At 46.4% G+C, this 144,179-nt stretch overlaps 4 protein-coding genes and 3 non-coding genes across 11 annotated transcripts in view; 6 read left to right on the forward strand and 1 right to left on the reverse strand.

Moving 5' to 3' along the window:
• phactr2 (phosphatase and actin regulator 2) overlaps positions 1-14,891 on the forward strand; it is a 182,719-nt gene extending 167,828 nt beyond the window's left edge. For all 5 annotated transcript variants that reach the window (XM_072264763.1, XM_072264765.1, XM_072264762.1 and 2 more), the window contains 5 exons: positions 960-1,015; positions 4,544-4,605; positions 5,935-6,072; positions 8,723-8,799; positions 10,090-14,891. In XM_072264763.1, coding sequence (XP_072120864.1) covers positions 960-1,015; positions 4,544-4,605; positions 5,935-6,072; positions 8,723-8,799; positions 10,090-10,105 — 349 coding nt within the window. In that variant the 3' untranslated portion in view covers positions 10,106-14,891. The remainder of the gene's footprint in view (positions 1-959; positions 1,016-4,543; positions 4,606-5,934; positions 6,073-8,722; positions 8,800-10,089) is intronic.
• Positions 14,892-34,207: 19,316 nt separating this feature from the next.
• Positions 34,208-68,427, forward strand: ltv1 (LTV1 ribosome biogenesis factor). Its single transcript, XM_072264767.1, has 11 exons — positions 34,208-34,326; positions 44,767-44,895; positions 47,017-47,211; positions 48,049-48,136; positions 49,348-49,483; positions 53,480-53,717; positions 53,823-53,950; positions 54,881-55,011; positions 57,493-57,545; positions 58,477-58,677; positions 65,364-68,427. Exons 1-11 carry the CDS (start codon positions 34,324-34,326, stop codon positions 65,472-65,474), a joined length of 1,413 nt encoding a protein of 470 aa, XP_072120868.1. The 5' UTR covers positions 34,208-34,323; the 3' UTR covers positions 65,475-68,427.
• LOC140201982 (zinc finger C2HC domain-containing protein 1B-like) lies at positions 66,788-101,056 on the forward strand. The gene is made up of 7 exons (XM_072266848.1): positions 66,788-66,807; positions 73,964-74,030; positions 81,557-81,676; positions 84,149-84,287; positions 89,254-89,555; positions 99,914-99,980; positions 100,986-101,056. Exons 1-7 carry the CDS (start codon positions 66,788-66,790, stop codon positions 101,054-101,056), a joined length of 786 nt encoding a protein of 261 aa, XP_072122949.1.
• A 15,173-nt stretch (positions 101,057-116,229) lies between these two features.
• On the reverse strand, positions 116,230-118,718 carry sf3b5 (splicing factor 3b, subunit 5). The gene has a single exon (XM_072264768.1). The coding sequence runs from the start codon at positions 118,655-118,657 to the stop codon at positions 118,397-118,399; it is 261 nt and encodes an 86-aa protein (XP_072120869.1). The 5' UTR covers positions 118,658-118,718; the 3' UTR covers positions 116,230-118,396.
• A 2,323-nt stretch (positions 118,719-121,041) lies between these two features.
• LOC140202372 (small nucleolar RNA U3) lies at positions 121,042-121,260 on the forward strand. The gene has a single exon (XR_011887087.1). It is a non-coding gene; the product is annotated as a small nucleolar RNA U3 (small nucleolar RNA).
• A 5,226-nt stretch (positions 121,261-126,486) lies between these two features.
• LOC140202369 (small nucleolar RNA U3) lies at positions 126,487-126,705 on the forward strand. The gene has a single exon (XR_011887084.1). It is a non-coding gene; the product is annotated as a small nucleolar RNA U3 (small nucleolar RNA).
• A 13,659-nt stretch (positions 126,706-140,364) lies between these two features.
• LOC140202376 (small nucleolar RNA U3) lies at positions 140,365-140,583 on the forward strand. Its single transcript, XR_011887091.1, has one exon. It is a non-coding gene; the product is annotated as a small nucleolar RNA U3 (small nucleolar RNA).
• The last annotated feature ends 3,596 nt before the right edge of the window (positions 140,584-144,179 follow it).

A 144,179-nucleotide genomic window follows, 5' to 3' on the forward strand; every position in this document is an offset into this window, starting at 1 on the left:
AGAGTGGACAGAGTATCTTTCTTCCAGGGTGGAAATGCCTGATACCCAAGGCCATGCATTTCGGGTGGTTGGGGGGGGGGTGTACTTTCAAAGGAGATGTGAGGGGCAAGTTTTCATGCAGAGATTAAGTACCTGGATTGAGCTGCCTGGGGCTGAGGCAGAGGCAGAAACATTAGGAATTTTTATGAATGAGAGGATAATGGAAGGATATGGACATTGTGTCGGTAGAGGAGATTAGGTTAGTTGGTCATTTGATTACTAGTTTAATTGGTTCAGTACAACATTGTGGGCCGAAGGGCCTGCTCCTTGCGCTGCACTGTTCTATTTCTCTGTTAAATGCGCAAACACGTTTATTTCCCGTAAGATCCCCGTGGAAGGAAGTACAGAAATTCGACTCGCCATGAAATTTGTTGTTTTGTGGCAGCAGTACGTTGCAATACATAACAATAAAAAACTTACCATTACGCCTAAATATATATAATAAGTAGGACCAAAACGGGGAGGGGGCGTACTGAGGGAGGGTGCATGGGTCCGGTGTCCGTTCAGAAATCTGATGGCAGAGGGGCAGAAGCGACTCCTAAGATGTTGAGTGTGTGTACCAGCAACGAGAAGAGAGCATGTGCATGTCCCGGGTGATGGGGCTGAAAATCCGCACGTGGATTCATAATGTGATGCGGCTCGTTACGACGCTGCTGCAGATTTCTCTCTGTCTGTCTGTCTCCCTGTCCCCACCCACCTCCCACTCCTCCTTCCGGAAGCGGCTGACACACTGTATATAAAGCGAGGGCAGCGCTGTGCCGGTGAGTCAGTGTAAAGCTGTGACAGGCAGCGTCCGTGCCGCAGGATCACCCCCTTCCAACCCGCTACAGCGCCGGCTCTGCCCCGCGGGACTCCAGGATAAAGCGGAGATCTGCTGCTTAAAACATGGTCCACTATTCTATTGTTATTGTCTTCGGCAGGCGCCTGAGCCAGAGACCATCGCTGGAGGAACTGGAACAGAGGAACATCTTGAGATGTAAGTTGTCTTGTGTCCTGAGATTTACCGTGTGTGCGTTCGTTCACCCGGAGACCTTCGCCTGCTCTTCTCAGAATCAGACTTAGCATCACCGGCACATGCCGTGCAATTTGTTGTTTTGTAGCAGCAGTACATTGCAATGCATCGTAATAACTAATAACTATAAATTACAATAATAAATATATATTTAAATTAAATAAGAAGTGCAAAAAGAAGTCTGCAGAGAACCCAGATCTCCGGGTGACCATCACAGATGTCCTCTAGACATTGTGATCTATTAAATGTTAACATGTGTAAGAATATTTGTTTTTTTTTCCGGGGGGGGTTATAATATTGCTGCTTCTCTTGCACCGCTTGGTTTATTCAGACTGATAATTCTACCCCCCACCCCCCCACCCCCGTTCCCGGGGAAATTGTTGCAGAAGAGATCATTGTTGTAAGACGCACCTTCTAGCTGCATGGCTGCGGTTGCATGAAATAAAAATGCCCCCCATATCTTCCCCCTGTCTGCCGCAGCACCGGGGCTGTGGGGGAGTGAGAATCCGCCCCCTCTCCCTGCGTGGGAGCCTCCCCGATGGAATCCCACCTCCCGCCTGCGTCACCCAGGCTTCCCCGTGACGTCACGCCGCGGCGGATCCTCTATAACCGTTTCAGTGCTGGGGGGGGTTTCCTCTTCTGGCCTCTTCTCGCTGGAGTTTAGAGGAATCAGTGGGGATCTCATTGGAAAACCGATCCAATATCGAAAGCCCAAGTTAGAGTGGATGTGGAGAGGAGGTTTCCTATTGTGGGGGGTCTAAGTCCAGAGGGCACGGCTTAGAACAGAGATAAGAAGGAATTTCTTTAGCCAGAGGATGGTGAATCTGTTGAATTCATTGCCCCAGATGGCAGTGGAGGCCGTGATTGTGTATACTTCCAGCGGAGGTTGATCGGTTCTTGATTAGTCAGGGTGCCAAAGGTTACTGGGAGAAGGTAGGAGAATGGGGCTCAGAGGGATAATAAATGGAATGACCAGAGCAGACGATGGGCCAAATGGCCTCTTGCATCTTATGGTTTCCCCCTCCACAGAGCAGCCCTCCCCTTGGAAGGGAGGTTACATTGGGTGGGCAGAGGAAGGATGGCGGGAGGTCACTGTGATCTGAACTTAAGGTAAAGATTGGTTTATTTGTTGCATGTACATGGAAACAAAGAGTGAAATGTGGCTGACACCCAGTGCAGTGAGCAATCCTTACAATAAAATTACTCTTAGAAAAATAAATAATGTAAAAAAAAAAGGTACAGTATCTCTGCAAAAGTCTTAGGCACACAGTAAGGTGCTTAAGACTTTTTGCACAGTACTGTATTTGTCAACGTGGATTGGACAGCAAGTTTGTAACTCTGGCAGGAGCAAAGGATATTTGGAATGGTGAGGGTGGAGTGCTGCAGAAGGGGAGTGGGACAGGTGGCAGAGAAGTGCCAGGGTCCGGGTGGGGTGGTGGTGGTGTGGATGCAGACACACTCATCCCGGAGACACCAGGCAAGGTCACTTGATTCCAGACAATTGGTTTATTGATCATTACAGAATGTCTCTCTGGTGCTTCCCACTCTCTCCCCTCTCCCTTCCCCTTTTCCCAACTATGATTCCCCTTGACCTGCCCCCTTCCCACTCTCAGACCCATATCAGAATCAGGTTTATCATCACTCACATAAGTCATGAAATTTGTTTTTTTTTGTGTGGCAGCAGTACAGTGCAATACAAAAAATTCCTCAGGCACCCTAGATATATACTGTATATGCGCCTAAGACAGTGCTGTAGTCTATGAACCATTCAAAAACCTGATGGTGGAGGGGAAGGTGTGTTTAGTGCAGGTCTTGGGTCTCCTGTAGCCCCTCCCTGATGGTAGTAATGAGAGGAGAGCATGTCCGGGGTTATGGGGATCCTTAACAATGGACGCTGCTCTCTCGAGGCATTGTCTCTTCAGGATGTCCTGAGTGTGGAGAGGGTTTTGTTGTCCTGAGTGTGGAGAGAGTTTTGTTGTCCTGAGTGTGGAGAGAGTTTTGTTGTCCTCAGTTTGGAGAGAGATTTGTTGTCCTCAGTGGTGGGGAGGGCCTGTGTAGTCTCTGCAACCTCTGTTTGTTGGACTTCATTGTAAAGTGAGGTCAGTCAGAGCTCCAGGCAGAGTCCTAGGTTTCCCAGAGTAGTCCCAGGGAAAGATTGGGCTTTAGGTCCATGGGTTCAGATTATTGTCACATCCAGCAGGGTGCTATAAAGTTCCTCGCTGGCGTGAAGCTAATAGAATGCAGAGCGTATCTGGTAATAATGATGGTGCAGAGATTGTATGACAGACTAAGGCTGTGCACAAAGGAACACTTACGTGTCAAAGGCGTACGTACAGGCTAAGGATAGTGCGTTGTGGGCTGAAGGTCCCATAGAACAGGAGGCGGGCGTTGGGACCAACCCAGAAGTGTCGGGTTGCACCGTCTGCTGGATCTTACCTCCCGTGGGTGCTTGTTTCTCGCGTTGTGGCAAACAGCCTGATTCCCAAAGGGCGGTTGAGGGTGGGGCTGAGTTTCATTCTCACAGCCGATCTCACCGGCTGCCTGCTCGCCCCTGAGTTCCAGGGTCCTTTCCCCCCCCCCCCCACCCACCCTTTAGATTGCACTGGGACGGTCCTACGACTTTGGCCAAGCCGTTGGTCAGCTGTTTATCCGATGACACTCCTGCTGATTGCCCTGGGATGCTGTACTATGCTCAAGATGCTCTACAAGTGTCAGATGCTGATGTCCTGTGGGGAATTTGCTGTAGGAATCAGTGGGTGTGCAGTCGATTGTTACCTCTGAGCTGTGAAATGTAGGGTAGTGGTGTGTGAATGTCGATGTGTGTATGTGTCTGTGGGATTCTCTGTGTATGAGTGTGAGTGTGTGTGTGTGTGTGTATCTAGGTGGTGGTGTGTGAATGTCGATGAGTGTATGTGTCTGTGGGATTCTCTGTGTATGAGTGTGAGTGTGTGTATGTGGGAGTGTGTGTGTGTGTGTGTGTGTGTCTAGGTGGTGGTGTGTGAATGTCGATGTGTGTATGTGTCTGTGGGATTCTCTGTGTATGAGTGTGAGTGTGTGTATGTGGGAGTGTGTGTGTGTGTCTAGGTGGTGGTGTGTCGATGTGTGTATGTGTCTGTGGGATTCTCTGTGTATGAGTGTGAGTGTCTGTGTAAGTGTGTGGGAACATGTGTGTTTCTGAATTTTGTGTGTCTCTGAGTGTGTGTGTTACTGTGTCAGTGTGTTTCTGTGTGTGGGTGTGTGTCTCTGTGTACGTGCATGTTTGGGTAAGGTTGACACAGCTCCTGACCCCGGGAACGTGCTACTATTCACTCGAGACTGCGCGCGGTGATGTCACTGCTCGGGAGGACCTCTTGCACGTCATTGCTGGGCCTCCCCCCGCCCTCTTCGGGTAACACCCGCAGAAGTGACCATCGCGGTGGCTGCGAAATGCCCCCGCCCCGCAGGGCTGCACACTCACTCTCTGCATTTTGTTTCTGTTTGTCTTGGTAACAGACCGCAATGAAGAGGAGGAGCAGGAGGAGCGGCTGGAGATCCGGAGGAGGCTGACACGCAAGGTAAACCTCGGCAAAGCGATCTGCCGACCCTGGGGGGGGGGGGAAGTGTCCTCACCGGAATCCAGCAAACCCAGGGCTCAATGACCCTCCATCAAAGTGTGAGACATTGAGACATCCACACTCCCCAGTCGTGGGCTTGATTCGTTCGTTACTTGTTGTGGCAATGGCAAAGCACTTCTGTAGAAAGATTTGCCGAGAACAGTCTCGGTCGTGGAAAGACCATGATCACCCATGTCAGCCCTGGGAAGGGGTATTCAAATCCACAACCCATGGGTGCTGGGGTGCTGGGCTGCTGAGGGCGGGGTTGTCGTGGTGCAGAGATTTAGAATCCTGTTTATGACAAGAACTATCTTTAGGTGTCACATTCGCCCCACTCTCTGCTGCAGGAAGGATTTGGTCTGTGGAGACATTAACCCAAAGTACTCTCTCACTGAATGCACATCCTGGCAGAAGTCATAGTGACCGTCCCCTTGCACTTACTGAGTGACATAGAACAGCACAGGCCCTTTGGCCCACAGTGCTGTGATAACCTTTTAACCTGGTCTAAAATCAATCTCACACATCCCTCCCACGTAATCCTCAATTTTTCTATCAACCATGTGCCTATCTAAAAGTTCTTAATGTCTGTAATGTACCACCAGCCCCTGGCAGGGCATTCCACACACTCTGTGTATAAAAAAAAAACAAACAAACAAACAACTTACCTCTGATATTTCCCCTATACTTTCTTCCAATCACCTTAAGATATGCCCTCTCCTGTTAGCCTTTTCCTCCCTGGGAAAAAGCCTCTGGCTGTCCCCATCTTGTACACCTCTATCAAGTCTCCTCTCAGCCTCCTTCATTCCAAAGTGAAAAGCCCTAGCTCGCTCAATCTATCCTCATAAGGCACCGTCTCTAATCCAGGCAGCATCCTAGTAAATCTCATTGGCAAGGTCTCTAAAGCTTCCACATCCTTCCTGTGATGAGGCGACCAGAACTGAACACAAGTGTGGTCTAGCCAGGGTTTTATAGAGCTGCAACATTACCTCACGGCTCTTGTGGTTAATCTCCCAACTAATGAAGGCCAACACACCATACTCTACCTTAACCCCTTATCAACTTGTTCACAACTTTGAGTGACCTATGGATGTGGATCCCTCTGTTCCTCCACGCTGCTAAGAATCCTGACGTTACCCCTTTACTCTGCCTTCATGGTTATTTCCCCAGCCTGTGAGTGCAATAGGCCATAGGCCATTCAGCCCGTTGTGTTGCTCGGAGGGCAGCTTTAAGTGGTGTGAATTTTGCAGGATCCCAGTGAATGACGGGCCACCCTCCCTCTTCTCCCCTCAGCTCAGTCTCCGCCCTACTGTTGCCGAGCTGCAAGCTCGCCGCATCCTGCGCTTCAATGAGTACGTGGAGGTGACGGAGGCCCAGGACTACGACCGGCGGGCGGACAAACCCTGGACCCGTCTCACACCCGCTGACAAGGTGAGGAGAAGGGGCCCAGTCGGGAGCTCAGGGGCTGCCTCGGGCGGTGGTGGTGGTGGGGGGGGGGATCACCTGTTTACTCTGCTTGCTCAGCAGGACCCACCAGTCACAGTTGTGGTCTCCGAACCAATACCACCTCCTGCATCCCTACCCTTCTCCCAGCCTCTCCTTCTGTTGTCTCTCTGCCCACACCCTCTCCCTCCCACATTCTGTACTGCACTTTGTTCCTCCTACTCTCCCTCTCCGTCTCTCTCTCTATATATATGTGTTCCAGTTGGAATCCATCTCAGGTGAACCTTCACCTTTCTGAATCTTTATATCTTCCTGCCTCATCCTCTGCTTCTATTGTCACTCTCTCTCTGCCTTACTGTCTTAGTATTGTTCTCAGTCTTCATCATCTCTCTCTCTGACTCTCTCTGTCTTATGCCCTCTCTCCCCCTGAATCTCTCTGGCTCCTCTCTGACCCACTAGTCACAATCTCTCTCTCTTCCCCCACCTCTCCGTCTGGGAGGGATGAGTGCTGGATTAAAAAGCTGTCCATCCCAGTAATGAACCCTGTGCTGTCTCCCATCTCCATGGCAACACATTGCAAAGAACTTACTGCTTGTAAGCCGTCCAAAGTGCAGGGAAGGGAGTTATTTTTATTTTCTGTGGTTTTATTTTTTTTCTTAAGTCTACAACTGTACCACCTTTATGTGAAATTGCAGATACAAAGTGTTGATAATGTGTGGGTTGTTCTGCCGGGTGTCTTGTGAAGCAATTAAAACTCTTTAATGCATGCATTAAATATAGCAGGAACATTCCAATGTGATCCTCGGGAACTGAAAATAAAATTGCCCCTGTTACCTACAGTTATATTAAAGGAGGTGTCTGGAGAGCTGAGAGAGAGAGAAATGTATTTTAGATAGAGGAAGAGGGCGTGTGTGGGAGAAACAAAGGGACAGAGCTGAGAGAGAGAGTGAGATGGAATGGTTCACGGGAGGGATACCAGCTCTGGAGTGATTAACTTCAGGAGTCTGGGGCTGGGACAGCAGGGAAGCAGGAGGAGGTTGTGGAGGGAGAGGGGGTGAGGCAGTAGAGGCTTGAGAAGGCGAGGATGACTGTAGTAGAAAGGGGGCACTGCCAAACCCAGACCGCTGGATGTTGGTGGTGATGCCTGCGAGGCCACTGGTTCATTAAATAGTTTCTTTCGGAACCTTTTCCAGTGGGATCCTACTTAGGAGAGCCAGAGGTTGAGGGGAAATTAGAATTCAGGAAGGGCCATTATGTGTGTAGTGTACCGGGATAGGGACAGCCCTTTAGAAGGTGTGCGTGGCACGTGCATGGAGAGGGTGGACATTTCATTCCTATCTGCTCACTCATCCTCGTTGGACGACATGAGGTAGAACATAGAACGTTACAGCACAGTACAGGCCCTTTGGCCCATGACGTTTTAACCTTCTCTAAGAGCAATCTACATAGCCACATAGCCCTCCATTTTTCTATCATCCATGTGCCTATCTGCTTCTCAAATGCCCCAATTGTATCTGCCTCCAGCACCTCCAACGCCTTCCACTCACCTAACTTACCCCTGACACCCCCCTTTACTCATCTCCAATCACTTCAAAATTATGCCCAGTACAGTGAAAACCTTTGTTTTCCTTGCCATCCATACAACAGTGCATTGAAGTAGGACAAGGAAAAACAGTAACAAAATGCAGAATAAAATGTTACAGTCACAGAAAGAGTACAGTGCATGTAAACAATAAAGTGTGAGATCGTATCGAGGCAGATCGTGAGGCCAAGAGTCCATCTTATCGTACAAGAGGTCTGTTTAAGAGTAATAACAGTGGGCTAGAAGCTGTCAGGGTTTTGCATCTTCTGCCCAATGAGAGAGGGGAGAAGAGAGTATGCCCCAGGTGGATGGGACCTTTGATTATGTTAGCTGCTTTTACTGGGTCAGTGAGAAGCATAGACAGACTCCAGAGAGGGGAGGCTGATTTCTGTGATATGCTGAGCTGTGGCCACAACTCTCCGCAGTTTCTATCAGTCACGTGCAGAGCGGTTATTCAGACAGAATGTATTCTTTTATTTAAGAGCAGCACAATTCTCCCCACTATCCTAGACCCAAAATGCAACCCTTGTTTAGAATAAAATTGCATTTTCCTTGTGGGAGTTTACTGTGTACAAAGTGGCTGCCAAATTTCCTCCTCTGGGAGTGTGACTATCTCCAAAGTACCTGATTGGTTGTGAAGTGCTTTGGGATGTTCTGAGTGCTATATGAATGCAAATAGACTTCCTGTGCTTTCATAGTGGGAAGCACAGCGGAATGACATTGAAGAAGGGAAGGGTTAATGGTTTAATTTCCTATATTTGGTGACAATGCTGAAAAGATCCAATAACCATCTACTACCTGTGACACACAGTGGACCTGACTGTCTCTGATAGAGGGGATCTTTTAGTGGAACTGCCTGTAAGGGAGTTCACTGTGTAGAAACAATTACCTCAGCCAGGAGGCTGTGTATCCTTGCAGCAGAGCTGAGGGAGGAGTCCCACTTCTGGCTATGGGGCTGGTGTGTCCGTAATCGGGTACAGACGCTGGCCTGCTGTGCTCACTCGTGTGACGTCTCGTTCTCTCTCTCTCTCTCTCTTTCTTTCTCTCGTTACGAAGGCTGCAATACGGAAAGAATTAAATGAGTTCAAAAGCAGAGAGATGGAGGTTCATGAAGAGAGCCGACACTTAACAAGGTGAGTAGCATGATCCATCTTTGTCCGTGCACTCCCACCCTGTTCCCATAGAATGTGTCTCCCTGTCCCTCTCTCTCTCTCTCCCCCTCCTTCTGTCCCACACTTTGTTGTAACTTATCTTCCTCTCCCTTCCCTCTATGTGTCCACTTCTCCCTCCCTCCACCCCCAGAGTGTGTACCAGAGCTCTGAACTGTTGCAGTTAGCACTGTACAATGATGGCATCCGTCCCACATTAACCCCCCCACTATTTCACATAGTTCACGCCATTCCACCAGCAATCGCCACCCCCGGTGTTTGGGGACATGAGTCAGCTGCAGTCACTCGAGGCTTCCCACGGCTCTCGCTCATCGCTCCAGATCTCCGACAGTGCAGGTTCAGAGCACAGCTGACAGCAGCAAGCGAGTCACTAAATTATTTTATATATATGGTATAACATACATGTATGTATAATATATACACTCATTTGTATGTTATATGCATAATTGTATACACACACGCACACACATATATAAAATTATTGCATGTATAACATAAAATTACAAGATATATATGTATACACACACTATTAAATAAGGCATCCGTTAGTCTTGCGAGACCATGGATCTGCGCCTGGAAAGTCTTCACTCCCCAGGGCGCAGGCCTGGGCAAGGTTGTATGGAAGACCAGCAGTTGCCCGTGCTGCAAGTCTCCCCTCTCCACGCCACCGATGTTGTCCAAGGGAAGGGCATTAGGACCCATACATCTTGGCACCAGTGTCGTCGCAGGGCAATGTGTGATTAAGTGCCTTGCTCGAGGACACAACATGCTGCCTCAGCAGGGGCTCAAACTCACGACCTTCAGGTCGCTAGTCCAATGTCTTAACCACTTGGCCATGTGCCCACATTATTAGATATATATACTCCAGCGTCCTCTGTAAGGTGTTTGTACGTTCTACCCTGTGACTGCATGGGTTCCTTCTGGGTGCTCCAGTTTCTTCCAACATTCTAAAAACATACCAGTTAGTAGGTTAATTGGACATTGTAAATTGTCCTGTGGTGAGGCTAGGGTTAAATCAATAGGTTGCTGGGTGGTATGGCTCATTTGTCCAGAAGGGCCTATTTTGCGTTGTATCTCTAAGTAAATAAAAAATAAAGATCTTGTAATTTACTGTATTTTTTTAATCTATTGCAATGTACTGCTGTCACAAAACAACAAATTTCACTGCCTATGTCGTTGATAATGAACCTGATTCTGACTTTGTGCATTTTTGGCGTTGCGGCCCTTAACGAGACCTCCGTTGCTGCTCTGCAGGTTCCACCGGCCATAAGGCAGCCAGCCGTGAGCGACCCGACCTGAGCAAGTATCGACAACGGTGCGTTGGTTGAATCACGGCGAAGGCTACTCGTGACTTGACGTGTGTTCCGTGCACCCTCCCGTGTCAGCAGCTGGCGCTCAACAGCGAGCTGGCCATGCGCGCTACAACAAAACAAACACACACACAAAACAAAAACGAGAAGTTTTAATATCTAAGTATTTTTTAAAAGATCCTTTCTCAGTGGAAGCAGGCTAGCTTCTTTTGTTGTGGCTGTCGTGGGAAAGTGGAGATGATGTCACTCTGACGGAGGTGATCCTTGAGAATGAGGGACCCTCGTGCAACGGCGGATTCAGAGGTGGAGCTATACCTATCGGTGACAGTGGACAGGTTATCCAGAGTCAGACGTTGTGCGTATGTGTTGTGTTCTGCCGTGTGGAAATTCATAGCCGGTATTTTGGGAGGGGTGGGGGAGCATTTCTCCTGCTGTTTATTAACCGGCTTCAATTTACGCCCCCTCCTGAAGAACCAGTAGCAGGTGGGAAGGGGGAATTATTTTTCAATGTAACTACATCAAGTGACTGCTGCTGTCAATTTAGCGCAGAGAGTGATGTAAGCTGTGTCTCAGAGCAGTCAACCACTCCAGTTGTCCATGCTGAATGAGTCTTTAGTCTGAACTTGTACCTTATTACTTATCTCCCTCTCTGTATCTCTTTTTAACCCCTTGCCCCCTTACTCCTCAGACTGTGTTGGTCATTGTTGCAAAATAACCCTAAGTCAGCCATGATGGAATGGCGGAGCAGATTCAATGGGCCGAATGGCATAATTCTGCTCCTATGTCTTGTGGTCTAAAATGCCAGCCACATTATACTGGTGCAACATTGGTGTACATCATAATGTATCAGATATTCTACTTCTGTTATCGCCCCGGCAGACTGTTCCAGGCATCTGCAACACTCCGTTTTTAAAAAGCAAAACATGCATTGTGTTTCCAATGGTGGAAGAGTCTTGGACCAGAGGGCATCATCTCATAATAGAATGGAGATGAGGAGGAATTTCTTTAGCCAGAGGGTGGTGAATCTGTGGAATTTGTTGCCACTGGCGGCTGTGGAGACCAGGTCATTGTGTCTGTTTAAAGTAGAAGTTTGTTGGTTCTTGATCAGTCAGAGTGTCAAAGGTTACGGGGAAGAAGGCAGGAGAATGGGGTTGAGAGTGATAGTACATCAGCCATGATGGAAAGGTAGAACAGACTCAATGGGCTGAATGGCCTCATTCTGCTGCATGTCGTATGGTGCTCGTTGATGCTAATTTGTTCCATTTGCGGGAGTTTCAAATTCTGCTCCCGGTGACCTGAGGCACCGACATAAAATTTTACGATCTCCCCGCAATATGTACAGTTCAGAGCAGTAGAGATACACTGAGCCAGGTTCTTGGATGCATGGATTTGCCAGAGGGAGGGCAGCTCTCTGCAGACAGAAGGGGATAGGTGGGGATTGGGAAGGGGCTGTACAGGTGGGCTCTGTGCCAGTCAGTAAGTGGGTGTTTGCAGAGTCACTTGAGACAGGAAATGAACAACTTCAATTTGCTGTTCTGCAATAGAGAGATATTTTCTTTAGCCATGCACTCTCCCTCCCACTGGCACTCCTGTAATCGGAGGGTGGGATTCAAGAGTTGATGATCCTTCACCCACCACTCCCCAATGCTGAGCTCGCACTGAGCCCTGGGGACCACTTACAGAGCGAGGGCCTCCCAGCCTCCTGTTAAATTCACCTCTTCGAGAGTTCAGCCTTGTAATGGAACAGAACTGTTGCCCTCCCAGGGGGGAGGACCACCTCCTGTGTTGCCCTTGGGACCAAATTGGCATAAATTAGACTAGATGAAGAGAGAATGGCTTTATGTTGTCAAACATGCTGTGAAATGGATCGTTTTGCATCAATGACCAGCACAGTCCGCAGATCATGGTGGGAGCAGCCCACAAGTGTCGGAGCCAACATGGCGTGCCCACAGCTCACTAACCCTAAGCCAGACCTGAGGAAACCCAAGCTTCTAGAGGAAACCCATGCAGTCACGGTGAGAATGTACAAATAGCGGCAGGAATTGAACCTGGGTCGCTGGCTCTGTGCTACTATGATCCTGAAGCCCCCTTCCTGGCCAAGGAAGGCGGAGGTGGTGAGGGAAGATTTTTTTCCCAATGAGAATCAACTGGATCACTCTTTTCCAATGCCCATTGAGGGCAAGCCAAGGGGATTGCAACAGACGGGTCATGTGGGCTGTCCAGTAATCAAAATATCAATAGTACATTCTCTGGGAGTGATTGGACAGGAGGTGGACAGAGAGAGTTGGGACATCACGATTTGCACAAAGCTATTACAGCTCGGGGTAATCTGGAGTTTGGAGTTCATTACTGACGCCATCTGCTGTGGAGTTTGTACGTTCACCCCGTGACCGTGTGGGTTTCCTCTGGGTGCTCCAGTTCCTCCCATGGTCCAAAGCCATACTGGTTAGTAGGTTAACCATTTTAAGCTGTCCTGTGATTAAGTTAGTGTTAAATTGGCGGGTTGCAGGGTGGTGCAGTTCACTGTGTTGGAGGAGCCTGTTCTACTCTGTATCTCTAAACAATATAAAATACAATAGAGAGAGGGAATGCTTTTTAGGTGGAAATTTCCCAGGAGCGGGTTTTATTTAAACAGTTCTAACATGCCGTGAGAGAATGTTTGGTCTGAAGCTTGTTCATGTGGACAGAGAGTGGAGCAAAGAGTTTAAGGTTTTTGTATACATACCAACTTATTGTGAATTTAAAACCCTCCTTTTTAACTGTGACCAACTCGGTCGGTAGGTCGGTACAGAGTAATGTGTAAACTTGCACACTGCCAGATGTTGGCACATTGATGGTGTTCTAATGTATTTCCAGATGCTGAGACATGATGTGTAACTATTCTGTTGCCAGATGTTTGAATATGGTTATGTATAATCCAGATGTTGGCATGTGATGGTATGCCATCCAGTGTATTTCCAGATGCTGAGACAAGATGTGTAATTTGTGGTTGACAGATGTTTGAATATGGTTATGTGTGACCCAGACGATGGCAAAGATGTATGACCCGCTGTGTTGCCCAGATGTTGGCCCACAGTGCGAGCCAGCGGACTGCAATGTGCTCACAGCTGCCTCTGTGACCTTGGCCTTCTGCCTCATTAGCCCACTCTCTGTACAGCCCCCTAACCTTACTCTGTGAACTTCCTTTCCTATATCACCCACAGAACAGGGTGGAGGAGAGGTTGGGGGATGGGCTTCCTCCCCTGTTTAATTGATTGTCCTCCCCCCCCTGTCTGGGAGGGGGCTGGGGCCCACGGGAGAGTGCAGGGCAGGGTCGAACACGTCCCATGGAACAGAGTCCCCTCCCCTTTGGGTGACAGGATCCAAAAGGTATAAAGCATTAACGAGAGAGAGAGAGAGAGAGAAGAAGAAGAAAAAAAAAACACGAACAAGCTTGAGTTAATCAATATGTTTTCCTGACGTGTCTTCTGGGAGTAATCCTCATCATTGCAGTACACAAGAGTGGCCACTTCATTAGGTACGCCTATACACCTCGTTAATTCAAAGATCTAATCAGCAAATCGTGCGGCAATGACAGTACATAAAAGCATGCAGGCATGGTCAAGAGGTTCAGAATGGGGAAGAAATGTGATCTAAGTGACTTTGACCATGGAATGACTGTTGGTGGCAGATGGGGTTTGAGTATCTCAGAAACTGCTGATCTCCTAGGATTTTCACACACACATTCCCCAGGGTTCACAGAGAATGGTGCGAGAAACCCAAAAACAAAATCCAGTGATCAGCAGTTCTGTTGGTGAAAATACCTTGTCAATGAGAGAGGTCAGAGGGGAATGGCCAGACTGGTTCAAGCTAACACGATCAAATAACCACACATTACAACGGTGGTGTGCAGAAGAGCTTCTCTGAAAGCACAAACTTGAACCTTAAAGTGGTTGTGCTACAGCAGCAAAAGACCAGGAACATCCATACGGTGGCCACTTTATTGGGTATAGGAGGTACCTGTGAAGCTGACAACCCAGTTCTGTTTAAGATACACACTCTATACAAGATCTGACCACAAGCAAAATTCTCATTCATTCTCATTCTCTCTCTCTCTCTCTCTCTCTCTCTCTCTCTCTCTCTCTCTCTCTCACTCACTCACTCACTCACTCACTCACTCACTCACTCACTCACACACACACACACACACACACACACACACACGCTCTGTTATCCGTGTGATGCCTTGATCATGAAAGTGGGGCAGTTCTGAAGACCAGTATTTCTCTCAAGTTGGCATCTGAGAAATATCTACCTGTTCTGTAAAACTCCTGTCTTGTGGACAGGAGAGCCTCTACATAAGGACAACAGCTAAGAATGTAAATTAGATTTATATGTGTACTGGTGTAAATAACTGGAAAATTGTATGCTGTCTGGAATCCGAATATAATTTTACAGCTTCTCCAAGGTTTTCTCTGTAAAGTGTTGCAATAGTATTTATTTTCAAAACAAAAACAATCAAGAAATTTCTGTGTTCGATGCCAACGTGTTCCCCTTCTGGTCGTACACCAGACCTGGTTACTTGTATGTTTTTAACCGTTCCTAAATTGTATTCTACCTTTTCGGAAGGTATTTAATGTGATAATATTATGTTGTAAGCTAATTTGTTCTACACGGTGAGCACATTCTTGAAGTGCCTTAAATTACCGCTTGTCTGATTTAATGTTTCCTGTCAACTTTTGTTAATAAAATATTATCAGGTGCTGACTTGCATTTTGGTTCATTTCTTACACCCCTTGGCAACAATAGCAGTAGGCAGGATGAAAGGTCAGTCACACAACACTGCAGCAAGGAAACAGGCCTTTGGGGCCAACTAGTCCACACCAAACTATTAATCTCCTTGTCCCAGTGACCCCGCACCTGGACCATAGCCCGCCGTACACCATCCAAACTTCTCTTATATGTTGAAATTGAATCCACATCTACACTCTCATCACCTTCTGAGTGAAGTTCACCTTCACATGCTTCACCTTTCACCTATGACCTCTAGTTCTAGTCTCAGCCAACTTCAAATGAAAAGGCCTGCTTGCATTTGCCCTATCTATACCCCTTGGCCAAATCTCTCCTCAAGTGGCCAAAGCTTTCTTTGAAGTTCAGTAGATGTCACACCAGGGGTGGGGAGTTCTGGGGAGAAGAGGAGGAAGTCTTTTCATTGCTCTGGGTGAATCCCAAATTCGTGCTGAAATGGAAACACACTGGCAATCAGAATACAGCTGTCACATCTCCAAAGATCTCATATGGTCTGTACATATCAGCTGTGTGGTGAAAAAAGCCCACTATTCAGGATGTTTACAAAGACAAGTGTGTAAAAACGGCCCGAAGGTTCACTGGGGACCCAAGTTACTGCAACCACAAACTGTTCCAGCTGCTACCATCCAGGAAACGGAACCTGCATATTTATATGGAGACAGCATAAAGATTTTTACTCCATGAATATGAAGGATGTAAGTAATAAAGTCAATTCAATTCAAACACAAGAGATTCTGCAGATAGTGGAAATTAAGAGCAACACACACAAAATGCTGGAGGAACTCCGCAGGTTGGAACATCTATGGAGGAAATGAACAGGCAACGTTTTGGGCCGAGACCCTTCATGAGGAAGGGGGCAGGAGCCAGAATAAGAAGTCTGGGGGGGGGGGGAGTAATTACCAGATGGTAGAGAAATAGATGTTCACACTGTCAAGTTGGAGACAACCAAGATGGAATATGAGATGTTGCTTCTCCAAACTGAGAGTGACCTCATGGCCACAATGTATGAAAGTAAAATGGAGGGATATACGGGAGTGAACCGTTAGATCTTGGTTAAAAGGTGGGCACTATATTATGGGCCAAAGGGCCAGTACTGTACTGTAATGTTCTAAGTTCTATGGTAGTAGTGGAGGCCATGGGCAGTCATGTGAGAATGGGAAGTTGAATCTAAATGGGTGCCACTGAGAGATCCTGCTTTATAATGCCATAAGACATAGCAGCAGAATTAGGCCATTTGTCCCATTGAGTCTGCTCTGCTATTTCATCTTGGCTGATCCATTTCTCTCTCAACCCCTTCTCCTGCCTTCTCCCCATAACCATTCACACTTCATTACTAATCAAGAACCTATCAACGTCCACCTAATGACAGCTTCCACAGCCGCCTGTGCAACGAACTCCACAGACTGACCACTCCCTGGCTAAAGAAATTCTTCCTCATCTCCATCTAAATGGACGTCCCTCTATTCTGAAACTGTGCCCTCTGGTCCTAAATACCCCCACCAAAGGGGACATCCTCTTAACATCCACTCTATCTGCACCTTTCAACACTTGATAGGTTTCAATGAGATTCCCCCCTCAATCTTCTAAATTCCAGCGAATATTATGGACGGAGCAAAGGTGCTTAGTGAAGAGTCAAAGCATGTCTACCTGCCGTAAAGGAGGTGGCACTAGGGGTACTGGATACAGTCGATGATCCTGACATGTCAGTAAATACAGTGGTTTACTGCAAAACCATGTGTGTGAGAGTGGATTTGGTGATGTTGATAAGAAAACCCTGATTCATATATTCAGGGAGCACTGGATGGCATCCATTAGTCTCGTGAGACCATGGATCTGTGCCTGTAAAATCTTGCTTCAGTTTCTCCAGGGCGCAGGCCTGGGCAAGGTTGTATGGAAGACAGGCAGTTGCCCAAGCAGCAAGTCTCCCCTCTCCATGCCACCGATGTCCAAGGGAAGGGCAAAGGCCAATACAGCTTGGCACCAGTGTCGTCGCAGGAGTTGCCAGAGCGAGGTTGAAAGCAATGTTGGACTGCCTTAGGGACTCCAGCTCCGGATTTGTCCTCAGGGTTTACTCCCGAAGCCTTTCCCATAAATGGGTATGGCCACAAGGCAGCAGAGCACTACAGCACTGAAAAGGGCCCTTCAGCCCATCTAGTCTGTACCAAACTACTCTTCTACCTAGTCTCCCTCTATGGACTCTGCCTACACTTCTCACTGACTTGGTAAAACAGTCAGTTTCCACCCAAAGTTTCCAAAGTCCCCACCCTCCCCAAACATTCTTTCTTCTCCTCTCTCCCATCGGGAGAAAATACAAATGCCTGAAATCATGTGCCTCGATATTCAGAGACAGTTTTTATCCCACTGTGTAAAGACTATCGAATGGTCCTGAGCACATTAAAGATGAAGTCTTGATCTCGTTGGAAGAAAATGTAGGGGGGGATGTCAGAGGTAGGCTCTTGTGGGCGCGTGGAACACACCCTTGGTGGTACATCGATGATAGGAAAATAGAGGCTTATGTGAGAGGGGAGGGTTTGATTCATCTTGGAGTAGGTTAAAAGGTCGGCACAACCTTGTGGGTGTAATAACTGTGAACAAAGTCAGCAGAAAGACACAAGCTGATGGATATAGAAGTATTTATTCAATAAAACAAGCAGCAGGTATCATGTCTTGAGTATCACTCTTCGAAGAAGAGGCCTCCCAAACAAAAAGTACATATAAAGATCAATGGTAACTCAATACAGTTTCAATTATTACGAAGACATAATTTACTTCAATACCTTGGGTTGACAATGTTTCATTTAAATTGCATATAATTTTCAAACATCTAAATCTTCACACCAACACCCCAGCCACCCTAGATTGAATGTTAATCAGCATTTTCTCTCTAACTGCTTCCATGCATATGCAGACATCTCAGGTCAATGGGATGTTTCCTGGTTTACGATCAGCCCCAGCCTACAACTCGAGTAAGACAATTGTTCAGAGTTGCATTTTAAATTAAATCTACAATCCACATTCAGATCTCAAGGCTGGTTGCTGTTGAAATTAATATTTGTAATATACCATAACTTCATAATGTGCCCTAAATAGGCTGAAGGGCCTGTACTGTGCAATGTTCTATTCTGCATTGTGTTATCTTTCCCTTGTACCACCTCAAAGCAATGACGTGATGAAATGACCTGTGTGGATGGCATTGCAAACCAAGCTTTTCACTGTGTCATCTGACAATAATAAACCAGATTACTGGTCACCACTGCACCAAACCAGGTCACCATCAAACCAGGCCTGGTTACTGCCACTGCACCACAATCGGACACTCACACCAACAGCTACAGCCACAACTGCACCACAGAAGGGGTCTCACTCAGACCAATGTAGTCACCATTGGCACCAAACCCATGAGACACAGGAGAAGGCCATTTGTCCCTTTGACACTTGCTCTACCATTTGTCAAGGTCATGGCTAACTTTTGACCTCAGTACCACCTCCTGCACTATTCCTATCTCCCAATTTCTCCAACGTGCTGGAATGCGTCGACTGAATTCCCCTCACCCCCTCCCAAACTCCCTTCTGATGCGGGCTTTCAACCCAAAAACTCAACAGTTCCCTACCACCACAGGTGCTGCTCGACCTGCTGAGTTCCTCCAGCAGATTGTTGGTTGCTCCAGATTCTGGAGGTCTCTCATGTTTCCTTGACGCCAGCATCCCGATTCGTTGGTAGAAAAGAAAGAACAGAGTGGCGTTTGCAGTGCATATGAAATGAGAAAAAAGTAGTGGATACGGCCCAGCCCAGCACGCATAAAGCCCTCCCTACCATTGAGCACATCTACATGGAGTGTTGTCATAGGATAGCAGCGTCCACCGTCAGGAATCCCCACCACAGTGGCCCCACTCGCTTCTCACTGCTGCCATCAGGACAAAGGTACAGGAGCCCCAGGACACACATCACCAGATTCAGGAACAGTTATTACCCTCACCCCTCAGGCTCTTAAACAGGAGGGGATAAATTTACTCAAATTCACTTGCCTCACCTTTGAAATGTTCCCACAGCTTATGGACTGACTTTCAAGGACCCTTTATCTGATGTTCTCCATACTTATTGCTTATTTATTTATTTATTATTATTATTATTCATGTTTGTATTTGCACAGTTTGTTGGCTTCTGCACACCGGGAACACACAAGTTGGTGTGCTCTTCCATTGATTCTATTATGGTTACTATATATGGATGTCCAGTCCTTATATACTTCCATCCCCCATCAGGAAGGTCTTAAAGCTCTACGCTTCTTTTTGGATTCCAGACCTAATCAGTTCCCCTCTACCACCACTCTGCTCCGTCTAGCAGAATTAGTCCTTACTCTTAATAATTTCTCCTTTGGCTCCTCCCACTTCCTCCAAACTAAAGGTGTAGCTATGGGCACCCGTATGGGTCCTAGCTATGCCTGCCTTTTTGTTGAGTTTGTGGAACGATCTATGTTCCGTGCCTATTCTGGTATCTGTCCCCCACTTTTCCTTCGCTACATCGATGACTGCATTGGCACTGCTTCCTGCACGCATGCAGAACTCGTTGACTTTATTAACTTTGCCTCCAACTTTCACCCTGCCCTCAAGATTACCTGGTCCATTTCCGACACCTCTCTCCCCTTTCTAGATCTTTCTGTCTCTGTCTCTGGAGACAGCTTATCCACTGATGTCTACTATAAGCCTACTGACTCTCACAGCTATCTGGACTATTCCTCTTCTCACCCTGTCTCTTGCAAAAACGCCGTCCCCTTCTCGCAATTCCTCCGTCTCCGCCGCATCTGCTCTCAGGATGGGGCTTTTCATTCTAGGACGAGGGAGATGTCTTCCTTTTTTAAAGAGGGGGGCTTCCCTTCCTCCACTATCAACTCTGCTCTTAAATGCATCTCCCCTATTTCACGTACATCTGCTCTCGCTCCATCCTCTCGCCACCCCACTGGGAATAGGGTTCCCCTGGTCCTCGCCTACCACCCCACCAGCCTCCGGGTCCAACATATTATTCTCCGTAACTTCCACCACCTCCGACGGGATCCCACCACTAAGCAGATCTTTCCCTCCCCACCTCTCTCTGCATTCCGCAGGGATCACTCCCTACACAACTCCCTTGTCCATTCGTCCCCCCCATCCCTCCCCACTGATCTCCCTCCTGGCACTTATCCGTGTAAGCAGAACAAGTGCTACACATGCCCTTACACTTCCTCCCTTACCACCATTCAGGGCCCCAAACAGTCCCTCCAGGTGAGGCAACACTTCACCTTTGAGTCGACTGGGGTGATATACTGCGTCCGGTGCTCCCGATGTGGCCTTTTATATATTGGCGAGACCCGACGCAGACTGGGAGACCGCTTTGCTGAACATCTACGCTCTGTCCGCCAGAGAAAGCAGGATCTCCAGGTGGCCACACATTTTAATTCTACGTCCCATTCCCATTCTGACATGTCCATCCACGGCCTCCTCTACTGTAAAGATGAAGCCACACTCAGGTTGGAGGAACAACACTTTATATTCCGTCTGGGTAGCCTCCGACCTGATGGCATGAACATCGACTTCTCTAACTTCCGCTAAGGCCCCACCTCCCCCTCGTACCCCATCTGTTACTCATTTTTATGCACACATTCTTTCTCTCACTCTCCTTTTTCTCCCTCTGTTCCTCTGAATATACCTCTTGCCCATCCTCTGGGTCCCCCCCTCCCTTGTCTTTCTTCCCAGACCTCCTGTCCCATGATCCTCTCGTATCCCCTTTTGCCTATCACCTGTCCAGCTCTTGGCTTCATCCCTCCCCATTGTACATGTAGCTCTTGGCTTCATTGGCTTTGTGGGAGGAAAGAGTTAGGAGGTTAAAAGATCAGCACAACACTGTGGGCCAAAGGGACCATACTGTACTGTGATGATGCATGTTCTATGCTCCAAATGTGAGGTGATTCACTTTTGCAGGGGAAACCAAGAAGAAAGAACACGTTATTTAAATAACAACGAGCACAGAACAGTTTGAGTGTGTTGAATCAGCAAACACAATATGTAATTAGGAAACATTAGTCATAAGTCAGGAAGATGCTGCGGTCGCACAGTGCTTTGGAGAGGTATCATTTGGAGGAGTGTGCAGTTTTGGTCTCTGTATTTGAGGAAGTACACACCATGGATTCCGGTTAATTGGGACACAGCGGGACCAGTACATTTTCAAGTCAAGTCACTTTTTATTGTCATTTCAATCATAATTGCTGGTACAGAACATAGTAAAAATGAGACAACGTTTTCCAGGACCATGGTACTACATGAAACAATACAGAAACTACACTGAACGACGTAAGAAAAAACACAAAAACTACATTGGAGAACAGACCTACCCAGGACTGCATAAAGTGCACAAAACAGTGCAGGCACTACAATAAATAATAAACAAGACAATAGGCACAGTAGAGGGCAGCAGGTTGGTGTCAGTACAGGCTCTGGGTATTGAGGAGTCTGACGGCTTGGGGGAAGAAACTGCTTCATAGTCTGGTCGTGAGAGCCCGAATGCTTCAGTGCCTTTTTCCAGATGGCAGGAGGGAGAAGAGTTTATATTTTGGCCCAAATAACTGAAGTTTCATGGAAATAGTTAAAAAGTTGTAAAAAAAAAGACAAAGTACTATTTAATTGAGTAACAAATTACAAGACCATGAGACATAAGAGCAGAATTAGGCCATCTGGCCCATCGAGTCTGCTCCGCCATTCAATCATGGCTGATCCTTTTTTCTATCTCCTCCTCAACCCCAGTTCCTGGCCTTCTCCCCGTAAACTTCGATGCCATGGCCAGTCAAGAACCTATCAATCTCTGCCTTAAATACACCCAACCACCTGGCCTCCACAGCTGCCTGTGGCAACACACTCGACCAATTTACCACCCTTTGGCTAAAGAAATTTCTCCGTATCTCTGTTTTGAAAGGGCGCCCTTCTATCCTGAGGCTGTGTTATCGACAGAAGACTTCATCCAGTGTACCCTGCTACGTTCTTTATACTGACTGTAAATGTACAAAATCAGTGCAGACACCTAGTGTAGATAATGGACTGAATTCATACAATGCCATCTTCGACTGCATCCCCCAAATCTTCATTTTCATTGTAATATTCAAGATGATTGTCGATACCTTCGAATTTTTCATAGTTCCTAACTTGATGAAGTAGTGAAATTGTTTTGTTTTCACTCCCAGATGTTACTGGCATCTCCAAGCCTGAATGCATGAAACCGCAGTGAGCAAAACAGTTTGAAATTGTCTCACTGCTTATTACTCACCAACTGCTTATTGAACACAGACACACAAGTAAAGCTATTTAAAAACTTCCCCCTCTAAGCATGGAGTAGCGTCTAACAATAGACACTAGGTGCAGGAGTAGGCCATTCGGCCCTTCAAGCCAGCACTGCCATTCACTGTGATCGTGGCTGATCATCCACAATCAGTACCCTGTTCCTTCCTTCTCCCCATATCCCTTCACTCCGCTATCTTTAAGAGCCACATAAGTACACACATCTGATACTAGTTAGAATTGTTCGGCAAAAGTCTCCTGCCCCAATTAAGCGGCATAGTGTACCGAATTAACAAGAGGAATCCTGGCTATTTTCTTGATTACTTTAAGAGTTGTCCCAAATAAGTGGCTGCTGCAAATAACTGGAGTCCATTGTACATGTAGATAGGACTCTCAGACACACGCAATTGACCCTGCCACTGCTATTGACCCTAGGTGCCGCCAACCATGGGATGACCTTCGGGCTTCGACTTCCAGACTCGCATGGACCCCCCCCATTAGCTACCAGCTTGTAGTCTACCCCCTCCTGCTTGTTCTGGATTTCTCCCTTTCTTCTCCTGTTGAAGGATCTTGGCCCAAAACGTTAACTGTTCATTTCTTTCCACAGAGGCTGCCTGACCTGCTGAGTTCCTTCTGCATTTTATACACATTGTTGCTGATAACAAATCTGATTCTAAAGTAAGGTTCTCGTATTGACCTCCTATACACTAAAGAGGAACTCTCGATCTCTCAATCTATCTCGTTGTGACTCTTGCAACTTATTGTCTACAGGCACAGCACTTTTGTCTGTAACTGTAACAAAAGCCTGAAGGCACGTACCACCAGGCGCAAGAACAGCTTCTACCCCGCTGTAACAAGATTGAATGATTCCCTACAATAAGATGGACTCCTGGCCTCACATCTACCTTGTTATGGTCTTGTACTGCACTTTCTCTGCAACTTTGTTCTGTATTCTGTTATTGTTTTACCTCAATGCACTGTGTAGTGATCTGAACAGTATGCAAGACACACCGTACCTCATATGACAATAAACCAAGATGACAGATATGGATGATACCCACAAGGAGGACTTTAGTACAAATAGTCATCAAGATCAACACAGTATTGTGGGCCGAATGGACTGTGCTGTACTGCTCTGTGTTCTGAATGCTCTGCTGGGGAGGTGGTAGTGGCAGATACATTGGGGGTATTTAAGATAGGCACATAGATGATAGAAAAACGGAGGGTTTGGGTGGGAAGAATCAGTTTGATCTTAGAGTAAGTTAAAAGGCTGGCCCAAGAGCCAAAGAGCCTGTGCAGCAATGTAAAGCTCCTATCAGATCCTTTTTTCTTCAGGCCTGCACTTTTTCCACTTATCACCTCACAGCTTCCTACTTCATCCCCCTCCCACCCACCCGCTGGGCTTCAATTACCACCTTCTAGACTGTCCTCCTCCCTCCTTCTTATTCTGCGTCTTCGGCCTTCCTTTCCAGGCCCGATGAAGGACCCCAGGCCAAATACTGACTGCTTACTCCTCTCCATACACGCTGCCTGGCTTGTTGAGTCCCTTAAGCATGTTGTGTGCACTACTCTGGATTTCTAGCATCTGCAGAATCTCTTGGTTATAATGCTGTAACATTCTGTGTTCTCAATGAAAGTATGGGCCCGAGATGTTGCAGAAGCTGATCTAATGATGAAAGAACATCTAATTCTGGTTTCTCAGCAGAGGGCTTTGAATGTATAAAGGCAATCTGTTCGCACTCAGAGGAAGAGCATACAGAGATACGATTGGCAAAGAAAATGAAAAAGAAGAATTACAGTATTGAGAACAGGAGTTGGGATGTTATGTTGAAGTTGTGTAAGACATTGGTGAGGCCTAATTTGGAGTATCGTGCGCAGTTTTGGTCACCTACCTGAAGAAAAGACATCAATAAGATTGAAAAGAGTACTGAGAAAATCTACAAGGATGTTGCCAGAACTTGAGGACGTGAGTGATAGGGAAAGGTAGAATAGGTTAGGCAGCATCTAAGGAGAGGAATTAACAGCCAACATTTGGGGCTGAGAGGGATATAAAGGGTCTTGGCCCGACACATCAACTGTTTATTCATCAATGCTGCCTGGCCTGCTGAGTTCCTCCAGCAGTTTGTGTGTGTTACTCTGGATTTCCAGCATCTGCAGAATCGCCTATGCTTTTGAAAATGTTATGATTTTATTCCTTAGAGTGTAGAAGATTGAGGAGAGATTTAATAGAGGTATACAAAATTATGAGGGGTATAAATAGAGTACATGCAAGCAGTCCCCCCCCCCGCCCCCCATGGAGGTTGCTGAGACTAGAACTATAGGTCACAGGTTAAGGGTGAAAGGTTAAATACGTAAGGGGAACATGAAGGTTAACTTCTTCACTAGAGGGGGCTGAGAGTGTGGAACAAGATGTCAGTAAAAGTCATGGATGTTGGTTTGATTTCACTGCTTAAGAGAAGTTTGGATAAGGACATGGATGGGAGGGGTATAGAGGCCTTTGGTCCACATGCAGATCGATGGGCCTAGGCCGAATAACAGTTCAGCATGGACCAGATGGGCCAAAGGGCCTGTTTCAGTGCTGTAGTGTTCTATGACTCTATACAGGACACTCAAGATACTGGAAATCTGGAACAAGACACAATCTGCTCAAGGAACTCATCAGGTTAGGCAGCATCTGTGGAGGGAAATGACCTGTTGACATTTCAGGCCGAGACCTTTCATCAGGTAGGACAGATGGGGAGAAGGTCAGTGAGTTTGCAGATGACTTAAAATTAGGAAATGTTGCTAATGGTGAAGAATGTTATTGTAAATTACAATGGGATCTTGGAAAGTTCGGAAAGTGGGCTGAGAAGCAGCAAATGGGTTTCTGTACAGCTAAGTGTGAGGTGATTCTCTTTGGGAAAATCGGTCAGAAATGGGATTGTCCTGATGAAACATCCAAAACATTGACTGTTTTGACAGACATTGACAGGCATCGATGCTGCCTGACTTGCTGAGTTCCTCCAGCATTTTGTGTATGTTGCTCTGGATTTCCACGTTTAGAATCTCGTGTTTAGAAATGTGAGCTGGCATGGACTCGATGGATCGACTGCCTTCTGCAACGTGGGAAAGTAAAGTATTGGTATATTTTTGGATGTTGAGGGAATTAAGCTGCCCATGGTCACTGCAGAAAAGTGATGCTGTGGGTAACACTTTGGCCACAACCTCACCAAGCACCACCCCAGGCTCAACGGGGGTGGGAGGTGAAGTCATCTGCTTCTTACGTCTTCATCCACCTAGAAATCCAACTGCAGCTCCTGAGATCCTTTGGGTCTCTTTCATGGCTCAGCAGTACAGCAGCCAACGTTCTGCAATTTCTAGAAAAGCTCTTGGTTCTGAGCTAAATTTAAACCTTTAATAACTCCAAACCTACAGAGACTGCAGGAAATGTCTGCAAGTAAAGTCTCCATCCCGAGCCCCTTTACTAAAGGCACCTATAAATTGTGATTCTTCTGCAGCAGCTTCTTTTTATATATCAAATGAAGAACCTACCTTTGTAGATCTTGCTCTTTGTGCGTGTGTGGTACAGTAGCAGTTAGCGTAACGCTTTACAGTGCCAGCAATCTGGGTTCAATACCTGCTGCCTCTGTAAGGAGTTTGCACGTTCCTCCTCCCCCACACGCCCCACCCCTCGTGACCGCTTGGGGTTCTTCTGGGTCCTCCCAAATTCCACAGAGGTACAGTTTAGGGTCAGTGAGCTGTGGGCATGCTATGTTGGTGCTGCAAGTGTGGCAACAGCACATCCTCGGACTCTGTTGGTTGTTTGAATGCTTTCCTAGTGCAGTAAGACCATAAGATACAGGAGCAGACCTCCAAAAGGACCACTAGTTGTAGGGTTTGGAGGCTTGCGTGCCTCAACGACCCATTGATCTATGCTGGCTGGAGTCAGGGCCTTGTGCTTTGACTGTTGGTAGGGTCACCCATGCCAAACAGGTCAAAGGGTAGAGGCCAGGCCAAGAGTGGTCCATTGGTCCTCCAGGTTCGAGGGTTCAGCTAACAACCCTGCCTGGTCAAAGAAAATTGTTACGGAAACAGCACTGCCCTAAGTGCCAGCAGCATAACAGCAGTAACTAACTAAGTATTACAGGAGCACAGTTCGGCCATTTGGCCCAGCATCTGCTCCACCGTTTCATCATGGCTGTTCCATTTCCCTCTCCTGCCTTCTCCCCGTATCCCTTCATAGAGCCTTTCAACCTTTGCCCTAAGCATACCCATTGACTTGACCTGCACAGCCACCAAGGTCCGATAAGATGGACCCTCGACCTCACCATCTCCCTCATTGTGATCTTGCACCTTATTGTCTGCCTGCCATGCACTTTCTAACACTTTATTCTGCACTCTGCTACTGCTTTCCCTTGTACTACCTCAGTGCACTGATGTGGTGAAATGATCTGTATGGACCGTGCGTAAAACAAGGCTTTTCACTGTATCTCAGTATGTGTGACAATGATAAACAAATTCACCAAATCCCATCAGATACTGAATCACAATCATGTTTAATATCATTGGCCTATCTCATGAAAATCTGTTGTTTTCCAGCTAGAAATAAAAATTATTAACAGATACAATAAGAAATATAAAACAGAAATAAACATTGCAAAATGCCAGTCTTTGGTGACAAACCAAATCTCTTCAAACTCATTCTAATGATATACAGCCACTGGTGGGTCTTCGTATTTGCTTTCAATGACGCAGTGGACTCTGCCCAATTCATCACAGACAAATCCCTCCCCATAGTCGGTGGTCTCTACAGGAAGCGCTGCCTCAGGAAGGCAACATCCATCATCAGAGATCCCACCATCTAGTCCACAGCATCTTCTCACTGTTACCATCGAGCAGGGGGTCCGGAAGCCTGAAATCCCACACCACCAGGATCAGGAACAGTGACTTCCCTTCAATCATCAATCACTGCCGGTTAGCTACACTGTGATCATATCCATCCCTTTGCACTGAAGACCAGAGGGCCAGAAGACACAAGAGTAGAATGAGGCCATTTGGCCCACTGAGTCTGCTCTGTCATTCCATCATAGCTGATTTACTATCCCTCTCAAAACTATTCTCCTGCCTTTTCCCCATTACCTTTGATGCTGTTACTAATCAGGAATCTACCAACCTCTTCCAGTCCTGACTCTGGTTCCCACCCCCCGTACAAAAGAATGAGTTACACCTGAACCAGAGGGGATCCAATACGCTTACAGGCAGGTTGGGCAGAACTGTTGGGGAGAGTTTAAACTAATTTGGCAGGGGGATGGAAACTGGAGTGCTAGAGACTGAGGCTCTATCACAGGCACTAACCTCACCATCAACAAAGACAGCTACAAAACGTGATGCCTCAAAAAGGCAGAATCCATCTTTATAGACCCCCATAACCCAGGACTTGCCCTCTTCTCATTGCTACCATCAGGGAGGAGGTTCAGGAGCCCAAAGACACACACTCAATGTTTCAGGAACAGCTTCTTCCCTTACCCCATCAGATTTCTGAACAGATAACCCATAAACATTACTTCACTGTTTTTTTAGCTTTCCTTTTGCACTACTTACGTGATTTAATTTTTATATACATTTCTTATTGTAATTTATAGATTTTTACGTACTGCTGCTGCAAAACAACAGATTTCACAACATATGTCAGTGATTTCAAACCCGAATCTGAATTTTGATAACTGGGACAGGACCTTGTGGAGGTTCACAGCTTGACTCAAAACTGCAGAAGTGATTATACAGATTGCTACAATTTGCAATCCAATTCCGTTGTGAGTCGACGTCAACACTTACTGACTCAATCGGATTGATGATAAGGCAATCAGTGCTTGTTATTTGTGAGTCAGCACCAAATATACACTCAGTGGCCACTTTATTAGGTACACCTGCTCACTGATGTAAGTATCTAATCAGCCAGTCATGTAACAGCAGCAAGTCAATGCATGAAAGCATGCAGACATGCACAAGAGGTTCAGTTGATATTCAGGCGAAACACCAGAATGGGGAAGAAGTGTGATCTAAGTGACTTTGACCATGGTGCCAGATGGGGTAGTTTGAGTATCTCTGAAATTGCTGATCTCCTGGGATTTTCACACACAGCAGTCTCTAGAGTTTACAGAAAACGGTGTGGAAAAACAAAATAAAAATCCAGTGAGCAGCAGTTCTGTGGGTGAAAACACCTTGTTACTGAGAGAGGTCAGAAGAGAAGGGGCAGACTGGTTCAAGCTGACAGGAAGGTGACATTAACTCAAATAACCACATGACCACATGTTACAATAGTGGCGTGGAGAAGAGCATCTCCGAATGCACAACATGTCGAACCTTGAACTGGATGGGCCCCAGCAGCAGAAGACCATGACAGCCCAGAGCAAACCCTGTTCTCATTGCTACCATCAGGGAGGAGGTACAGAAGCCTGAAGGCACACACTCAACGATTCAGGAACAGCTTCTTCCCCTCCACCATCAGATTTCTAAATGGACACTGAAGCCATGAACACCACCTCACTACTTTTTACTTTATTTCTGTTTTTACACTACTGATTTAATGTAACTATTTTATATACGTGCATATAAATATACTGTATTACATATACACACTTACATACTTACTGTAATTCACATGTTTTCATCTCTGTTATTATGTATTGCATTGTATTGCTGCCGCAAAGATAACAAGTTTCACGACGTATTCGTTTTCGGATTCTGATTATCAGGTATGCTCCCGTACCTAGTGAGGTGGCCTCTATCTGTATCTCACTGACGGTCAAAAAGCACCCCAACCTGCTGTTCTTTCACCTTTGGCAACTGCGCTGCAAAGATTGAGAATAAAGGGGGCAAGATGGCACCAGTGAGCAACGCGACCAATGGCAACATCCTGCAGACACTTCATGAAACTACTCCTTTTACTTCTTCTTCTTTCAAATATGATTCTACTACTACGCTGTGAGCAACTGGAACTTGTGATTTACATTTTGATGTGTGTTTTTGGGGCCGAATGGGTGATCTGGCACTTTTACTGTCTCTGAGGGAGTTTGGTGAGGTTTGAAGTGGAGTGTGCAGAAGCCTGGAGATGGGGCACCAGCCCATGATCGACTCCGTTGCTTCTCTCCAATTGAGGTGTCAAGCAAGGCTAAAGTCGACAAGGATGAGCGCAGAGGACGGCCGGCCGGGTGTTCGGCACCGCCTGCCTGCATTTGGCCGGTCTTCCTCTCCCTCTTGCTAGCTGCTGTCGGAGCAAAGTGCAGGAGTCTTGAGATCCACATTGTCAGGTTTGGCCAGTGAGGCTGTGGACTCACTTTGGGAGACTTTGAGGTTCATGTTGCATGTGTTCCTGGAATCTGGTTACTCTATTTTTGCTGTTTTCGAGCGGTTTGATCGATGTGGACTGGGGCGCTTTGGCGAAAAATAGCCCTGCTGCCTGCAGCAGGCCAGTAGACTAGCGGCGCAGCGCTGAACTGAACTAACTGAATACGACTGGATTCCCGGTTCGACATTTAATATTCTATGTGTTGTTTGCTCATTTTTTGCCATTTGCGCAACTTGTTCTTCTTTCGCGCGTTGGGTATTTGATGTTTTTGTGAACGTGTGCAAAGCGTTTCTTTGTTTTGTGGCTGTCTGCAGGAGGACAAATCTCAGAGATGGTTGTATTCTGTATACGTACTTTGAACTTTGCATATGCGAGTGTGAGGCGGTGCTGAGCTGATGCTACCATCTAGTGGTGGGGACTTGACCTGCAGGGACGATTCAAACACCACAGCAATACAGACTTCCCAGTTTTCCACTGCATCAGCTGACAAACGGTTTTCTATGGAGGGACTACACTGTACTTAACCTGTTTTACAGAGAAAGAGCACTACAACACAGAAACAGACCCTTCAGCCTACCTAGTTCTCATTGGACCATTTAGATTGCAAACTCCGATCAATCCACAGCCCTCCATATTCCTCCTACCCGCGTACCTACCCAAACTTCCCCTAAATGTTGCAATCCAGCCCGCATCCACAACTTCTACGAGGAACTCATTCCACAATCGCATCACCCCCGAGTGAAGAAGTTCTCCCTCATGTTCCCCTTAGACATTTCACCTTTCACCCTTAACCCATGACCTCCAGTTCCAGTCTCACCCATTCTCAGTGGGAAAAACCTGCTTGCATTTACCCTATCCATACCCCTCATTATTTTGGATACCTCTATCAAATCTGCCCACATTCTCCTAGACTCCAGGGATTAAAGCCTTAACCTATTCAACCTTTCCGTGTTACACAGGTCCTCATGTCCTGGCAAAATCCTTTAAATTTTCACTGTATTCTTTCAGTATTAACACCTTTCCTGTAGATAGGTGACTGAAACTGCACACAAGGGTTTTTGTTCCTGCTTTATCCCCTGTTTTGTGTCTGTGCATTTCTGTTTTAAATCTACTCCAAGTGAAATATCACTCTTTGACTAGGGCACATTCCAGTCCCTTTATGTTAAATAACAAGTTTATTCCACACTCACAAAATTATATTGTTCTCAGTTCAGTATTTAGCACAGTACAGGCCCTTCGGCCCACAATGTTGCGCCTACCTATTAACCTACTCCAAGATCAGGATCAGAGTCAGGTTTAATATCCTGGCATGTGTTGTGAAGTCTAGTGTTTTATAGCAGCAAATAAATTAGTGCAAAAGGGAAAGAGAAGAAGTGTAGTGTACTTGGTCTTATTGCCCATTCCAAAATCTGATGGCAGAGATCAATCTAACCCTTCCCTCCCACATAGTCCTTCATTTTTCTGTCATCGACGTGCCTATCCAAGAGTCTCTAAAATGCCCCCAATGTATCTGCCTCTACCACCACTCCTGGCAGCACGTACCACGCACCCACCACTCTCTGTAAAAAAAAAACAACCTTTGACATCCACCACCACCACCACCACCACCCACCCCATTCAGTCCTCCAATCACCTTAAAACTATAACCTCTCGTGTTAGCTACTTCTGCCCTGGGGAAAAGTCTCTGGCTGTCCACTTGATCTACGCCTCCTTCTTTCTGTACACCCCTATCAAGTCACCTCTCATCCTCCTTCACTCCAAAGATAAAAGCCTTAGTTTGCTCAACCTATCCCCATAGGACGTGCTCTCTAAGCCAAGCAGCATCCAGTAAATCTCCTTGGCACCTTCTCTAAAGCTTCCACATCCTTCCTATTATGAGGTGACCAGAACTGAACACAATACTCCAAGTGTGGTCCAACCAGGGTTTTATAGAGCTGGAACACTACCTTGTGGCTCTTGAGCTCAATCCACTGACTAATGAAGGCCAGCACACCATCAGCCTTCTTAAAAACCCGATCAACTTGTATTGCAACTTCGAGGGAACTATGGACGTTGACCACAAGATCACTCTGTTCCTCCACACTGTTATGAATCCCGCCAGTAAACCTGTATTCTGCCTTCAAATTCGATCTTCCAAGGTGAATCACTTCACACTCTTCCAGATTGAACTCCATCTGCAACTTCTCAGCCCATCTCTGCATCCGTCAATATCCTGGACCCACTGCAATTTGCCTATCACCACAACAAGTCAATGGCAGACGCAACCTCAATGACTCTTGACATGGCTTTAAACCACCTGGACAACACAAACACCTACATCAGGATGCTGTTCATTGACTATCGCTCAGCATTTAATATCATCATTCCCACAATCCTGATTGAGAAGTTGCAGAACCTGGGCCTCTGTATCTCCCTCTGCAATTGGATCCTCAGCTTCCAAACCAGAAGACCGCAGTCTGTGCGGATTGGTGATAACATATCTCCTCACTGACGATCAACACTGGCGCACCTCAGGAGTGTGTGCTACTCTCTACTCTCAGCATACACATGACTGTGTGGCTAGGCATAACTCAAATACCATCTGTGAATTTGCTGACAATACAACAATTGTTGGTAGAATCTCAGGTGGTGACGAGAGGGCGTACAGGAGTGAGATATGCCAACTAGTGGAATGGTGCCGCAGCAACAACCTGGCACTCAACGTTAGTAAGACGAAAGAGCTGATTGTGGACTTCAGGAAGGGTAAGATGATGGAACACATACCAATCATCATAAAGCGATCAGAAGTAGAGAAAGTGAGCAGTTTCAAATTCCTGGGTGTCAAGATGTCTGAGGATCTAACCTGGTCCCAACATATCGATGTAGTTATAAAGAAGGCAAGACAGTGTCTATACTTCATTAGGAGTTTGAAGAGATTTGGCATGTCAACAAATACACTCAAAAACTTCTAAGTGGAGAGCATTCTGACAGGCTGCATCACAGTCTGATATGGAGGGGCTACTGCGCAGGACTGAAAGAAGCTGCAGAGGGTTGTAAATCTAGTCAACTCCATCTTGGGTACTAGCCTACAAAGTACCCAGGACATCTTCAAGGAGCGGTGTCTCAGAAAGGGAAGTCCCATTATTAAGGACCCCCAGCACTCAGGACATGTCCTTTTCTCACTGTTACCATCAGGTAGGAGGTGCAGAAGCCTGAAGGCACATACTCAGCGATTCAGGAACAGCTTCTTCCCCTCTGCCATCCGATTCCTGAATGGACATTGAAGATTTGGACACTGGCTCACTTTTTTAAAAAAATACAGTATTTCTGTTTTCGCACTTTTTTAAAATTTGCTCAATATACGTAGACTGTAATTTATTATTATGTTTTAATAAAACTTATTTAAAGTAAAGGGGCTGAAGTATTCCTAATAAAGGCTGCCCCAACTTTCTTAAAAGCCATTGCACTGGGGCAGTTCCACTCTGGCAACCTCAGAAGTCTAGGTCCAGGGGTACGAGAAGTCGTCACAACTGGCGTCTCCTGTGATTGCAGTGGATGGGCATGGCCTCTGTGCCTCATCAACCCCTTCACTCCCCATGCAGCGTTGTTGAACCATTTTCCTGGTCGTCAGATCTCAATGTTGACCTCATATACCCAGTCAGCCAGAGCTGTCTTCACATGTGAGGACAGGCTTGCCCCTATCTCACCGGGTTATGAGCCCACCAGCTACCCCCACCTGCTCAGAAATCTGATGGCGAAGAGGAAGAAGCGGTTTCTAAAACATTGAGTGTGTGGGTGCCTTCAGGCTCCTGTACTCCTCCCTGATAGTAGCAATGAGAAGAGTGCATGTCCTGGGTGATGGGGTCCTTCATGATGGGCATCGCTCCTTGAAGATGTTCTGGGTGCTGGGGAGGCCAGTGCCCACACTTCCTGCAGCTTGTTTCGATCCGGTGCAGCGGCCCCTCCATTCCAGACGATGGTGACAGAATGCCCTCCATGGTACATCTGTAGGGATTTGTTAAGTCTTTGGTGACATACCAAGTCTCCTCAAACTCCTAATGAAATATAGCCGCTATCATGCCTTCTTCGTAAACGCATCAATATGTTGGGCCCAGGATAGACGTTGATACCCAGGAACTCAGAACTGCCAACCCTGAGCGCGGCCAGATAGAATTAGCTTAGATGGATTCCCGATCAGGGCAGAACTTCTGTGCCTCTGCAACTCGATGCCTGGGTGGCCACTCGGCCATCGCTCTCCTGCTCCCACCGTGTCAGGACTGCTGGAGCCTCCGGTGACTGACGCCCCTGACGTCCGGCCCAGGTCAGCGCGAAGTCGTGCGGATCCGGGAGGACCACAGCGGTGCGGTCGGCCACCCCATCAGGGTTCAGGGTTCAGGGACCAAACCCACCGCCCGAATAAGCGCGGAGAATGTAATCGGTCCCTCCGTGGATTGGGCAGCATCTGTGGAGAGAAACGCTCGGACAACACCCGCCACCAGCGCGAAACCCACCTGCCCGCCCGCCAGGGCTCCGATCCGACAGTCACTCAGCTCGGGAGGTCCAATCTTCAAACAGCCACGATCCCAGAGAGCTTCGCACCAGCAGCGGTCTGGAGGTCCGAGCTTGTGACAGCCAGTATCCCAGAGCTCTTTGTACCGTTAGCCAATCAGAATTCAGTGTGGTGCTCCTCGCCTTCAGCGTGCGGGGCCGGGGCTGGTCGGTGTTGTCCTTCGCCGCGGAGTGGTCGGAGCGCGCTGGTCAGGCCTCGGAGCGGCGGCAAGGATGGTGAGTGAGTGAGTGAGGAAACGGCGGTGAGACAAGCGCCGGGATGGGTGGAACTGGACTGACATGCCCCACGTTGCTGCCGCTCGGAGCGTGGCAGCGTGCACAGCAAGATCCCAGGGGTAGAGGTTAGGGCCCCGGTCTAGAGTAATAATCACACCCTGTTCAGGGACAGTTACTAGCCTTCAACCAGCGTGGATAACTTCACTCACCTCAACTCTGAACTGATTGTACAACCTAAGGACTCTACAACTCCTGTTTCTTTTTGTATTTCACAGTCTTTGTCGGTAGTTTTCATTGTTTTTTTTGTATTTCCTCTTGAACCAGAGGGGATAACTTTACTCAACTTCACCGAACCGTTCCCACAACCACTCACTTTCATGCACTCCTCATCTCATGTTCTTGATATTTGTTGCTTCTCCTCTTCTCTTTTTTGTATTTGCACAGTTTTTGGTTTTGCTGTTGGGAGTAGGCTTTATGTTTCTTGTATTTACTGTGGTTGCCTGCAAAGAAATGAACCTCAGAGCTGTATGTGGTGACATCTGCGTGCGTTGATAATAAATTTGCTTTGAGCTTTTTTTTGTTCTACTGTGACTGCCCGCAAGAAAATGAATGTTAAGTTATTATTCGGTGACATATACGTACTTTGAGGCCAGGTGGTATTTATGGTTTTGGCTGGGACCCTTCATGCTGCCTGACCTGAGTTCCTCCAGCACTTTCTGTGTGTGGTACTCTGGATTTCCAGCATCTGCTCATGATCTCCTTTAGCCTGTTATACAACAAGATGGACCAAGAAGGTGTGGGTGAGGGGCAGAGTAATCCTGTTCCTTTCAGCAGTAATTTTGGAGGATATAACCTAGTTTGCCAGACCCCATCCGGTAAAATCCCAGAGCGACAGAAATGCCAACAGAATCTCCAAAGACCTCATCCCTGGGAGAGAAAGTATCAAGAAGGTGGGCTACATCTGAAAGACTGGCCCAGGACAGACGACTCTGGCGAGCTGCTTTCAGTAGCCCTATGCCCCAGTGGGGGGGGGGGGGGGGGGGAATGGTCTTGAGAAGAAGATGTGAAGCTATGAGCTGGCTGGGTGTGGTAGAATATTGATCAGTGATCCCTCTCTCCCAACCAACAATCTCTTCGACCCCCCTAGCATCAGGCAGGAGGTACCATAGCATTAGGACAAGGACTGTTAGGGTGGAAAACAGCTTCTTCTCCCAGGCCATGAGGCTACTGAACTCCCTGCCACCACCCAGGTCTCATCACTGATAGCATTGTACTGTTTACTTTTTAACTTGTGTCATAAATGCACCTTATTATTTGTTAATTTACTGGTGGTAATATTACTTTGGTTAATACTACTCGTGGTTTTGTATGTGTTGGGCACGTGGCCAAATAGTTAAGGCGTTTGTCTAGTTACCTCAAGGTCGCTAGTTCGAGCCTCAGCTGTCGCAGCGTGTTTGTGCCCTTGAGCAAGGCACTTAACCACACATTGCTCTAGTGTCTGTGCGAGGAGTGGCACCCAACATAGACTTCCAATCTGCGCCTTGTAAGGCATGAAAATGCCCGATGCAGGCCTCTCATGGTCGGAATCAACGTTCCCCTCCCCTCCCCTCCCCTCCCCTCCCCTTTGTATGTGAGGTATATGTACTGTGATGCATCTTGGTCCAGAGGATCATTATTTTTGGTGGTGCACATGTGTACGAGTGAATAGCAAGAAAGTGAAATTGAACTTGACGGACAGTGGTTGGTGCACTGAATTCCGTCACTGCTGCAGCTGCTGCTGGGAATGATATTTCCACTGTCTGGAGTCCAGAGCAAAAGGTCCTGTTTAGTTTATTGCCGAAGAAATTATAAATTCCGCGAGTTGTCGCTGTGCCTCGGCAAGGTAGAGGTCAGTACGTCAGACCAGGCCATTGTCTCCCACACCATCACCCCACTAAGGAGCACCAGGCCATTGTCTCCCACACCATCACCCCACTAAGGAGCACCAGGCCATTGTCTCCCACACCATCACCCCACTAAGGAGCACCAGGCCATTGTCTCCCACACCATCACCGACTTTATCCGCTCAGGGGATCTCCCATCCACTGCTACCAACCTTATAGTTCCCACACCTCGCACTTCCCGTTTCTACCTCCTACCCAAGATCCACAAACCTGCCTGTCCTGGCCGACCTATTGTCTCAGCTTGCTCCTGCCCCACCGAACTCGTTTCTGCATACCTCGACACGGTTTTATCCCCCCTTGTTCAATCCCTTCCTTCCTACGTTCGTGACACTTCTCACGCTCTTAAACTTTTCGATGATTTTAAGTTCCCTGGCCCCCACCGCTTTATTTTCACCATGGATGTCCACTCCCTATATACTTCCATCCCCCATCAGGAAGGTCTCAAAGCTCTACACTTCTTTTTGGATTCCAGACCTAATCAGTTCCCCTCTACCACCACTCTGCTCCGTCTAGCGGAATTAGTCCTTACTCTTAATAATTTCTCCTTTGGCTCCTCCCACTTCCTCCAAACTAAAGGTGTAGCTATGGGCACCCGCATGGGTCCTAGCTATGCCTGCCTTTTTGTTGGGTTTGTGGAACAATCTATGTTCCGTGCCTATTCTGGTATCTGTCCCCCACTTTCCCTTCGCTACATCAACGACTGCATTGGCGCTGCTTCCTGCACGCATGCAGAGCTCATTGACTTTATTAACTTTGCCTCCAACTTTCACCCTGCCCTCAAGTTTACCTGGTCCATCTCTGACACCTCCCTCCCCTTTCTAGATCTTTCTGTCTCTGTCTCTGGAGACAGCTTATCCACTGATGTCTACTATAAGCCTACTGACTCTCACAGCTATCTGGACTATTCCTCTTCTCACCCTGTCTCTTGCAAAAATGCCATCCCCTTCTCGCAATTCCTCCGTCTCCGCCGCATCTGCTCTCAGGATGAGGCTTTTCATTCTAGGACGAGGGAGATGTCTTCTTTTTTTAAAGAAAGGGGCTTCCCTTCCTCCACTATCAACTCTGTTCTTAAACGCATCTCCCCCATTTCACGTACATCTGCTCTCACTCCATCCTCCCGCCACCCCACTAGGAATAGGGTTCCCCTGGTCCTCACCTACCACCCCACTAGCCTCCGGGTCCAACATATTATTCTCCGTAACTTCCGCCACCTCCAACGGGATCCCACCACTAAGCACATCTTTCCTTCCCCCCCTCTCTCTGCATTCCACAGGGATCACTCCCTACGTGACTCCTTTGTCCATTCGTCCCCCCCATCCCTCCCCACTGATCTCCCTCCTGGCACTTATCCGTGTAAGCAGAACAAGTGCTACACATGCCCTTACACTTCCTCCCTTACCACCATTCAGGGCCCCAAACAGTCCTTCCAGGTGAGGCAACACTTCACCTGTGAGTCGGCTGGGGTGATATACTGCGTCCGGTGCTCCCGATGTGGCCTTTTATATATTGGCGAGACCCGACGCAGACTGGGAGACCGCTTTGCTGAACACCTACGCTCTGTCCGCCAGAGAAAGCAGGATCTCCCAGTGGCCACACATTTTAATTCCACATCCCATTCCCACTCTGACATGTCTATCCACGGCCTCCTCTACTGTAAAGATGAAGCCACACTCAGGTTGGAGGAACAACACCTTATATTCCGTCTGGGTAGCCTCCAACCTGATGGCATGAACATCAACTTCTCTAACTTCCGCTAATGCCCCACCTCCCCCTCGTACCCCATCTGTTACTTATTTTTATACACACATTCTTTCTCTCACTCTCCTTTTTCCCGGACCTCCTGTCCCATGATCCTCTCGTATCCCTTTTGCCTATCACCTGTCCAGCTCTTGGCTCCATCCCTCCCCCTCCTGTCTTCTCCTATCATTTTGGATCTCTCCCTCCCCCTCCAACTTTCAAATCCCTTACTCACTCTTCCTTCAGTTAGTCCTGACGAAGGGTCTCGGCCTGAAACGTCGACTGCACCTCTTCCTACAGATGCTGCCTGGCTTGCTGCGTTCACCAGCAACTTTTATGTGTGTTGCCGTTTAGTTTATTGTCTAGTACACTGGTGTGGATTGAAATTCCTTGCTCGTGTGTGGCTCAGAGTAAATTGTGTCTGAGATAAATATGGGTAAATTCTAAATGCAACAGTTTCTGCAGATGCTGGAAATCCAGAGCAACACACACAAAATGCTGGAGGAACTCAGCAGGCCAGACAGCATCCATGAAAATGAATAAACAGTTGATGTTTTGGTCCGAGACCCTTCAGCACTAGAGAGAAAGGATGAAAGTTACCTGAATAGAAAGGTGGGGAGAAGGAAAGGAAGACAAGCTAGATTTTCTATTCCGTGGACCCCAGGTTCAGAACCCCTGAACTAGAAGGTGGTTGGTGAAGCCAGGTGGGTGGGAAAGGTCAAGGGGTAGAGAGAAAGGAATTTGATAGGAGAGGAGAGTGGGCCACAGTTGAAGGTGCTGAAGGAGAGACACCTGTTTGGAGGTGATGGGCCAGTGTGGAGAAGAGGTAAGAGGTCATTGCAGGGAATAGAAGAGGGAAGCGGGAGGGGAAGATTACTGGAAGGAGAAATTGAAGTTCATGCGGTCAGGTTGGAGGCTACCTAGAAGGTATATGAGATTTTAAACGCAAACAACAGGAATTCTGCAGATGCTGGAAATTCAAGCAACACACATCAAAGTTGCTGGTGAACGCAGCAGGCCAAGCAGCAAGTGTAGGAAGAGGTGCAGTCAACGTTTCAGGCAGAGACCCTTCGTCAGGACTAACTGAAGGAAGAGTGAGTAAGGGATTTGAAAGTTGGAGGGGGAGGGGGAGATCCAAAATGATAGGAGAAGACAGGAGGGGGAGGGATAGAGCCAAGAGCTGGACAGGTGATAGGCAAAAGGGGATACGAGAAGATCATGGGACAGGAGGTCTGGGAAGAAAGACAGGGGGGGGACCCAGAGGATGGGCAAGAGGTATATTCAGAGGGACAGAGGGAGAAAAAGGAGAGTGAGAGAAAGAATGTGTGCATAAAAATGAGTAACAGATGGGGTACGAGGGGGAGGTGCGGCCTTAGCGGAAGTTAGAGAAGTCGATGTTCAGGCCATCAGGTTGGAGGCTACCCAGACGGAATATAAGGTGTTGTTCCTCCAACCTGAGTGTGGCTTCATCTTTACAGTAGAGGAGGCCGTGGATAGACATGTCAGAATGGGAATGGGATGTGGAATTAAAATGTGTGGCCACTGGGAGATCCTGCTTTCTCTGGCGGACAGAGCGTAGATGTTCAGCAAAGCGGTCTCCCAGTCTGCGTCGGGTCTCGCCAATATATAAAAGGCCACATCGGGAGCACCGGACGCAGTGACTGGGGTGATATACTGCGTCCGGTGCTCCCGATGTGGCCTTTTATATATTGGCGAGACCCGTCGCAGACTGGGAGACCGCTTTGCTGAACATCTACGCTCTGTCCGCCAGAGAAAGCAGGATCTCCCAGTGGCCACACATTTTAATTCCACATCCCATTCCCATTCTGACATGTCTATCCACGGCCTCCTCTACTGTAAAGATGAAGCCACACTCAGGTTGGAGGAACAACACCTTATATTCCGTCTGGGTAGCCTCCAACATGATGGCATGAACATCGACTTCTCTAACTTCCGCTAAGGCCCCACCTCCCCCTCGTACCCCATCTGTTACTCATTTTTATGCACACATTCTTTCTCTCACTCTCCTTTTTCTCCCTCTGTCCCTCTGAATATACCTCTTGCCCATCCTCTGGGTCCCCGCCCCCCCCGTCTTTCTTCCCGGACCTCCTGTTCCATGATCCTCTCGTATCCCCTTTTGCCTATCACCTGTCCAGCTCTTTGCTCTATCCCTCCCCCTCCTGTCTTCTCCTATCATTTTGGATCTCCTCCTCCCCCTCCAACTTTCAAATCCCTTACTCACTCTTCCTTCAGTTAGTCCTGATGAAGGGTCTTGGCCTGAAACGTCGACTGCACCTCTTCCTACAGATGCTGCTTGGCCTGCTGCGTTCACCAGCAACTTTGATATGTGTTGCAGGTATATGAGATGCTGCTTCTCCACGCTGAGAGAAGCCCCATCATGGCAAAAGAGAGGGCCTGGCCCAACCTGTTGGAACAGGTGTGAGGGTAGGAATTTAACTGGTTGGCCACTGGGACATTCCGCTTTAGATGGATGGAACGGAGGTATTCGACAAAGTGGTCCCCCAATTTACCAATGTAGAGGAGGCTGCATTGGAAGCACCGGCTATAATAGACCCCCAAAAGATTTGCAGGTGAAGTTTTGCCTCACCTGGAAGGGCTGTTTGGGCCCTGAATGGAGGTGAACGATGAGATGGTTGGGCAGGTGTAGCATTTCTATCACTTTGCAGGGGTAAGTGCCAGGAGGGAGATTAGTGGGGAGGGATGAATGGACAAGGGAATCATGGAAGGACTGATCCCTGTGTCACTAAATCATAGCTGGGAGCTTAATGTCCAAAGACGTACATTGGATGGAAAGGACAGGCAAGAAGGCAGAGGGCTAGCATTGCACTGTTGGTAAAAATGAAATTCAGACAGATAAAATGTAAATGAGAGGTGAGAGTGGATATCAGACTACTGGAACACGATGCTGGAGAGATAGTAATGGGGGACAAGGAAATGGCAGATGAACTGAATGAGTATATTGCATCAGTCTTCACTGTGGAAGACAGTAGCAGTAGGGTGGAAGTTCCAGGTGTCAGGGGCATGAAGTGTGTGAAGTTGCCATTGCTAGGGAGAAGGTTCTTGGGGAAACTGAAAGGTCTGAAGGTAGACCTGGACCAGCTGGAGTACACCCCAGGGTTCTGAAAGAAATGGCTGAAGAGATTGTGGATGCATTAGTAATGATCTTCCAAGAAGATTCTGGAATGGTTCCAAAAGATTGGAAAATTGCAAGTGTCACTCCACTCTTCAAGAAGGGAGAGAGGCAGAAAAAAAGAAATTATAGGCTAGTTAGTAGCTGGGAAGATGTTGGAGTCAATTGTAAGGATGGAGTTTGGGGGTACCTGGAGGCACCAGATAAAATAGGTCGTAGTCAGCATGCTTTCCTCAAGGGAAAATCTTACCTGACAAATCCATTAGAATTCTTTGAAGAAATAACAAGCAGGATCGACAAAGGAGAATCGTTGAAGTTGTGGACTTGGATTTTTAGAAGGCCTGTGATAAGGTGCCACACATGAGTCTGCTTAACAAGCTGTGACCCCATGGTATTACAGGAAAGATTCTGCATGGAGAAAGCAGTGGCTGACTGGCAGGAGGCAAGGAGTGTGGATAAAGGGAGCCTTTTCTGGCTGGCTACCAGTGACTAGTGCTGTTCTATCGGGGTCTGTGTTGACATTGATTCTTTTTACGTTTCATGTCAATGATTTGGATGTTGGAATTGATGGCCTTGCTGCAAAGTTTGCAGATGATCCAAAGATTGAGGAAACAGAGAAGCTACAGAAAGATATAGAAACATAGAAAACCTACAGCAGAATACAAGCCCTTTGGCCCACAAAGCTGTGCTGAACATGTCCTTACCTTCGAACTACCTAGGCTTTACCCATAGCCCTCTGTTTTTCTAAGCTCCACGTAACCATCCAGGAGTCTCTTAAAAGACCCGATCATTTCCACCTCCACCACCACCAACAGCCCATTCCATGCACTCACCACTCTCTGTGTAAAAAAAAACTTAGCCTTGACATCTGCTCTGTACCTACTTCCAAGCACCTTAAAACTATGCCCTCTCATGCTAGCCATTTCAGCCCTGGGAAAAGCCTCTGACTATCCAGACAATAAATGCCTCTCATTATCTTGTACACCTCTATCAAGTCACCTCTCATCCTCCGTTGCTCCAAGGAGAAAAGGCCGAGTTCACTCAACCTATTCCCGTAAGGCACTCTGTACAATCCAGGCAACATCCTTGTAAATCTCCTCTGCACCCTTTCCATGGTTTCCATGTCCTTCCTGTAGTGAGGTGACCAGAATTGAGCAGAGTACTCCAAGTGGGGTCTGACCAGGGTCCTGTATAGCTGCAACATTACCTCTCGGCTCTTAAACTCAATCCCACGATTGATGAAGGCCAGTGCGCCGTATGCCTTCTTAACCACAGAGTCAAAATAAATGCTTTGCCTTGCAGCCATACATTCACAAGTTCAAGTGCACTCAGGGGGCCACTTTATTAGACACACTTGCTCATTAATGCCAATATCTCATCAGCCAATCATGTGGCAGCAACTCAGTGCATAAAAGCATACAGCCATGGTTCAGTTCAGTTGCTGCTCAGACCAAACATCAGCCTGGGGTACATCCCATCTGGTCCCGGAGATTTATCCAACTTAATGCTTTCCAAAAGCTCCAGCACATCCCCTTCCTTAATATCTACATGCTCAAGCTTTCCAGTCCACTGTAAGTCATCCCTACAATTGCCAAGATCCTTTTCCGTAGTGAACACTGAAGCAAAGTATTCATTAAGTACCTCTGCTGTCTCCTCCGGTTCCATACACACTTTTCCACTGTCACACCTGATTGATCCTATGGTGTGTGGAATGGACTTAGACAGATTAAGAGCATGGGCAAAGTGGCAAATGGAATACAAGGTCGAAGTACCGAAGTGGTCATGCACTTTGGTAGAAGAAATAAAAGGGTTGACTGTTCTCTGAATGAAGAGAAAATACAAAAAACTAAGCTGCAAAGGGATTTGCAAGGATTCCCTGAAGGTCAATTTGCAGGTTGAGTCTGTGGTGAGGAAGGCCAATGAGACGTTAGTATTCATTTCAAGAGGGCTAAAATATAAAAGCAAGGATGTAAGGTGGAGAGTTTATAAAGCACTGGTGAAGCCTCACTTGGAGTATTGTGAGCAGGTTTGGGCCCCTTGTCTTAGAAAAGATGTGTTGAAACTGAAGAGTGTTCAAAGGAGGTTCGCAAAAATGATTCCAGGATTGAATGGCTTGACATTTATAAATCTTTTTTTAAATGACTCTGGGCCTGTATTCACTGGAATTCAGAAAAATGAGGAGTGAAATCTATCAGTGAAATCTATCGAATGATGAAAGGCCTTGATAGAGTGGATGTGGAAAGGATATTTCCTATGGTGGTAGAGTCTCAGACCAGAGGACACAGCCTCAGAATAAAACGGAGATGAGAAGGAATTTCTTTAGCTAGAGAGTGGTGAATCTCTGGAATTCTTTGCCACAGGCAGCTGTGGAGACCAATTCTTGATGTATATTTAAGACAAAGGTTTGTAGACTCTTGAACACAAAATACTCTGCAGATGCTGGGGTCAAAGCAACACTCACAACACGCTGGACGAACTCAGCGGGTCGGGCATGCCGGGCATGGCTCAGCGGGTGGGAATGATCAGTCAACGTTTCCACGGATGCTGCCCGACCTGCTGAGTTCATCCAGCATGTTGTGAGTGTTGCTTTGTAGATTTTTGATTGGTCAGGGCATGGAGGGATACGGGGAGAAGGCAGGAGATCGGAACTGAAAGGCAGAATGGATCAGCCAAGATGAAATGGCAGAGCAGACTCGATGGGCCAAATGGTCTAATTCTGCTCCTATGTCTTATGGTCTTGTGTGGGTAAAAATTTACTTGCTTATGTAGTGTTTGGGACCACATGCTTTATATTGGAAGGTAGATAAGCATAAAGGCTCCTTAAGATTGTTATAGCTGGGGGTTGAGCTCCCACTATCTCCCAATGACCTAGCCTCTGACAACAACTGGCCTTCATGTGTGGCTTAGCTACTAAGCCCGGCAGAACTGTATCTACTGACAGGAGAAGGGGCAAAGGCAGGTTACTGGTGCCTTAAGACCAGTCACTTTGGGGTCACCAGCCGTGGTTAGCAGCTCATTTAGGAGAAGGAATGCAACCTGTGCTGTCTTGCGCTGTACCCACTCATGGGGGTGTCTGGAGCTGGAGTACCTAAGGCGTTAGAATCGACACTGACTGGCAACTCCTACAATGCCGCTTCTGCTGCTTCTTTGGATTGATCAGTTACGTGGAGAGGGGGAGCCTGCTGCACGGGCAACAGCTTGCTGTCCATATTGTACGGTCCCTAGCTTGCATACTGGCTTGCGTATCGACTTCAACAACTAGAATGCAACATCCATAGTCAACCTCGACCAATGGAGGGCCATAGGTAAACATAGAGGTTGTAGAACTGAATAATGAAGGGAATGGAGGGAATCTTCTCTGGAGTTAATGTACTGGCACATTGCAGATGGGTCAAATGGCCTGTTGCTAAAAATCTGATGTTTTGCTTTCAAATCTTTGCTGTTACTACTCACCTTTGTCGAGTGACATGGCGCCCGAATGCGAGCAGGCTGTCGCGTCAGGTTTGTCAGTTGGGAAATGTTAGGAAGCCAAGGCAGATAGCCTGGCCGGTGTCAGAGGCTGTGGTTCCCACATCCGGTACTTAACCCATTTCCTTTTCCTTTCCCCAGCCACATCGCAAGAAGAAATCGTTTATCCAGAAGAAGTCAGCAGTGACATTTCACCTGGTGCACAGGAGCCAAAAGGACCCTTTGGTTGCAGACGAGAAAGCCCCCCAGCGCGTTCTGCTGCCAGCTGAGGTGCTACATGTGGACAGGGGACATGGAACTGTACTGGCCCTTTGGCTCACAATGTTCTGCCGACCTCTTAACCTGCTCTAAGATCGACCTAGCCCTTCTGTCGCATGTAGCCCTCCGTTTTTCTATCATCTATATGCTTATCTAAGAGTGACTTAATTGTCCTTAATGCATCTGCCTCTACCACCATCCCTAGCAGGGTGTTCCACGTACCCACCACTCTCTGTTTAAAAAATATATCTCTTACATCTCCCCTAAACTTTGCTCCAATCATCTTAAAATTATGTCCCTTCTTGTTAGCCATCTCATATTAGACTTTGTCGCCCTGGGTAAAAGTCTCTGGCTGTCTGCTTGAACTATACCTCAATCTTCTTGAAGTAAGTAAACTTTAATCCTCCTGAGCTCCAACAAGAGAAGCCCTAGCTCACTCAACTTATCCTCATAAGATATTTTCTGTAATTGAGGCAGCATCCTGTTAAATCTCTTCTGCACCCTCTAAAGCACCTACGTCCTTTCTATAATGAGGCGACCAGAACTGGTTTTAGTACTCTGTTAAGGAACACGATAGGACAGGTGACAGAATTGTGTGCAGGGAACATTTTGCATCTAGTGATCATAATGCCGTTAGTTTCAAGATAATTACGGAGAAGGATAGGTCTGGCCCTCAGGTTGAGATTCTAAATTGGAGAAAGGCCAATTTTGATGGTATCAGAGAGGATCTGGCAAGTGTGGATTGGGACAGACTGTTTTGTAGCAAAGGTGAACACAAGATAATGTGCAGATGCTGGGGTCAAAGCAATACTCAAAACACGCTGGAGGAACTCAGCAGGTCAGGCAATATCAGTGGAAACGATGAGTCGACGTTCGGGCCGGAACCCTTCGTCGGGACTGAAGAATGAAGGAGGGGGAAGGATTTGAAGAATGCTTGTAGGTTCAGTTGAAAGACCAGTAATTTGAAAGACAAAAGGGTGGGGGAGGGGAAGCATCGAAGTCATAGCCAGGAAAACAATGGGTAGTAGAAGAAGGAGGTGGAACCATGAGGGAGGTGATAGGCAGCTGGGGGAGGGGGCAGAGTGAAATAGGGATAGGGGAAGGGAGGGGGAGGGAATTACCAGAAGTTGAAGAATTCTATGTTCATACCAAGGGGCTGGAGACTACCTAGACGGTATTTGAGGTGTTGCTCCTCCAACCTGAGTTTAGCCTCATCATGGCAGTAGAGGAGGCCATGTATGGACATGTCTGAATGGGAATGGGAAGTTGAAGTGGGTGGCTACCGGGAGATCCTGTCTGTTGTGGCGGACGGAGTGGAGGTGCTCGACGAAGTGGTCCCCCAAAAATACACCTTTGTAGCAAAGGTGTACTTGGTAAATAGGAGGCCTTCAAAAGTGAAATCTTGAGAGTGCGTAGCTTGTCAGAATAAAAGGCAAGGATAACGGGTTTAGTGAACCTTGGTTTTCGAGAATTAGGGAAATAAACCTAATAGGGTCATAAAGAAAGCTTTTGGCATATTGGTTTTCATAAATAAGTATTGGGTGCAGGAGTTGGGATGTTATTTTAAAGCTATATAAAATGACGATGAGCCCAAATTTGTAATATTGTGTGGAGTTCTGGTCACCTATCTTAACAGGAAAGATTGAAGGAGTACAGAAAAAAATTACAAGGATGTTGCCGGGACTTGAGCTGTGTTATAGGGACAGCTTGAATAGGTTCGGACTTTATGGGGTGCAGGAGAATGAGGGGGTGTTTGCCAGAGGTATACAAAATGATGAGGGGTGTAGATGGGATAAATGCAAACAGGCTTTTTCCACTGATGTTGTGTGAGAATTGGGTTAAGGGTGAGAGGTGAAATATGTCTGGGGAACAGGAGGACCTTTTTCATTCAGAGGGTGGTGCGAGTGTGGAACGAGCTGCCAGCAGAAGTGGTGATGCAGATTCAATTGAAAATTTAAGAAGTTTGGATAAGTACTGGATGGGAGGATGTGGCTGGCTATGATCCAGGTGCAGGAACTAAATGGTTTGGCTTGAACTCGATGGGCTGAAGGGCCTGTGTCTGTGTTGTAGTGTTCTATGACATTGCACATCACATATTTCTGTGGTAATAAACCAAATTCTGATTTACTGCAGAGGGCTGACTTGCAGAAGCAGAAAGAGGAACAGAAGAAGTACGGCATCTTCTTCGATGATGCCTACAATTACCTGCAGCACCTGAAGGAGGCGTCGCCCGTCGCTGAGCTCGTGGCAGCCAGCCCGCGGCCGCGGGGTGGCACAGAGACAGCTCCTTCAGAGGATGGCGTCCAACAGGAGATACACCAGATTTCTGTAAGGATCAGGGAGTCAAGCGGGACAGGAGAAATGTCCTCATCTAGTGGGGGGAGGAGGAGAGCATTCCAAGCAGCAATACTCTGTTCGTCACTCCTTACCTCCTCGCTAATACTTTCAGATGATGAGAGGAAATGGGAGCACTTGGAGCAGGGGTTCTCAATTTTTTTAATGCCATGGACCAATGCAATCAAGCAAGGAGTCCATGGGCCCCAGGTTGGGAACCCCTGACTTAGAGGAAACTCGTGGGGAAAATAGTCTAGGTTCTTTCAGGCATTGGCGGGAATTGAACCCCAATCTTTTGTGCAGTAATTTTTTTAGGCATCCGTTAGTCTTGCAAGACCATGGATCACCTGGAAAGTCTTCACTGTCCAGGGCGCAGGCCTGGGCAAGGTTGTATGGAAGACCAGCAGTTGCCCATGCTGCAAGTCTCCCCTCTCCACGACACCAATGTTGTCCAAGGGAAGGGCATTAGGACCCATACAGCTTGGCACCAGTGTCCTCGCAGAGCAATGTGTGATTAAGTGCCTTGCTCAAGGACACAACACGTTGCCTCAGGTCGCTAGTCCAATGCCTTAACCACTTGGCCACGTGCCCACACTTGTGCTGTAATAGCATTATGCTAAATGCTAATCCTGTGCTATCATGCTGCCGATGTGACAGGTTATTTAGTAAATGTCCTGGATGAAAGAAAGTCAATTAACAGGGTAGAGAGAATGTGAACTTGTGGGAGACAGACAAGGAGAAGTTATCGCTGGGCTCAGTCTGCAAGTGAGTACTCCCTTGCGCTTCATCACAAATGGACCTTCAACCGGTGATCTGTCCTTGTGTTTCCAGAGTTGCTCCATTAACCTGCCATCCTCGGTGTTTGCCTCAGAGTTTGAGGAGGAGACGGGCCTGTTGAACAAAGCTGCCCCTGTTCGAGGTAACTCCAGAACCGCTGTTTCATGCTGATTCTGAATGCTGTCTGAGCATCTGTCTGCATTCAGTGCTTGAGGCTCTAAAGTGTGATTTGACATAGAGCTCGAAGGGGTTTGGCAAGTGCGGGAACGTAGCATTGAATTCCAACCTCTTTTATGCCATGGACCAATGCCATTAAGCAAGGAGTCTGTGGACTCCAGGTTGGGAACCCCTGGTCTAGAGGGTCAGTTGTGATCCAGAGAGAATGTGTTTAAGGTGAGCGGGGGAAAGCTCATAGGGGTTAGTGGGTGTGTGGAATACCCCGCCAGGGGTGGTGGTGGAGGCAGATACATTAGGGACATTTAAGAGACTTCTAGATGGGCTCATGGATGAAAGAAAAGTGGAGGGTTATGAAGGAGGGAAGGGTAGGCTTAATCTTGGAGTAGGTTTAAAGGTCAGCACAACATCATGGGCTGAAGGTGATGGGAGGGTTTAGAAATGTGCAGATAATTTTTTTTTTCCTCAGAGTGGTGAGTGCGTGAAACGGGCTGTCAGGTGGTGCTAATAGCAGATACAACAGTGGCACTGAGCCTGCAGGGAAGAGAGGGAAATACGTTTATAGATCAAACCGAAAAAGTATTGAGAGGTCCAGATAGAGTAGACATGGAGAGGATGTTTCCTATAGTGTGGAGGACTAGGACCAGGGGCACAGCCTCAGAATAGAGGGATGTCCCTTAGAACAGAGATGAGGAGGAATTTCATAGCCAGAGGTGATAAATCTGTGGTATTCCTTACCACAGATGGCTGTGGACACCAAGCTGTTGGGTATATTTAAAGCAGATGTTGATAGGTTTTTGATTAGTCAGGCATCAAAGGTTACAGGGAGAAGATAGGAGAATGGGGTTGATAGAGATAATAAATCCGCTATGATGAAATAGCAGAACATACTTGATGGGCTGAATGGCCTGATTCTGCTTCTGTTTTTGTGAATGTGGATTGGGTGCAAGCACAAGGGATTAGTTTAATTTGGCGTGGCATCCATCAGAGACACATAGGGGCCATAGGACCTGTTACTGTACTGTTTTATGTAGTGTAACCAAGGGGCTGCTTTTTCCTCTGGCAACGGAAGATACCTGCAGTGGGTCACACTGGCTGCCTGCAGTGGAACCAGCAGCTCCTAGATTAGCCGCGAGAGGTCACCTGGATGCTCACCGTGTGCTTGGTGTCTTCCATCAGGACCACTCCCGGAGCTGGACCCTGATATTGTGGCTGCCCTGGATGATGACTTCGACTTTGACAACCCAGACAATGTCCTGGAGGATGACTTTGTGATGAAGGCAGTAGGGAACAGGGGCGAGACAGTTGCTCGCACGTACGTGAGTTGGTTGTCACTGGGAGTTGGGGTGTATCCTGTGAGTTGGAAAGGTCGGGGGGAGTAAAAACTGGGTTTACTGTCAATGCTTAAGTAGAGATGCAATGAAAAACAGCATGCAGGAACCTGGCATCAAGGAAGCAGCATTCACAAGAAAACAAATTAGACACAAGTTTTTTTCAAGAAAAAACACAATGACTGCAAAAGAAATCTCCACTTTAGTGCAGTTATTAATTTTTATTTTGGGATACAGCACAGTAACCGGCCCTTCCAGCCCAACAAGCCCCCACCGCCCAGTTACACCCATATATCCAATTAACCACCTAACCGGCGTGACTTTGGAATGTGGGAGGAAACCCATGCACTCACAGGGAGAAGATCCTGTACAAACCTCCTGCAGACAGCAGCGGGAAGGTGGTCATAGTGTTGCTAAACACTACTGGTTCGGGTTTTGCTGGTCGGTGAATGGTTGAAGGGAAGTTACTGTTCCTGAACCTGGTTGTGAGAAGATGGTATGGCACGGATGCTGGTGTTCTCCAATGATGATTGTTGTCAGAGTGTTTGGCAACAAGCTAAACCTTCTTAACTTCCTAAGTAAAGATGTTGGTGTGCCTTCCTAGAGATTGCATCAATGTGCTGGCCGAGGACAGGTCACCTGATCACTAACGCCCTGGAATTGAAAGCGGCTGGCTCTCTCCAATGCTGATTACCCCTTCTCCCTCCTCAAGTCAACAATAGGCAATTAGTTCGTGCTAAAGTTGAGCAAGAAGTTGTTGTTGTTGCAGTAGCACTCCAACAGGAATCCTGTCTCGCTCTGGGAATCTGGGCGCTCAGTCAGGAATCCTGTCTCTGCACTTTAGGTAGCTGGTGATCTGGATGTTCAATGAGGAATCCTGCTGCTGCAACTCAGGGAGCTGGGGAACTGGGTGTTAGACAATAGACAACAGGTGCAGGAGTAAGCCATTCGGCCCTTCGAGCCAGCACCGCCATTCACTGTGATCATGGCTGATCATCCACTATCAGCATCCAGTTCCTGCCTTATCCCCATAACCTTTATTCCACTATCTTTAAGAGCTCTATCCATCTCTTTTTTGAAAGCATCCAGAGACTTGGCCTCCACAGCCTTCTGGGGCAGAGCATTCCATATATCCACCACTCTCTGAGTGAAAAAGTTTTTCCTCAACTCTGTTCTAAATGGCCTACCCCTAATTCTTAAACTGTGGCCTCTGGTTCTGGACGCACCCCTCAGCGGGAACATGCTTCCTGCCTCTAGCGTATCCAATCCCTTAATAATCTTATATGTTTCAATAAGATCCCCTCTCAGCCTTCTAAATTCCAGAGTATACAAGCCCAGTCGCTCCAGTCTTTCGACATATGACAGTCCTGCCATCCCGGAAATTAACCTTGTGAACCTACGCTGCACTCCCTCAATAGCAAGAATGTCCTTCCTCAAATTTGGAGACCAAACCTGCACACAGTACTCCAGGTGTGGTCTCACCAGGGCCCTGTACAGCTGCAGAAGGACCTCTTTGCTCTTATACTCAATTCCCCTTGTTATGAAGGCCAGCATGCCATTAGCTTTCTTCACTGCCTGCTGTACTTACATGCTTGCTTTCAGTGACTGATGTACAAGAACACCTAGATCTCGTTGAGCTTCCCCTTTTTCCTAACTTGACTCCATTTAGATAATAATCTGCCTTCCTGTTCTTACCACCAAAGTGGATAACCTCACATTTATCCACATTAATCGGGAATTCTGTCTCTGCATCTCAGGGAACTGGGTGTTCAATCAGGAATTCCGTCTCTGCATCTCAGGGAACTGGATGTTCAATCAGGAATTCCGTCTCTGCATCTCAGGGAACTGGATGTTCAATTGGGAATTTTGTCTCTGCATCTCAGGGAACTGGATGTTCAATCAGGAATTCCGTCTCTGCATCTCAGGGAACTGGGTGTTCAATCAGGAGTTCCGTCTCTGCATCTCAGGGAACTGGATGTTCAATCAGGAATTCTGCCTCTGCATCTCAGGGAACTGGGTGTTCAATCAGGAATTCCGTCTCTGCATCTCAGGGAACTGGGTGTTCAATCAGGAGTTCTGTCACACTCTGCAACTCGGGGGACTGCGGGACTATTGCATGAAGCTGGACAGGAAGGGCCAAGACCCTGTTGACTATGACACTTCACCTTCAAATATGTTACCTTGTCACTTTCACTGGGAAACAGGTGATGAAGTGGAGTAGTGGGGATTGGGCTGGTGTTGGAGCGGATGCCTGAAATTCTTCCCAGGCAAGCAGACAGTATTGGTATTGGCTTATTACTGCCATGTACCAAGATAGAGTGAAAAACTGGTCTTGTACACTGTTTAGACAGATCAATACTGAGCTAGAGCAAGGTACTTCTAGAGGCACACTGTTGGGTAGCACAGTAGAATAGCAGATAATGTAATGTTTTACAGTGCCAGCGACCTGGGTTCAGTTTCCACAGCTGTCTGTAACGAGTTTGTACGTTCTCCCCGTGACCACGTGGGTTTCCTCTGGGTGCTCTGGTTTCCTCCCACATTCCAAAGATGTATGAATTGCTATGTTAATTGGTCACATAGGTGTTAATGGGCAGCATGGGTCTTTGGGCCAGAAGGGCCTGTTACCGTGCCGTATCACTAAACAGATAAACAGTGCGGTATAAAGTGTTACAGCTACCGAAAGAGTGTAGTGCAGGTAAACGATGAAGTGCTGGATCATAACGAGGTAGACTGTGCAGCCAGGAATCCATCTTAGCATACAAAAGGTCTGTTCCAGAGTCTGATAACACCAGGAGAGAAGCTGTCCTTGAGCCTGGTGGTACGAGTTTTCAGGAGTTTGTATCTTCTGCCCGATGGGAGAGGAGAGAAGAGAGAATGTCCGTAGTGGGTGGCGTCTTTGATTACGCTGGCTGCTTTACCAAGGCAATAAAAAGTATAGACAGAGTCCATGGAGGGAAGGCTGATTCCTCTGATGTGAGTTCTGGCCACAGTTTAGCACAGCTTTAGCATGGATGAAGTAGTTCCCCACATCCACTCTATCTAGACCTTTCAGCATTTAATAGGTTTCAATAAGATCACCTCTCATCTTTCAAAACTCCAGCGAGCACAGGCCCGGAGCCATCAAAAGCTCCTCATATAGTTAACCCTGTCCTTTCCCACGATCATTCTGGTGAATCTCCTGTGGACCCCTGCCAACGACAGTACATAACATGTTCATAAGGGTACATGTTTGGCACAGCATTGTGGGCCGAAGGGCCTGTATTGTTCTGTAGGTTTTCTGTGTTTCCTTAACGAGCAACCGGGCAGGAGTTGGGGCCCTATAAATAAAGTTCAAACCTTTCCTCCAGGGAGGGATTGCTGAATAGGACACCAGTGAATCAGGGATCTCCGTCTCTCCTACTCCCCTCACCACTTGCCATCACTTAGCATTCCTGAACTATGGGGGGTGACAATGAGGAGAAAAAGTCCTGCACAGGGAAGGATAGAATACAGACCAGTACAGCAGTGCAACAAGCCCTTCTGCCTAAAGGTCCATATCCTTCCATTTTCCTCACATTCACGTAGCTAACTAAATGCCTCTTAGGTCTCTAATGTTAGGAGAGAAAAGATGAAATATGAAATTTAAGTACAGGCTCAGAATAGGGGGACATCTTTTCAGAGCAGATGAGGAGGAATTTCTTTAGCCATAGGATGCAGAATCTGTGGAATTCACTGCCACCGACGGCTGTGGGGGTCAAGTCATTGGGTATATTTAAAGCAGGGGTTGATAGTTTCTTGATTAATCAGGGCATCAAAGGTTACCCAGGAGAATGGGTTTCAGAGGGATAATAAATCAGCCTTGGTAGAATGGTGAAACCCTTGATGGGCTGTATGGTCTGATTCTGCTCCCATGCCTTATGGACTTAGAACGGTCGTTTGGACATCTGTGAGGCGACATCTCACGTTGGAGACTCCAAATCAGTCTGTTCTTACTCTCCCAGGGGATCCGACGGTGAAGATGATGAGGAAGATTGGGAGGATACAGAAGACGAGGATTGCAACTCGGACAGCGCACTCTCTGATGAGTCCCAGTCAGGTTCTGGCAGTGGCAGGAGCAGCCCCCGGGAGTTCCTCTTCGCGGAGGAAGAGACGAGAAGTCGCTTCACCAACTACTCCATGACCTCCTCGGTGATGAGACGCAACGAGCAGCTCACCCTGTTGGATGACCGGTTTGAAAAGGTCAGTGTAGAACTGATATCCCTGTGTCCATGTTCCTCTCCTCCCCTCCCCGCCTTATGCCTCCTCAGTCTGTGGCCTGTCTTCACGGTGTTCTTCTCCCCCCAGCTGTATGAAGAGTACGATGACGATGAGATTGGGGCCCTGGACCATCTCGAGCTCGAGGGCTGCATCCAGGTGGACAGTGAGCGTCTTGGTGTAGTCATCTCCGATTACCACAGTCAGAAGTCTAAAGTGTAAGTGAAATTTTCCAGCCATTCCGAAAGACTGCCTTTTATAAGATTATCTGTCACGTGTGCATCGAAAAGTCAGTGAAATGCAACATTTGCGTCAGTGATCAACACACTCCAAGGATGGTTTGCCCATAACTTAGTAACCCTACCCTGTAACGTGGAGCAGGGTGGGGGGGCAGGTTCGGAGATCCAATGAGCAAAACAGAAAACATTTTAAAATGGGTGCGTTAACTATTTATTTAAAAATGAACAATGAAACACTAAACCAGGTGTTTAGCTAAATAAGCGTTCATTTAAACTATCCAAAACCACTACACTGTACATTCAGTTACCCTTTAATTGAGCGGACACTCTGCTAAATCTTCCTGACATAAAAGCAAAGAACTAAGCGTGTTACGAATGGATAATTAACTAAACAAACGTAGGGAAGCCAGTCATAGATTCCTCAATGGTCCTTCAGCACTGGTCACGACTTCAGCCTGAAGCGGGCCTCGTGGATGGCAGGAGAGAACGATGGCAAACCTCCCGTACAAGCTACTCTTATCTCCCCTCCCACCAAACCACCCGGAACGGGAAATGAGTGCCGTGGCACACAAGCCAACCAATGGGAAAGAATGTTGCAGACTTTAAGTGGACCAATCACTGATCACTAACTGACACAATGGAAGCAGCTTTCGACCGGCAAATAAGCCACACCGCCCCACAGAACAAAGCTGTACGCCTTGAAAATGTGGGGGGAAGCCGGAGAACTTCCTCCGGGTCATGAGCAGAGCATCCAAGCTCCTTGCAGACAGAGGAGGGAATTGTATCCCTGTAGCTGCTGCTGTAAGGAGTTATTCTAACCACTACACCACCGTGCCACAGAGGTGACCCTTCGCGGTGCGTTTTGGACTTCGGAAGGGGCTCTGGTTTAACTCCTGATCTTTCCCACAGCTGTCAGATGCCGGACGATCTGGGACCGAGAGCGGAGGTCCTATTACAGGAGGAGGAGGAAGCGGAGGGGGAGATGGAGACCATTGTCACTGAGGAGCCCACTGAGCAGTGGGACTGTGAATCCATTCTCAGTGAGTACTGTCTGCGAGAAGCTTGGCCTAAAGAAATTCCCTCCCTCTGATGTGCTCGACAGTGCTACTCTCATTTCAAATCACTGCAGCTGGAATTGGTTTATTATTATCACATGTACCGCGATACAGTGAAAACATCGAACATACAACAGTACAGCGTAGTACAGGCCCTTTGGCCCACAATGTTGTGCCGACCCTTAAACCCTGCCTCCCATATAACCCCCCACCTTAAATTCCTCCATATACCTGTCTAGTAGTTTCTTAAACTTCACTAGTGTATCTGCCTCCACCACTGACTCAGGCAGTGCATTCCACGCACCAACCACTCTCTGAGTAAAAACCCTTCCTCTAATATCCCCCTTGAACTTCCCACCCCTTACCTTAAAGCCATGTCCTCTTGTATTGAGCAGTGGTGCCCTGGGGAAGAGGTGCTGGCTGTCCACTCCATCTATTCCTCTTAATATCTTGTATACCTCTATCATGTCTCCTCTCATCCTCCTTCTCTCCAAAGAGTAAAGCCCTAGCTCCCTTAATCTCTGATCATAATCTGTGATCATAAACCAGGCAGTATCCTGGTAAACCTCCTCTGTACCCTTTCCAATGCTTCCACATCCTTCCTATAGTGAGGCAACCAGAACTGGACACAGTACTCCAAGTGTGGCCTAACCAGAGTTTTATAGAGCTGCATCATTACCCCATGACTCTTAAACTCTATCCCTCGACTTATGAAAGCTAACATCCCATAAGCTTTCTTAACTACCCTATCTTCCTGTGAGGCAATGTTCAGGAATCTGTGGACATGTACCCCGAGATCCCTCTGCTCCTCCACACTACCAAGTATCCTGCCATTTACTTTGTACTCTGCCTTGGAGTTTGTCCTTCCAAAGAGTACCACCTCACACTTCCCTGGGTTGAACTCCATCTGCCACTTCTCAGCCCGCTTCTGCATTTTATCAATATCTCCCTGCGATCTTCGACAATCCTCTACACTATCCACAACACCACCAACCTTTGTGTCGTCTGCAAACTTGCCAACCCACCCTTGTCTTGCGTACTGTTCACACAGATCAGATCATTACACGGTACATTGAGGCAGGAAAAAAGTGAAGCAATAACAACGCAGAATAAAAAAGATCTTCATTTAAAGAATTTTTATTTGTCACATATATTAAAACTTATAGTGAAATGTGTCATTTGACCAACACAATCTGAGGTGTTGTCCACAACTCCACTAACCCCGACTCTTAGGTCTTTGAGATGTGGCAGGAAACCGGAAACACAAAATAATTTGCAGATGCTGGGGTCAAGGCAACACTCACAACACGCTGGAGGAACTCAGGTCAGGCAGCATCTGTTGAAAAGATTGGTCGGCGTCCCGGCCCGAAACGACGACCGATCTTTTCCACGGATGCTGCCCGACCTGCTGAGTTCCTCCAGCTTGTTGTGAGTGTGGCAGGAAACTGGAGCACCCAGAGGAATCACATGGGTTTCATGGGGAGAACCTGCAAATCCTTACAGCCAGTGGTGGGAATTGAACCCGGGAGATAATCAGATTTAATAGCATGTACATATGGCATGAAATATATTTTGTGGCAGCAGTATATTGCAATGCATAATTTTTTAAAATTAAATTATAACAAGAAATATATTACCAGTGGTGTTGTAAAGCATTGCACTAACCGCTATGCTGCTGTGCCCTCACAATGTACCATGATGCTGTGAAAAGCTTGTCTTGCATACTGTTCATACAGATCAGATCCTTACACAGCGCAATGAGGAAGAACAAGGTAAAACAATGACAGAATGCAGAATAAAGTGCAGCGCCAGCAGACAATAAGGTGAATAAGGTGCAAGGTTAGGGGGTACCGACAGACCACTTGAGTGCTCCGCTGGGTCAGTCCAGACACTCTTCTTATTTAAGTTTGTCTGCTTTGGGCTCTTCCCTGATGCTGGAGATGTCTCGGTGGAGCACATTCCCACCTTTTGAGCGATGTCAGAACAAAATCCGGTGTACGGAGCAGTGCTGCGGGGGGGGGGGGGGGGGAGGGTAAGTGCTGCACTGTACGAGGGGTGACACTGAGGGAGAGCCAGCACTGTGAGTGCCACACCGGGAGGGACAGCACTGAATGACAGTCCGTGCTGCTGTCGGGGTGGATGGAACACTGAGCCTGAGCCTGACCCTGTACCACAGCTGGTCAGAATAACCCTAGGGAGGGGTTCCCAATCACTTATATGCCATGGACCAATACCACTAAGCAAAGGGTCTGTGGACTACGTGCTGGGAACCCCTGCGCCTATGCACATGAATGTGAGGAAAATGGAAGGATTTGAACATTATGTAGGCAGGAAGAGATTAGTTAGCCATTGGATTACCAATTTATCTGGTTCAGCAAAACACTGTGGGTTGACGGGCCTGTTCCTGTGCTGTACTGGTCTCTGTTCCCTGTAATACGATGGAACTCAATCTTTATTTTTCTGCAGGCACCTACTCAAATCTCTACAACCACCCGAAGCTGATAACAGATCCACCAAAGGTATGACATTTGTTTTTTCCCAGAAAGGTAACTAGTAGAGATGTACTGCAGAGAAATAGGCTCACCACCTCCATACTGACCTGTCATCACCGCCACAGAGCCAGTTCAGTGCTGTAACTAACCTGGGAGCCCGATGGCTGCAGGCCACCGCTGAGGAGCCGAGTTCAGTGCTGAGGCAAATAAGGCGTCCCGGAGTAGTGATATAAACACTGGTTCATCTCCTCCACTCTGCCTGTTATTAACCTGGCCCTGCCGCTTCCATCTTCTCTGAAGTTTCAATCCAGCCCCAAGTCCACTTCAGCAATGATTGATGCGGCCGTACCTCTGCATTCTTGAGAGTCCAGTTCACCGAATATTTGAGGATACCACAAAATCGCCGGGTTGTACAAATCGTTCAAAAGCGCACTTCCCAGCAGGAAGTTACAGGCTGTAGATTGCAGCGATATTAGTCCCAAAAACATATTTAATAGAACTGTAGTTTGTTAGATGCCTGCAAAGTGCCGCTGTGTCTCGCCAGCAGTAGAAGACCACAACTTGCACTCTGTAGCCACATTGTTAGGTACCGGAGGTAGCTAATGAAGTTGTCAGTGAGTGTATACTTTCAAGTATCTTTCACTCCAGGGAAAGTAAGCCCACTGCTGTCCAATCTTTCCAAAAATACCAGAGTCCTACATCCATAAGAGCATAAGGCATAGGGCCCGAACGGGGACGTTGACCCCGAGATCCCCTGTTCCTCCATGCTGCTAAGAGTCCTGTCATTAACCCTTGTCCTGCCTTCCAAAGTGAATCACTTCACACTTTTCCAATCTGCCACTTCTCAGCCCAGCCTTAAATTTGTACTTATTTTTCAAAGCACTCAGACATTTCATTAAGTTGCTTGCTGTCACCATGTTGAATGCAGTAAGGTCTTCACACCCAGTATTCTTTTCAGCCCAGAACAATCAAGGTTTCTCGTAAAACAGGAATCCCATTGGATGTCCTGCCGAAGCCAGGTCTCACGACAAAACAGCTGGAGCGAATGGAAATGATCAACGACAGCGACCTGCCAAGGGCTTCCACACAGACCCGCCCACGCGACGAGAACAAGGAAGAGAAGAAGTTGCGGAAACAGGCGATTAAAGTGGAGCGAAAGGTGAATGTTCCTGGTTGGGTCCGCTCCGTGAGATTGCGGGACTAAGGATATACAGCGAGGACCCGTTGCTGAGGGGTGGGTGTTCAGCCGCTTCCTATTACCGTCAGGTGCGGAGAGGTCCACGCTGATGTTCGGACACAGCTCCGAGGGTGTGCCTTACCATCACAGGTAGTGTCTTTCTGATAAGACTTCAAACCAAGGCACACAGTCTTCTCTTAAGTGTGGGTAAGGGGTTTCCAAAAGTTTGCCCCCTATTTAACCACTACTGTAGGTTATCTAGTATTAGAACATAGAACACTACAACTCACATTCAAGCCATTTGACCCATCGAGTCTGTTCCACTATCTGATCATGGCTGATTTATTATCCCTCCTCACTCATTCTCTAGCCTCTTCTCTGCAGCCTTTGAAATGCTTACCAATCAAGAAACTATCAGCTTCTGCTTTAAATATACCCAATGACTTGGCCTCCATAGCCATTTGCGGTAATGATTTCTATGCATTTACCATCTCTGGCTAAAGAAATTCCTCCTCATTTCTGTCTGAAGGACATTCCCTTATCCTGAGGCTGTGCCCCTTGGTCTTAGAGTCCCCCACTATAAGAAATATCGTGTCTGTTGACTCTTTCTGGGTCTTTCAATATTTGTTCAGTTTGATCTATTTCCCTCTTTTCCCTGCATGTCCAGTGTTTACTGATCTCGTCAGTGCCATCGTTGTATCTGCTATTACCACCACCCATCCACCTGTTCCAAGCATCCACCACTCTGAAGAAAAGATTACCTGTACATCTCTAAACCTCCTGTCACCTTCGGCCCATGATGTTGTGCTGACCTTTTAACCCAGGGGTCCCCAACCTTTCTCGCACTGTGGACCGGTTTAATATTGACAATATTCTTGCGGACCGGCTGACCGGGGCGGGGGTGGGTAGAGTTGCCAACAAACAAGAGTAGCAGTAAAATGCGTTGTTTACCCAAAAGACTACAATAACCATGAAGCCTTGCGCGGGCACCAATGCGCATGCGCGTCGTGACCTGCCGATTCTTCCCCCCCCCCAAGCAAATCCTTTTTGGCGATTCCTTTCGTGGGGGTTGGTGTTAATCACTACTGGAATATAGGTGATAAGTGGGTAATACACTCAATTTTGTATCTAAAAGGATTTATCTAACGGATTTAATATTAAACACACGGCGCATATTTTCCTCGCATGGATATAATGATAAGTCAATTATCAGGGGAGCTTGAAGTGTTGAACGAACTTCCAGTAGAAGTGGCAGAAGCAGGTTCGATATGATCATTTAAAGAAAAATTGGATAGGTATATGGACAGGAAAGGAATGGAGGGCTATGGGCTGAGTGCAGGTCGGCAGGACTAGGTGAGAGTAAGCGTTCGGCATGGACTAGAAGGGCCGAGATGGCCTGTTTCCATGCTGTAATTGTTATATGGTTATATAGGTCACTTATAAGTCAATAGCATCATAACATTTTAAGTAATATTTGGATATTAAACGCACAGCACATATTTTTCCCGTATGAATATATAAAATCATTGCAACACACGAATATCGCTGAATCAGTGGGAGCTCTGGGCTTGTTTCCCTGCAACAAGACGGTCCTATCGAGGGGCGATGGGAGACAGCGATACTCGAAGGGGGTTCCTTATGTCCGGTCTATTCCGCAGTTTAGTTTTCGTTGCATTCATTGCAGAAAACTCCGCTTCGCAGAAAAATGTTGGAAATAAAAGCAACGTTTTCAGTGCTTTTGTGGCTGTCTCAGGATATTTAGCCTTGACTTTGATCCAAAATGCCGACGGAGATGTTATGTCAAACAAACTTTTCAGCCCGTTGTCATTTGCAAGCTCGAGGAGTTGATCGCCTTCCCGCCCTGACACAGATGACGCGCAGGTCATGACCTGGCATGCGTAATGGCTGATCAGTGGCCGTGACAGGGAATGAGGAAAGGTGCAGCTGACCAAATCATATCGCTTCCTTGCGGCCCGGTAGTGCATGCTTTGCGGCCCGGTGGTTGGGGACCGCTGTTTTAACCTATTCCAAGATTACTCTAACCCTTCCCTTCATAACCCTCAACTTTCTTTCATCCATGGGCCTATCTAAAAGTCTCTTAAATGTCCCTAATGTATCTGCCTCTGCCACCACCCCGGCGAGGTATTCCACGCACCCAACTCTGTGTAGTAAAATGAACACTTAACTCTGATATTCCCCCACTTCCTCCTCCCCCCCCAACATACTTCCTCCAGTCACCTTAAAAATTATACTCCCTTGTGTTAGCCATTTCCACCCTGAGAAAAAGGCGGTGTCCACTCTGGTGTCCAGGCTGATGTTCAAACACAACCCTGAGAGTGACCCACCATTGGAGGTGTTGTCTTTTAAATGAGACTTCAGACCGAGACACTGTATTGTATCAAATGTGGATAATGTTTGTGCCACGTTTAACTGCTGATGTACAGTACTGTGTGTGCAAAGCCTTGAGTATATATCTAGCTAAGGTGCCTAAGACTTGCACAGTACTGTATTTGTCAATGTGGAACAGGGTGAGTTTGTAAATCTGGCAGGAGCAAAAGATGTTGGAATAGTGGATGTGGAGTACCTCATGAGGAGAGTGGGGCAGAAGCAGGGGGTGGCACGGATACAGACACACCCAGCCCTAAGACACCAGGCAAGGTCATTTGGTTCATCATTACAGGACGTCTCTCTGGTGCTCCTTGCTCCCTCCCTTCTCCTTTCCCCTTCTCCCAACCATGATTCCCCTCTCCCTGCCCCCTTCCCACTCTCAATCTTCAGTAGACCCATATCAGGATCAGGTTTATCATCACTCACATAAGTGATAAAATTTGTTTTTTTCTGTGGCAGCAGTGCAGTGTAATACATAAAATTAGCACAGTACTATGTATACTTAGCTAAATGTATGTCTCTTCAAGATTTGTACAGTACTGAACATCCTCTAGTCTCATATAGATTCATAACACATAGAAATAGGCCCTTCAGCCCAACCCATCCATGCTGGGCAACGTGGCAAGTGCAAACTAGTCCGTTCCCTGCATTTGGCCAATAAACCTGTCCTATCAATGCGTCTGTCCAAACCTCTCAAGTGCTTAAAAATCAGGGGGATCCTTTTCATGCAAAGGTTGGTGAGTGTGGAAAGAGCAGTCAGAGGAAGTACAGGTTCAAATTCAACATCTAAGAGAAATTTGGATAGCTACGCAGATGGGAGGGGCATGGAGGATGATGGTCGAGGTGCAGGTCGATGGGACTAGGCAGAATACTAGATGGGCCAAATGGCCTGTTTCGTTGCTGTAGTGTTTCATGACTCAAAATGTTGTTGTTGCACTAGCTTCAACCACTGAAGGCAGCTTGTTCCATATACAGACCACAGTATGGGTGAAACCCTTGAGTTCCTATTAAATCTCTTCCTTTCCACCCCTCTGTCCTCTAGTTCTTGATTACCCAAACTTAAGAGGAAAATACTGGAAATCTTTACTTATTTGCGGAATGGTTCTTGAACTAAAACAGGCATTACTCTTCAACATCTTTTTTCCAAAGTTCCCAAAGAAACTGGAAAGTCGCTATATAAATGCAGGACTTTTCCTTTGTGTTGGGTACCGTGTAATGCTCTACCAGGAAGGTGCTACATGGCGGCAAAGTGCAGCAGTTTAAAATAATTCTGAATAGTAGTTTAGAGATTTATTTAAGAGAGAGAGAGTGCAGAACAGGCCTTTCAGGTCCAGTGAGCCATGCTGCCCAGCCTAATGACCAAACAGCCGAATAACCGGTATGTCTAGACTACGGGAGAAAACTGGAGCACCCGGAGGAAACCCACGCGCTCACAGGGAGAACGTACTACACAAACCCCCTACAGACAGCAGCAGGGAAGTGGTCACAGTATTGCTAAACGCTGCTGGTTAGGGTTTTGCTGGTCGGTTCAAGGACTGAATGGTTGAAGGGAAGTCACTGTTCTTGATCCTAGTCACGTGGGACTTCAGGCTTCAGTACCTCTTGCCCAATGTGAGAAGATGGCATGGCCCAGAGAGGTTTCAATAGGTACATTTAATGTCAGGGAAATGTATACAATATACATCCTGAAATTCTTTTTCTCTGCAAACATCCACAAAAACAGAGGAGTGCTCCAAAATGAATGACAGTTAAATGTTAGAACCCCAAAGCCCCCACCAGCTCCCCCCTCTCCCACACATAAGCAGCAACAAAGCAACAACCCCCCCCCCACCAGTAAAAAAGCATCGGCATCCTCCCACCGAGCACTCAGGCGTGCAGCAAAGTATCAATAAAGACACAGACTTGCAGTACCCCAAAGACTACTCGTTCACCCGGTAATTCAACATACCACAGGCTCTCTCTCCCTAATAAGGGAAAAAGAGGTGTCCCTGTTTCACAGCGAGAGGGGAGACATAACAAGCAACTCGCTGATTTATGATGTTAGAAGTCTGTTCCGTCACTTCTTCCGAGCTCTGTGCCCAAGGAACTCGGGTCTCTGGGCACATAGCCAGCTCGCTGCTTTTGATCTTATGTCTCCTGCGACACCAGTTTTCTGAGGCAGTACTGACCTCCAATCCGCCCGCCTCCAGAGCCATGAGAATCCGGCACCCTGAAGGCACGCTAGTCTTCTAGGCTGCATCCTTGGCATATCGAAAAGCAGCTAGTCACGAGACCCCGAGAGCGGGTCCCATTTCCGCAAAGAACCAAAGTCAGCGTGTAACTATTAAAGATAGAAATAGAGCTGTTTCTGAAGATGCAAGCAAAGGAGTAGCTGTTAGGCGCCATTGCCCTCCTAAGATACTGGGGTCAAGAGTCAGGAAACCCGCGCTGTCATGGAGAGAACGTACCAACTCCTTACAATTGGCATCAGAATTGAACTCCATACTCCCCTACACGCTGAGCTGTAATAACATCCCACTGACCCCAAGATATTTATTGATTATTTGTCCTTGGCTGTAGTAAAGATGGTGAGGTAATCCTACAGGTCCAACGTGTTGTGTGCGTCCTTCCTTCAGTATTGACTGTTTGTGTTGAAGTTTCACTAATCTCGTGAGTTCCCAGATTCAAGATTAGTTATGGTCACTTCCAGTCAGTGGTTAACTTCACGTTAGTCCTGATCATCACTCCTGATGATGGGTCTCGGTCCAAAACGTGACTGTTTATTCTCATCTATAGATGCTGCCTGACCTGCTGAGTTCCTCCAGCACATTGTGTATTGGTCTTGATTTCCAATATCTGCAGTGCCCTTTAAATTGTCTGCAGCGGCTTCACTGAAGACCTCTACTGAGATTAGAATCAGTATCTTATCACTGAGATTATAGTATGTTGTGAAATTGTGGCACCTTCCCTCTTCCATTTCAGTCCTGAAGAAGGGTCTCGGCCTCTGCTCATCTGCTCATTAATGCAAACATCTAATCAGCCAGTCATGTGGCAGAAACTCAATGCATAAAAGCTTACAGACCTTGTCAAGAGATTCAGCTGTTGTTCAGACCAAACATCAGAATGGGGAAGAAATGTGATCCAAGTAACTTTGACTCTGTAATGATTGTTGGTGTCAGATGGGGCGATCTGAGTATCTCAGAAACTGCTGATTTCATGGAATTTTCATGCACAACAGTCTCAAAAGTTTACAGAGAATGGTGTGAAAAATGAAAAGCATCCAAGGAGCTGTAGTTCTGTGTGAGATAATGTGCCTTGTTAATGAGGGAGGTCAGAAGAGAATGGCCAGTCTGGTTCAAGCTGACAGGAAGGTGACAGTAACTCAAATAACCATGTTTTACAACAGTGGTGTGCAGAAGAGTGCACATCATTGAATGTATAACACGTGGAACCTTGAAGTGGATGGGCTACAACAGCAGAAGATCATGAACGTATACTCAGTGGCCATTTTATTAGGTACAGGAGATATCTAAAAATGTGGTAATTGTGTGCATAGAGATATTCAAACCACCCTGTCTGGCACCAACAATCTTTCCACACAAGCAATCATTGAAAAGTTCAGCCTCAAGAAAAATAGCGATTCTACAGCCCAAATCAAGTGTCCCCACTACCTTTTTTATACAAAGTCTTCTAGATTACTTCAAAAGTAATCTCCCTGGTTTGTATTATCATTGATTTAAAATTTCTGGTCGCCAACTCTTCTGCTTCTAAAAACTACATTTGACGTTAACAGTTTGATCCACTCCCATAAGGGAGGAGGCTATGTAGCATTGACACCAGAATGAAAAACAGTTACTTTCCCCAAGCAGTGAGGCTGATCAACACCTCCACCCACTAACTCCATCACTACTTTATTTTCCTGTCAGTCACCTTGCGTACAGCCTAGCATCATGTTGTGAACATACAATCAACCTATGTAAATAAGCTATCTTTTATATTTATATTCATCGTGTGTTTTATTTTAACTCTCATTATTCTCTCATTGTCCTTTCTTTAGTGTTTTTTGAGCTGCATTGGGTCCAGAGTAACAATTAGCTTGATCCCCTTACACTTGTGTATTGGAAATTACATTAAACAATCTGTAACAAAACTCTGAATACCTGTGCCAGATCTCACAGTGGGCTCCTCTACTCTAGTGAGGAAACCCCCCCCCCAGAGTCTGTGGTTCAGATCCATGCTGAGAAGCATTTTGCCTCATCTGATTATCTCTCCTTTTCTCTCTCTCTCTGATCTCCGGGCAGGAGCGAAGAATTGAGAAAAAATCGAACAGAACAGCATTCAAGGTGGAGAAAACACGACAGGAGCAGGTGCTACTGAACCTGAGACACAACTTGCAAGGGATTAAACTCTAGGGGACAGTGATGGGGATACCAACCACGTTTACCCCTCCTGTGGGGATTGGACAAGGGGGTGTGTTACCTCAGACTCACATCTTGGCAAGTTGTCACTTCCTACACCTGATTTGAACAGATGGACATGGCACCCCCTGGGGAATTTGCTGCTTTGGAAGCAGCAGTGACCCAGGGGTCTCCACAAAAAGAGCTCTCTGGACATCAAAGGGTGAAGTTTTGAGAGGGGAGTGATATGGGGAAGAGCAGCTTCCGTTGCAGAACCTATTGACGACCAATGCCAGATATTTTGAAGAACAGAAATTGGATCATTCCCATACATGCTCATAAAATGTTTTATGAAATGGGTTATGGGGCTGCTGGTGTTATTTCTGTGGCGTGGTATGGGCTGTCACTGTTCCCTCGGCAGTGGAGCATTTCAGCAGAGAGCTTCCCCTTCACCCAGGTCTCAGTGAGTGGTGAAGGTCAGTGCACATGACCCAGCCTTGTGCTCTCTGCTGCATCAAAGGAAGAACAGATCAGGTTTATTATCACTGACATACGTAATGACATTTGCAGTACAGTACAATACATTAAAAGATTTTACTGTACAAGTTATAATAAGAATATAAAAATAGCGTAAAAAGAGAGAGCAAAATACTGATGTAGTGTTTATGAACCATCCAGAAATCTGGTGGCAGAGGGGAAGAAGTTGTTCCTAAAACTTTGAGTATAAGACAGAATTAGGCCATTTAGCCCTTCAAGTCTGCTCCACCATTCCATCATGGCTGATGTATTATATTGTCAGCCCAGTTCCCCTGCCTTCTCTCTGTGACCTTTGACGCTCTTACTAATCAGGAAGCTATCAACCTCTGCTTTAGTTATACCCAATTTCATGGCAATGAGTTCCATAGATTCACTACCCTCTGGCTAAAGAAATTCCTCTTCATCTGCAATCTAAAGAGACGTACTTCTATTCTGAGGCTGAGCCCTCTGGTCCTGGACTCCCCCACTGTAGTAAACATCCTCCCAACATCCACTCTCTCCAGGCCTTTCAATATTCAATGAGATCCTCCTCCCCTCATTCTCCTAAACTCCAACGAGTACAGCTGTACCTATAGTTTCTCATTGGTAGTAATGAGAAGAGGGGAAGGTGTGGGTGGTGAGGGTCCTTACTGATGAATGCTGTCGTCTTGAGGCATTGCCTTTTGTAAATGTCATTTTTGGTGGGGAGGTTAATGCCCATGAAGGACCGCTGTTGCAGGTTTGGCCCTTTGGGTGAATTTTTGGTGAGCTTTGGGTGAATTGGGTCCTTTTTAGTGGGGAGGTTAGTGCCCATGACGGACCGCTGTTGCAGGTTTGGGCCTTTGGGTGAATGCTCCTTCTTAATTGATGAGGCCTAATTTTTGGAGTATTGTGTGCAGTTTTGGTCACCTACCTACAGTAAAGATGTAAGTAAGGTTGAAAGAGTGCAGAGAAAATTTACAAGATGTTGCTGGGACTGAGGACCTAAGTTATAAGGAGGATTGACTTTATTCCTTGGAACATAGAAGATTGAGACTGGATTCAATAGAGGTACACAAAAGTATGAGGGGTATAGATAGGGTAATTGCAAGCAGGCTTTTCCCACTGAGGGGTGGGATTACAACCAGAGGTCATGGGTTAAGGGTGAAAGGCAAAAAGTTTAAGGGGAACATGAGGGGAAAGTTCTTCACTCAAAGGATTGTGAGAATGTGGAATGAGCTGCCAGCACAAGTGGTGCACGCAAGCTTGATTTCAACATTTAAGAGAAGTTTGAAGAGGTACATGGGTGTGGAGGGTTATGGTCCCGGTGCAGTCGATGGGAGTAAGCTGCTTAAATGGTTCAGCACAGACTAGATGGGCTGAAGGGAGTGTTTCTGTTCTGTACTCTATGACTATGACGAACATTTCTGACAACTCTTGGTGTTTGAGGGAGAGCAAGTGTTTCTCATTTGCAGAATAACTGAAGAAAGATTAGATCTATTTGTACATTGAAATATGCAGTGAAACACATTGTTTGTGTCAACAGTCAAGATGTTCCTGGGGCTGCTCCACAAGTGTCAGCAGGCTTCTGGTGCCACCATAGCATGCCCACAATGTAACTAAGGTGCTCAAGTCCCGGCAACATCCTCGTAAATTTCCTAACCCGTACGTGGGAGGAAAACGGAGAACCAAGAGAAAACCCACAAGGTCACGGGGAGAACATGCAAAATCCTTGCAATTAGCAGCCTTAAAGCTGGGCTATAAAGTGTTACTCTACCATGTCAACCATGATACATGGCTGATCTACACACTCAACTTTTCTTTGGTGATGGTTCCACTGACCTTGAGAACTGTTGATGGGATTAAAGGCCTTTGACCTTAAACAGGGAGTGTTTTAGAATCAGCACTACTGCACGGCAACAGGCCCTTTGGCCCATCTAGTCTATGCCTAGGCCCATCGACCTGCACCCAGACCATAGACCTCCAAGCCCCTTCCATCCATGTACTTACCCAAACTTCTCTTAATTGAACCCACATACACCACTTCCACTGGCAGCTTGTTCCACACTCTCACCACCTTCTCTATTTGATCTTTCACCCTTAACCATGACCTGTAGTTCTAGTCTCACCCAGCCTCAGTGGAAAAAGCCTGCTTGCATTTACCCTTTCTATACCCCTCATAATTTTGCACACCTCCATCAGTCTCCTACTTTCCAGGGAATAAAGTCCTAACTTACTCATAACACCAGTCCCCAAGTCCCGCCAACATCCTTGGAAATGTCCTGATTTATGAAGCTCAATTAGAGAATCCAAGCTGTTGAATGATGCAACCTTGAACCTGAAGAGCTCAATGTACTGATATCTTGAATACAATACAGTGTCGGAACCTTGGCGTTGTCTATCAAACTGAAATAACTGTTCTTCCTTAATTGTCCCTTTTCTCTCAGGAGTGAGATGTATTTATGACTATCAACCCCACAAATAAATAGTTTCAAATGAATAATTACGATACCGAGTGCACTGAAGGGCTGGTGAAGGGAAGCACTGTTGAGGAAAGGGAAGGGAGATTGCTTCCTTTGTCAGCCCTAGCAACGGTTGCTAGAGAGGTCAGCACAGTCTGACACGGGCAGGGAAGTGAAGAGAGTCTGGTCACCCAGCAGACCCACACCACCCGGTTTGGGGCCTGAGCTTCAATAAGGAGGCGGGAAATGAGAGCTTCTCGTAAGTAGTTGGGCGGCCGTCAACCATTTGACACTGGCACGGTCAGAGACTAGGGTACTTGGGAAATGGTGTGATAGCACCCACTTCTGGAGCAAACATGGGTCATTGACCACTACAACACAGTACAGGGCATTCGGCCCATGACGTGTTGAACTTTTAACCTATTCCAAGGTCAGTCTAACCCTTCCTAGATAGCCCTCTGCTTTTCTATAATCCATGAGCTCATCTAGGAGCCTTGTAAAATGTCCCAAATGTATCTTCCTCCTCCACCATCGTCCTTGGCAGCGCATTCCAGCACGTTTGTAAAAAGAAAACTTAGCTCTGATATCCACCCCTGTACTTTCCTCCAATCAACTTAAAATTATGTCAAAAATAATTTCCACATATATTTTCACATATTGGTTGGATGGGATAGAGTTTGTCAAATGTTCAGAAAAGTTTCCTTAATCGATACATAGAGCCCTTCAAAAGTAAAATTTTGAGAGTACCTTCCTGTCAGAGTAAAAGGCAAGGAGCCTTGGTTTTCGAGAGATATTCAGGCCATGTTTCAGAAAAGGGGTGGGGTGCAAAGTGGGTATAGGCAGGTAGGAACAAGTAATGAGTACAAGAAATGTGAGAGAAGAAAATCAGAAGGGCTAAAAGAAGGCATGAGGTTGCTGTAGCAGGCGTGAAGGAAATCCCAAGGGCTTAACGGACGAAATTGGTCCTCTGGAAGATCAGAATGATCATATATTCATGGAGCTGAAAGAGATGGGGAAGATCTTAAATGGATTTTTTTGCATCTGTAAATATTCAGGAGATGGATGCAGAGTCTATGGAAGTAAGGCAAAGCAGCAGCAAGGTCATAGACACCATACAGATTACAGAGGAGATAATGTTGGCTCTCTTGAGGAAAATTAGTGTGGATAAATCCCCAGGGCCTGACAAGGTGTTCCTTCAAACCCTGGGGGAGGCTAGTGCAGAAAATGCAGGGGGTTTAACAGAGATATTTAAAATGTCCTTGGCTACAGATGAGATGGTAGAGGCTTATGTTGTTCAAGAAAGGCTCTGAGAACAAACCAGAAAGCTAGAGGCCAAAGAGCCTGACATCAGCAGTGGGCAAGTTAATGGAAGGTATTCTAGGGGACCGGATCTATAAGAATTTGGATGGACATGGACTGATTAAGGATAGTCAGCATGACTTGTGCATAGTTCGTAGAGTCTAACCGATGTGGAGCTTTTCAAAGAAGTTACCAGGAATGTTGAAGGCAAGGCAAGGCAATGGATGTTGTATACATAGGCAAGGCACTTGACAAGGTCCCACATGAGAGGTTGGTCAAGAAGATTCAGTCGCTCGGCATTCAAAATGAAGTAATGAATTGGATCAGACATTGGCTTTGCGGGAGAAGCCAGAGAGTGGTAGTAGATGGTTGCCTCTCTGACTGGAACCCTGTGACTAATGGAGTGCTGCAGGGATCGGTGCTGGGTCCGTTGTTTGTCATCTATATCAATGATCTGGTTGATAATGTGGTTAACTGGATCAGCAAGTTTGCGGATGACACCAAGATTGGGGACATGGTGTTTAGTAAGGAAGACTATCAAAGCTTGCAGTGGGATCTGGACCAGCCTGAAAAATGGCAGAATTTAACGTAGGTAGATGTAAAGTGTTACATTTCAGGAGGACAGACCAGGGTCAGACTTGCACAGTAAGAGGCAAGGCACTGAGGAGTGTGGTAGAGCAGAGGGATCTGGGAACACAGATCCATAATTCCTTGAAAGTGGCGTCACGGGTAGATAGAGTTGCCACATTGTCCTTCATTAATAAGTATTGAGTTCAGGAGTTGGGATGTTATGTTCAAGTTGTATGGGACGTTGGAGTATTGTGTGCCGTTTTGGTCGCCAGCCTACAGGAAAGGTGTAAATAAAATTGAAAGAGTACAGAGAAAATTTACAAGGATGTTGCCAGGTCTGGAGGGCCTGAATTGTAGGGAAGGATTGAATAGGTTAGGACATTATTCCCTGGAATGTAACAGTTGGAAGGGAGATTACAAAATTATGGGGAGAATAGATGGGGTAAATGCAAGCAGGGTTTTTCCTCCACAACCGAAGGTCATGGGTTAAGGGTGAAAGATGAAGTATTTAAGGAAATGACAGGAGAACGAGCTGCCAGTGGAAGTGGTGGCTGCAGGTTGGATTTCAATATTTAAGAGTAATTTTGGGTAGGTACATGGATGGGGAGGGGTATGGAGGATATGGTCCTGGTGCAGGTTGATGGGACTCGGCAGAATAGTTCGGCACAGACTAAATGGGCCAAAGGACCTTATTCCATGCTATGATACTATATATTAAAGAAAAAACATACCTCTGACAGCCCCACTATATTTTCCTCCTACCACCTTAAAATTATGCAGTCTTGTATTAGCCATTTCCACCCCGGGAAAGTCTATGGCTGCCTACTTGATCTATGCCTCTTATGTAAACCTCTATTAAATCTCCACTCATCCTCCTTCATTCCAAAGAGAAAAACCCTAGTTTGCTAATCCCATCCTCATAAAGCATGCCCTCAGGCAGCACCCTGGCAAATCTCTGAATCACTTCATGCTTTTCCCAATTGAACTCCATTTGCCACTTCTCCATTGTAACCCAATGTTCCTGTAGCAGCCTCAGTCATGTGATACTGGCTGTATTGTTAACATCACAATAGCCTAGTCTTCAGGTAACTTCTCGAGGCCCTATAAACTTTGGCAACCTCAGCGAGCCTCTGGGTGGAGCCCACTTGGGACCCCCAGTAGAGGATACCCATGGAGGGTGGAGATAGGATTTGGCAGCAGGAATTCTGAGCACTGCAGCCCTTTCCCCTTGGTATCTGCAACACCTTAGGACACCTGCGTTACGGTGTGACAGGTGTACCGCCCCAGTCAAACTCCCCACCTGCCACTGTCCCCGGAGACTTTCTGGGCAGACTTTCCTTTTACTCTGTGACCCCAGTCCCACTTCCGGTTGGGTGCACGTCAGGAGAGGTGTTAGGTTTATGGAGGTCGGCAGTACATGGTATAAAGCAAACAGCTCTTCTCAAGAACCATAGTACACCCTTGCCCTGCGATTCAATGTCTAATGAAGGATTCAGAATCCTTTATCACATGAACATTGAAACATGCAGTGAATACTGTACTTTGACAGGCTATCAAGAAGGCAAATGGAATGTTAGCCTTCATTGCTAGAGGGATTGAATTTAAGAGTGGAGAGGTTATGCTGCAAACTTCAAGGTACTGGTGAGGCTGCACCTGGAATACTGCATGCACTTCTGGTCTCCTGCCTTGAGGAAGGATAAACTGACTTTGGAGACGGTGCAGAGTTGGTTCACCAAATTGATTCCAGAGATGAGGGGGTGACACAATGAGGAGAGATTGAGTCACCTGGGACTGAACTCACTGGAATTCAGAAGAATGAGAGGAGATCTTATAGAAAGATAAAATTATGAAAGGGACAGATAAGATAAAGGCAGAAAAATTGTTTCCACTGGTGGGTGAGACTAGAAATGGGGGCATATCCTCTTTATTCGTGGATAGAGATGAGCATGAACTGCTTTTTCCGAAGTGTGGTGAATTTGGAATTCTCTACCCGATGAAGTAGTGGAGGCTACGTCAGTAAATACATTTAAGACAAGGTTGGATAGATTTTTGCATAGTGGGGGAATTGAGGGTTATGGGGAAAAGGCAGGCAGATGGAGATGAGTCTATGGCCAGATCAGCCATGATCTTATTGAATGGTGGAGCAGGCTCGACGGGCCAGATGGCTGACTCCTGCTCCTATTTCTCATGTTTGTGTTAACAGTCAACACAACCTATGGATATTCTGGGGGTGAGAGAGGCAGCCTGCAAGTGTCACCCCACATTCCAGCACTGACAGTACATAGCATGCCCATAAAGTTCAGCAGCTCAATGCAAGCAACAACAGCAAAACATGCCTCTTTCCTACACACAAAGGCAGGCCTCCAATGCTAGGATAGGCTGCTTTTGGGCCTCCACCCTCAAATAGACTCACAGACATTGGGCCTCGACTTCCCCAGTGGACTCACAGACCCAAGACTTTGGCCACCAGGCCTCAATTTAAGTACCGTGAATCCTGCAAGTTTAAAAACAAATAGATAATTTGGTCACTTATTCTATCTGAGCCTTAATTCCTGCAAAACATCTAGCTCAGTTTGTACTTCGCATTTCTGTTTAAATCATGGAATTTAAAGATTAACTTTATCTGTACTTGCACATTGCCTAGTCCTGCTCCTATTTATTATATTCTTAAGTTCTTATGAAATGTGCTGTTTGTGTCAACAACCAAAACAGCCTGATGATGTGCTGAGGACAGCTGCAAGTTTTGCCATGCACCCAATGTCAAAAGAGCATGCCCACAACTAACTAACCCTAACCTCTACGCCTTTGGAGTGTGGGAGGAAACCAGAGCACCCAGAAGAATTCCACGCCATCGTAAGAAGAATGTACAAACTGCTTATAGACAGCGGCAGGAATTGAACCCCTGTCGATACCACTGTGAAATGTTATGCTAGCTACTACGCTACAGTGCCACACCTCCACAAAGGAATGAAAGGAAGATGTCTCCCTCCCCTTTCCTACCACAATCTCTCCGCTCTAATGGAAATAAGAACATGCTGTATCCTTGATGTTAACTGAAATGTCATCAAGCTAGTTTTGACACAACCTTGCAAGGCTAGACAGCTGGCGGAGAGGTGGGTTTTAGTGGAATGTCAGAGAAAGGAGGGTCAGTGAGGCTATGGAGAGAATTCTAGAATGTAAGGCCCGACTGTTCTCTCATCAACGCTGTTTCCCTGACCTCCACCAATACCCAGTCCAACACATCTCGACAGGAAGATTCCCAACCTGGTTTGCAAATCTCATAATATAGAAACGGCCCGTGAAATGGCGACCTTTTAACCTACTCCAAAATCAATCTAACCCTTCCGCATAGCCCTCCATTTTTCTATCATCCACGAGCCTAACCAAGCCTCATAAATGTCCCTGATGTATCTGCCTCTTTCACCACCCTGGCACATTCCAAGCACCCACTAGTCTCTATCTTTAAAAAAACCTCACTTCTCACATTCCCCCAAACATTCATCCTTAAAATTATGTCCCCTCATATTAGCTGCCTAAGCCCGCTGAGAAAATTTCTAGCTGGCCTTTCAGTCTACAATGTTGTGCCAACCACTAGAAATACTTAGAATTTCCCTACTGCATAGCCCTATGCAGATTGCTTTTTGAACTGAAACTTCAATGCTTCTCTCTTTTCTCGAGGATAGAGCAGGGCCTGACCCTCGTGGCGTGCAAAATCTGCGGGCGAAGTTTTGAGGCCGACAGTTTGGTAAGCTCCCGAAGGTCCCCTTGCTCTCACTTGCTTCATTTTAAGTGTCCCTGGGAGCTGTTATTTGGGCCAGTGATATGAGGAGGGGATGGGGGTGATTGTGGCAGGTTGTGTGCACAAGATTCAAGATTGTTTAATGCCATTTCTAGAACACAAGTGTAAAGGAGAACGAAATAATTGTCATTCCAGATTCAATGCAGCAGGAAAAAACACTAAGATAAAAATCACTATAATAGAATATAGAAACCTACAACACATCACAGGCCCTTCCGTGCACAATGTTGTGCCAACCATGTAACTGCCTAGAATTTCCCTACCGCATAGCCCTCTATTTTTCGAAGTTCCATGTACCTATCTAAGAGGCTCTTAAAAGACCCTGTTGTATCCACCTCTACCACCTTTGCTGGCAGTGCATTCCACGTATCGACCACTCCCTGTGTGAAAAACTTACCTCTAACATCCCCCTTGTACTTGTTTCTAAGCACCTTAAAACTATGCCCCCTCATGTTAGCCATTTCAGCCCTGGGGTAAAAAACCTCTAGCTATCCACATGATCAATGCCTCTTATCATCTTGTATACCTCTATCAGGTCACCTCTTATCTGCTGTTGCTCCAGGGAGAAAAAGTCAAGTTCACTCATCCTACATGAGGGGGCATAGTAGGGGGGGTGTCAGAGCTAAGTTTTTCACACAGAGTGGTGGGTCCGTGGAATGCGCTGCCAGCAAAGGTGGTAGGGGTGGATACAATCAGGTCTTTTAAGAGACTCTTAGATAGGTACGCGGAGCTTAGAAAAATAGAGGGCTATGCAGTAAGGAAATTCTAAGTATTTCTAGTGCTTGGCACAACGTTGTAGACTGAAAGGTCTGTAATGTGCTGTAGATTTCTATGTTCTATTCTCATAAGGCATGCCCTCCAATCCAGGCATCATCTTCGTAAATCTAATAAAAATAAAAAAACAACAAATATAAATAAGATAGCTTATATACTGTAGATTGATTGTATGCCCACAAAGTGATGCTAGGCAGAGGAGTGTCTGTACACAAAGTAACTGACAGGAAATGATAAAGTAGTAGGGGTGGGGGTGGAGGTGTTGATCAGCCTTACTGCTTGGGGAAAGTAACTGTTTTTGAGTCTGGTGGTGGTCCTGGTATGAATCTTAATGGGAATGGGACAAACAGTCCATGACTGCAAGGTGGGTGGAACCTCCCTCCTGGGGCTCGCCTCCACCTGGATTCCCTTCCAAAGGTGAATGCATCACAGACGGTTGTACAGGAAAGATGTAAATAAGGTTGAAAGATACAGAGAAAATTTACTAAGATGTTGCTGTGACTGGAGGACCTGAGTTACAAGGAAAGATCAAATAGGTTAGTTCTTTATTCCTTGGAATGTAGATTGACAGGAGATTTGTTAGAGGTATACAAAATTATCAGGCGTATAGATAGGCCAAAAGCAAGCAGGGTGGGCGGGACTACAACTAGAGGTCATTGAAATTTGTCATCTGGATCAATGACCAACAGAGTCTGCCAATCTGCTGGAGACAGCCCGCAATTGTCGCCACGCTTCCAACATTGCATGCACACAACTCGCTCGCCTGAACGCATACTTCTTTGGAACGTGGGAGGAAACCAGAGCCCCCAGAGGAAACCCACGTAGTCACAGAGAGAATGTACAAACTCATCATAGACGGCGGTGGGAATTGAACGCTGATCATCCGATCACTGGCATTGTGAACCAAGCTTTATAGATTAGCTTTCTTTATCACATAAACATTGAAATACACAACCAAAACAGTCCCAAGGAAGTGCTGGGGGCAGCCTGGAAGTGTCACCATGCTTCCGACACCAATGTACAATCCTAGGCAGTAATTAACTGCAAACCTACCAACCGTAGGACTTTGGAATGTAGGAGGAAACCCACGTTGTTACAGGGAGAAGATACAAACTTCTATAGACAGTGATAGAAATTGAACCCCGATCAGTGATCACTGGCGCTGTAAAGCGTTACGCTAACCAGTACGCTACCACGTCTCTCCAGTGCCAGTGGACAGGCCAGCATTTACTGCCCATCCCCTAGCTATCTCATCATCTTACTGGGCGATTTCAGAATACACTTGTATCAGCAACATTGTTGAAGACCTGGAGATGTAAATACAAGGTAAGAACAGCAGATTTTTCTGGAGCAGCACAGTGAAACAAATATCTAATGAGGATGTCATGAACAGAGCAAACACAAAAAGAGAAGTCAAGTATGAGACCATGAAAAGGCAACATAACTTCATTGGACATGTGATTAGGAAAGAGGAGTTAGAATGCACGGTTATTATGGGAAAGATTGAAGGGAAGAAAGCAAAAGGAAGACAAATGATGATGGAGACAGCAGCCAAAGAACTGGAAATGAATACCAATGAACTGATCCACTTGGCCCAAAACAGGAGTGTGTGGGCCATGACAGTCAAAGCTCAAACTGGGCACGGCACCTGATGATGATGATGAAGATGATGATGACAGTGGGTAGAGCCACTACTTCACAGTGCTGGAGACCTGGATTCAATCCTGGCCTTGGATGCGAAGTTGGTATGTTCTCCCCGTGACCACGCCGGTTTCCTCTCACATCACAAATCAGAATTAGATTGAATATCACTGGCATATGTTGTGAATTTTTTTAATATGGCAGCATTACAGTGCAGTACATAACAATAAACTAAATTATAATAAGTATTATATAAAATATATACTTCTGTTGGCAGAGGGGAAGAAGCTGTTCCTGAATAGTTGAGTGTGTGGCTTTGGGCTCCTGTACCACATCCTTGATGGTAGTAATGAGAAGGGGGCATGTCCTGGGTGATGGGGGTCCTTAATGACAGACGCTGCCTTTTTGAGACATCGCATTTTGAAGGTGTCCTCGATGCTGGGGAGATCAGTGGCCATGATAGAGCAGGCTGAGTTTAAACTACAAAATAACAAATTTCACAACATATACCAGTGCTGTTAAAGCTGATTCTGAAACTTCTAATGCTATTTCCACTAACTAAAGCCAACTCCTCCATTAATCTGTATCTGCTGTATTGCTCCGTGACTTCATTACTCCTCACTTGTTATTGCATTAATCAAAGCTAACTATTCCACTAACTAAACCAGAATACTTCCATTAACTAAAGCTAACTATTGCGTTGTTCAAAACTAACTATTCCTTAAACTAGACCCAACTATTCTGCTAACATTTGAATGGGTGGACTGGACTGTATTCTGGGATTCATCTTCGAATCTGGATGAGTATGCCACAGTTGTCACCGATTTCATCAAGATCTGTATGGACGAGTGTGTCTGCAAAAACTTGCCCAAATCAAAAGCTGTGGGTGAACCAGCAGGTTCTTAGTCTCTGCTAGGAGATAGATCCGTGTCATTCAAGACTGGTGACCCAGGTCTGCGCAAGAAAAGCAGGTATGACTTGTGGAGGGCTATTTCAAGGGCTAAGAGAGGCAATTCCAAGCGAAGTTAGAGGCGACATCGGATGCACATCAACTTTGGCAGGGTTTACAGGCGATACCTAACACCATGAATGACAGTGATGCTTCACTCCCAGATAAGCTCAACATCTTTTATGAAAGGGAGAATAAAACTACATCAATGAGGATCCCTGCAGCACCCAGTGACCCTCTGATCTCTATCTGGAAGGCTGACATCAGGCTGTCGTTCAAGAGGGTGAACTCTCGCAAGATGACGAGCCCGGATGGCGTACCTGGAATACCTCTGCCAACCAATTGGCAGGGATGTTTGAAGACATTTTAAACCCCTCATTGCTACAGTCAGAAGTACTCACCTGCTTCAAAAAGGCAAAAAATTATACCAATACTGTACCCAAGAAGAGCACGGTGAGCTGCCCTAATGTCTATCGTCCAGTAGCACTTACAGTATGTCTACAGTGATGAAATGTATTGAAAGGTTGGTTATGGCTAGAATTAACTCCTGTCTCAGCAAGGAGCTGGAACCACTGTGATTTGCCTATCGGCCCAGTAGGTCTACAGTGGAGGCGATCTCATTGGCTCTTCATGAAGCCTTGAATCACCGAGACAATATAAATACTCATGTCAGGATGCTGTTTGTTAACTACAGCTCAATATTTAACACAATTATTCCCACAATCCTGATCAATAAGCAGCAGAACCTGGGCTTCTTTCCTCCCTCTGCAAATGGATCCTCGACTTCCTAACCGGAACCTGTGTAGATCGGGAATAACATCTCCATGTCACTGACAATCTACACTGGTGCACCTCAGGGGTGTGTGCTCTGTCTCTACTCTGCTCTACACTGTCTACACCCATGACTGAGAGGCTTGGCACAGCTCAAATTACATCTATATTTTTGCTGAACCATTGTTGGCAGAATTTCAGATGGTGACAAGAGGACCTACATGAGCGAGATATATCAGCTAGTTGAGTGGTGCCACAGCTACAACCTTGTTCTCAATGTTAGTAAGGCCAAACAACTGTTTGTGAACTTCAAAAAGGGTATTATTCCACCTCACCTGGATCCACCCATCACCTCCCGATCTCTTTCACTATTCCCACTCTCCCCTCCTCCATCTGCCCATCACCCCCTCACCTGGATCCACCTATCACCTGCTAGGTTTTGTCCTTCCTCTTCCCCTCACATCTTTATACTGGCTTCCAACCCAGATAAAGGATCTCAACCCAAAACGTGGACTGTCCATTTCCCTCCACGGATGCTGCCTGACCTGCTGAGCTCCTCCAGCATCTTGTGTGTTGCTCTGGATTCCAGCGCCTGCAGTCTCTTGTGTCTCTGAAGAAATACCTTGCTGTTTTCACTGCCTTTGACCTCTTCCACCTACCAGACAGTTGGGACATTAAGTTGTTAGGTTTATAGAACACAGTACAGCACAGGAACCAGCCCTTCAGCTCACAATGTCTATGCTGAGCACAATGCCAAGTTAAACAAATCCCTCTGCCTGCATATGTTCCATATCCCAACCATTCCCTGCATGTGCACGTAGCCGTCTTAAAAGCACTCTAGTAGCGGCTTCCACAGCAACCACCGCCACCCCGACAGCACATGCAGCACATTTCAGGCACCCAGCACTCTGCATTTTTTAAAACAAGACTTGTCCCACACAAACACGAGGAATTCTGCAGATGCTGGAAATTCAAGCAACACACATCAAAGTTGCTGGGGAACGCAGCAGGCCAGGCAGCATCTCTAGGAAGCGGTACAGTCGATGTTTTGGGCCGAGTGGTCTCCTAGAGCCTTGTCCCACACATCTCCTTTAAACCTACCCTTCTCACCTTCTACTGTTCAACATTTCTACGCTGGGAGAAGGATTTGGACTCCCTGCCCTATCTATTGAGGCATTGACCACGGATGTTGGGTCCTCAGCCTGTACACAAGCCTGGGCATTACGATATAGAGAGCAAGCTGTTGCCCATACAGCAAGCTCCCCCACACCACGCAGCAGATTAACGGCAGAGACCAATACAGTTTGACACCAGCAGCATCGCAGGAGTTGCCAGTCCGCATTGAACTCAATGTTGGACTGCCTTAGGGACCCCAGTTCCGAATTTGTCCTCAGGGTTTGCTCCCAAAGCTTTCTTCATGAGTGGGTATAGCCACGAGGCAGCGAGGTTTTGAAATCAGAGTTTCCCTTCTCTTAGATGAGCTGCCAAACAATGCTGACGAGCCCATCTGCCTAAGACGACTGGCTGTAAGGTGCCAGTAACCTGACTTTGCCTCTTTTCCTGTCAGTAGAAATGGTTCCATCGGGTTTAGTAGCTAAGCCACACGTGGAGGCCAGGAGCTAGACTCGGTTGTAAGAGGCTATTTGAGATGCACAACATTGGGAGCGTTTAATGAGTAGTGGGAGTTGGGAGCTTATCCCCACTACTCCCCCCCCACCTGCTGTGACAACCTTATGGAACCAGAGAGAAATACAGCACTTGCATTAACAACCAACATACCTAAGGATGTGATGGAGGGCAGTCTCCAAGTATTGCCACAGGTTCCCACGCCAACATAGTATGTCCACAACACAGGACACCACAAAACACAACATATCAAGTAACATATTATAGTGGAGGATTACAAATACCTGGGGATACGAATTGACAATAAACTGGACTGGTCAAAGAACACTGAGGCTGTCTACAAGAAGGGTCAGAGCCATCTCTATTTCCTGAGGAGACTGAGGTCCTTTAACATCTGCCGGACGATGCTGAGGATGTTCTACGAGTCTGCGGAGGCCAGTGCGATCATGTTTGCTGTTGTGTGCTGGGGCAGCAGGCTGGGGGTAGCAGACACCAACAGAATCGACAAACTCACTCGTAAGGCCAGTGATGTTGTGGGGATGGAACTGGACTCTCTGACGGTGGTGTCTGAAAAGAGGATGCTGTCCAAGTTGCATGCCATCTTGGACAATGTCTCCCATCCACTACATAATGTACTGGGTGGGCACAGGTGTACATTCAGCCAGAGACTCATTCCACCAAGATGCAGCACAGAGCGTCGTAGGAAGTCATTCCTGCCTGTGGCCATCAAACTTTACAACTCCTCCCTTGGAGGGTCAGACACCCTGCGTCAATAGGCTGGTCCTGGACATTTCCTGGCATAATTTACATATTACTATTTAACTATTTATGGTTTTATTACTATTTAATTATTTATGGTGCAACTGTAACAAAAACCAATTTTCCCCCGGGATCAATAAAGTATGACTATGACTAAAACAACAGCAAAAACAAACCCTTTCCTTCCGAAACGCAGAGTCTTCCAACTCCAGGACAGGCCGTCTTCTTTGGCTTCCAGCACTCGCGGAGTTACAGTTATTGGGCCTTCAACTTTGCAGCGGATCTGCAGAGGTTCACAGATTCGGGGCTCCGGACATTGGGTTTGAACTTCTGGGTTTCTGAATTGACCTTCAGCCTTCGGGCTTTGTGCTTGGGAAATGATTGCAAACGGCTTTGATGCGAATCGCCCGTCCCAAGCAGAAATATTGTGATCAGTTTTGGGCCCCTTATGTTTAAGAAGAGATGTGCTGGCGTTGGAGAGGGTCCAAAGCAGGTTCACAAGAATGGAAGTGTTAACGTATGAAAAGTGTTTGATGTCCCTGAGCCTGTACTCACTGGCGTTTAGAAGAATGAGGGGGAGAGGGGGAGGGATCTCATTGAAATCCATTGAATAGTGAAAGGCCTCGACAGAGAGGATGTTTTCTACAGTGGCACTGACTCAGAATAGACATACGTTCTTGTAGGACTGAGATGAAGGGGTATTTCTTTAGCCAAGAGGGTGGTGAATTGTGGAATTTGTCACCACAGACAGCCGTGAAAGCCAAGTTATTGAGTATATTAAAAGTGGAGGTTGATATGTTTTTGATTAGTAATGGCATCAAAGGTTACAGGAAGCAGGCAGGAGAATGGGGTTGAGAGTTCAATCAGCTGTAATGGAAAGTGGAGAAGATTTGATGGACCAGATGGTCTAATTCTGCTCCTATGTCTGATGGTTTTATGGTCATATTTCCAGGCGAGACATGAACCGATCTGCAGCAAAGTCAACAACAAGAGGAAACAGGTGTTCAACTCGTACAAGCAAAGAGCTCAGGGGATGGAGCTCGGCTCAGTAAAAGGATCGTTAGTTGGGAAGGTAGGAAAAACCTTTCAGCACCGGGGGACACTGAGGTGATCTCAACACCAGTAGCTCTGAGTACCAGGGAACAGACCCTGAGGTGATCTCAACACCAGTATCTCTGAGTACCGGGGGACAGACACTGAGGGGTCTTAACACCAGTATCTCTGAGCACCAGGGGACAGACACTGAGGGGTCTTAACACCAGTATCTCTGAGCACCAGGGGACATACACTGAGGTGTTCTCAACACCAGTATCTCTGAGTACCAGGGGACAGACACTGAGGTGATCTCAACACCAGTATCTCTGAGCACCGGGGGACAGACCCTGAGGTGATCTCAACACCAGTATCTCTGAGCACTGGGGGACAGACCCTGAGGTGATCTCAACACCAGTATCTCTGAGGACCAGGGGACAGACACTGAGGTGATCTCAACACCAGTATCTCTGAGTACCAGGGGACAGACACTGAGGTGATCTCAACACCAGTATCTCTGAGCACCAGGGGACAGACACTGAGGGATCTCAACACCAGTATCTCTGAGCACCAGGGGACAGACACTGAGGGGTCTTAACACCAGTATCTCTGAGTACCAGGGGACAGACCCTGAGGTGATCTCAACATCAGTATCTCTGAGCACCGGGGGACAGACCCTGAGGTGATCTCAACACCAGTATCTCTGAGCACCAGGGGACAGATACTGGGGGGGTCTCAACATTGGTAACTCCGAATACCACAGGACAGACACTGAGGGGTCTCAACACTAGTGAGCTCTTGGGTTGGGTTAAGACCATAAGACAAAGGAGCAGAATCAGTCCATTCAACCCATCGAGTCTGCTCCACCATTCCATCATGGCTGATTTATTATCCTTCTCAACCCCATTCTCCTGCCTTCTCCCCATAAGCATTGACGCCCTGACTAATCAATAACCTTTCAAGTTTCACATTAAGTATACACAATGACTTTGCCTCCACTGCCAAAAATAAATTCCGCAGATTCACCACCCTCTATCTAAAGAAATAACTCCTCATCTATGTTCTAAATAGACTTCCCTCAATTCTGGGGCTTTGTCCTCTGGTCCTGGACTCCCCCACCACAGGAAGCATCCTCTCCACATCCACTCTATGGAGGCCGTTCAATATTTGATAAGTTAGTCAGAAGATTGGATGGGGGTGCTGGGGAGAAAACGGGGGAGTTTCTCCAGTGTTTTGTGTGTGTGCTCCAGACTACCAGCATCTGCAGAATCTCGTGTTTGCAGAGGGAGAGACCTCTCCGAATGCTGTGGCGGGTCATCAGATTTGGCACATGCAACCTGATTGGTGGGGTGGGTGCAGATACAGTGGGCAAAAAGGGAGTGAAGCTAAGAAGAATGAACAGGCTGGGAGTTGAGAGAGAGGCAGGGAGAAGGCTGGTTCCTCGACCTAGAGGCAGGGGAAGCATTAAACTAGCTGGTTCCTCAACTGAAAGACAGGGAGGGTCCAACTGACTGGTTCCTCGACAGAGAGATGGGGGAGGGTCCAACTGACTGGTTCCTCGACAGAGAGATGGGGGAGGGTCCAACTGGTTGGTTCCTCAACCAAGAGGCAGAGTAAGGGTCAGACTGACTGGTTCCTCGACCAAGAGGCAGGTGAGGAGTCCGACCGGCTGGTCCCTCAACCGAGAGAAAGGGTAAGGGTCAGACTGGCAGATTCCTCGACAGAGCGAGTGAACTAAATCTGCCGATTCATGGCCATACTTTGAAGAAAAGTAAGGAAATCCTCTCCGTTGTATAGGCTCCTACACTTCACACCTTTAGCATGAGATTACTATGAGAAATATAAAAATAATGTATTGCAAAAAGAGTGCAAAATAATGAGCTAGTGTTCCTGGATTCATGGACCATTCAGATACCTGAGGGCAGAAGGGAAGAAGCTGTTCCTAAAATGCTGAGTCTGTGTCTGCAGGCTCCTGTACCTCCATGGTAATAATGAGAAGAGGACATGTCCTGGAAGGGGGGGAGTAGTCCTTCATGATGGATGCCGCCTTCGTGAGGCATAGCCTTTTGAAGATGTCCTCAGTAGAGGGAGGCCAGAGCCCATTGCCCATTATGGATCTGGCTGAATTTTCAAGCTCTGCAGCTTTTTCCAACCCTGTGTAGTGGCCCCTCCATACCAGATGGTAATGCAACCAGTCAGAATGTTCTCCACCGTACATCTGTAGAAGTTCAGCAGGTCAGGCACGATCTATGGAGAGCAATAAACAATCGACTATTGGGTTTGTGTATATTGTCCTGGATTTCTGGCTTCTGCAGAATCTTGCGTTTATGATGCGTAGAAATTTGCTGGAGTCTTTGGTGACATGCTCAAAATCCCACCACTTTGCTCCTGGCCGTGATCTTCACGATGTTGCTGTGCGGGTGACCCTTTGCCCGCAGGGTTGGTGGTTTTGGAGGGATGGTGCGGTGGTGAGTTCCATCAAGTGGTGACCGGTTCTCTTGTGTCCCAGCAGAACTTCGCACCCCCAGTCTCGCGCTGGAGAGAGCAACACGAGGACTTCATCAACACTGTCAGAACTGCCCGGCTGAGCACCGACGCCCTGAAGAAGGGGCTCCCCCTTCCCCCTCCACCGCCCCCCAGCATTAACCCAGGTGCCTTGCCATTCTGCCCGACTTTACTCACACCAACACCGTTTCTATATCTTACACCACAAAGAGGACGTTTCCTATCGTGGGGCAGTCTAGCACAGCCCCAAAACAGAAGGATGTCCCTTTGGAACATAGAAGGAGGAATCTCGTTAACCGGAGGGTGCTGAATCTGTGGGATTAATGGCCATAGACTGCTGCAGAGATCAAGTCTTTGCGTATATTTAAAGCAGGTGTCAAAGGTTATGGGGAGAAGGCAGGAGAATGCGGTTGAGAGGAATAATAAATCAGCCATGATGGAATAGCAGAGCAGACTTGATGGGCCAAATGGCCTAATTTGGCTCATATGCCTCATGGTCTACACCGCCACGTTGTCTACGTGGACTTTCATAAGGCATTTGACAAGGTCCCACATGGGAAGCTGGTCAAGAAGGGTCATTTGTTCAGCGTTCTGGATGAGCCAGTAAATTGGATTAGACTGGACTGGCTTTGTGGAAGAAGCCAGGGAGTGGCATTAGAGGGTTGCCTCTCTGACTGGAGGCTTGTGACTAGTGGTGTGCCACGAGGATCAGTTCTGGGTCCTTTGTTGGTTGTCATCTATTCAATGATCCGGATGATAATGTAGATCAGCAAATTTGTGGATGACACCAAGATTGGGGGTGTATTAGACAGTGAGGAAGGCTAACATGGCTTGCAGAGGGATCTGGATCAGCTGGAAAAATGGCAGATGGAATTTAAGGAAGACAAGTGCGAGGTGTTGCACTTCAGTAGGACCGACCGGGGAAGGACTTGCACGATGAACGTAGGGCACTGAGGAATGTGGTAGAACGGAGGGATCTGAGAATACAGAGCCATAATTCCTCGAAAGTGGTGTCACAGGTAAATAGGGTCATAAACAAAGCTTTTGGCATATTGGTTTTCATAAATAAAAGTATTGATTCCTGGGATGGCAGGACTTTCATATGATGAAAGACTAGATCGACTAGGCTTATACTCGTTGGAATTTAGAAGATTGAGGGGGGATCTTATTGAAACGTATAAAATCCTAAAGGGATTGGTCAGTCTAGATGCAGGAAGATTGTTCCCGATGTTGGGGAAGTCCAGAATGAGGGGTCACAGTTTGAGGATAAAGGGGAAGCCTTTTAGGACTGAGATTAGGAAAAACTTCTTCACACAGAGAGTGGTGAATCTGTGGAATTCTCTGCCACAGGAAACAGTTGAGGCCAGTTCATTGGCTATATTTGAGAGGGAGTTAGATATGACCCTTGTGACTAAAGGGATCAGGGGGTATGGAGAGAAGGCTGGTACAGGGTTCTGAGTTGGATGATCAGCCATGATCATACTGAATGGCGGTGCAGGCTCGAAGGGCTGATTGGCCTACTCCTGCACCTATTTTCTATGTTTCTATGTTTCTATTGGGTGCAGGAGTTGGGATGTTATTTTAAAGCTATGTAAAATGATGATGAGCCCAAATTTGTAATATTATGTGGAGTTCTGGTCACTTATCTTAACAGGAAAGATTGAAAGAGTACAGAAAAGAATTACAAGGATGTTGCCGGGGCTTGAGCTGAGTTATAGGGACAGCTTAAATAGGTTCGGACTTTATGGGGTGCAGGAGAATGAGGGGAGATTTGCTAGAGGTATACAAAACGATGAGCGGTATAGATGGGGTAAATGCAAACAGGCTTTTTCCACTGAGGTTGTGTGAGACTTGGGTTAAGGGTGAAAGGTGAAATATTTCGGGGGAATAGGAGGACCTTACACAGTGAACGATAGGGCACTGAGATGTGTGGTAAGAACAAAGGGATATGGGAATACTGTACAAGTCCATGATTTGCTGAAAGTTGGGTCACAGTAGATAGGGTCGTAAAGAAAGCTTTCCGCACATTGGCCTTCATAAATCAAAATATTGAGTACAGGAGATGGGATGTTAATATGAAGTTGTATAAGACATTGGTGAGGTATAATTTGGAGTATCGTGTGCAATTTTGGTCACCTACCTACAGGAGAGATGTAAACAAGGTTGAAAGAGTACAGAGAAAATGTACAAGGATTTTGCCGGGTCTGTAGGACCTGAGTTATAAAGAAAGATTGAATAGGTTAGGACTGTATTCTTTAGAATGTAGAAGATTGAGAAGAGATTTGATAGAAGTATACAAAATTATGAGGGGTATAGATAGGGGATATGTAAGCCGGCTTTTTCCACTGAGGTTGGGTGGGAGTACAAGGTCATGAGTTGGGGTGAAAAGTAAGAAGTTTATGGAGAACATGAGGGGAAACTTCTTCACTCAGAGGCTCACGAGAGTGTCGAATGAGCTGCCAGCACAAGTGGTGTATGTGAGCCCGATTAAGTTTAGATATGTACATGCATAGAAGGGGTATGGTCCTGGTGCAGGTTGGTGGGAGTAAGCAATTTAAATGGTTTTGACATGGACTAGATAGGCCGAAGAGCCTGCTTCTCTGTGACTTCATGTCACAGAAAAAGGCCACTCATCCATCTCACATAAAAGTTGCTGGTGAATGCAGCAGGCCAGGCAGCATCTCTAGGAAGAGGTGCAGTCGATGTTTCGGGCCGAGACCCTTCGTCAGGACTAACTGAAGGAAGAGATAGTAAGAGATTCAAAAGTGCTTGCACTCATCCATCTCGCCCATCTTGGATCCCTGGGATACAATTCCGCTGGTCCCTCATACACCTTGAAATTTGTCTGCTTACAGGCAGCCATAAAGCAAGAGACCTGAATAACCCAATTTTTAAAAAAAAAACAAAAACCACTGCATAAAGAAAGAAGGAAAGAAAGAAAATAGAAGCAAGCCTACAGCATGCTGAACCAGGCTGAGTCTCAGATCCACTTCCAGAACAGCCGGAGTAGGCCCGAAGCCGGAAATCTTCTTATCTCCCTAAAATTTGCAACATTCACATTCTCTTATTCCCTCTCTCCCCCTCTTCCCCCCTCCCCCTCACCCCGACACACACACCCAGTCAACTCCCCTTTTATTTTTCCTGACCCTCACCTGCAACTAACTGCTGGAAGTTAACCCTAACCCACCTGTGCATCCTGAGGACCTGGGAGGAAACAAACAATCCTGAAGCAACACAAGCTAATGAAACTAAAACTAGTGAGATAACAAAATAAACAGTCTTAGTGTACTAAATGTACTTAAGCTTTGTTCAATGTAATTAAGAAATGAAAGTAAGCATAAAAATTAACAAAATAGATATCACACTCGGCTGTCTCTAATTCTGACTGACTCCAAGTGAACGAAAGACAAAGCATGAGTATGTATAAAGTTCAAAGGACATTTATTATCAAAGTATGTATACATTATACTACCTTGAGATTCATCTCCTCACAGACTGCCACAAAACAACAAAACCCAAAAAACCTATTTTAAAAAGACGGACAAACACCCAATGTGCAGAGAGAGAGAGAGAGAAAAAAAAGTGCAAAAAAATTAAAGTAAGCAGACAGCACTTAGAAGGAAAGTGAGTGCAAAGACATGAAGCCCGGAGCGGGCCCATAGCCTCAGTCTCAGTTCAAAGCAGAGCTGAGTAAATGTCATGGAGCAGCAAGCAGAACTGGCCAGATGCTCGCCTCTTGTCCTGATGTGCTGCCCTTTCGATCCACCTGGCCTAGAGTTTAAATCATTGAGTCATTCCTTGCTCTAAGACCCAGGCCCCGGTCACATTGATATGCTCCAGCCTCCAGCCCATGTTTCAACCAACGTTTCCAAATTGGCCTGACACTTAGATCGATCAAACCTCGCTCCCGGTTCAGGGTAACGTGCCCCGAATCTACCTCGCCTAAGCTCCAACTTTTCTTTGCTCGCCCCGACTCCATCTCTAATATGTCTCGATTTTGTATAACTAGATACGTAACTGAACACTTTGCTTTCACCATACCCTCACCCACATGACTAACTGCCGTAATAGACGTAATAAACGCACAACACAGAATACAATGCAGACAGAGGATAGATACATGGCTCCAACAAATAACTTAAAATCTGAATTGGTTTAGTATTGTCACATGTAGTAAGGTACAGTGGAAAACTTTGGTTGCATGCCGTCTGCACGATTGGACCAGGACATGCTCTTGGTGATGGTCACCCCTTGGAACATGAAGCTCTCAACCCTCTGGCCTTCAACATCGTTAAGGGATCTTCTTCTTCTTCTTTGAGTTTTTACGGCCGTTAAGGGATCTCAGTACATGTGACAATGACAAACCAATGGAAATCCCAGGCTCTGCAGGTCTCTCTGGCAATAGGCCAGTGCTGGGCCACACCAGTGACCCTGAGACAACTTCCTCTCCTCACGCCCTCTGCCGGATTCAGAGATCGCCCAGCTCCACCAGTGACCAGACCCTCGCTGGGGTGGAGTGGGCGGGGGGGGGGGGGGGCGGACACCAGAATTTAGTTTATTATCTCCATTTTATGTGCGGTGAAATTTCTTGTTTGGTGCGGGATGGGCTGGAAAAGCCTGTTACAGTGCTGTATTCTGGATTCAAAATGGTTTACTGGTAGCCTTCAGTACATCGGTGTAAAGGAGAAGAAAATCATTGCTACTCCAGATCTGATGCAGCATTAAAAATCATAGTAAGCATAAAGAACGCAAAAAACACAAAAAAATACATAGTTTATTTACGTAGTTTGATTGTATGCCAATAATGTGACACTAGGCACAGGGGTATCTGTACATAAAGAGACTCTGACAGCAAATGATAAAGTAGTGGTGTTTTGAGGGTGTGGAGGGGTGGGTTAGTGGATGGAGGTGTTGATCAGCTTCACTGCTTGGGGAAAGTAACTGTTTTCAAGTTTGTTGTCCTGGAGTCTAGCCTCGTCTCCACTGGAATGGGACAAACTGTCCATGAGCAGGGTGGGTGGGATCCTTCATAATATTGTTGGCCTTTTTATTGTCTGTATCTCTAATAAACACAAATAGGTTTGATATTTTTGTCTGTGTTCAAACCTACAGACTACATCGAATGTCCCTATTGCAACAGGCGCTTCAATGAGACCGCTGCTGAGCGTCATATTAACTTCTGCAAGAGCAACGTTAACCGTAAGGTGGTGGCCAGGCAGACGATTCAGTCCCCGTCTACTTCCCAGGCCAAAACCCCGTCTCCCACCCTGCAGGTGCGAATGGCTTCGAAGCCGACGGCGGGCACCAGCAGGGCTGCGCCTGCATCATCATCCTCGCAGCAGACCGCCCGGGGCCCCCCTGCTCGCACCAGACCATCTGCATACTCACCATCATCAGCGACGGCATCGCAAAAGGTACAGGGGCCATATCTGAAACTGGGATACATAGTCAAAGAGGGCAACAACACAGGAACAGGCCCTTTGGCCCATCTAGTCCATGCTGAACTATTATTCTGCCTAATCCCATCAACCTGCACCCAGATCAAGCCAATATCCCTTGCATTCATATACTCATCCAAATTTCTCTTAAAGGTTGAAATTGAACCCACATCTACCACTTCCACAATTCGCACACAACACTCCAGACATGGCCTCACCAATATCTTATGGGACTGCAACATAACATCCCATCTCCTGTACTCAGTACTGATTTGTGAAGGCCAATCTGTGAAAAGCTCTCTTTACAACTCTAACTACCTGTGATGGCACCTTTAAGGAATTATGGATCTGTATTCCCAGATCCCTCTGTTCTACCATGCTCCTCAGTGCCCCACCATTCACTAGTTTGTCCTCCCCAAGTATTAAATTCCATCTGCCATTTTAAAACCCATTTTTCCAGCTGGTCCAGATCCCACTGCAAACTTTGATAGCCTTCCTCTCTGAGTCTTCTGCAAATTTGGCTGATGTCTTCTTGAGGCAGTCCCTCCTGTAGATTTCACTGATGGTAGGGAAGGATGTTCCCATAACGTATTAAGCTGACTCAACTATTCTTCATAATTCAACAGTACAGGAGAGATGTGATTGCTACTACTGGAACCATGAATTTTGTTCGGAGTTTGTTTGTGCATCCCTGTTGATGCAGTCTTTCATTGATTCTTTGTACTTACTGTGAATGCCCACAAGAAAATGTATGGTGTATGGTGACATAAAGTAATAACACACAAACAATTGCTCTTTTCACGTCTTTATTGAACACATTGTTTAATCTAGGCTGGAAAAAAGTATGTGAACCCTTGTATTTAAAAACTAGTGGAACCTCCTTGAGCAGCAATAACCTCCACCAAACGTTTCCTGTAGCTGCTGATCAGACTTGCATAATGGCGAGGAGGAATGTTAGACTCTTCATGCAAAACTGTTTCAGTTCATCAAAGGTTTCACAAACTTTTGCTTGCAACTGCATCTGTACTTAGATTATAAATTTACTTTGAACTTTTAAACTTAATCCCCAAATATCCTTTCCACCAAATGACCTATTCATCTACAGAGCCTATGAAAAGTATTCAACCCCCTTGGAAGTTTTCATGTTTTATTGTTTTACAACATTGAATCACAGTAGATTTAATTTGGCTTTTTTGACACTGATCAACAAAAATAAACTTTCATGTCAAAGTGAAAACAGATCTTTACAAAGTGTTCTAAATTAATTACAAATATAAAACAGAAAAGATTTGATTGCATAACTATTCACCCCTTAATATGACACATCAAATCATCTGTGGTGCAGCCAATTGGTTTTAGAGGTCACATAATTAGTTAAATCGAGATCACCTGTGTGCAGTCAATCTGTTTCAATTGATTGTGTAAAAATACGCCTGGATCTGGAAAGTCCAACTGCTGTGCTGAAAAAACAGATCATGGCTGGGCTGGCTCTTCAGCTCGAGGAGCAGCAGTAGATGGCACTGGCTGTGAATGGTGTGGGGATGTTGAGAAATAGCGTAGGTTCAGGTAGGGGGAGGATCTGGAAAAGGAACTGCAAATGGAGGGTTCAGGTGTGTGTGGGTTGGTGGAAGGAGGTTGGAATGAAGTTGAATCTAGATCTGGAAAATGGAAAAAGAAACATAATATTGGAATGATGGCAAGGAAGGGCAGGATATTTGGGGGGAAAAAGGAAAGAAGACTTCAAGGTATTGTTTAAAATTTGTCCCAGAACAGCCTTCTTTTATTAATCTCATTAAATTAACTCAAGTTGAAATTGGTCATAGGGAATATAGATTATTCTCATACTTTAAGAGGAGGTGATGTGTTAATCGTTTGTAAGGATAAGAAACAGTGTGAGAAGGCATTACGAATGAAAACTCTACTTGGCAAAAAGATAGGTCTATGTTGCTTAATGAAAATAGAGGTGTTAGGGGTGTTATAACAGGTGTTCTGGTGGAGATTTCCAGAGAAGAGGTTAAATCTCATATGTTGGGAGGCAAGGTTAAGGAGGTAAAGATATTTCAAGTAGTCAGAAATGGGGAAAGGATGGATAGTTTATCTATATTGATATGTTTGGATGTGGTGAAGCTCCCTGATAAAGTTAGTTTGGGGTAGATTAGTTACAAGGTTCGCGGTAATATTCCAACCCTGCTTAGATGTTACAAATGTCAGAGGTTTGGGCTTGTTGCGGCAGTATGTCGGGGGAAACTAAGATATAGTCAGTGTTGTGGGGAACGTAAGTATAAAGATTGTTAAGGTATAAAGTTTAAATGTTGTAACTGTGGAGGAGAACGTAGTGCAGCTTACAGAGGATGTGAAGTGCTTAAGAAGGCAGTTGAAGTTCAACAGGTTAAGGTACAGTTGACTGTCTTATGCAGGGGCCTTGCAAAAAGTTAAACCAAATGTTGATTAAAAAGTATCACCAGTCAGAGAACAGAATGTGAAGTCAGAGGCTTCATACTTCTAATACTAAAGATACTTTACTGGCTGATCAAATGAAGTTTGTGATGTTTATAATGGATGTGGTGAATTGTACTGCTCAGACCTCTAGTTGCACCGAGAAAATTAAAATTATTGTGAAAGCTGCTGAAAAGTATCTGGGTATAACTGGTGTTATGTGGAAAGCTGTAAATGAAGCTCTAATGGGTAGGGTATCTGTATTTCAGTCTCCTTGTGAAGGTACATAATGGTATTAAGAATATTGCAGTGGAATGCGAGAAGCCTGATTTCTAATGGTCAAGACTTTAAGAAGTTTATTTCTGATTTATCAAATCCACCTGATGTTATATATATTCAGGAAACCTGGTTTTTAACCACGTTTAAGTTTTACCTTGCAGGATTATATTGTAATTAGGTGTGATAGATTAGTTGCTAGAGGGGGTGGTGTTGCAAGTTTTATAAGGAACAGAATAGGACATTAGGGTGGATGTAAATGAAGTATATGAGGCTGTTGTAGATGTAAATGAAGTATATGAGGCACTTGTAGAAGTATTTGATTCAACAGGTAGGGGTATTAAAGTGGTAAATTTTTACAACCCTGGTGGAAAACTTATGATTGATTTGTTGGAAAGCCTATGTAGCTCTAGCTCACTAAGGGTTATATGGTGCGGGGATCTTAACGCACAGAGTTCACTGTGGAGTTGTTCACAGAATTATAGTAATGGTTTCATTGTAGAAGAATTTTTAGATATTTCACATCTTGTGTGTCTTAGTGATGGGAGGGGTACAAGATTTGATGTTCATTATCTTTCTGAAACTGTCATAGATTTAACTTTAGTTTCGAACATTCTGGCTGGAGTGAGTGAGTGGGATGTCATGGGAGATGAAACATTGGAGAGTAATCGTTTTCCTATATTAGCTTGGGTTTGGATTTGTATAGGGGACAGGAGGCCACTTTTAGGACGTGGAATTTTGGTAATGCAAATTGGGAGAAGTTTAAGGTTTTATGTGATGAATGTCTGACAGGGCTGAATAATGAAGATTATGTGGATTTATGTAATAAAAGATTATGTTGCATTATTCATCAAACTCTGATTCCTATTAAAAAAGGCATTAATAGGAGAAAGGCTGTACCATGGTGGACTGAGGAGTGAAATAAGGCATTTAGGAAAGTTAACAAGTACAAGCTCTGAGTGACCTTATTAATTATGAAAGGACACAGGCCATGGTGAGGAAAGTAGTGAAAGTTGCAAAAAAGGTTTACTGGAGGTCATATTGTGATTGAATGGGAAGGGATATTAAATGCTTGGGGAATATTTTAAATAAAAAAGGGGAGGGGAATTTATTGGGATAATAACATTCTAGTATAGATTTAAAAAGGTAATACGATTGTTACTGAAATTGAGAAGTTACTAGATCAGACATTTCAGTCATTTGCTGCAATTCAGGCTATATGAAGGTTGTATGATTTTTTTGGAGTTTATTTGGAAGGTCTATGCAGGTAAGGGTAGGAAAGGTATATTTGGGTGTCTATGAGATAGAGAATAGGACTCCACAAGGCAGTATTTGCAGCCCCTTATTGTTTAATATGATTAATGATACTTTCTCCGAGATAGGCACTGGGGTGGGTAAATCACTTTTTGCAGGTGACGGAGCTTTATGGATCAGGAGAAAAAATCAATTTAGGATGCAATTTAGGTTGAAAATTGAGCAAATAGATGTGGTTTTAAGCTTTCAGTAGCTAAAACACAAGTTACACATTTTACAAAGAGGATCAATAGACCTGCACTTAATTTCAAATTGTATAGTCAAACTCTCGAACTCTTGAAGAAGATTTCTTGGCATGTGGCTGGATAATAAGCTGACATGGAAACATCACATCAGTATAATTGATCAATGTAAAGGGGCATTAAATATCCTTGGGTGACTATGTGGGTATTCTTGGGGTGCTGCATGAAAATCTCTGTTAACCATTTATATTTGTCTAATTAGATTTGTACTTGATTATGGCTGTGTGGCTTATGGATCAGCTTCATCTTCAAATTTAAATTGTTTGGATTTGATACAAGCACAGGGTCTAAGACTGTGCTGTGGTAAGAGTGTCCCTTTTTCAGCCATACTGGTTGAAATGGGACGATTGCCCTTGCAGTTGTGGAGGTTAAAGTTGTTGTTAACATACTGGATTAATTTGAGGGGTAGATGAATGATCACCCTGTTAAAAGTATGTTGGAAGACTGTTGGGAACATCACAAGAGTGTTTTTCATTTTGGGTGGCAGGTTCTTATCGTGCTAGGAATATAGGTTTGCTGGATTACCCAATATGTCTGACTATAGCTTTTTCAGTAACCCCACCATGTTTTTTTCCCAATGGCTTTGGTTGATTTTAGGTTGCATGATTTACTGAAGTCCATGGATCCTGATATTCCTTGGTGTCCGTTGGTTCATCAATATTTAAGGAAAATTATTGTGATATGTTAACCATTTTTACTGATGGATTTAAAGATAATTTAACAGGAAATGTAGGTGTGGCTGTTTTTTTATGCCTGAATTACAGGTAACAGTAAGGAAATGTCTTACTAACCCTTTATCAGTATATACAGCAGAGCTGGTTGCCATCATTTTGCGCTTATAGTGGGTGGAGGAAATTTGTCCTTGCAAAGTTGTAATTTGTTCAGATTTTTTTTTTGGCTCATTCTTGCCAAAAACAGGTCATTCTTGCAATAGGTCAGATTTACTGCTGGAAGCTCTTCAGGCTTTACTTCAGATTCAGTGTCTGCTTCTTATGGGTCCCTGCACATAGAGGTGTCGAAGAGAATAAGCGGGTTGATTGTTTGGACAAAAAAGCTGCTAAAAATTCTACTGCGGATATAGACCTTCCATTTAGCAAATCAGAAGCTAAAGGGTTGGTGGGGTTAAGAATTGGGATTGTGGCAAGACTCATGTGATAATGGGCATACCAGGAGACAGCTTTACAGAATACCTAAAACTGAAGGGAGTAAGACAAGAAGGGAAGGAATTATATTGACTCGACTTAGAATTGGGCATACTATGCTTAATTATTCCTTATATCTTGTTGGAAAACATCACTCTGGGGTATGTAGGTTTCTCATCATTATTAAAGAGTTGAACACATTATTTTACAATGTGAAGCATATAAGTTTGAAAGAAAGCAAATGCAGTCTGCACTACTATCTTTGGGTGTTGACAGTTTTCATTCAAAAAGTTTAAGTTATGGAAGTGATTTTAACTTAATTCACAATATTGTCTTTCATTATTTACAACTTATAAGGCTCTTTGGGGTAATTTAGTTTTCATTCGATAAAGAAGGAGTAGGGATTTTATTTCCCAACTCTACGCCACACTCCAGTCCAATTGGTGGTGGTAATGTACCTTTAAGTTGGACTACCAAACTCCATTAAAAGTCAGAGGAAGAAGGTGGTCCACCTGCTCGTGAGTCAGTATCCTGGCAAAAACTACATCATGAAGACAAAAGTACACTCCAAGCAACTCCACAAAAAGGTTATCTCTCAGTGGGAGAGCATTTTGGAGATAGTAAACACAATTCTCCTTTACCACGGAGAGATCTGACACCTGTTTCATTTTCCAATACGAGATCAAGTACAGCCTCTCTTCTTGTAGGCTTACTGACATATTGTGTCAAGAAGCCTTCCTGAACACACCTAAACACATCTAAACCCCTTGCTCTAGGAAAACCCCAAGGCATTCTACAAGTATGTGAAGAGCAAGAGGATAAGACATGAGAGAATAGGACCAATCAAGTGTGACAGTGGACAAGTGTGTACGGAACCGGAGGAGATAGCAGAGGTACTTAATGAATAATTCAGTATTCACTATGGAAAAGGATCTTGGTGATTGTAGGGATGACTTACAGTGGACTGAAAAGCTTGCGCATGTAGATATTAAGAAAGAGGATGTGCTGGAGCTTTTGGAAAGCATCAAGTTGGATAAGTCACCGAGACCGGATGAGATGTACCCCAGGCTACTGTGGGAAGCGATGATCTTTACATCATCAATGGTGATGGGAGAAGTTCTGGAGGATTGGAGGGCTGTGGATGTTGTTCCCTTATCAAGAAAGGGAGTATAGGTAGCCCAGGAAACTATAGACCAGTGAGTTTTACTTCAGAGGTTGGTAAGTTGATGGAAAAGATCCTGAGATGCAAGATTTATAAAAATTTGGAGAGGCATAATATGATTAGGAATAGTCAGCATGGCTTTGTCAAAGGCAGGTCGTGCCTTACAAGCCTGATTGAATATTTTTGAGGATGTGACGAACACATTGATGAAGGTGGAGCCATAGATGTAGTGTATATGGATTTCAGCAAGGCATTTGATAAGGTACTCCATGCAAGGCATATTGAGAAAGTAAGGAGGCGATGTCCAAGGGAACATTGCTTTGTGGATCCAGAATTGGCTTGCCCATAGAAGGCAAAGAGTGGTTGTAGATGGGTCATATTCTGCATGGAGGTCAGTGACCAGTGGTGTGCCTCAGGGATCGGTTCTGGGACACCTTCTGGATGAGGAAGTGGAGGGATGGGTTAGTAAATTTGCTGATGACACAAAGGTGGGGGTGTTGTGGATAGTGTGGAGGGCTGTCAGAAGCTATAGCGGGACATCAATAGGATGCAAAACTGGGCTGAGAAGTGGCAGTTGGAGTTCAACCCAGATAAGTGTGAAGTGGTTCATTTTGGTAGGTCAACTATGATGGCAGAATATAGTATTAATGGTAAGACTCTTGGCAGTGTGGAGGATCAGAGGGATCTTGGGGTCTGAGTCCACAGGACACTCAAAGCTGCTGCGCAGGTTGACTCTGTGGTTAAGAAGGCCTTCATCAACCATGGGACTGAGCTTAGGAGACGAGAGGTAAGGTTGCAGCTGTAGAGGGCCTGGTCAGACCCCACCTGGAGTACTGTGCTCAGTTCTGTTCGCTTCACTACAGGAAGGATGTGGAAACCAAAGAAAGGGTACAAAGGAGATTTACAAGGATGTTGCCTAGATTGGGGAACATGCCTCATGAGAATAGGCTGAGTGAACTCGGCCTTTTCTCCTTGGAGCGGTGCAGGATGAGAGGCGACCTGTTAAAGGTGTATAAGATGATGAGAGGCATTGATCATGTGAATAGTCAGAGGCTTTTCCCCAGGGCTGAAATGGCTAACACAAGAGAGCATAGTTTTAAGGTGCTTGGAAGAAGGTACAGAGGAGATGTTAGGTGTAAGTTGTTTGTTTTTTTTAATATATAAACGCAGAGAGTAGTGAGTGTATGGAATGGGCTGCCAGCGACACTGGTGGAGACAGATACAATAGGGTCTTTTAAGAGACTCCTGGATAGGTACATGGAGCTTAGACAAATAGAGGGCTATGGGTAACCCTAGGTTATTTCTAAAGTAAGTACGTGATCGGCACATTATTGTGGGCCGAAGGGCCTGTATTGTGCATGGAGGTTTCCTATGTTTGTACGAAAGTTTTTTTTTCTGTTGATCAGTGACAAAAAACCTAAATTAAATCCACTGTGATTCAATGTTGTAAAAGAATAAAACATGAAAACTTCCAGGGGGGCGGGGTGAATACTTTTTTATGGGCATTGTATCTATCTATTAATCATTTTTTTCTTTCTGTCTACCTCTCTGTCTACTGTATCTATTCATCTTGGAGAAGCCTTCTGATGGTTGATGTTGACCGTTGATGTTGCGTCCCAGCTGTTTGCGTGATACCCAAGCCTGGGCAGTACGATATGGAGAGTAAGCTGCTGCTCATGTAGCAACCTCCCCTCTCCATGTAGCTTCTAAATAGAAATGAACAGAAATGAACAGCACAGACAGATACAGTTTGGTACCAGCAGCGTTGCAGGAATTTCTAGTCAGCATTGAGCTCAATGTAGAACTGCCTGAGGGACTCCAGCTCCAAATTTTTCCTTCGGAGTTTACTCCCAAAGCCTTCCCCATGAGTGGGTATAGCAGCAAGGCAACGGATGTTTGAGATCAGAATTTTCCTTCTAGATGAGCTGCCAACCACGGCTGACAAGCCCCTGGAGGAATGTGCCTTTGCCCCTTCTCCTGTCGGTAGAAACTGTTCCACTGGGTTTAGCAGCTAAGCCACACATTCAGACCAAGAGCTGGACTAGGTTGCTATTTGAGTCACACGCCATTGGGAGCATTTTATAGGTAGCTGGAGCTTATCCCCATTATAACAACCTTAAGGAATCTATGCATCCATCTATCTACTTATTTGATTAATTATCCTGTTAATCTTTTTAATTGGCTGTTAATTAATTCATTTATTTATCGCATACTGTGAAATGCATTGCTTGTGTTAACCAACACATTCCGGTGCCAACATAACATGTCTACAATGTTGAGCAGAACAACACACCGCCAAAAACAAAACAATACCTTCCCCACCATCACCCCCACCCACAATACCCTGAATTCCATCATCTGCAGGGCGCTTTGAGACCAGTGGTCAGGTGGTGTAGTTTGATCCTATTGACTGCCAATTAATCTGGGACAGTTTCTCGCTTCTCCTTGTGTTATGAAAACTTTGCTGCCTCACTGAGAGACCAGAGACCAGACTTTAAGCTGTCAGTTTAAGGAATAATTCATTGCCATGGATGGTTGTGAAGACCAGGTCATTGGGAAGTTGATAGGTTTTTGATTAGTAAGGGCATCAAAGATAATGGGGACAATGCAGGAGAAGGGGTTGGGAGGGATAATAAATCAGCCATGATGGAATGGCCTAATTCTGCTCCTATGTCTTGTGGTCTTCCAGGGTACTTTCAGTCCACACTGGAGTGTCTGGGGTGAGATTCAAAGCATCAGCACCAGCGCTCAGATACAAACATGAGGGCTTCAGCATTGAGCCTGACTAACATGAGACAGGCAAAGTGAACTTGCTTCCCTGGCAATGGGGATGGAGTTTGTATCTGTACAAATCTCAATTCCTGCTCAAAATAAGACAGAATCAGGCCATTCTGCCCAGAGTCTGCTCTGCTATTCCATAATGCTGATTTATTATCCCTTTCAACCCCATTCTCCTGCCTTCTCCCTGTATAACCTTTGATGCCCTGATTAATCAAGAACCTATCAACCTCCAATTTAAATATGACTTGGCCTCTACACCAGTCTGTAGCAATGAATTCCACAGATTCACCATCTCTATTCTAAAGGGATGTCCCTCTATTCTAAGGCTGTGTCTTCTGGTCCTAGACTCTCCCACTATAGGAAACATCCTTTCAATATCCACCTATGGTCCACTCAACTCTATCATATTCCTCCTTCTCCAGCCCTTTATCTTACCAATGTACCTGGTTTTACTTTTCTCCTTCTAGCCATCCTCTTCTTCCCCCCACTCACCTTTTTTTATTCTGGGGTCTTACCTTCATTTCTGAAGAAGAGTCTTGGCCCGAAACATCGACTGTTTATTCACTTCCATAGATGCTGCCTGATCTACTGAGTTCCTCCCAACATTTTATGTGTTTCCAACATTCAATAGGTTTAAATGAGATTTCCCCTTATTCTTCTAAACTCCAGTGGATACATGCTCAGAGCCATCAAACACTCGTACATTAATCCAAGGTTAAAGTTTCATTCCTGGGATCATTGCCGCAAACTTCCTCTGGACCGCTCCAATACCAGCACATCTTTTCTTACGTATGGGTCCCAAAACTGCTCTCAATATTCCAGCACATCCTTGGACTATGTGGGTCATTGAGGTAAATCAATGCATTTCACTGTATATTTTGGCAATGTTGCAAATAAAGCTAATCTCTAAACAATGTTGTTTGACCAAAACATTAACACTCTCCTGTTTCTTTCCCAACCTAATGCTCCATCCCATCAAAGGCAGCTGGGTCTCCGTCAAAGGGTAGGCTGACCGCTGCAGCCCAAGCCGTCATGGGCATCAGAGAAGGTGAGAAATCCCCTGAAGATGTACTGTACCAGGTCTGGTCAATGAGTGGAGCAGATAAGAAAATTGGTGGAGATGCTGAGAGTGAAGAGAGTCTGAAGATGCAGCGGGACATAGCAATGTGGTCACTCGGGGTTGCCTTTAGGTGGCTGTAAAGGCTGATGTGGGATACCCATACTCTGGTGTGTGTGGACAAGAGTAATTGGTGGCTGTGGTTAGTGGTTGTTCAAATTCTTTCACAGCTGCTGTTTGTACGACAGTGGAGATCTTTCTCATGTAGCACACTTCCCTCTTGAACAGATTTCCTCCGGGAGTATCTATTGAATGTAATGTCTTCCTAGTGTTTAGTTCTTCAGGTTGATTTTAAAGTTATCTTTGAAGTATTTCCTTTGCTCACCAGGGGCTCACTGACTGACCTTCAACTGGGAGTAAACAAACTATTTAGGGTGACATTAGTTGGGCATAGACAAGTTGGAAAGTTGGGTGGAGGAGTGGCAGAGGTTGATGCATCAGGGACTTTTAACAGACATTTAGATAGGCACGTGAATGTGAGGGAAATTGTGTAGGCCAAAGAGATTAGTTTAGTTGGCTATTTAATTACAAATTTAATTGGTTCAGCTTAATGCTGAACAGCCTGTTCCTGTGCGGTACTGTTTGATGTTTTGTATTCAGAAGGGAATTAGGATCTGGAACTTAAAACTTGAAGGGTTGGTGGAAACAGAGACTCTCATAATATACAACAAGCCCAGGCACTAGGCAGAGAGGTCTATCAGCCTAATATGGGTAAATTGGATCAGGACACACAAGTACAGTGGGCAGTATGGACACAATGGGCCAAGTTACCTGTATAACTCAAGGAACACCGCATGATGGAGCAAGGTGATGGGGGAGGTGGAATGTGGACAGAATCACTGTCTAGGCACTGACGGTCACATCCCTTGGTTTTTTTGCTGTCCTGCCCATGTTTGTCACCTGGCTTCACTCTCTCGTCTCTCCCATTGGTCCAAGATGATGCGTCCACCAGCCGACGGCACGACGCACTGAGAACGGACGGCAAGGGTCAACCTTCAGCGCAGTAGTGAGTATGCAAAGTTGTCTCTTTGGTTCAAGTGGGGGTGTATTCCAGAACAGTTGTGAGTACACGAGTGGGTCTCCTGGTGTCTGGGTGGGGACACTGACTGAGTCAGTGGTGTCAGGATAGGGGTACAGACCAGGGCAAAATGAGTAACGAGCAGGTCTCCTGCTGTCTGGATAGGTCCACAGACTGAGACTTTAGTGAGTACACAAGATAGTCTCCTGTCGTCGGGGTTGGTACTGGAGTGGTGACACTGACCGGGGCAGTAGTGAGGTGGTTTCCTGCATTTGGGGTGGGACACAGATCAGAGCATCATAGAGTACATGACAGTGTCTCCTGGTGCCAGGTTGGGAGCAGGTTAGTGAGAACACAAGCTGATCTCATGGTGTTGGGTGGGTCGCAGTACGGGACTATAGTGAATACATGAGGTGGTTTCCTGCTGTTGGGGGGGGGGGGGGGGAGAGAGACACCGACTGGGGTCTGTACTGAGTACGTGAGATGGTCTATTGGTGTTGGGTTGGTGACAGACCGGGGTCTGAGTGAGTACACAAGGTGGTCTCCTGGTGTTGGGTTTGGACAGACCAGGGTCTATAGAGAGTATACGAGGTGGTCTCCTAGTGTCTGGGTTTAGACACAGATCGAGATATGTAGTGAGTATTCGAGGTGGTCTCCTGCTGTTGGGTTTGGACAGACCGGGATCTGTAGGGAGTATAAGAGGTGGTCTCCTGGTGTCTAGGCTTAGACACAGACCGGGATCTGTACTGAATACGATGGTCCCTGGTGTTGGGTTGGGATACAAACCAGGGTTAGTCGTGAGTACGGTGGTCTCCTGGTGTTGGGGTGCAGGCACAGACTGGGGGAGTATTGATTACATAAGATCTCTCTCTCCATCCGTCTCAAATGCTTTCTTTTTCCCACTTTCCAGGACACAGAACACTACAGCACAGTACAGGGCCTTGGGCCCACAATGTTGTGCTGACCATTTCCTCCCACATAGCCTCCATCTTACTGTTATCCATGTGCCTCTATCTCCCTCTCCCTGATATCTACATTACTGTCATACAGTAAGTCACTGCCCTTCTCCCTCTCTGATCTTTTCCAGCTCCCGATACGGCCAGATGTAGAAGAGAGGCTGTGAAGTCCGGAGCCTCATGAAGCAGTTTTGCCCACCCAGCGGAGTTCAGTGGGGCATCACCAGCTGGTTTACCAACATCTACTCAACTCCCCACACTAGCACCCTCCCCAAACTGCAGTAAATGTCAACTCATTTCCCTGTGTTTTATTTGAAAAGGGGGAGGAAGTGGGGGTTGGGAGCTCTCAGTGAGAAGGGTATATGCCAGGCTCATTTTCAGCAAGGCCACTTGTCTGTGTGAGAGCACAGGTACACACACTGTGTCAGTGGCTCTGAGTTCAGGGGGACCCGTTGTGGAAGAATTATTGGCTGCAGTGTGGATGCCACCGACACCAGTACCTCTCTCCATGCCTTGCCTGGGAACAAACTGCTTGCTTCAGTGTCCTTCACTGCACCGACCACATTTCCAGAGATCGCTGTGGTCACCCCAGTCCACATCACTTTTCTGAAACATCATTGTGAATGTGTTACCACCAAGATAATGTGTGTATGCTTTCACACACTCATTCTGCCCATCTCCCTCACAGTCACACTGTCTCTTGAATTTGTTCTGTCTTTTGCATGGTCCCTTTCTCGCAATTGGTGTATCTGTCTCTCTCTCTCACCCCGAGACCTCTCTTTCACTCACTCAACTGTTTCACACTTTCTCAGTTTTTCTCTCCATCACATTTTTCTGTCTCATTCTCATTGTTTCAGTCCCTCTACCTCTCAAAGTCAGTCGCATTCAGTCAGAGATGCACATCTGCACGCAGCTTATAAAAGATGTAACGCTAATCTGTGCACATGCATGCAGATATGCATGAGTACAAACACATGGATACAGAAGCAGATGAATAATGTGCACATGTTCATCACGCCTCAGCCACTTAAGACCATAAGGCTAAGACGTAGGAGCAGAATTAGGCCACTTGGCCCATGAAGTCTGCTCCACCATTCAATTATAGCGAATCCTTTTTTACTAATTTAATTGCTTCAGCACAATATTGAGCGCTGAAGGGGCCCGTTCCTGTACTGTTATTTGTTCAATGTTCTCTTCCCAAAAATAGACTTTCCTTTCGATTATAAAACATAGAACAGTAAAGCAGAGGAACAGGCCCACAATGTTCTGTCAAACCAATTAAATTACTAATCACGTAAATGCTCTCTGCCTGCTCAATATCCATATTTCCCTTTCCTGCAATTCATAAATTATTAATAAATCTGCAGTGAATTCCAAATTGCAGCATAAAACACTCTCGTCACCCCATTTTTTTTTTTTTTTTGCAGTGTATCAAGCTGCCAGAGAAAGTGGTTGAGGCAGGTACAATAACAACATAAAATCAAGATATAGGTAGGAAATGTTTAGAGGCATTGAGTGCAAATTATCTTGTCCTGATCCATCACCCAGGACAGGCTCCCTTCTCATTGCTACCAGCAGGGAGGAGGTCCAGGAACCTGAGGATACACAGTCAAACGTTTTAGGAACAGCATCATTCCCTCCCCCATCAGGTTTCTTACTGGACATTGAACCATGTACACTACCTCTATTTTGTTCCTCTTTTTACACTAATTTAATTTTTATACATTTATTGTAATTTACAGTTGTGTATTGCAATGTACTGCTGTAAAACAATAAATGCCGGAGATATTAAACCTAATTCTGATCGTTACTGCACTGCACTTTACTTTCTCTGTAGCCGCATAGAAGGTGATGAGCTCGACGCCTTCCATCTGCGCTTTGATAGGGAGAATATAACTACAACTGTGAAGATCCCTGCTGCACCCAGTGACACTGGTCTCTGTCTCAGAGGCTGATGTTAGGTTGTCTTTAAAGAAGGTCCTCGCAAGGCAGAAGGTCCCGATGGAGTACCTGGTAAGGCTCTGAAAACCTGTGCCAACCAACTGGCAGAAATATTCAAGGATATTTTCAGCCTCTCACTGCTATGGGCAGAAGTCCCCACTTGCTTTTAAAAGGCAACCATTATACCAGTGCCCAAGAAGAATAATGTGAACTGCCTTAATGACTATCACCTAGTAGCACTCACATCTACACTGATGAAATGCTTTGAGAGGTTGGTCATGACTAGACTGAACTCCCACCTCAGCAAGAACCTGGACCCATTGCAATTTGCTTATCACCACAATAGGTCAACAGTAGACACAATCTTAATGGCTCTTCACATGGCCTTAGACCACCTGGATAATACAAACACCTGTGTCAGGATGCTGTTCGTCAACTATAGTTCAGTATTTAACACCATCATTCCCACAATCCTGATTGAGAAGTAACAGAACTTTGGCCTCTACCTCCCTCTGCAACTGGATCCACGACTTCCTAACCGGAAGACCATAGTCTGTGCGGATTGGTGGTAATATCTCCTCCTCGATGCCGATCAACATTGGTGCACTGCTCTACTCTCTACATACATATGACTGTGTGAATAAGGCATAGCTCAAATACCAGCTATAAATTTGCTGATGATACAACTATTATTGGTAGAATCTCAGCTGGAGACGAGAGGGTGTACAGGAGTGCCAACTAGTAAAGTGGTGTCGCAGCAACAACCTTGCACATAATTACACTCAATGTCAGAAAGACGAAAGAGCTGATTGTGGACTTCAGGAAGAATTAAGACAAAGGAACACATACCAATCCTCAGAGGGATCAGAAGTGGAGAGAGTGAGCAGTTTCGAGTTCTTGGGTGTCAAGATCTCTGAGGACCTAACACCTGGTTCCAACATATTGATGCAGCTACAGAGGTGGCAAGACAGAGCCTATACTTCATTAGGAGTTTGAAGAGATTTGGTACATCAACAAAAACACTCAAACTTCTATAGATGCACCATGGAGAGCATTCTGACAGGCTGCATCACTGTCTGGTATAGGGTGTTACTGCACAGGACTGAAAGCAGCTGCAGAGAGTCATAAATTTAGTCAGCTTTGTACTAGCCTACATTGTACCCAGGACAAAGGACAAAGGAGTAGTGTCTCAGAAAGGCAGCATCCATTATTAAGGACCCCCATCACCCAGGACCTGCCCTCTTCTCACTGCTACCATCAAGGAGCCTGAGGACACACACTCTGTTTCAGAAATACTTCTTCCCCTCCGTCATCAGATTTCTGAATGGACAACGAACCCACGTACACTACCTTTTTTTTTTGCTTTCTTTTTGCACTAATTTAATTTTAAAATAAAGTTCTTATTGCAATTTAGTTTTCATTATTATGTATTGCAATGTACTAATTCTGAATGGGTGTGGGCACATGGCCAAGTGATTAAGGCATTGGACTAGTGACCTGAAGGTCGTGAGTTCGAGCCCCAGCCAAGGGAACGTGTTGCGTCTTTGAGCAAGGCACTTAACCACATATTGCTCTGCGACGACACTGGTGCCAAGCTGTATGGGTCCTAGTGCCCTTCCCTTGGACAACATTGGTGTCATGGAGAGGGGAGACTTGTAGATGGGCAACTGCTGGTCTTCCACACAACATTGCCCAGGCCTGTGCCCTGGAGAGTGAAGATCCATGGTCTTGCAAGACTAACAGAATTCTGAATGGTCAGTCTTTTCCCTGGGGTAGGGGAGATAACTATAGGGCACCAGTTTTGGGTGAAAGAGCAAGATTGCAGAAGACTGGAGGGGCAAATGATTCCCCACAGAGGTTGGTGGGTATATGGAACAAGTTGTCATAGGAAGCAGACGAGGCAAAGTTTAAAAGACACTTGCGCATGTCCATCGATACTAAAGGTTTAGAGGGATGTGGGCTAAACTCAGACGAAAGGGATTGGCTCAGGTAGGTAGCTGGATGGGTAACAGTAGGCAAGGCAAATGCTGTTAGCATTAATTACGAGAGGACTAGAATATAAAAGCAGGGATGTAATGCCAAAGCTTTTCAGTATATTTGAAGTGGAGACATCTGGAGTATTGTGAGCAGTTTTGAGCCCTGTATCTAACAAAAGGTGTGCTGGCACTGGAGGGGGTCCAGAGGAGGGTCATGAGAACGACACCACAAATGCAAGGGTTAACATGAGAGGCATTTGATGGCTCTCGACCAAGACTTGCTGGAGATTAGAAGAATAAGGGAAGGTCTCATTGAAACCTATTGAATATTGAAAGGTCGAGATAAAGTGGACATGCAGGGGATTTTACCATAGTGGTGGTGAAGCTATGGAATGGTTGTCACAGAAGGATGTGAAAGACAAGTCATTGGGAGTATATAAAGTGGAGGTTGATAGGTTTTTGATTGGTCGGGGCATCAAGGATTTATGGGGAGAAGGCAGGAGAATGGGGTTGAGAGAGAAAATTCTCAGGCATGATGGAATGGAGGGACTCAATGGGTCAAAGACCTACTTCTGCTCCTGACTTATGGACAAATTGGGTCATTAGAAGGAGCCATTTCTGTGTTATACAATTTTATTCTATCTCCTATTTATGTTCCTACAGATATTTAGCATTGAATATGGATGTGCTTTTCATTCTATACAACACATAGCTGTAAGCACAAGGAATCACTCATCATTCACCCCTGTCGTAGTGAATGTTAAAAGATGCCTCAGTTACTACAAAGTACATCAAATCTCCTCTCAATCTTTTACGTTCTAAGGACAATAGACAATACGGGCAGGAGTAGGCCATTCGGCCCTTCGAGCCAGCACCACCATTCACTGTGATCATGGCTGATCATCCATAATCAGTATCCAGTTCCTGCCTTATCCCCATAACATTTGATTCCGCCATCTTTAAGAGCTCTATCCATCTCTTTCTTGAAAGCATCCAGAGACTTGGCCTCCACAGCCTTCTGGGGCAGAGCATTCCATACATCCACCACTCTCTGGGTGAAAAAGTTTTTCCTTAACTCCGTTCTAAATGGCCTACCCCTTATTCTTAAACTGTGGCCTCTGGTTCTGGACTCACCCATCAGCAGGAACATGCTTCCTCCCTCCAGCATGTCCAATCCCTTAATAATCTTATATGTTTCAATAAGATCCCCTCTCAGCCTTCTAAATTCCAGAGTATACAAGCCCTGTCACTCCAATCTTTCAATATATGACAGTCCCGCCATCCCTGGAATTAACCTTGTGAACCTACGCTGCATTCCCTCAATAGCAAGAATGTCCTTCCTCAAATTTGGAGACCAAAATTGCACACAGTACTCCAGGTGTGGTCTCACCAGGGCCCTGTACAGCTGCAGAAGGATCTCTTTGCTCTTATACTCAATTCCCCTTGTTATGAAGGCCAGCATGCCATTAGCTTTCTCCACTGCCTGCTGTACTTGCATGCTTGCTTTCAGTGACTGATGTACAAGAACACCTAGATCTCGTTGTGCTTCCCCTTTTCCTAACTTGATTCCATTTAGATAATAATGTGTTCCTGTTCTTACCACCAAAGTGGATAACCTCACATTTATCCACGTTAAACCGCATCTGCCATGCATCTGCCCACTCACCTAGCCTGTCCAAGTCACCCTGCATTCTCATAACATCCTCCTCACATTTCACACTGCCACCCAGCTGTGTGTCATCGGCAAATTTGCTAATGTTACTTTTAATTCTCTCATCTAAATAATTAATATATATTGTAAACAGCTGCGGTCCCAGCACTGAACCCTGCGGTACCCCACTGGTCACTGCCTGCCATTCCGAAAGGGACCCGTTAATTGCTACTCTTTGTTTACTGTCAGCCAGCCAATTTTCAATCCATGTCAGTACTCTGCCCCCAATATCATGTGCCCTAATTTTGCCCACTAATCTCCTATGTGCGACTTTATCAAAGGCTATCTGAAAGTCCAGGTACACTACATCCACTGGCTCTCCTTTGTCCATTTTCATAGTTACATCCTCAAAAAATTCCAGAAGATTAGTCAAGCACGATTTCCCCTTCGTAAATCCATGCTGACTCAGACCGATCCTGTTACTGCTATCCAGATGTGTCGTAATTTCATCTTTTATAATTGACTCCAGCATCTTTCCCACCACCGACGTCAGGCTAACCAGTCTATAATTCCCTGTTTTCTCTCTTCCTCCCTTCTTGAAGAGAGGGACAACATTAGCCACCCTCCAATCCACAGGAACTGATCCTGAATCTATAGAACATTGGAAAATGTTTACCAATGCGTCCACGATTTCTAAAGTCACCTCCTTAAGTACCCTGGGATGCAGACCATCAGGTTCCGGGGACTTATGAGCCTTCAGACCCAACAGCCATTTCCTGCCTAATATAAATTTTCTTCAATTCATCTATTACCCTAGGTCCTTTGGCCACTATTACTTCTGGGAGATTGGATCTGTCTTCACTAGGGAAGACACAAACAAAGTACCTGTTCAACTCATCTGCCATTTCCTTGTTCCCAATAATAAATTCACCCGCTTCTGTCTTCAAGGGCCCAATTTTGGTCTTAACTATTTTTTTTCTTTTCATATACCTAAAGAAGCTTTTACTATCCTCCTTTATATTCTTGGCTAGTTTACCTTCGTACCTCATTTTTTCTCCGCGTATTGCCTTTTTAGTTATCTTCTGTTGCTCTTTAAAAGTTTCCCAGTCCTCCGGCCTCCCACTCATCTTTGCTATGTTATACTTCTCTTTTATTTTTATGCTGTCCATTATTTCCCTTGTCAGCCACGGCCTCCCCTTAAGATCTTTCTTCCTCTTTGGAACGAACTGATCCTGCACCTTCCGCATTATTCCCAGAAACACTTGCCATTGCTGTTCCACTGTCATCCCTGCTAGGGTATTGTTCCATTGAACTTTGGCCAGCTCCTCCCTCATAGCACCATAGTTCCCTTTGTTCAACTGTAATACTGACACTTCCAAGTTTCCCTTCTCCCTCTCAAATTGTAGATTAAAACTTATCATATTATGGTCACTACCTCCTAATGGCTCCTTTACCTCGAGATCCCTGATCAAATCTGGTTCATTACACAACACTAAATCTAGAATTGCGTTTTCTCTGGTAGGCTCCAGTACAAGCTGTTCTAAGAATCCATCTCGGAGGGACTCCACAAACTCCCTTTCTTGGGGTCCAGTACCAACATGATTCCTCCAGTCTACCTGCATGTTGAGGTCCCCCATAACAACCTTTGCAACATGCCAATTTTAACTCTTGATTCAACTTACACCCTACATCCAGACTACTGTTTGGAGGCCTGTAGATAATTCCCATTAGGGTCTTTCTACCCTTAGAATTTCTCAATTCTATCCATACTGACTATGTCTCCTGATTCTATGTCCCCCCCCTCGCAAGGGACTGAATATCATTCCTCACCAACAGAGCCACCCCACCCCCTCTGCCCATCAGTCTGTCCTTTCGATAGGACGTATAACCTTGAATATTCATTTCCTAGGCCCTGTCCACTTGAAGCCATGTCTCTGTTAAGGATACAGTCCTTCCCTATCTTTCCATATAACTCAGGTCCACCAGACCTGGCAACATCCTTGTAGATTTTCTCTGCACTCTTTTCAACCTTGTTTACATCTTTCTTGCAGGTAGGTGACCAAAACTGCATACAATACTCCAAATTAGGCCTCTTGCCTTATACAACTTCAACATAACATCCCATCTCCTGTACTCAATACATTGATTTATGAAGGCCAATGTGCCACAAGCTTTCCTTACGACCCTATCTACCTATGACACCACTTTCAGCGAATTATGGACCTGTATTCCCACTCCCTTTGTTCTACCACACACCTCCGTGCCCTACTGTTCACTGTGTAAAGGCTGATTTATACTTGTGTGTACTAGCTTGTGCTGTAGCCTACGCAAGTGGGCTACGCTGTTGTGAGCATTTATACTTGAGCGTTGGTGTGTCTGTGTTACTCGCAATTCAACCCCAAAACACTAGTTGGCAGTGGGGTTTCTATGCCACTGTGTTGAGTTTCTTCATGTTGAAACTCAACACGAAGAAACTCAAACTTCAAACAATGGTGACTGAAACTGAAGGAGGGTGAACTTTCTGTGCTTGTCCAGCCACTGAGAGAAAGGACGAGGAAATGCATTTTAAATATTTTCGGATGTCAGTAGGTAGATTTGACAATTTGGTTCATCGTCTCCAACCATTAATATCGCAAACACGAGGAAATCTACAGATGCTGGAATTTCAAGCAACGCACACAAAAGTTGCTGGTGAACGCAGCAGGCCAGGCAGTATCTCTAGGAAGAGGTACAGTCGACATTTCTGGCCGAGACCCTTCATTCTGACATCAACTGTACCTCTTCCTAGAGATGCTGCCTTGCCTGCTGCGTTCACCATTAATATCGCATCAGCGTACACACAGTATACTCAGAGACTGGCAATCACCATTCGAGTTTTAGCTTCAGGTGGAAGTCAACAGGCTGTAGCAGCTAGCTACAAACTGGTGTCAAGCACAGGGTCTTCCGAAATTTCGGAGGTCTGTAAAGCTTTATGGAAAGCATTGCAGCCAGAGTTCCTTTCCTTCCCTTCAGTCGCCCAATGGGAAGCTATTGCAGCATAGGAGGAAATGCGATGCTACCAAGCGGACCAATCACAGTTGTTGCGGTCTGCGTCTCCGCGACGTGTAGTTACATTTTGGGAGAGGTGAGCGTTAGGCTACGGCGGAGGGTTTGCGTAGAGTACAGTGTAGGGTGCGCTGCTACGCCGTGCATTTGACTCACAAGTATAAATCAGCCTTAAGACCTACCCTGGTTGGTTCTACTGAAATGTAAATCCTCGCACTTATCTGCATTAAATTCCATCTGCCATTTTTCAGCCCATTTTTCCAGCTGATGCAGATCCCTCTGCAAGCCATGATAGTCTTCCTCACTCTCCACTGCATCTCCAATCTTGGTGTCATCCATAAATTTGCTGATCAAGTTAACATTATCGTCCCGATCATTGATATAGATGACAAACAACAAAGCACAAATCCCTACAGCACACCACTAATCACAGGCCTCCAGTCAGTGAGGAAACCCTCTAATGCCACTCTCTGGCTTCTCCCACAAAGCCAATCCAATCTAATCCAATTTACTGCCTCATCCAGAATGCCGAGCCACTGAACCTTCTTGATCAGCCTCCCAAGTGGGTCTTTGTTAAACGCCTCACTAAAGTCCACGTAGACAACATCCACTGCCTTAGAAATAGAAACATAGAAAAACATACAGCACAATACAGGCCCTTCGGCCCACAAAGCTGTGCCGAACATGTCCTTACCCTAGAGCTACCTAGGCTTTACCCACAGCCCTCTATTTTTCTAAGCTCCATGTAGCCATTCAGGAGTCTCTTAAAAGACCCTATCGTTTCCACCTCCGCCAGCCCATTCCACGCACTCACTACACTCTGCGTGAAAAACTTTCCCGACATCTCCTCCGTACCGACTTCCAAGTACCTTAAAACTATGCCCTCTCGTACTAGCCATTTCAGCCCTGGGGAAAGGCCCCTGACTATCCACACGATCAATGCCTCTCATTATCATGTACACCTCTATCAGGTTACTTCTCATCCTCCATTGCTCCAAGGAGGAAAGGCTGAGTTCACTCAACCTATTCTCATAAGGCATGCTCCCCAATCCAGGCAACATCCTTGTAAATCTCCTCTGTACCCTTTCTATGGTTTCCACATCCTTCCTATAGTGAGGTGACCAGAATTGAGCACAGTACTCCAAGTGGGGTCTGACCAGGGTCCTATATAGCTGCAACATTACCTCTCGACTCTTAAACTCAACCCCATGGTTGATGAAGGCCAATGCACCTTATGCCTGGTTAACCATAGAGTCAACCTGCACAGCAGCTTTGAGTGTCCTATGGACTCGGACCCCAAGATCCCTCTGATCCTCCACACTGCCAAGAGTCTTACCATTAATACTATATTCTGCCATCATATTTGACCTACCAAAATGAACCACCTCACACTTATCTGGGTTGAACTCCATCTGCCACTTCTCAGCCCAGTTTTGCATCCTATCAATGCCCCATTGTAACCTCTGACAGCCCTCCACACTATCCACTACACCCCCAACCTTTGTGTCATCAGCAAAGTTACTCACCCATCCCCCCACTTCTTCATCCAGATCATTTATAGAAATCACGAAGAGTAGGGGTCCCAGAACAGATCCCTGAGGTACACCACTGGTCACTGACCTCCATGCAGAATAGGACCCACCTACAACCACTCTTTGCCTTCTGTGGGCAAGCCAGTTCTGGATCCACAAAGCAATGTGCCCTTGGATCCCATGCCTCCTTACTTTCTCAATAAGTCTTGCATGGGGTACCTTATCAAATGCCTTGCTAAAATCCACATACACTACATCTATGGCTCTACCTTCATCAATGTGTTTAGTCACATCCTCAAAAAATTTAATCAGGCTCGTAAGGCACGACCTGCCTTTGACAAAGCTATGCTGACTATTCCTATTCATTGACTTCATCAATTTTCCTAGCAACTTTCTCATAAAACTCTAAGAATGGTTAGACACGACCTTCTACACACAAAGCCATGCTGACTATCATTAGTTAGTCCATTCTATCCAAATACTTATATATCCAGTCCAATAACTTTATCGCAACTAATGTCACACGCCCCAGCCTATAATTTCCCGGTTTATGTTTACAGCCTCTCTTAAATAGTGGAACATTGGTTATCCTCCAATCCACTGGTACCTCTCCTGTCAATAAGGATGATTTAATTATCTTTGCTAGTGCCCCGTCAATTTCTGCACTTGCCTCCCATAGGGTCCGAGGGAATACCTTGTCAGGCCCTGGGGATTTATCTATGATTTACCTCAGGACAGCAAACACCCCCTCCTCTGTAATTGGTACAGGATCCGTGAAATTGATGCCACCTTGCCTCACTTCTATAAACTCTGTGTCCATCTCCCAGGTAAATACAGACAGAAAGAATGTATTTAAGATCTCCCCATCTGTTTTGGCTCCAGACATGGATTACCATTGTCTTCCAGAGGATCAATTTTGTCCCTTGCGTTCCTTTTGCACTTAACATATCTGCAGAATCCATTAGGATTCTCCTTCACCTTGTCTGCTAGAGCAACTTCATGCTTCCTTTTAGCTGTCATGATCTTTCTTAAGTGTTCTTTTGTATTCCTTATACTCCACAAGCACCTCATATACCTGTATATCCAGCTAGGCACCTCTTTTTTCTCTTAACCATGGCCTTGCTATCTCTTGAAAACCACAGTTCCCTACACTTGTTATCTTTAACTTCTATTCTGCCAGGCACATACAAGCTTTGAACTCTCAATATTTCACTTTTGAAGGCCTCCCACGCATTTGCCAGGAAACAGCCTGTCCCAATCCACACTTACCAAATCCTTTCTGATACCATTAAAATTGACCGTACTTCAATTTAGAATCTCAGCCCACAGACCAGACCTATCTCTTTGCACATTTACTTTGAAACTAACGGCATTGTAGATGAAAAGCGTTCCCCTATACAAACTTCTGTCACCTACCCTGTCTCATTCCCTGATAGCAGATCCAGTGTGTTGGCCTTCATTAGTCGGGGGATAGGGTCCAACAGCTGTGGGGTAATGTTGCAACACTAGTAAGAGTACATTTGGAGTTCTGGTTTCCTTAATATAGGAAGGACGTAGAAGCTGTAGAGAGGGTGCAGAGATTTATCAGGATGCTGCCTGGATTTAAGAGCATGTTTATGAGGATAGGCTAAATGAGCTAGTGTTTTTCTTTTTGGAGCAAAGGAGCATGAGTGGTGACTTGATTTGAGATGTACAAGATGATAAGAGGCACGGAGAGTGGATAGGCAGAGATGTCTTCCCAGGGCAGAAATGGTTAATACAAGGGGACACATTTTAAAATGATAGGAGGAAAGTATAGGTGGGAATGTTAGAGATAGGACACGGACACAGTGGTGGGTGAGTAGAACATGCCATGGATGGTGGTAGATTCAAACACATTAAGAACATTCAAGAGCCTCTTAGATGGGTACATGGAGGACAGAAAAAAAAATGGAGGGCCATGTGGGTGGGAAGGGTTAGACTAATCTTGGACTAGGTTAAAAGGTCAGCACATCGTTGGGCGAAGGGTCTGTACTCTACAGTGCTGTAATATTTATTGTTCTATGTTTGAGTATTGTGGTTCTGATGCTTTCAATACAATCCCACAATTTATGGCATGCATTTACAGTGATCCTTCCTCTAACACCCCCACAACATCTCCCTTAAACATCTTGGCAAATGGTTTCCTCTGGGATTTTGCTTCCTTGCAGAAATGAAATGTGGTTCTGTGTTATCAGAGGACTATCACATCGAATATCGAGAAGCATTGACAGAGCGGTTGGGGAGATGATGCTTCCTGTTTCCTGTAGTGGGGAGTCTGGGACCAGGGAGCACAGTCTCAGAATAGAAGGAACAGGTGAGGAGGAATTTCTGTACCCACAGGGTGCTGAATCTGTGGGATTCATTGCCACAGGTGGCTGTGGAGGCCAAGTTATTGGGTATATTTAAAACAGAGTTGGCAGGCTCTTGATTAGTCAGGGTGTCAAAGGATACAGGGAGAAGACAGGAAAGTGGGGTTGGGTGGGAAATAAATCAGCCATGATGGAATGGCAGAGCAGACCCAGTTCTGCGATGTCTTACAGTCTAGAAACAGGCTTAAGATAATTACTCAAGTCTCATTTCAAACTTCTAATCAGATCTGAGCTTTCCCGAATGTGTATTTACTGAAAGCATAAAGAAAATTTTAAACACAAGATTGCAAATGAAGTTGGAAAGATCAATAAACAGAAAACTCCTAACAAAATCAAATCTTTCAAATGTCTTCCAGGAAATTGACTTCAAGACAAGTTAATGTAACTGTCTGTTGCTAATGGAGGACACAGTTTGTCTATTTCAGTGTGAAAACATTATTCATTATAGGTAGAGCATTAAAAAAATGGTAAGAATAATTTCTAGAGCTCATATAATTGAACGATCATAAATTCACGATATAGCTAATGTGGATAAAAGTATAATTCTTTTATACGACAAGATGGACTTTGACTTCACAATCTACCTCATTATGACCTGTGCCTGCACTTTAAAATGGCCTTTATTTATCACACGTACATCAAAACATACAGTGAAATATGTTGTTTGCGTCAATGACCAACACAGTCAGAGGATGTGCTGGGGTTGGCATGCTGGAACTCACTAACCTGAACCCATATGTCTTTAGAATGTGGGAAGAAAGTGGAGCCCCCGGAACTGACTGGGCCGTTGACACTGCAGTGGTGGTACACTAACACTATGCTATCACGCTGCACAAATGTTGCAGTTACACATTCTTTGTAGCTGCTACACTTTATTCTGCATTGTCACTGTTTTCCCTTGTACTACCTCAGTGTACTTTCTAACGATCTGCTCTGTATGGATGGCAGTGTTCCTACGACTTTCGCACAGTATTGTGGTAATTTTATGTACTGCAGCCACAAAAACATTATTTAATGACCTATGTCAGTGACAATAAATCTAATTCTGATATGGGTCTCTACTGTGGACTGAGAGTGGGAAGGGAGCAGGGAGAGGAGAATCATGTTTGGGAAAAGGGGAAGGGAGAGGAGAGTGAGCGGGAAGCACCAGAGAGACATTCTGTAATGATCAATAAACCAATTGTTTGGAATCGAATGACCTTGGCCTGGTGTCTTAGGGCTGGGTGTGTCTACACCTGCACACTCCCCCCATCCCTGGCATTCTTTCAATGCCACCTACCCACACCCCTCCATGGCACTCCAACCTTGGCATTCCCAACACCCTTTGCTCCTGCAGATTTACGAACTCACTCTCTGCTTCATGTGACAAATACAGTAGTGCATAAGCCTTAGGTATCCTAACTATATAATTCTGCCTAAGACTTTTGCACTCTACCTTGGGACATTTAACAATAAACTAATTTACTTATATTTAAGTGCTAACTAGATACAATCTGTGAACATCAAGATAAATTTAGTATCAAATTAAATTGAGCAAATTAAATTTAGAGGAAGTTTCTGTACAACCTTTCCAACCAGTCTCACTCTCCCACCCCTCGTCATCTCTTCCCGCCACCCCCTCCACCTCCCCCTTTTGAAAGCAGTTCCCACCATTCGAAAACACCGACAAAATAACCGAAAACTATTTATTATACCAGTAACAAACATCTAACCAAACCTCATTTTCACAAATTTCAGCAGCTTTATCCTAAAATTGTTTACTTAGACCAGATTTGAAGAGTTTCAACTTGAGGTCACGTGGACCCCTCAAAGGAAGCCTCCTCCTGCATGAAGAGTTTATCTCCAAAGACTAAAGCTTCTTACTGAGGGGTCCACATGGCGATATTATCGGTAGCAGTTCAGCCACTTGGCACACAGTCAGGCCTGAAATCCCCCACTGCTGAACGATAGGCCAGCATGAACTCAGTGGGCAGAATGGCCACCTTCTGAGCCAATGCAATGGAATGGAAGGGGCTCCTCACCATCACAGGCAGGGCTGTTGCTGTTCCAAAGCCAGCCAGTCATCCAGTGGGAATCTCTGTCAAAACACAACCCCTCTTTGCAGGTGGACTGGTGGACGCTCGAGGTCTGAGAATCACTCAGTGGTTTGGGTTCCATCCCAAAGTCTGTTACTCTACGCCACATGCATTTCTTTGTTTGGGAAAAAGTAGTACTACATTTAAATAGCTCGACTTACTACATCAAAATCAGGTTCCTTTCCAGATGTACTCACTGTGGTAAACGTAGAAGTCAATATGAACTTAGAATCCCTTAAACAGAAATAATAATGAATTTTCCAATCATGATGTTAATCATTTGTTAAGCAAATATTGGTTAATCCATGTGGCATGCCATGCACGCCATCTTTGTTCCGCATCCTGTTGGGACTCAGCAAGCCGGGTCGAGGTGAAGGGACTTTGGCCGAGGTCACTTGGTGAAATAAAAGCTCCTCGGCGGAGTTTGGCAGCCGCACTCTACTAACAAGGCAAATCACTGGCTGATGGTGAGCAGAAACCAAGTCACTGGGTGAGCTCAGCGGGTCAGGCAACATCCGTGGAGACAGACTGTTACCCCTGTTTTTATTCACTGAGAATTTTCTCCCAGGCCTCCTCAACACACTAGAATCGACCAGTAGATACTGATAAATAATCCAAGTGCAAACCTAATCCAAGTTCAAAGAGGTTATTCCTGAAGACCAAAGCTTCTCATTGTGGGGTCCACATAGTGATATTAGGTGCAGCGGGAACACGAGGCTTCCTGTCAGTTACTGCAGTTGTGGTCTCATCTTGCTGAAGCACCAACAGTGATTCCAGTTCACTGGACGACTTGAAAGCTACAAGTTTGAAAAGGGACGCTTTTTATCCTCTAGTAAGTCAGCCAAAGGACAACTCTTGTGAGAGAGCCGCCCTTACATTTGGACAATGGCTGGTATCGCCTCAATGGTTGCTGGTGTTTGTGAGAAGTAACGAGTCAAAGTCTGGTGTTTCCAACTCTGCGAAAAGAACACGTCATGTCAAGCAGAAGTCTTTGCAGCAATGATGCAGCGCAGGGTGAGTTCAGCAGACTCCTCACCTGCCGGGTTGCGGTGCGTTTGGCAGGATATTAGATCACGGCAGGTCGACCACTACCAGTTGTTGCACCCTGGGCTACGGCAGCAAGCAACAGATAACCTTGGAAAATGGTGATGGCTAAAACAATTTGATTGCAGTCACTGCCGTGGACTGAAATGCCAAGCAAGGACGAACCCAAAATAGAGGCAAGGTGGGCAAGCGTGGAACCCCTCAGCAGCCGTGGGAAGAAAAAGAGCGGCAACTCCCGGGGGGGGGGGGTAGTTTCATGAGTCTAGATGGAAATGGGCCGGGGACTTGTGACTGAGCTGCAGGGTCTTGGGGGTGCATCTGCTGAAGAGTCTCAGGTTTGAAGGAGGGACGATGGTGAGGGGCTGGGTGGAGAGGAACTAGGTGAAGGATGGAGGGTGGAAAAAGGCTGGGAGAGAAGATGAGGATAGAGGTAAGAGAAGGAGGTAAGAGAAGTGTGAGGATGGGAAGGAGGGAGGGAGTTTGAGGAGGGGCAGGAACAGAGGAGAAAGGAGGAAGGTATGTGAAGATAGGCGGGAAGGTAGGTGGAGTGGGGCTGAGAGGAAATGCAGGGGGTGGGGGGTGGGAGTGAGCCAGAGGCTGCCCCTTCCCAAATCTGAGACCCCCTTTCCCCGGCCGTAGCCGCTGAGTCCTCCCTCACCATCTCTTCCTTCCCTCACCCCCTCGGCCTCTCCTTGCCCTCGCCCAGGGTCAGAGGCCCCTCAGGCCTCCTCGGGCTTGTCGGGTGGCGGCCCACACGGCTGCAACATCTTCTCCATGAGGTTGAAGCGGACTCGGGCCTTGGTCTCGTTCTCGGCCACGGCGAAGTAGTTGAGCAGGTCGAAATGGCCCATGTAGGAGGCGTACGAGTCGCGGTGCTGGTTAACCAACCACTCCCACTTGGTGGTGTCGGCGTGGCCCGTGCCGATGTACTTGGACTGCAGGTGTTCCAGCTGGCTGTGAATGTTGTAGCGGTCCGTCATGGCGCCGGCTGCCCGTCCTCACAGCCCGCCTGAATCGTTGCCCACACTTGCGCAGTCCGGAAAACCCAAGATGGCCGCCGTTACCATGGCTACCCATCGGTCTGCTTTTTTAAAATTCATCCTTAAGAACTTATAACCAGTCCTAAAGAATACAGAATGTGTTTTTTAAACCAGAAAATATCACTTGCGTAAATAAGACTGGTTTAAAAAGAAAATTTAGTTGAACGCATGCGCAGTTGGAATGGACGTCCGCTTGCTCTGGACTGCCCTCTAAGCTGGAAGACCGGTAGAGTGGGGAACTGCAAGGATATCTTTCAGCCGCCCCCGACCGGGAAACCTTAAGTGCACATCCTCGAAGTTTCAGACATTTAAAGTTTCCTCCGTCTGCCCCTCGTAATCTTATAAACTCTATCAGGTCTCCCTTCAGCTTCCGCCGCTTCAGAGTTGGCAATCAAACTTTGTTCAACCTCTCACAAACACGAAAAAATCTGCAGGTGCTGGAAATCGAAGAGACAGAGACACACACACACACACACACATACACACACACACACACACACACACACAATGCTGGAGGAACTCAGCAGGTCAGGCAGCATCTATGGAAAAGAGTACAAGTCGGCCTTTCACCCTCACCTCTTTCCTAAAATGGGGCGACCAGAACTGTATATAATACCTAAAATATTTTGATACTAGCGCACAAAAGGTTGTCCCCCTCGTTGACACGTTAAGTATATTTGATGGGCATTGGCCGAGCTTTTCTTGCACCTCTTTACTTTACACTTTATTGTCGCCAAACAATTGATACTAGAACGTACAATCATCACTGCGATATTTGATTCTTTACAAACTTTACAACTCCTCCCTTGGAGAGTCAGACATCCTGAGCCAATAGGCTGGTCCTGGACTTATATCCTGGCATAATTTACTTTTTACTATTTAACTATTTATGGTTTATTACTATTTATTATTTATGGTGCAACTGTAATGAAAACCAATTTCCCCCGGGATTAATAAAGCATGACTATGACTCTGCACTTCCCGCTCCCTGGATTACAAATATTATTAAAAATATTAAAATTAGTAAAATTAGTAAATATTAAAAAATTTAAATTATAAATCATAAATAGAAAATAGAAAAATGGGAAGTAAGGTAGTGCAAAAAAACAAGATGCAGGTCCGGATATTTGGAGGGTACGGCCCAGATCTGGGTCAGGATCCGTCCAGCAGTCTTATCAGAGTTGGAAAAAAGCTGTTCCCAAATCTGGCCGTACAAGTCTTCAAGCTCCTGAGCCTTCTCCCGGAGGGAAGAGGGACAAAAGGTCTGTTGGCTGGTTGGGTCGTGTCCTTGATTATCCTGGCAGCACTGCTCCGACAGCGTGCGATGTAAGGTGAGTCCAAGGACGGAAGATTGGTTTCTGTGATGTGCTGCGTCGTGTTCACGATCTTCTGCAGCTTCGTCTGGTCTTGGACAGGACAACTTCCATACCAGGTTGTGATGCACCCCAGACGAATGCTTTCTACGGTGCATCTATAAAAATTAGTGAGGGTTTTAGGGGACAGAACAAATTTCTTTAGTTTTCTCAGGACTATCTGGACTGATATAGACCCACTGACCCGATGACCTGGGGGAAATCAACATCCCTTGTGATTTCCACCTACACAGACCTCAGAACCAGAATCTGAGAATCGTTCAGCAGCAGCAGATTCATTCTCAGTTGGCAGACTTTCAGCTCCTTACTGAGTCAGAATCAGGTTATTCTCACTGATGTAAAATGTGTTGTTTTGTGGCAGCAGTGGGGTGCAGAGACATAAAATTACTATCAATTACAAATCAAATAAATACTGCAGAAGAGGGGAATAGTGAGGTAGGGTTCATGGGTTCATTGTCCATTCAGAAACTTGATGGTGGAGGGGAAGAAACTGTTTCTGAAACTGTATCTATTACGGACGCTTATTGTAATTTTTAGGTATTGCAATGTACTGCTGCCATTGAACAGAAAATTTCAAACATATATCAGTGATATTAAACCTGATTCTGATTCTAGGTGCAGAAAATCACTGGAATAAGCAACACACACAAAATGCAGGAGGAACTCAGCAGACCAAGAGCAGCTTCTGTGGAAATGAGTGAAAGAGTCAGTGGGTGGAGCCCGGATGCTAAATTATGCAGAGTTTCACTCCTCATGTCAGTCGCAGCAAGAAGAGTAACTACAGGTTGTGTCTGACTGTGAAGTTTAGAATGGATGAGGAAAGATCGGTTGTAATTATCTTCCACCCCCTCCGTGATCCCTGTGAATAACCGAGAGAACGAAGTGACTGCTCGCCGTGAGGTGAAAGTGTTTGTTTGTGGGTGGGGAGCAGCGCGGCGGGAGGTGATAGTTAGGACTATACTTTTAAGGATCATTTCTATAGTCTGTGACTGAGAAATCGAGCACTAAAAAGTTTGGTCTCTGCAACCACGAGGAGGAGTCGTGGCATTTCCTCCTGAGCGGGAAGCAGCCGGTGAGCGTTGTTTCCTACAGCGGCTCTCTGGTCTTGATGACCGTTCCCTTCTCCCCATTGCGGGGAGCTGCGGAGGGAGGAGACGCTGTCTGAGTGGTTGTTCATACTCTCAAAAAATACAGTTGATGACGCAATTTGAAATGCTGTCGGTGCTATTTCGTTAAGCACTTGCCTGCCGAAGGGTTTGGCCGAAACGTCCACTATACTCTTTTTCCGTGAATGCTGCCTGGCCTGCTGAGTTCCTCCAGCGTTTTGTGTGTGTTGCTCGGATTTCCAGTATCTGCAGATTTTATCAATTTTAAAGGCAGGATGACACAACCTCGGCTAACTAGAGAAGTCAAAACACACAAAATCCAAAGAGAGGGCATATAATAGAGAAAAAAATATTGGGAAGGTGGAGAATTGCGAAGCTTTCAAAACCAACAGAAGGCAACTAAAACAAGTCACTAAAAGGGCAAAGATGCAATACAACAGTAAGATAGCCAACAATATTAAAGATTTAAAAAGTTTCTTCAGATACATACCGCTGCCATTGAACAGAAAATTTCAAACATATATCAGTGATATTAAACCTGATTCTGATTCTAGGTGCAGAAAATCACTGGAATAAGTGATTTGTGACTGGAACACACACGAGGCGAGAGTGGATATCAGACCGCTGGAAAAGCATCAGTTTTCACTGTGGAAGACTTGAGCAGTATGGTGCAAGTTCCAGGGGTCAGAAGTGTGTGAAGTTACCATAACTAGGGAGAAGGTTCCTGGGAAACTGAAAGGTCTGGAGCAGGATTCTGAAAGAGGAGGCTGAAGATTGAGAAGACAATAGTATTGATCTTGTACTGTGATCCCCAATAAGAGACAATTCATAAACAGAAGAATACCATAGTGTGACGCTGTTACAGCCCAGGGTGTCAGAGTTCAATTCCAGCGTCCTCTGTCAGGAAGTATGTCAGTTCTTCCCATGTGCATGTGGGTCTCCTGTGAATGTAGATGTCAATATATATTACCTTGAGGTTCACTCTTGCAGACATTTACAGGAAAATAAGGAAATACAATAGAATTTATGAAGAACTATACATAACAGAAGGTTGATAAACAACCAATGTGCAAAAGAAGACAAACAGAATAAAGAAGTGCTGAGAAGACGAGTCTTTGAAAGTGAGTCTGTAGCTTCTAGAGTCATTTCAGAGAGGTAGTGAGTGAAGATATCCACGCCAGTTCAGCTGCTTGGTAGTTGAAGAGTAAGTGAGTCCTGATGAAGGGTCTTGGCCCTAAACGTCAACTGTTTATTCATTTTGATAGATGCTGCCTGGCCCGAGGCTCCTGTGCCTTCTGCCTGGTGACAGCAGCGAGAAGAGAGCACGGCCTGGGTGTGGGGGTCCCTGATGGTGGCCACTGCTTGTCAGTATACTCAGTAGTGGGGAGGGCTTTGTCTGTGATGGACTGGGCTTTTTCCGCCACTCACTGACAACATTTATGTTCCTGACTCTCTCAGTAACTTGGGATACTGTAGTTACAACCAGGGGTATTTCCACCCACCCCAATAATCATCAGTAGATCAATGCTTCACCCTTCCTCATCTCAGCGTGACAATAGGTGACAAAAGGGCTTTGTATCCAGATGAGCTCAATGCCTTCTGTGCTGGCTTTGACCGTCAGAACATGGAGGGACCACCACAAACTCTCACAGCCCCCAGTATTCCAATTATTTCGGTCTCTGAGGCCGACATGCAACCATCCCTGACGAAGGTGAGCCTTACTCATTTTACACTTATGACTGTGTGGCTAAGCACAGCTCCAGTGCCATGTTTAAGTTTCCTGACGACACTGCTGTTGTAGACCAAATGAAAGGTGTGGTGCCACAACAACTTCTTACCCAAGAAGTTAGTCAGCGAGACCAAGGAGCTGGTTATAGCTTTCAGAAGAGGAAACTGGAGGTAGATGAACCAGTCCTCATCGGGGATTCTGAGGTGAAGAGGCTCAGCAACTTTGAATTCCTCAGTGTTATCATTTCAGAGGATCTGTCCTGGGACCAGCACAGAAGTGAAATTATGCTGGAGATACAGCAGCACCTCTTCTTCCTGAGAAGTTTGTGAAGATTCAGCATGACAGCTAAAACTTCGACAAACTTCTATACATGTGTGGTGGAGACTATATTGACTGGCTGCATCACAGCCTGGTATGGAAACACCAATGCCCTTGAACGGAAAGTCCTGGAAGAATGAATAGATATTGCTGAGTCCATCACAGGCAAAGCTCTCCCCATTGTTGGCCACATCTACATGGCGCATTGTTGTAGAAAAGCAGCACCCACCACCATCGTCACCGACCCCCACCACGCAAGTCATGCTCTCTTCTTGTTGCCGCCATCGAGAAGGTCCAAAAGCCTCAGGACTCACACCGTCAGGTACCAGAACCATCAGGCTCTGAACCAGAGGGGATAACTTCACTCAATTTCACTTTCACCATCATTGAAATGTTCCCACAAACTATGGACTCTTTCAAGTACAGTTCATTTCATGTTCTGAAGTTTGTCACTTAGTTATTTGTACGGGGTCTTTCTTTTGTTACATTTAAAATGGCGATTTTGTTATGTTAATCTGTGGAATGCGGCTTTGTTGTGTTTTAACGCTGCAGAGAGTTTGCGCTAGCAGCTTATTGTGGTTTAGAGGGTGATAAGAGGGTGCTATTAGCCAATGGGTGGTTATGTATCGTTTTGTTTTCGGATGCCATGCTGTATGATATGACTGTGGACTGAGTTTTGGCGGGGAGTCGGGAGGAGAGACGAGGAGGACGGCGGACGTGCAGAGAGGCTCCGGTCGATCACTTCGGGTGGTCCCAAGCCGTGGGTCGACGGAATTCGGGTGGTCGTCTGACGTCGAATTTGAGCTCCAACGGTAGCGCGCGAAGAAATTGGACTTTGATAAGTGTTGGCGCCTTTTTTTTTCCCATTACTTTCCCCTCTGTATCAAATGTATATTAATGCCCTAGAATTAGTAATATCTATAAAGTGTATGTGTTAAAATTTACTGGGTGTGCTGGCTGATGATTGATGTTTGTGATTGATTCGGGCGACGATTGACCCTGAGGGGAGTGTTGAAGCAGGTGCTGGGCGGGATTTCCCCTAGACATTCACGAGCCAATATAACGGAACGTTACATATTATTATTAGTTCTTTTTTTTTTAGTATTTGTATAACAACTAATTGAATTCTCAAGTTGGTGTGGTCTTTCATTGATTCTATCACGGTTATTATTCTATTATGGATTTATTGAGAATGCCCACAAGAAAATGAATCTCAGGGCTATATATGGTGGGATATAGAGACTTAGGTAATAAAATTACATTGAGCTTTTGAACATGGCCCAGATTATTAGTTCAGATTCAAGTTAATTTAATTATCACACATACATCAAATCATACAGTGAAATGTGACACTTGGGTTAATAATGAAAACAACTCAGTGATGTGCTGGGGGCAGCCCACAAGGGCCCAGATTGCATGCTCATAATGTTCAGCAACACACGCACACACACACACACACAAACCTGGGATAGGCTGCCTTGAAGCCTCCAGTTTCTGAACTTGACTCAGACATTGGGACTTCAACCACCAGTTTCTGTCCTGGACTCTCATATTCACAGACATCAGGCCTCTGACATCTGCATAAGCTGACCCACAGCCTTTAACCTTTGGGTTTCTATCTCTGAACCTCACTGGTGTCTGGATATCAACCGTAGGATTCGCCAATTACAGGTTTTTCTTTTGGGCTTTGACTTCTGGACTTGTGCACATCTCTGACCCCAATGACCTGGGATAATCACTGTCTGTCATGACCCCAACCTATACAAACTTCTGAACTGGGACTTGGGCATCTCGTTGGGATGGCCAACCTGAAAATTGTTCAGCATCTGCCGATTCATTCTCCTGCTGTGTCCTGGGACAATGTGATGGAGACAATTTATTTGTTATTTTGCAACTGCAAACTCAGAAGTCAAAGGGCCTGTATCCCTCATTTCTCTGGATTGTTACCAACAGACTACTTATTACAGAACACACTGAGAAAGTGACAGGGCCTGTATCCCTCATTCTCTGGATTGTTACAAACAGACTATTTATTGCAGTACTGAAGTGCACATTTAGGAATATTCATTTGAGATAGAGCACTGTAACAGGTCTTTCAGCCAGTGAACTGCACCAGCCCATTGCACCCAAGTGAACAATTAATCCACACACCCATATTGTTGTTTGCATTACTATCTCTCTATCCACAACATCTCTACCGATCTGTCTATCAGTCTCTCTATAGTGTCTGTCTATCTATCTATTTGTCTATTTTTATCTATCTATCTCTGCCTAAACAAGAGAAAATCTGCAGATGCTAGAAATCCAAGCAACACACACAAAACGCTGGAGGAACTCAGCAGGTCGGGCAGCATCTATGGATATGGATAAACAGTTGACATTCAAGGTTGAGTCTGTCAGAACTGGAAATTGGAAGATCCCAGAATAAGGGGGGGGGGAGGGGAAGGAGTACAAACTGGCAAGTGATAGGTGAGACCAGGCGGGTCGCGGAGAGAGGGCGGGGTTAAGTAAGAAGCTAGGTGGTGATAGGTGGAAAGGTAAAGGGTTGAAGATGGCATCTGATAGGAGAGGAGCGTTGACCAGAGGAGAAAGGGAAGGAGGCAGATAAATAGATATTTATCTCCCTCAGAATCCAAATCGGGCTTAATATCACTGGCATACCCTGTGAAATGAGTTGCCTTGCAGCAGCAGTACATTGCAATACATAATAGTAAAGTAAATAAATATATATAAATTAAATAAGTCATGCAGAAAGAAGGGAAAATACTGAGGTAGTGTTCATGGGTCCATTCAGAAATCTGATGGCTGAGGGGAAGCTGTTCACGAAACTGTCTCTCTGCCTATTTATGATAGATGTTTGTAGTCACTTACAGTACTTGTTGTGTATTGCAATGTACCGCTGCCACAGTATAACCAATTTGACAGGACATGTCAGTGATATTAAACCTAATTCTGACTCAAAAATCACCAGAATCATTTCAGATGAAGGAACAGTCAGTCAGTGGGTGGAGCCCTGATGCTAAATTATGCAGATTTTCACTCCTCATGTCAGTCGCAGCAAGAAGAGTAACTACAGGTTGTGTCTCACTGTGAAGTTTAGAATGGATGGGGAGAGATCGGTTGTAATTATCTTCCACCCCCTCCGTGATCCCTGTGAATAACCGAGGGAAGGAAGTGACCGCTCGCCGTGAGGTGAAAGTGTTTGTCTGTGGGTGGGGAGCAGCGCGGCGGGAAGTGGTAGTTAAGACTATACTTTTAAGGATCATTTCTATAGTCTGTGACTGAGAAATCGAGCACTAAAAAGTTTGGTCTCTGCAACCACGAGGAAGAGTCGTGGCGTTTCCTCCTGAGCGGGAAGCAGCCGGTGAGCGTTGTTTTCTACAGCGGCTCTCCGGTCTTGATGACCGTTCCCTTCTCCCCATTGCGGGGAGCTGCGGAGGGAGGAGACGCTGTCTGAGTGGTTGTTTATACTCTCAAAAAATAGAGCTGCTGACACAATTTGAAATGCTCTCGATGCTATTTCGCTGAGCACCTACTCTACAAGCGGAGTCTCCCCGTTGCCACCCATTTTAATTCATTTTCTCCTCACAAAGAATACAAAGTGGTTTTCCTCCAATCTAAGTATCATCACGACAGTTCGTTCCCCTTCTGTCTCTTTCAACAATCAACTTCCCAGCTCTTTACTTCATCCCTCCTCCTCCAGATTTCATCCATCACCCTGTGTTTCTCTTCGTGCTCTCCTCCTTCAGTCCTGCCTGCCGAAGGGTTTGGCTGAAACGTCCACTGTACTCTTTTTCCGTGAATGCTGCCTGGCCTGCTGAGTTCCTCCAGCGTTTTGTGTGTGTTGCTCGGATTTCCAGTATCTGCAGATTTTATCAATTTTAAAGGCAGGATGACACAACCATGGCTAACTAGAGAAGTCAAAACACACAAAATCCAAAGAGAAGGCATATAATAGAGAAAAAAATATTGGAAAGGTGGAGAATTGCGAAGCTTTCAAAACCAACAGAAGGCAACTAAAACAAGTCACTAAAAGGGCAAAGATGCAATACAACAGTAAGATAGCCAACAATATTAAAGATTTAAAAAGTTTCTTCAGATAGCTACCGCTGCCATTGAACAGAAAATTTCAAACATACGTCAGTGATATTAAACCTGATTCTAATTCTAGGTGCAGAAAATCACTGGAATAAGCAACACACACAACAGACGAGAGTGGATATCAGACCGCTGGAGAAGCATCAGCCTTCACTAGCAGTATGGTGGAAGTTCCAGTTGTCAGGGGTCAGAAGTGTGTGAAGTTACCATAACTAGGGAGAAGATTCTTGGGAAACTGTTCAATTTTTGGCTGCATCTCATACAAGGCGTGAATATATGCCCGGAACGGTACACTTCCAGCAGGTCTGGGCCCATCCAGTTTCACAGAGCCGAGTACAACTCAGCCGGTAAGCCGTCGCTTCCGGGAGTCTTACCCGACCCAAAGGAACGGATGGAGCCTGTCAGCTCGTCCAGGGTCAGTGGCCGATCCAGACTCTCCCGCTTGCCGTCGTCTAAGACCTGCGTGATAGACGACAGGAAGTTGCGGGAGGCTGTGGATTCTGTGGCCTTTTCGTCGTACAGACCGGCATAGAAGGACTTGCAGATCCTCAGTATGTCGGTCTGCGAGGACGCGACTGAGCCGCCCTCTTCCTTAAGGTTGTGGATCACAGAGCTCCCCCTGTGCACCTCTTGGAAGAAGAAGCGTGAGCACGTCTCGTCCTGCTCCACGGTTTGGACCCTTGATCGGAAGATGATCTTGGAGGATTCAGCGGCGAGGTGCTGGGCTTGCCAGCCCTTCACCTCTCGCAATTCCTCCCTGACATCCACCCCCTTCGACTGCAGAAGGAGAAGTTGCTGCAACTCTGTCTGGAGTTTACGCAGTTCCCTCTGCTCCTGCCTTGCCTTCTGGATACCCTTGCGGATGAAGAACCTCTTAATGTTCTCCTTGGTGGCTTCCCACCAGTGAACCGGGGAATCAAAGAAGGAAGTGTACAACGCTATGCTTCTGGCCGGCAGTATGTCTGAGTCCATGAGGAAGGGCATCATCACCCTCATCTACAAGCAGAAGGGGGAAAGGGAGGACATTAGAAATTGGAGACCCATCTCTCTCCTGAATGTGGACTACAAGATCCTGTCCAAGGCTATCGCCAACAGGGTCAAGTCTGCTCTGGAACAGGTGATCCGCCCGGACCAAACCTGTGCTGTACCGGGCAGGAAGATCTCAGACAGCCTCGCGCTGCTGAGGGACACCATCGCCTACGTGCAGGACAGGGGGGTGGACGCCTGCCTGGTCAGCTTGGACCAGGAGAAAGCCTTCGACAGGATATCGCACACGTACATGGCGGACGTGCTCTCCAAAATGGGATTTGGGGAGGGAATCCGGAATTGGATCAGACTGCTCTACACAGACATCCATAGTGCAGTCCAGGTCAACGGGTGGGAAACAGACAGCTTCCCCATCAGGTCTGGAGTCAGGCAGGGCTGTCCCCTCTCCCCTGACTTGTTTGTCTGCTGCATAGAACCCTTTGCGGAAGCCATCAGGAGGGATGAGGGCATAAGAGGGGTGACGCTGCCAGGCAGTGGAGGGACCCAAGTGAAAACCTCCCTGTACATGGACGACGTCACGGTCTTCTGCTCTGATCCGAGGTCAGTTCGCAGGTTGATTGGCACCTGCGAACAGTTCGAGCTAGCGTCGGGGGCCAGGGTCAACCGCACGAAGAGCGAAGCCATGCTCTTCGGCAACTGGCCCGACCGATCCAGCGTCCCCTTCACCATCAGGTCTGACCACGTGAAGGTGTTGGGGATCTGGTTCGGAGGGGCTGAGGCGTGCAACAAGAACTGGCAGGAGCGGACTGCCAAGGTGAAACAGAAACTGGGACCGTGGGGAGGGCGCTCCCTGTCGATAACGGGCAAGAACCTGGTCATCAGGTGTGAGGTGCTCTCAGGACTGCTGTACTTGGCGCAGGTCTGGCCCGTCCCCCGCTCCTACAGCTCGGAAATCACCCGAGCTGTCTTCAGATTCGTCTGGGGATCCAAGATGGAGCGGGTGAGACGGACCGCCATGCACAAGTCCCTGGACAACGGGGGCAAGAACGTCCCCAATGTCGCCCTCACCCTGATGGCCAGCTTCGTATGTGGCTGCATCAGGTTGTGTGTAGAGCCCAGGTATGTGGGCACCAAGTACCACTATGTGCCCAGGTTCTACTTGTCGCCCTGGCTGCGAAGGATGGGTCTGGCCCCACTCCCGCGCAACGCCCCAGTCAGCTGGTCGTTGCCGGCATACCTGTCCTACGTAGCAAAGTTCTTCCAGGAGAACGCCTTTGACCACAAGGCCATCAGGCAGTGGTCGGCACGTAATGTCCTGCAGGCACTGCAGGAGAAGGACGTGATGGACACAGTGGGGTGGTTCCCTGAGCAGACTGTCCAGTTCATCTGGCAAAATGCCTCATCGCCAGATCTCACCAACAGGCACCAAGACCTCGCCTGGCTGGCGGTGAGAGGGGCCCTCCCAGTCAGAGCCCTCCTGTACAACCGGAATGTCGTCTCCGCACCCCACTGCCCACAGGAGGACTGCAGTGAGGAGGAGACTGTGACCCACCTCTTCGCACACTGCCAGTTCGCAAAGAGGGTGTGGAGGAGGATGGACGGGCTAGTGTCACGTTTTATCCCCAGCAGCTGCGTAACAGAGAACTCTCTGATCTACGGGCTGTTCCCGGGGACGCACACGGAGACCAACATCCGGTGCTGCTGGCAGATCATCAACTCAGTGAAAGACGCTCTTTGGTTGGCCCGAAACTTGATGATCTACCAGCACATGGAGATGTCCGTGGGAGAATGCTGCCGACTGGCACACTCTCGGCTGCAGGAGTACGTGCTGAGGGACGCACTGAAACTTGGTGCAGCCACCGCAAGGGCCCGGTGGGGAAGGACCACAGTATAGGTTTCTCCACCCGTGGGAGTGGGAGGGGTCGGTGGGCGGGGAGTATACCCCTCAACAATGATATGCTGAGCTGAACTACTGGAGTGCCACGTGGGTGGCTATTAATACGGATATTTTACTGAGTATAGTGGAAACGTATGTAAAGGATGAAAAGTTATTGAATGGTTTATTGTATATATTTATTTTTGAATAAAGTATATTTTGAAATATTAAAAAAAAATATGCCCGGAACGGTTCCTCCACACCCCACTGCCCACGGGAGGACTGTAATGGGGTGGAGTTGGTGGCTCACCTCTTTGCACACTGTGGGTTCGCAAAGAAGGTGTGGAAGAGAATGGAAGGGACAGTACTAAGATTCATGCCCAGCAGCTGCGTTACCGAGGACTCTGTGATCTACGGGCTGTTCCCGGGGACGCACACGGAGACAAACATCCGGTGCTGCTGGCAGATCATCAATTCGGTGAAAGACGCTCTTTGGTCGGCCCGAAACTTGATGGTCTGCCAGCTGACGGAGATGTCGGTGACTGAATGCTGCCGACTGGCACACTCTGTCTGCAGGAGTACGTTCTGAGGGATGCACTCAAACTTGGTGCAGCCACCGCGAAGGCCCGGTGGGGAAGAGCACAGTTTAACGTTCATCACCCGTAGGAGGGGGAGAGGTTGGGTGGGGAGGAGACCGACCCTCATCAGCGGTGTGGACAGATAATCAACATGGTGCCCAAGGAGTGGGTGCAATTGTTAATTTGGGAAAGTATTAGAGCCATTGCCTGCCTTTATTGTTGAAAATTTGATTGTTAATAAGTCTTAACTCTTGACCAAGGGTTGAGAGTAAACGCAATGATGATTTACTGTAAACATCTTTCATTTGTAAATGAACAGAGAGTCAACGCAAAAACTGTATTGAATAAGGACTCACAGTCAACGAACGGTTTTCTTGTATGTAATTATTTTTATTTTGTAATATTTCTGAATAAAGTATTTTTGGGGAAAAAATCTACATAAATTAACATCCGTGCTCCACCCACTGCCCGTCTGAAATCACTGATGTGAGTCGAGTACGTAAGGACTGTGTCGCGAAAATGGGGTTGGCGCGGATGTACGGGAAATGGAGGAGATACGGGTGAGGGCAGCAACACAGTGGAGGGAGTGAAACCCCATTATTTGAAGAAGGAGGAGGACATCTCTGATATCCGGGAAAGGAAGGCAGCAAATGGGGACAGATGCCGGGAGACGACGTAACTGAGAAAGGGAAATATCATTTTTATAGGACACAAGGTGCGAAAAGGTATAGTCAAAATAACAGTGGGAATAAATACGTTTATAAAAGATGTCGATTGACAGTTTGTCCCCAGAGATGGAGAAAGTGGCGGGGTGGGGGGGAGTATCAGAGACGGACCAAGTGAATTTAAGGGCACGGTGGAAGCTGGAGGCAAAGTTGATAAAATTGACAAGCTCGGTGTGGGCGCATGAAGTAGCACCAATGATGTCCGGAATGTAGCGGAGGAAGATTTGGGGAGCATTACCAGAGAAGGCTTGGGCTATGTAACCAACAAACTAGCAGGCATATCTGGGGCCCATGGCTACCCCTCGGGTCTGGAGAAAGTGTTGAGGGTGAGGACTAGTTCTGCAGATTGGTGAGGGTGATGATGGAGGGGAACTGGTTGTTTAATTAATTAAACTGGTTGTCTTTAATTAAGGAGCGGAGATGTTTAAGCCTTCATGGTGGGGGGTAGAAGTGTTTAGGGAATGCTCATCCATAGTGAAAATGAAGAGGTCAGGGCCAAGGAATTGAAGAAGATCGAGGCCATGAGAAGTGCCGCAGGTGTAGGTAGGAAGGGACTGAACCAAGGGGATAGAATGGAATCGAGATTGGAGGACATGAGTTCAGTAGGGAGAAGCAGGCAGACACAATAGACCTACCTGGAGAGTCCGGTTGTGAATCTTGGGTAGGAAGTAGAAGATAGAAGCGCAGGACAGGGGAACTCTAAGTGGCCCCCTTTGTCTGCAGGTTAAGGTTGGGAATGGTGCAGAGAGAGAGCAGTGGGCTGAGAGCAGGTACGGTTCGAGGAAGACGGAGGGGAGTACTGAAGTTGAGACGGCTGATGCCTCGTCGACTACTTGAAATGAGAACCAGAGCGCGTGTGCAAGAAAAGGAGGAGGGTTGAAGACGGGAGATGGGGTCATGAGCTCAGGGTGTGGAATCGTTGCCAAAGAAGTCGGCCCAGAAACGGGGGTGATGGAAATAGAGATCAACGTCGTGGTAGGCGTAGAACTCGCTGAGGTGCGGGCGAAGGGGGGCAAAGGAAATACACTTACGAGGACAGAATGTCTTAACTCTTGACCAAGGGCTGAGAGTAAATGCATGGTTTATTGTAAATATCTTTCATTTGTAAATGAACAGAGAGTCAACGCATAATTTTTATTGTTAATAACTTTATTGAATAAGGACTCAGAGTCAACGAATGTTTTTTTCTTGTATGTAATTAACTTTATTTTGTAACACTTCTGAATAAAGTATTTTCGAAAAAAAAGACTCCGGTGTTCGTTCTGATACGAGATATCCGGCGCTAGGGTTCGGCCAACTTCCAAGAGCTAACCTGACTGGGGAGAGAGCTAAGACCAAGCGGCGTTGTTCGGAAAGCTGCGATCTCCATTGTCCATTTCCGGACACAGCGACCGTGGGCTGAGGAGCGGCCGAGCGCATCCCCCTCTGTAGCGGCGGTGGAGGCGAAGATGGCTGGAGAGATCAGTCATGGGGTAACCAGCCTCGCACTACGTGCAGGACAGGGGGTGGACCAGGAGAAAGCCTCCGTACGTGATGGACGTAAAATAGGATTCGGGGAGGGAATCCGGAATTGGATCAAACTGCTCTACACAGACATCCGTAGTGCAGTCCAAGTCAAAAAGGTGGGAAACAGACAGCTTCCCAACCAAGTCTGGAGTCAGGCAGGGCTGCCCTGTGTCTTGTTTGTGTGCTGTTTGCCGAAGCCGCCATGATGGGTGAAGGCAGAAAAGGGGTGACGCTGCCAGGCAGTGGAGGGACCCAAGTGAAAACCTCCCTGTACATGGACGACGTCACCGTCTTCTGCTCTGATCCGAGGTCGGTCCGCAGGTTTATTAGCATCTGCAGGGGCAAAAACGTTCCCAAAGTCGCCCTCACCCTGATGGCCAGCTTCGTGTGTGGAACCCAGGTATGTGGGCACCAAGTACCACTACGTGCCCAGGTTCTACCTGTCGCCCTGGCTACGAGGGATGGGTCTGGCCCCGTTTCCGCGCAACGCCCCAGTCAGCTGGTTGTTGCCGGCATACCTGTCCTACGTAGGAAAGTTCTTCCAGGAGAACGCCTTTGACCACAGGGCCATCAGGCAGTGGTCGGCACGTAATGTCCTGCAGGCACGTGTCCTGAAGGACGTGATGGACACAGTGGGGTGGTTCCCTGAGCAGACTGTCCAGTTCATCTGGCAAAACGCCTCATCGCCAGATCTCACCAACAGGCACCAGGACCTCGCCTGGCTGGCGGTGAGAGGGGCCCTCCCAGTCAGAGCCCTCCTGTACGCCCGGAACATCGTCTCCGCACCCCACTGCCCACGGGAGGACTGCAGTGAGGAGGAGTCTGTGACCCACCTCTTTGCACACTGTCAGTTCACAGAGAGGGTGTGGAGGAGGATGGACGGGCTAGTGTCACGTTTCATCCCCAGCAGCTACATAACAGAGGTCTCTCTGATCTGCGGGCTGTTCCCGGGGACGCACACGGAGACCAACATCCGGTGCTGCTGGCAGATCATCAACTCGGTGAAAGTCGCTCTTCGGTCGGTCCGAATCTTGATGATCTACCAGCACATGGAGATGTCCGTGGGAGAATGCTGCCGACTGGCACACTCTCGGCTGCAGGAGTACGTGCTGAGGGACGCACTGAAACTCGGTGCAGCCGCCGCAAGAGCCCGGTTTAGGTTTCTTCTCCCGTGTGGGCGGGGGGGGGGGGGAGCATACCCCTCAACTATGGTTGTCTTCTACAATATGAACCAGCAGAGTGCCACGTGAGTGGCTGAAATTGATAAACTGCATAGAATGTAATGGTAATGTCTGTAAAGAATTCAGTTATTGAATGGGTTATTCTGAATAATTTTATTGTGAATAAAGTATATTTTGTTAATAAAAAACTTGTCCAATATCTGATTAAGGATAATAATTGTGGTGGCGTGGGAGCTGAGGCTCCTGTAAAGTAAAGGCATCCGTTATTCTTGCAGGACCATGGATCTGCGTCTGGAAAGTTTTCACTCTCTAGGGCACAGGCCTGGGCAAGGTTGTATGGAAGACCGGCAGTTGCCCATGTTGCAAATCTCCCCTCTCCACGAAACTGATGTTGTCCAAGGGAAGGGCAAGGCCGATACAGCTTGGCACCGGTGTCATCTCAGAGCAATGTGTGGTTAAGTGCCTTGCTCAAGAACACAACATGTTGCCTCAGCCAAGGCTCGAACTCACGACCGTCAGATCGCTAGTCCACCTGGCCGCGTGCCCAAAGCATACGAGGCTCCTGTACCTCTTTCCCAGAGGTGGTAGCAGGAAGAGAGCATGGCCTGAATGGTGGACGCCCCCACTGTTGGATGATGCTTTCTCGTGGCAGTGTTCCTTGACAATATACTCAACAATGTGGAGAGCTCAGTCTGGGATGGGTGAGCTGTATCCATCACTCTGTAGACTTTTATGTCCTCACTCTCTCAAAAACCTGGAATGGATCCAAGCAGGGCCATTCCACCTCAGTATTAGTCAGTAGATCCAATGCTTCTTCCTTCTTGATCTCAACATGGCCCAGGTTATTAGTTTAGATTCAGATTCGTTTACTTATCACAAGCCAAGGATGTGCTGGGGGCAGCCGACAAGAGTCCCCACACTCTCCGGCACAACATAGCATTCCCAGAATGCTCAGCAGAACAACACCAGAAATGGCAGCAACAGCAACAAGACAAATACCCACCCACCTGCTCACACACACACACTCACACCTGGTCTCACACACACACTCTCTCTCTCACACAGACACACACACACACACTCTCACTCATACACATACACACACACACACACACACACACTCATACACACTCTCACACACACACACTGTCACACACACACACCTGCTCTCACACACACACTCTCTCTCACACAGACACACACACACACATTCTCACTCATACACATACACACACACACACTCATACACACTCTCACACACACACACTGTCACACACACACACCTGCTCTCACACACACACTCTCTCTTTCACACACACACACTCTCACACACACACACTGTCTCACACACACTCACTCACACACACACCTGCTCACACACACACTGATACAGACTCACACACACAAAACAAGACACACCTGCTCACACACACAGGCCTCAAACTCCAGGACAGGCTGCCTTGAGGCCTCCAGTCCCTGGCTCAGACTCACAGATTCAGATGCATCGGGACTCTGACCTCCAAACAAGCTGACTCAGGGGCTTTAACCTTCGAGTCTCGCCCTTTGGATTTGCAATTTTGGTCTTTAACCTCTGGTTTTCTACCTCGTGACCCCTGCCTGTACACACGTTGGAACCAGGACCTGAACACCTCGGGACGGCCAACCTGAGAATCGTTCAGCACCTGCCGGTTCGTTCTCAATCAGCAGCCTTTCTGCTGCTTACTGAATCAGAAGCAGGTTTGTCCTCACTGGCGTGAAATTCGTGGTTTTGTGGCAGGGGAGGGTATAAAATTACTATTAATTACAAAGCAAACAAGCACTACTAAACAGAAGTGAATACAGCGATCGTGTACCTGGGTCCATTGCCCATTCAGAGATCAGATTGCAGAGGGGAAGGAGCTGTTCTCGAGTCACTGAGTGTGGGCCTTCAGCCGTCTGCACCTCCTTCTGGAAGGTAGCAAAGAGACCAGGGCATGTCCTGGGTGGGGGGGGTGGGCAGTCCCTAATGACGGATGCTGCCTTTTGCAGCATGGCCTTTTGAAATTGTTCTCAATGGTGTTGGGGGGGTTGTGCCCGTGATGGAACTGGGTGACTGTATTCACCCGATCAATGGCCTTGATAATTTTATTTGAGATGTGATATCACATGGAGTTTCCAAGTGTCTCCTGCTGTATCCTGGGGGAATGGGATACAGACAATTTATTTGCTCTCTTGTAGTTGCAAACCGTGAAAGTGACAGGGCCTGTATCCCTCGTTTCTCCGGGTTGTTACCAATGGATTATGATGATGATTATGGAGACATGTAGTCCTCTTTTATTGTCATTTAGTAATGCATGCATTAAGAAATGATACAATATTCCTCCAGTGTGATATCACAAAACAGGACAGACCAAGACTGAAAAAACTAACAAAACCACATAATTATAACATATAGTTACAACAGTGCAGCAATACCATAACTTGATGAAGGAAGTCCAGGAGCACAGTAAAAAGTTCAAAGTCTCTCGAATGTCCCACATTTCACACAGACGGAGAGAAGGAAGAAAAACTCTCCCTGCCATGCCAACCACAATCCGAATCTGAATCATCCGAAAACTTCGAGCTCTGATCAGCTCTCCGACACTGAGTACTGAGTGCCATCTCTGTCTGAACGATTCGACCTCCTTCTCGGTCGCCAAAAGCAGGCAAGGCCGGGGATTTTGAGGCCTACCCTCCGAAAGATTCCTGACGTGCAGTAATGACAGCAGCGAATGAGCCTTTCAGAAATTTTTCCAGATGTTCCTCTGTGCTTTCACGTCCATTCTCCATCAAATCAGAATTGTCCACGGCCCCTACTTAACATATACGATATCATTTTTCACCGGAGTGCTGTGCACGCGCGGCACGCTGCTTCTCTTCTGTAATAAATAGACTATTTATTACAGTACAGAATCAGAAAGTGACAGGGCCTGCATCCCTCACTTCTCTGGGTTGTTACCAACAGACTATTTATTATGGTATAGAAGTGGACATTTAGGAATATTCATTTATTTATTTTGAGATACAGCATGGTAACAGGTCTTTTGGCATAGTGAGTTGCACCAGTCCATTGCACCCATGGGGACAATTAATCCACCCACCTATATTGTTGTTTGCTTTGCTAGATATCTATCTATTGACACTATCTATCGATCTATTTATCTATATGTTTGTCTATCTGTCCATCTATCTGTCTATAACTATATCTATCTAAACACAAGAGATTCTGCAGATGCTGCAAATGCAGGAGGAACTCAGCTGTTCTGGCAGCATCCGTGGCAATGAACAAACTGATGACATTTCAGGCCGAGACCCTTCGCCAGGACTGGGAAGGAAGGGGGAAGAAGCTGGAATAAGACTGTGGGGGAGGGGAAGGAGGACAAGCTGGAAAGCTATAGGTGGAAAGGACAAAGGGATGATGAGGAAGGAATCTGATGGGAGAGGAGTGTGGACCGGGGGAGAAAGAGAGGGAGGTAGATAAATAGATATCTACCTACCTCAGAGTCAGAATCAGGTTTAATATTACCTGCAATTATTGGAAAATGCAAATGCACACATTGTATTTTCTGTGTATTACCGTATTTACTCAAATGCACACATTGTATTCTCTACACTATTCTCTATGTAGCCACTGCTAGCTCATTAGAAGGTATTCACTATGTAGCCATGACTTTTGACCTGTTCACTATTAATTCATGAAGAGAACTAGAACGAAACCAAGTAGAAAGATAACGGTGGTGAGTAAGGTGATGAAATATGGGGCAGTATGTCAACACAAGACTAATTAAGAAATAACTGTGGTTAAGGATGAGAGGACACCTGGTCTAAAATGTAAACTAGGACATAATTAAGTTGGAGAGTAAAACAATAGTGGAAAGTCGAGAGAGGATATATTGATGATATGTAATCACAGTCCGACTGGATATGATAATGTAGCTAAGATAGGAAAATTGCTATAAAAAATGCTGTGTACAAGCCTCGATGGGCAGTCAGCTACTAGCTTTCTGATTGTCTCAGCTTTGATTTGCAAATTAAAGTTTAAAACGTCTTCATGGGTTTTCTGCGTCTCCTTGTCATTTGTGAGAAACGAGAAACCACGACACAATCCCATCCCATGAAATCTGTTGATTTGTGGCAGCAGGACATTGCAATACATAATGATAAAAATCATAAAAGCAACCCTGGACGCTGGGTTCCAATGGCATGGACACCCCCAGACAGCGATCCCTGCTGACTCCCACTCCGACCTGATTTGATCAGATGCCCCTGATTACGGATCTCACCGACTCTATCGCTGGCTCTGACGGCTCCGGACACCTCCGGACCGGGTACAGTATTGTCACCAACCCCAGTTCCAATGACCCCGAGTGAATTTGGATTCCACCACTGCCATTGCTGGTTCCTGTGACACCAGACACATTCAAACTGCTAATTGCATGGCCTCTAACTCCATCTCCGGCCTGGACCTTGATCACTAACACTTCCAGGCCAAGACTTTATGTGTTGCTGGCCCCCCAGTCTCACCTTTCTCCAACACCACTCTTCATTCTAGTCTCTCACAGGTACCATCGCCAACCCTTCTGTCCTTGGAGACACCATCTTCATCTCAAATATCGAAAGTCAAATATGATGGCAGAATACTATATTAATGGTAAAACTTTTGGCAGTGTGGGGGATCAGAGGGATCTTGGGGTCTGAGTCCATAGGACACTCAAAGCAGCTGCACAGGTTGACTCTGTGGATAAGAAGACATTCGGTGCATTGGCCTTCATCAACCGTGGGATTGAGTTTAGGAGCCGAGAGGTAATGTTGCAGCTATATAGGACCCTGGTCAGACCCCACTTGGAGTACTGTGTTCAGTTCTGGTCGCCTCACTACAGGAAGGACGTGGAAACCATAGAAAGGGTGCAGAGGAGATTTACAAGGATGTTGCCTGGATTGGGGAGCATGCCTTATGAGAATAGGTTGAGTGAACTCGGCCTTTTCTCCTTGGAGTGACGAAGGATGAGAGGTGACCTGATAGAGGTGTATAAGTTGATGAGAGGCATTGATCGTGTGGATGGTCAGAGGCTTTTTCCCGGAGCTGAAATGGCTAACACGGGAGGGCACAGTTTTAAGGTGCTTGGAAGTAGGTACAGAGGAGATGTTATGGGTAAGGGTTTTTATTCAGAAAGTGGTGAGTGTGTGGAATGGGCTGCCAGTGGTGGTGGTGAAGGTGGATACAATAGGGTCTTTTAAGAGACTTTTGGATAGATTCATGGAGTGCTATGGTAACCCTAGGTTATTTCTAAAGTAAGGACATGTTTGGCACAGCTTTGTGGGCTGAAGGGCCTGTATTGTGCTGTAGGCTTTCTATGTTCTATGTTCTCTATGTTCTGTGGTAAGAAAAATTCCCTCCACCTCCCCTCTTCTTCTGTTCCCTACTCTGGCCACTTACCTCTTTTCACCAGCCTATCACTTCCCCTGGATTCCAACCCCCTTCCCATTCTCCTGTGGCCCACTCTCCTCTCCTGCTCTTGACCTTTCCTCCCTATCGTATTCACCTGTTGTCTTCCAGCTTGCCTCCTACTCCTCCCCCTTCCCCCATCTCTTATTCTGGCATCTTCCCCCTTCCTTTCCAGCCCTGATGAAGGGTCTCAGCCTGAAACGACAAGTGTTTGTTCATTTTCTCAGACGCTGCCTGACCTGCTGAGTTCCTCCGGCATTTTGTGTGTGTAGCTGTGGGTTTCCAGCAACTGCAGATTTTCTCATGTTTGCTATCTAGCTATCTATTTATCATAGATGCCTAATGTAATTTTAATGTATTGTTACTGCAATGTTGTAACACACGTCAGTGATATTAAACGTGAACCTGATTCTCATTCTCGGGCCGGAAATCCACCGGAAGAGTTTCAGCTCACAGAACAGGCAGTGGGTGGAGCCCGGATGCTAAATTATGCAGATTTTCACTCCTGGTGTCAGTCGCAGCAAGAAGAGTAACTACAGGTTGTGTCTGACTGTGAAGTTTAGAATGGATGAGGAAAGATCGGTTGTAATTATCTTCCACCCCCTCTGTGATCCCTGTAAATAACCGAGGGAAGGAAGTGACCGCTCGCCGTGAGGTGAAAGTGTTTGTTTGTGGGTGGGGAGCAGCGTGGTGGGAGCTGGTAGTTAAGACTATACTTTTAAGGATCATTTCTATAGTCTGTGACTGAGAAATCGAGCACTAAAAAGTTTGGTCTCTGCAACCACGAGGAAGAGTTGTGGTGTTTCCTCCTGAGTGGGAAGCAGCTGGTGAGTGCTGTTTTCTACAGTGGCTCTCTGGTCTTGATGACTGTTCCCTTCTCCCCATTGTGGGGAGCTGTGGAGGGAGGAGACATTGTCTGAGTGGTTGTTCTTTATACTTTCAAAAGCAGAATTTAATAATGTATTTCTGGACTCTTTTAAAGGAAAGTCTGGCTGTTCCCGGGGACGCACACGGAGAACAGCATCCGGTGCTGCTGACCCCAAAGCCTTGACTTGGTTTTGGGAGAACAGGAAACACAGGGACACAAGGAATTCTGCAGATGCTGCAAATTCAAGCAACACACATCAAAGTTGCTGGTGAACGTAGCAGGCCAGGCAGCATCTTTAGGAAGAGGCGCAGGGACACAGGGACTTGGTCTTGGCAGAACAGGAACACAGAGACTTGGAAAACAAAGCCGGGACCCCTCCTTGCGAACAGGACTTAGGGCCAAGGCTCCAGAGTCAGGACTCTTCCTAGGGAGCAGGACATAGGGCCAGGACTTGTACACAGAACACAGAGAAAGAGATCTCCACTCAAGATAGCGGCAACCCGCCGGACCTACCTAGCAAATGCGTGGACACAGAGATGGGTCCCCACACAAGGTAGCGTCAAATGGCCGGACCTACCTAGCGAAGGGGTGGACACAAAGAGACAGTTCCTTATCTAGACACAGCAAGGCTCCGGTCTTGCTCCGGCGGTAGAACTTGACAGCGATACAGGTGAGGTTGTAGGCAAGACTTCAGGCCGAGGCTTCAGGCAAGAGGGGGAGGGGGGAAGGGGAGCCAATGAAGCTGAACCAAGGAGCTATTTATGTTGCCAGCCCAAAATGTGAATCAATGAATGGTTTTTGTAAATAATTTTATTTTGAAATATTTCTGAATAAAGTATATTTTTGGAAAAAAATGACCTGGGGGATCGGGGTCCTTAATTATGGAAGTCAACTTTTTGATGCCCCGCTCCATCAAGATGCGTTGGTTTGGCTAATTGTACAATCTCTTCAATCCTGTGTAGTAACCCCACTTCACAACCCCTCTCCCGTACCAGACGGTGATGCAGATGCAGCCTCTCAGAATGCTCTCCCCAGTACATCTGTAGAAATCTGACTGGAAAGTGTCATGGTTAAGGGTTGAAACAAACTGCCCCTGGCCAAAGTCTACCGTTACCTCATCAGGTAACTGAAGTCCTGTTCCCAAGGAGGGGTCCCAGCTTTGTGTTCCCGTTCTGCCAAGATCAAGTCCCTGTGTTTCCTGTTCTCCCAAGACCAAGTCAAGGCTTCGGGGTCTCGTCCCGGCCATGTGCCTCGTCCCATGCAGGAGTAGCCTTGTCTAGTTCTGTAGCCAAGCCTACCAGCACATGGACATGCCCGTAGCTGAATGCTGCCAGCGGCTGGCACATTCTCGCCTGCTAGTGTGCTAATGTTTCTATACAATGATTGGATGTATTAGAAGTCTGCTGTTACTGTGGTGAACTGTCTGAAAGGACGCTATTGTAACCGGAGAGCAGAGGTGGGGCTGGTCTCCACCAGCCCTCTCTCTCCTTGGAACCAAGTAAAATAAAGGTCCCAAAACGAGACTGCGAAGTCGACCATTCTTTTCACCTGACTAAGGTCAAATTTCCAGGAGAGTCTGGGATGTCCTCACTCTCTCAAAAACCTGGAATGGATCCAAGCAGGGCCATTCCACCTCAGTATTAGTCAGTAGATCCAATGCTTCATCCTTCTTGATCTCAACGTGGACCAGGTTATTAGTTTAGATTCAGATTCGTTTACTTATCACAAGCCAAGGATGTGCTGGGGGCAGCCGACAAGAGTCCCCACACTCTCCGGCACAACATAGCATTCCCAGAATGCTCAGCAGAACAACACCAGAAACGGTAACAACAGCAACAAGACAAATACCCACCCACCTGCTCACACACAGACACTCACACACACTCACAGAGTCACACACACACACACCTGCTCTCTCTCTCTCACACAGACACACACACACACTCTTTCTCACACAGACCCTTACACTCTCACACACACTCACACACAGACACACACACTCACAACCACGCACTAAACAGAAGTGAATACAGCGATCGTGTACCTGGGTCCATTGCCCATTCAGAGATCAGATTGCAGAGGGGAAGGAGCTGTTCTCGAGTCACTGAGTGTGGGCCTTCAGCCATCTGCACCTCCTTCTGGAAGGTAGCAAAGAGACCAGGACATGTCCTGGATTGGGTGGGCGGTCCCTAATGACGGATGCTGCCTTTTGCAGCATGGCCTTTTGAAAATGTTCTCGATGGTGTTGGGGGGGTTGTGCCCGTGATGGAACTGGGTGACTGTATTCACCCGATCAACGGCCTTGATAATTTTATTTGAGACGTAATATCACATGGAGCTTCCAAGTGTCTCCTGCTGTATCCTGGGGGAATGGGATGGAGACAATTTATTTGCTATCTTGCAGTTGCAAACTGAGAAAGTGACCGGGCCTGTATCCCTCGTTTCACCGGGTTGTTACCAATAGACTATTAATTACAGGTCAAACTGAGAAAGTGAGATGGCCTGTGTCCCTTGTTTCCCTGGATTGTTATCAATAGACTATTGTCACGTACCCTGTGACGGGTTAAAGAACCATCAGAAATAGAAAACACTTCGGAGTCTGGTATTGTTATTAACTAATATTATTTATTAGTAACTACGCAATACAGTAATATAAATTCAGATATATTAAACAGGTTAGCAAAGATTATATGTATATAAGTGTGGAAATATATGAGATACAGTCTTACGGTGATGGGTAAAGTTCAGTTCAGTTCGTGGTTTTGAGTCGAGTAGTGATGGAGAGAGAGAGAGAGAGATATTTGTAATCCAGGGTAAATGTCGAGAGAAGGTAGTTACATCGATATTCCACAGATTCCATGACAGCAACAGAAAATAATAATAGTAGTAGGTTTTATCTTCAAAGTGTTCCACTCCACACAGGAAGTATCACCGACAGTGATCTTCAATGAATACCCTTCCAACACAAGTGGTACCACACCCGAACTCAGCTACGGATCATCCCAAAGTGGTGGCCACAGGATACTCAAACAGAATCCACATATGGATTATCACCAACAGTAGCTTATCACTAAGGGGACCCTCTTCAAAGGAACCAACCCCAAACACACAACGTGATAGCCACTTACCCATTTCCATGACATACGAAATAATTCCAACACAGGGGTGTCTTTCTTCAGTGAACTACCACACCCAGACAAGGATAATCACACAAGTGGTATTCACAAAGGTACTCCCCTCAGCAGAGAACTCACTCCTGTGGATTAACTACGTGACAGTCACACTTTCGTATTCAAATGGAACTCAAACTCACCCTCACAGGCTACAGAGGAGAAAGTCCAAACAGTGACCTCTTTGCCTGTTTCTAGGTTTCTTCTGTCTCAAACCTTCTCTCCTCTCTTCTCTTCCTTTAAAGTTACCAAATGTGACCACAAAAAGGAGACTGTCTTCTGTGCTGGAGTTATCAACCCAGGCGAGGGTTGGGCACACTAATAACTCCCCACCGGTCACACCTTTTCCACACTGCGAAAGCCACTGATCAATCCTCCAAAAACCCACCTTTCTTTGGGCACAACAAAGCTCATCCAGTGTCCAAAGCCATGTGTCTGTGAGTCTATCAGCTGATTATATATATATATATATAATACTCAGCA

The sequence above is a fragment of the Mobula birostris genome, chromosome 8 (genome assembly GCF_030028105.1).
Source record: "Mobula birostris isolate sMobBir1 chromosome 8, sMobBir1.hap1, whole genome shotgun sequence".
NCBI lineage: Eukaryota > Metazoa > Chordata > Chondrichthyes > Myliobatiformes > Myliobatidae > Mobula > Mobula birostris.

What these genes read in the sequence shown, in the direction of transcription:
- ltv1 (XM_072264767.1), top strand. An exon ending in TGGATGACCGGTTTGAAAAG is followed by an intron (nt 53,718 to 53,822) that starts GTCAGTGTAGAA and finishes TTCTCCCCCCAG; the next exon opens with CTGTATGAAGAGTACGATGA. An exon ending in CGATTAAAGTGGAGCGAAAG is followed by an intron (nt 58,678 to 65,363) that starts GTGAATGTTCCT and finishes ATCTCCGGGCAG; the next exon opens with GAGCGAAGAATTGAGAAAAA.
- LOC140201982 (XM_072266848.1), top strand. Translation starts at nt 66,788, where the DNA reads ATGACGGACCGCTGTTGCAG. An exon ending in GTTTTGAGGCCGACAGTTTG is followed by an intron (nt 74,031 to 81,556) that starts GTAAGCTCCCGA and finishes TCATATTTCCAG; the next exon opens with GCGAGACATGAACCGATCTG. An exon ending in AAGGATCGTTAGTTGGGAAG is followed by an intron (nt 81,677 to 84,148) that starts GTAGGAAAAACC and finishes GTGTCCCAGCAG; the next exon opens with AACTTCGCACCCCCAGTCTC.
- sf3b5 (XM_072264768.1), bottom strand. Translation starts at nt 118,657, where the DNA reads ATGACGGACCGCTACAACATTCACAGCCAGCTGGAACACCTGCAGTCC.